This window comes from Zalophus californianus, chromosome X (assembly GCF_009762305.2).
Source record: "Zalophus californianus isolate mZalCal1 chromosome X, mZalCal1.pri.v2, whole genome shotgun sequence".
Taxonomy (NCBI): domain Eukaryota; kingdom Metazoa; phylum Chordata; class Mammalia; order Carnivora; family Otariidae; genus Zalophus; species Zalophus californianus.
In genome coordinates this window covers 30202012-30337141 of record NC_045612.1, presented here as the reverse complement: position 1 = coordinate 30337141, position 135130 = coordinate 30202012, and the positions used below count along the sequence as shown (strand labels likewise).

The 135130-nt window shown below is 44.2% G+C and overlaps 5 protein-coding genes and 1 pseudogene across 11 annotated transcripts; 3 read left to right on the top strand and 3 right to left on the bottom strand.

Moving 5' to 3' along the window:
• Positions 1-22116: 22116 nt before the first annotated feature.
• On the bottom strand, positions 22117-23315 carry RNF113A (ring finger protein 113A). The gene has a single exon (XM_027609341.2). The coding sequence runs from the start codon at positions 23199-23201 to the stop codon at positions 22167-22169; it is 1035 nt and encodes a 344-aa protein (XP_027465142.1). The 5' UTR covers positions 23202-23315; the 3' UTR covers positions 22117-22166.
• Positions 23316-23411: 96 nt separating this feature from the next.
• On the top strand, positions 23412-25141 carry NDUFA1 (NADH:ubiquinone oxidoreductase subunit A1). The gene is made up of 3 exons (XM_027609342.2): positions 23412-23618; positions 24527-24616; positions 25005-25141. The coding sequence occupies exons 1-3, from the start codon at positions 23517-23519 to the stop codon at positions 25023-25025; spliced, it is 213 nt and encodes a 70-aa protein (XP_027465143.2). The 5' UTR covers positions 23412-23516; the 3' UTR covers positions 25026-25141.
• Positions 25142-34398: 9257 nt separating this feature from the next.
• AKAP14 (A-kinase anchoring protein 14) lies at positions 34399-55859 on the top strand. 2 transcript variants are annotated; one of them, XM_027608054.2, is made up of 6 exons: positions 34399-34588; positions 38889-39052; positions 39149-39240; positions 52401-52580; positions 55038-55090; positions 55726-55859. In XM_027608054.2, exons 2-6 carry the CDS (start codon positions 38899-38901, stop codon positions 55808-55810), a joined length of 564 nt encoding a protein of 187 aa, XP_027463855.1. In that variant the 5' UTR covers positions 34399-34588; positions 38889-38898; the 3' UTR covers positions 55811-55859. The 2 variants fall into 2 exon arrangements, with proteins under 2 accessions (XP_027463855.1, XP_027463856.1); XM_027608055.2 differs by lacking the exons at positions 55038-55090; positions 55726-55859 and adding an exon at positions 54313-54423.
• LOC113930685 (NFKB activating protein) lies at positions 39972-82693 on the bottom strand. Of its 6 annotated transcripts, XR_003522586.2 has the most exons (13): positions 82187-82693; positions 79729-79809; positions 71015-71085; positions 70682-70825; positions 68386-68449; positions 66462-66571; positions 66294-66369; positions 65164-65313; positions 60902-61040; positions 54112-54254; positions 50528-50640; positions 40692-40774; positions 39972-40009 (listed from the first exon to the last, which is right to left on the bottom strand). XR_003522586.2 is itself a non-coding variant. In XM_027608050.2 (10 exons), exons 1-10 carry the CDS (start codon positions 82570-82572, stop codon positions 40709-40711), a joined length of 1287 nt encoding a protein of 428 aa, XP_027463851.1. In that variant the 5' UTR covers positions 82573-82693; the 3' UTR covers positions 40694-40708. The 6 variants fall into 6 exon arrangements, 3 of the variants coding, with proteins under 3 accessions (XP_027463851.1, XP_027463854.1, XP_027463852.1); XR_003522584.2 differs by lacking the exon at positions 39972-40009 and having other exon boundaries at positions 40074-40774; XM_027608050.2 differs by lacking the exons at positions 39972-40009; positions 50528-50640; positions 54112-54254 and having other exon boundaries at positions 40694-40774.
• LOC113930684 lies at positions 57103-59186 on the top strand (annotated as a pseudogene).
• A 13043-nt stretch (positions 82694-95736) lies between the features above and the next one.
• On the bottom strand, positions 95737-97426 carry LOC113931362 (rhox homeobox family member 1-like). Its single transcript, XM_027609248.1, has 3 exons — positions 97188-97426; positions 96678-97023; positions 95737-96061 (listed from the first exon to the last, which is right to left on the bottom strand). The coding sequence occupies exons 1-3, from the start codon at positions 97267-97269 to the stop codon at positions 95983-95985; spliced, it is 507 nt and encodes a 168-aa protein (XP_027465049.1). The 5' UTR covers positions 97270-97426; the 3' UTR covers positions 95737-95982.
• Positions 97427-135130: the final 37704 nt, after the last annotated feature.

Here is a 135130-nt window from a genome sequence, read left to right as displayed (position 1 = left end):
TACATGCCATACAATCTCATTTATATGAAATTCTAGAAAAGGCAAAGCTAGTAATAGAAGGCAGATCAATGATTGCCAGGGGACAGGGGTAGGGAGAAGGGATTGACTGCAGAGAGACTCCAGGAAACATTTTAGAATGATAAAAATGCTCTTTATCATGGTTGTGGTGGTTGCATGACAGGACACATTTGTGTAAACTTGTTGAATTGTACACTTAAAGTTGGTGACTTATTTTAAGTAAATTAAAACTTCAAGTTCACCCCTCAAGTTTAAAAAAATGCAAAATTTGAAAAGTATTTCCCTAAATGATAGAGCATTTGTATTTCATGGAGTCAAAGGTACCATTTGAATCTAAGACCACCAGGGACTCCTGGGTCACTCAGTTGGTTAAACATCTGCCTTCAGCTCAGGTCATGATCCCAGGGTCCTGGGATTGAGTCCCTCATCAGGCTCCCTGCTCAGTGGGGAGCCTGCTTCTCCCTCTGCCTGCCACTCCCCCTGCTTGTGTGTGCTCTCTCTCTCCCTCTCCCTGACAAATTAAAAAAAACCTTAAAAAAAATCTTTAAAGGGCACCTGGGTGGCTCAGTTGGTTAAGCAACTGCCTTCGGCTCAGGTCATGATCCTGGAGTCCCGGGATCGAGTCCCACATCGGGCTCCCTGCTCAGCGGGGAGTCTGCTTCTCCCTCGGACCCTCCCCCCTCTCATGCTCTCTCTCTCTCATTCTCTCTCTCAAATAAATAAAAAATCTTAAAAAAATCTTTAAAAAAAAACCACCATTATTTTACATAGCAAGAAAGAAAAAAATGCTGCCCATTGAACTATGACACACCATCAATTTTAAGATTCATCCTGATTTTGGAGGTGTTAAAATATGGGGGGGAAGGTCAGAATCAATTGAATATATTATTTCTGTATTATGTGCAATTAAGGAAAAAGGAAGAGAAATGGGAAAGAAGGGCAAATGGTAAGTTGGAAAGATACACAGACACCCACAAGGGGCAGGAATCAAGTTAAGGATGCAATAGAAGCCCAAGGCAGAAAGCTGGCTCAGAGCCAAGGTCCCATCTTTGCTGACATCTAGAATATATTACCCAGACTCTATCCTTAAATTTTTCTCAAACTCTATTGCCAGGCATATGCCTGATTCCTCTTGCCAAAACTGTTTGTATTTGAGATCTGTTACTCACTCCTGTCTCCAGTACCTGCCTGTTCTTACAAGCCTAGCTTAAGTATCTGCCTCTGCATTATTGGTGTCTGCCTCTGTTTTGGAGTGCTCGCTAGCTTTTTTTTTTTTTTTAAGATTTATTTATATATTTGAGGGGGGAGAGGGGCAGAGAGCAAGGGAGAAAGAGTCTTAAGCAGACTCTGCACTGAGCAAGGAGCCTGACGCAGGGCTCCATCTCACAACCCTGAGATCACAACCTGAGCTGAAACCAAGGGTCGGATGCTTAACTGGCTGAGCCCCCCAGGCGCCCCAGAATGCTCACTACCTTTAAGCCACCAGCTATATGTCAGCTGTCCCAGTGGGGTGTTCCAGGGCTCAGTCCTTAGACCTCTTTTCTATCTACACTCACTCCTTTGTGAATCTCATCCATTCTTTTGGCTTTTCTGTCTTCACTGACAGCTCCAAAATTTGTACCACCAGCCCATACCTCTCCCCTGAATTCCAGACTCCTATGCAGCTGCCTATTTGATAGCTCCACATAGATGTCTAACACGTTCAGATTCTCTGAACACATCCAGAAGTGAACACTTGATCTTTCTCCACACCATCTATAATAGTTTCCTGTTGCTGCTGTAATAAATTACCACAAATTTAGTGGGTTAAAATAACACACCTTTATTATCTTACAGTTGTGTAGATTAAAAGTCCAACACGGATCTCACTGGACTAAAACTGAGGTGCAGGCAGGTGCACCTGCAGACTGAGTTCCTTGCTGGAGGCTCCAGGAGAGAATGTAGTTTTTTGTCCTTTTCAGAGTTTTGAGGCTACTCATATTCCTCCACTCATGGCCCCTTCCTCCATCTTCAAAGCCAGCAACATAGCATCTCTCTCTGACCCTGCTTCATCTACCTCTTTTTCACTCTCTCTTCTACCTCCTCCTTCCACTTTTTTTAGAGAGGGAGCAGGGAAGGGCAGAGGGAGAGAGAGAATTTTAAGCAGGATCCATGCCCAGTGCAGAGTCCCAAACACAGGGCTTGATCTCACAACCCTGAGATCATGACCTGAGCAGAAACCAAGAGTCAAGAATCAGAGGCTTAATTGACGGAGCCACCCAGGTGCCTCTCCCCTTCCACTTTTAAGACCCCTATGACTATATTGTTCTGGATAATACAAAATACTCTTCCTATGTTAATGTCAGGTGATTAGCCACCTTAATTCCCTTTGCCATATAATTTATGTTAAACAACAAAATTCAGGGTGCCTGGGTGGCTCAGTTGGTTAAGCGACTGCCTTCGGCTCAGGTCATGATCCTGGAGTCCCTGGATCGAGTCCTGCATCGGGCTCCCTGCTGGGCTCGGAGTCCGCTTCTCCCTCTGACCCTCCCTCCCCTCATGTGCTTTCTCTCTCTCTCATTCTCTCTCTCTCAAATAAATAAAATCTTTAAAAAAAATAAACAACAAAAATCAGCCAAATAAATTTGAAGATCTAATTGGCTTTATTAAGGGGTTCTTGAATTGGGCAGTATCCCTTCTAGCAAATAGAGAAATGCTCAGAAGAGCTGTACAAAATGGAAGGTTTTTATAGATAGGAGGGTGGGGCAAGGAAGTTATTAGCAAAAGGAAAGAAATGATCGTTTGAGGCCAGGACATCTTTCTGAGAGGAAAAGAAAGGTAGGGTGTTTATCATGCAGATTACCTCACTAGTGCTGATCAGGAAATTTCACCTTGACTGTTAAAAGGTCACATTCCTGGGATATGTTGAAACTGGAATTAAATCTTGGTTTGCTCTTGTTGGGGGGGGGGCAAGTGACTCCATATCAGGGTTTGTTTTTTTTTTAAACACTTAACATAGTCATAGCTTCTAGGGATTAGGGTGTAGACAACTTTGGGGGGCATTATATTGTCTACCACACACTGTAAAGTTTCTTTTTTTAAAAAAAAGATTTTATTTATTTATTTGACAGAGAGCACAAGCAGGGGGAGTGGCAGGCAGAGGGAGAGGGAGATGCAGGCTTCCCACTGAGCAAGGAGCCTGGTGCAGGGTTCAATCCCAGGACCCCGGGATCATGACCTGAGCCGAAGGCAGACGCTTAACCGACTAAGCCACCCAGGCGCCCCATGTAAAGTTTCTTTTTAATTAAACTTTTAATTAAGGTATAATACATGTACAGACAAGTGCACAAATAATAAATGTACAACTTGATAAATTTTCACAGAGTGAACACACTCATGTAACTAGCACTGAGAGCAAGAAACTGTATTGCCAGCGATCTAGATGCCCCCTTTGTTTCCCTTCCAGGTCACTTCCTCTACCAAGAATACCACCCTCCTGACTTCTAACACCATTGGTTAATTTTCCCTGCTTAGAAGTTTATGTAAACTAAACTATATGGTGTGTATTCTTTATGTCTGGCTTCTTTCTCTTAACATTTATGACTAAGGGATTTGTTTATATTCTCATGTGTAGCTTTGAATTGTTCATTTTCATTGCTGTATAATATTCCATTGCATGAATCTACCACAGTGTATCCATTTCACTATTTGGGGTGCTGCTCTGAATATTCCAATATATATCATTTGGTGATCATATGTATGCATTTATATCAGATACATACCTAGCATTGGAATTGCTGGATCATAGAGTAAGCATATGTTCCATTTTAATAGAGGAAAAATTTTACTTGACCTGTTAAGATTCTAGCTGACCTAAGAATTAAATTGACATAAGACAGTAATAGGAGAAAAAAGCCAGAGTTTTTTACATGTGCACAGAGGCCTAATAATAAAATTGAGACCCAAAGAAATGACCAAGACAGACAGCTTTTTTACTTTTTTGGCAAACAAATCTGTGAGGAATTGACAGGACAGTGAAAACTTATGTTTGGGGTGCGTGGGTGGCTCAATCAGTTAAGCAGCCTTTGGCTCAGGTCATGATCCCAGGGTCCTGGGATCGAGCCCCACATCGGCTCCCTGCTCAGTGGGGAGTCTGCTTCGCCCTCTCCCTCCTCGTCCCTGCTCATTCTCTCTGTGTCTCTCTCTCTCTGTGTCTCTCTCAAATGAATAAATAAAATCTTAAAAAAAAAACTTATGTTTGGGGCGCCTGGGTGGCTCAGTCGGTTAAGCGGCTGCCTTCGGCTCAGGTCATGATTCCGGGATCCTGGGATCGAGCCCCACATCGGGCTCCCTGCTCAGCGGTGAACCTGCTTCTCCCTCTCTGCCTGCCTCTCTGCTTACTTGTGCTGTCTCTCTATCTCTCTGTCAAATAAATAAAATAAAATCTTTAAAAAAACAAACTTATGTTTGGGAGCTTCGATTAGTAAGGAATTCTAAATAGAATTTGGGTTGGGGCAGTAAACTTGTAAAAGTAACAAGACTTGTTTATACAACCTTCTTGTCTATGAAGTCTTTATTTCTGATGATAAGGATGTCTCTTTGCTTCCTGGTACAGGGAGGGTACCTTTCACATAGGAGATTTATTCCCTGCTTTCTGGAGAGAAAGGGAAGTCAGAATGTTCCTTGCACTGACTCTTTCTTAAGTAATTTTAATTCTAAATAGTCACTATGCCAAAGTGACACATCTGATGCAGCCTGCCCTTGGCTTGCACACTGCCAAAGAGTTTCCAATGTGTTTGTACCATTTTACATTCTTTTTTTCCTAAATATTTTATTTATTTATTTGACAGAGAGAGACAGCGAGAGAGGGAACACAAACAGGAGGAATGGGAGAGGGAGAAGCAGGCTTCCCGCGGAGCAGGGAGCCCGATGCGGGGCTCGATTCCAGGACCCTGGGATCAGGACCTGAGCTGAAGGCAGACGCTTAACGACTGAGCCACCCCGGCGCCCCATGTACCATTTTACATTCTTAATAGCCGTGTGTCAGTCCCAGTTGCTTCATACCCTTGCCAAAACTGGATAAGCATATAGTGGTAGCCCATTGTTGTTGTTGTTGTTGTTAAGATTTTATTTATTTATTTGCCCGAGAGAGAGCAAGTTCACAAGCAGGGGGAACAACAAGCAGAGAGAGAAGCAGAGTCCCTGCTGAACAAGGAGCCTGATGCGGGACTCAATCCCAGGACCCTGGCATCATGACTTGAGTTGAAGGCAAACGCTTAACGACTGAGCCACCCAGACGCCCCTCAGGTGCCCCTTTTGGGGACTTTGGACTCCAACATAAAAAGGAGGCTTACAAAGTATAATTATTTGAAGTACCTTACCATCAGCTAAGGATTATAACAAAAGATGTTAAGCAGCCATTCACTATGTCTGCTGATGACATAAAACAAGAGGTAGCCGGGCACCTGGGTGGCTCAGTTGGTTAAGTGACTGCCTTTGGCTCGGGTCATGATCCTGGAGTCCCTAGATCGAGTCCCGCATCGGGCTCCCTGCTCGGCGGGGAGTCTGCTTCTCCCTCTGACCCTCCCCCCCCCATGTACTTTCTCTCTCTCTCTTAAATAAAATCTTAAAAAAATAAAAAACAAGAGGTAGTAGATGATATGACATAAAGAATTCATTCACTTTCAGGGCACCTGGGTGGCTCAGTTAGTTAAGCGTCTGACTCTTGGTTTCAGCTCAGGTCATGATCTCAGGGTTGTGAGATCAACCCCTGAGTAGGGCTCTACACTGAGCATGGAGCCTGCTTGGGACACTCTCCCTCTCCCTCTGCCCCTCCCCTCCCATTTGTGCACTCCCTAAATAAATAAATAAATGATGATATTTATTGATGGAATATTACTCAGCCATAAAAGAGAATGAAATCTTGCCATTTGCAACAACATGGTTGGATCTAGAGGGTATAATGCAAAGCAAAATAAGTCAGTCAGAGGAAGACAAATACCATAAGATTTCACTCATATGTGGTATTTAAGAAACAAAACAAAGGGAAAAAGAGACAAAAAACCAGATAGACTCTTAAATATAGAGAACTGTTGGGTACCAGAGGGGAGGTGGGTGGGGGATGGGTGAAACAGGTGATGGGGATTAAGAGTACACCTACCATGATGAGCACTGAGTAATGTATATAATTGTTGACACTGTATTGTACACCTATAATACAATATAATACTATATGTTAATTATACTGAAATTAAAATATTTTTAAAATTAAAGGAAAAGATGTTTATATTAGATTACAAAAACATGAAGAGATTTCATGTCAAATATTAAACAAGTACTGTAACACATTCTATAGGTATAGAAGTAAAGGAAGACAATTAGATAAATAACAGAATGTAGAGAAATTCAGGTTGGGAGGATTTGGAGCTATAAAAAAAACCCAAAGTAAAAAGAAAAATCAAAGAATATACAAAAAAACCCCAAAAATATTAAGATCAGAAATGTTTCTCATTTATTTATGGTAAACAACTACTAAGCAGTCACAACTAAGCCTAATGGGGAAAATGGTTCAAAATTAATACTTTCCTAATTTCTAGTACGGCAGTGTCCCAAAGGGGGGGAAAAAAAGAGCTTCCAATGTTAAAAGGTCTCATAGTTCACATTTTGTCTTTTTTTTAAAGATTTATTTATTTATTTATTTATTTGAGAGACAGAGAGAGAGCATGTGCGTGAGCAGCGGGGAGGGGGGATTATAAACAGATTCCCTGCTGAACAAGGAGCTGGATGCGGGGCTCAATCTCACCACCCTGAGATCATGACCTGAGCCCCAAAATCAAGAGTCAGATTCTTAAACAACTGAGCCACCCAGGTGCCCCCACATTTTGTCTTTATGGACATTAGAGATCTTTTGCCTTTTGGTTGCTTCAAATACTTTAAACTTTGGTTGTTCAGATAATCATATGAGTATGTAATGAATAATGGTGAGTTTAAAAGTGAAATCATTTAGGGGCGCCTGGGTGGCTCAGATGGTTAAGCGTCTGCCTTCGGCTCAGGTCATGGTCCCAGGGTCCTGGGATTGAGCCCCGCATCGGGCTCCCTGCTCAGCGGGAAGCCTGCTTCTCCCTCTCCTTGTACTGCTCCCCCTGCTTGTGCTCTCTAGCTCTCTCTGTCACATAAATAAATAAAATCTTTAAAAAAAAAAAAAGTAAAATCATTTAGAGGCATCAGCAAAGAACAGAGTATTCAAAATAGAAAAGCTTTATCTTGATGATGTTAAGATGAATACTTTATTTTTTTTAGAGGAGGAGAAAGAGGAGGGTCAGAGGGAGAGAGAGAGAATCTTAAGCAGGCTCTATGCCCAGTGCAGAGCCCAACACAGGGCTTGATCTCATAACCCTGTGATTGGGACCTGAGCTGAAATCAAGATTCGGATGCTTAACTGACTGAGCCACCCAGGCGCCCCCTATATGAATACTTTAAAATTAGTTTTGGGGCGCCTGGGTGGCTCAGTCATTAAGTGTCTGCCTTCCGCTCAGGTCATGATCCCAGGGTCCTGGGATCAAGCCCCGCATCGGGCTCCCTGCTCGGCGGGAAGCCTGCTTCTCCCTCTCTCACTCACCCCTGCTTGTGTTCCCTCTCTCGCTGTGTCTCTCTCTGTCAAATAAATGAAATAAAATCTTTAAAAATAAATACATACATACATACATACATACGTACATACATACATAAAATTAGTTTTTCTGGGGTACCTGGCTAGCTCAAGAACATGTGGCTCTTGATCTTAGGATTGTGAGTTCAAGCCCCTCGTTGGGTGCAGAGATTACTTAAAAAAATTAAAAAGAGGGCGCCTGGGTGGCTCAGTTGGTTAAGCGACTGCCTTTGGCTCAGGTCATGATCCAGGAGTCCCTGGATCGAGTCCCGCATCGGGCTCCCTGCTTGGCGGAGAGTCTGCTTCTCCCTCTGACCCTCCCCCCTCTCATGTGCTCTCTCTCTCTCATTCTGTCTCAAATAAATAAATAAAAAAAAAATCTTTAAAAAAAAATTAAAAAGAAAAAATAAAGTAAGTCTTTCTGGGGCGCCTGGGTGGCTCAGTCAGTTAAGCATCTGCCTTCAGCTCAGGTCATGATCTCAGGGTCTTGGAATGGAGCCCCGCCCTCCCTGCTCAGCGGGGAGTCTGCTTCTCCCTCTCCCTCTACGTCTGTCCCCACTAGTGCTCTCTCTCGCAAATAAATAAATAAAATCTTTTATAAAAAGTTAGTCTTTCAGCTACTGTTGGAGAGGAAAATTTTTCCTCTATCCTCAAGACTCTCTAGCTGGTGTAAGAATTAAATTGCCATGAGGAAGATTAACAGGAGGAAAAAAAAACCGGATTACGTATGCACAGAGGCCCAATAATGACATTGAGACCTAAAGAAATGACCAAGGCAGGCAGTTTTTATACTTTTTAGACAACGAGATAATACATCTGTGAGGAATTGACAGGCCAAAGAAAACTTATGTTTAGGAGCTTCAATTAGTAAGGAATTCTAAACAGAATTTGGGCTGGGGTAGTATATTAGTAAAAGTATAAGGTTTGTTTATACAGCCTTCTTGGCTCCGAATTCTCTCTCTGGTGATAAGGATTTCTGTTTACCTCCTGGTACAGGGAGGGTGTACCTTTCACATGGAAGATTTATTTCCTGCTTTCTGGAGACAAAGTTGGTGGGGAGTGTCAGTATTCTTGCACTGGCTATTGCTTAAGTAACTTTTTTTTAAGATGTTATTTATTTACTTGAGAGAGCGTGTGAGAGAGCACGAGCAGGGGGAGGGACAGAGAGAGAGGGAGAAGCAGCCTGCCCCCTGGAGCAGGGAGCTGATGTGGGACTCGATCCCGGGACTCCAGGATCATGACCTGAGCTGAAGGCAGTCGCTTAACCAACTGAGCCACCCAGGCGCCCTAATTAATTTTTATTTTTAAAGTAATCTCCATGCCCAGTGTGGGGCTCTAATTCATGACCCTGAGATCAAGAGTTGCATGCTCCACCAACTGAGCCAGCCAGACACCCCATATAATTATTTATTTATTTATTTTTTAAAGATTTTATTTTTTATTATTTATTTGAGAGAGAGAGAGTGAGAGATAGAAAGCACGAGAAGGAAGAGGGTGAGAGGGAGAAGCAGACTCCCTGCTGAGCAGGGAGCCCGATGCGGGACTCGATCCCGACCGCTGAACAGGTCGGTTAAGTGTCTGCTTTCAGCTCAGGTCATGATCCTGGAGTCCTGGGACTGAGCTCCGCATCAGGCTCCCTAATCAGCAGGGTGTCGGCTTCTCCCTCTATCCCTCCCCCCTGCTCGTGATCTCTCTGTCTCTCTCTCTCACACACTCTCTTTCTCTCTCAAGTGAATAAATAAAATCTTTAAAATAAACAAATAAATAAATAAAACAGGAAAACTTTGGGGCATTTGACTGGTTCAGTTGGAGGAGTATGCGACTCTTGATTTTGGGGTCATGAGGTCAAGCCCTATGGTGGGTGTAGAGATTACTTGAATAAATTAAATAAGTAAATAAATAAATAAATAAAACAGTGAAACTTTTGATATTGGAGTTTGATGATAAGGTAGGTTATTAGATCAAAACATTTCATTTTGAGAAAACTAGTGCGCTTGCATGATTGTTAGCTACTTTATTCGCTGGCAGAAGAAATGATATGTTATCTAGCAGTTTCATTGTGTCGTTGGCACTTACATTAAAAAATTAAAATTTAAAAAATTTTATCATGGAAGGAAAGAACACTTAACATGAGCTCTGTCCTCTTAACAGATTTTTAAGTGTGTAATACAGTATTGATTTCTTTTTTTTTTAAAGACTTTATTTATTTGAGAGAGAGAGAGAACGAGAGAGAGAGAGCACATGAGAGGGAGGAGGGTCAAGGGAGAAGCAGACTCCCTGTCGAGCAGGGAGCCCGATGCGGGACTCGATCCAGGGACTCCAGGATCATGACCTGAGCTGAAGGCAGTCGCTTAACCAACTGAGCCACCCAGGCGCCCATACAGTATTGATTTCTAAGTGTAAAATACAGTATTGTTAACTATAGGCACAGTGTTGTACAGCATGTTTCTAGAACTTATTCATCTTGCTTAACTGAAACTTTATACCCACTGATTAACAACTCCCCACGTCCCCATACCATGCTATCCTCTGTGCCTATGTATTTGACCATTCTAGATACCTCATCTAAGTGTAATCATGCAATATTTGTCCTTCTGCGACTGGCTTATTTCACTTATCATAATGTCCTAAAGGTTTATCCATGTTACCACTTATTGCAGGATTTCCTTCTTTTTTTTAGGATCGAATTTATTTATTTATTTATTTATTTGAGAGCGAGAGTGAGAAAGCGCACTCAAGCAGGGAAAGGGGCCGAGGGAGAGGAAGTGAGAGAATCTCAAGCAGACACCATGCTGAGCGCAGACATGGGGCTCGATCTCACGACCCTGAGATCATGACCTGAGCCAAAATCAAGAGTCAGACACTCAACCACCTGAGCCACCCAGGTGCCCCAGATTTCCTTTTTTTTTTTTTAAGGCTGAATAATATTCTATAGTGTGTATATACATTTTCTTTATCCATTCATCTGTTGATGGACATTTAAGTGGTCTCCACATATTGGCTGTTATGAATAGTGCTGAACATAGGAGTGCTAATCTCTTTGAGATCTTGATTTTAATTTTCTTGGATAAATACCCAGAAGTGGGATTTCTGGATCATATGGCAGTTCTATTTTAATTTAGTTTTAATTTTTTTTAATTTTATTTATTTATTTGCCAGAGAGAGACAGAGTGCACAAAGCAGGGGGAGTGGGAGAGGGAGAAGCAGACTCCCCGCTGAGCAGGGGGCCCAATGTGGGACTCGATCCCAGGACCCTGGGATCATGACCTGAGTCGAAGGCAGACGCTTAACCAGCTGAGCCACTGAGGCGTCCCTTGATTTTAATTTTTTAAAGAATTTCCATACCGTTTTCCTTACCAGCTGCACAAGGGTTCCCAGTGTACAAGGGTTCCAGTTTCTCCACATCCTTGCCAACAGTTGTCTTGTTGTTGTTGTTGTTGTTAATAGCCATCCTAACAGGTTTGAGGTGATATTATGGTTTTGATTTGCATTTACCTGATGATTAGTGTTGTTGGGTATCTTTTCATATATCTGTTGCCATTTGTATATCTTTGAAAAATGTCTAATCAAGTCCTTAGCCCATTTTTTAATTGGGTTATTAATTTAGTTGGGTTTTTTTAATATTGAGTTATAGGATTCCTTTATATATTTTGGAGATTTACCTCTTATCAGATATATAGTTTGCAAATATTTTCTGCCATTCCTTAGATTGCCTTTTCACCCTCTTGAATGTTTCCTTTGCTGTACAGAAGCCTTTGAGTTTAATATAGTCCCACTTGTTTATTTTTGTTTTTGATGCCTGTGCTTTTAGTGTCCTTAACATGAAATCATTGTTAAGACTAATGTCATGATGTTATCTCCTATGTTTTCTTCTAGGAGTTTTACAGTTTCAAGTCTTATATTTAAGTCATTAATCCATTTTGAGTTCGTTTTGTGTATGGTATAAGATAAAGGTCCAATTTCAATCTTTTGCAAGTGGATGTCCAGTTTTCCCAACAACATTGGGAAGACTATCCATTCCCCATTGTGTACTTTTGGCACCCTACCTAATTCACTAAAGTTGCAGGATATAACACTGACATACAAATATTAGTTGCATTTCTTTTTTTTTTAAGATTTATTTATTTGTCAGAGAGAAGGAGAGAGAGAGAACAAGCGAGTACAAGCAGGGAGAGTGGCAGGCAGAGGGAGAAGCAGGCTCCCTGCTGAGCAGGGAGCCCGATGCGGGACTCCATCCTAGGACCCTGGGATCATGACCTAAGCTGAAGGCAGGCACTTAACCAACTGAGTCACTCAGGCATCTCAAACAGTTGCATTTCTATATACTAACAATGATGTATCTGAAAAGGAAATTAGGAAAACAATCCCATTTACAATAGCAGCAAAAAAAAATGAAACACTTAGGTATAAACTTAACTAAGGAGGTGACTTGTACACTGAAAACTACAAAATACTGATGAAAGAAATTGAAGACACAAATAATTGGAAAGACATCACATGTTCATGGATTGGAAGAATATTGTTAAAATGTCCCTATTAGGGGCGCCTGGGTGGCTCAGTCGGTTAAGCGGCTGCCTTCAGCTCAGGTCATGGTCCCAGAGTCCTGCGATTGAGCCCCACATCGGGTTCCCTGCTCAGTGGGGAGCCTGCTTCTCCCTCTCCCTCTGCCTGCCTCTCTGCCCACTTGTGCACTCTCTCTTTCTCTGTCAAATAAATAAAAAAACCTTTAAAAAATAAAATAAAATAAAATAAAATGTCCCTATTACCCAAAGCAATCTCCAGAGTCAATGCAATCCCTATCAAAATCCCAATGGGGGGCTCCTGGGTGGCTCAGTTGGTTAATCATCCAACTCTTGGTTTCAGCTCAGGTTGTGATCTTGGGGTCCTGTGACTGAGCCCCACGTCAGGCTCCGTGCTCAGGGTGGAGTCTGCTTGGGATTCTCTCTCTCTCCCCCTCTGCCCTTACTCCCCGCCCCCCGCGCCCCCCCCCCCCCGCTGTGTGTGTGAGCACTCTCTCTCCTCTCTCTCTCAAATGAATAAATAAATCTTTAAAAAAAATTCCAGCGGAATTTTTTACAGAAAAAAACAATCCTAAAATTCATGTGGAACCACATAGGATCCTGAATAGTCAAAACAGTCTTTTTTTTTTTTAAAAGATTTTATTTATTTATTTGAGAGAGAGAGAGAGAATGAGAGCCAGAAAGCACGAGAGGGAAGAGGGTCGGAGGGAGAAGCAGACCCCCCCGCTGAGCAGGGAGCCCGATGTGGGACTCGATCCCGGGACTCTAGGATCATGACCTGAGCCGAAGGCAGTCGCCCAACCAACTGAGCCACCCAGGCGCCCAACACTGGTGTGTGTTTTGCCGGAGGGGGCGGCAGGTGGTGGTGGTAGCAAGAATAGACTTAAATGAAATAATACAGCTAGTTACTACAAATAATAATAAACCTGAAAGAGGGGGTGAGGAACCTTTACCTAGAGTCAGTACATTCCCTAAAACATCCAGTTCCAACAAAAAAAAATTTGATATGCAAAGGAACAGGAAAGTATAACCCATACAGTGGGGCAGGGTTGGGGGGTATGGAAAAGGAGATAACAGACTACCAGTGAGAATAACCAGATGTCATATTTCTTTTTTTTTTTTTTAAGATTTTATTTATTTGTTTGAGAGAGAGAGAGAGAGCAAGCACAAGCTGGGGGGAAGGGCAGAGGGAGAAGCAGACTCCTTGCTGAGCACAGAGCTCAATGTAGGGCTCCATCCCAGGACTCTGAGATCATGACTTGAGCCAAAGGCAGCCGCTTAACCAGCTGAGCCACCCAGATGCCCCTACGGGATGTCATATTTATTTTATTTATTTTTTTAAAGATTTTATTTATTTATTCATGAGAGACGGAGAGAGAGAGGAAGAGAGAGAGAGAGAGAGAGAGAGAGAGAGAAGCAGAGGGAGAAGCAGGCTCCCAAGGAGCAGGGAGCCCGATGCGGGACTCGATCCCAGGACCCTGGGATCATGACCTGAGCTGAAGGCAGACGCTTAACCATCTGAGCCACCCAGGCGCCCCAGGATGTCATATTTAACAAAAACTTCAAAGTAGCCATTTTAGGGGCACCTGGCTGGCTCGGTTGAAAGAGCACGCGACTCTTGATCTCAGGGTCGTGAGTTCAAGCCCCACGTTGGATGTAGTGATTACTTAAATAAATAAAACTTAAAAACAAAGTAGCCATTTTAAATAGGTTCAGGAAAATAAAGGAAACCATGGTTAAAGAAAGGTACAATGACAATGTCATTCAAGAGAATGCAATAGATAGAAATTATACAAAAATGAGAACCAAATGGAAATTCTAGAGTTGGAAAGTACAGTAACTGAAATGAAAAATTCACTTGAGGGGCTTTTATTAGTTTGCTAGGGCTGCCATAACAAAATGCCACAGACTGGGTGGTTTGAGCAACAGATATTTATTTTCTCACAGTTCTGGAGGCTAGAAATCCAAGATCAGGGCGTCTGCAAGTTTGGTTACTTCTGAGGCCTCTCTCCTTGGCTTGCAGAGGACCGCCTTTCACTGTTCTTCACGTGGTCATTCCTCTGTGTACAGGTGCCCCTAGTGTTTCTTTCTTTTTTTTTTTTAAGATTTTATTTATTTATTTGACAGAGAGACACAGCGAGAGAGGGAACACAAGCAGGGGGAGTGGGAGAGGGAGAAGCAGACTCCCCATGGAGCAGGGACCCCGATGCAGGTCTCGATCCCAGGACCCTGGGATCATGACCTGAGCTGAAGGCAGACGCTTAACGACTGAACCACCCAGGCGCCCCCCTAGTGTTTCTTTTTGCATCCAAATTTCCTCATCTTACAAGGGCATCACTTAGATTGGATTAGGGCCTACCTTACAAGGTATAGTAAAGCTCATCAGGCTGAAATCAAGTGACCTCAGACATTAATTCAGATCCATACCAAAAACAAAGAACCCAGGGAAAGGTAATAGAGGAGGTCATTGAGAGGATGTGGCTGCCAGTTGACCTGTGAGCTAAGTGAGCTGGACCCAGGCCATTGGAGCCGCCTCAGGCCCTCCCCTGTCCTTGGAATATACATTCTGCCTACCAGTCCTACAGTAGGAGCCATTTCTTTCCCTCTTTCTTTCTTTCTTTTTCTTTCTTTCTTTCTTTCTTTCTTTCTTTCTTTCTTTCTTTCTTTCTTTCTTTCTTTCTTTCTTTCTTTCTTTCTTCTCTCTCTCTCTCTCTCTTTCTTTCTTTTTTTCTTTCTTTCTTTCTTTCTTTCTCTCTCTCTCTTTCCTTCCTTCCTTCCTTCCTTCCTTCCTTCCTTCCTTCCTTCCTTCCTTCCTTTCAAGATTTTATTTATTTATTTGACAGAGAGAGAGACAGTGAGAGAAGGAACACAAGCAGGGGGAGTGGGAGAGGGAGAAGCAGGCTTCCCGCGGAGCAGGGAGCCCGATGCGGGGCTCGATCCCAGGACCCCGGATCATGACCTGAGCAAAAGGCAGATGCTTAACGACTGAGCCACCCAGGCGCCCTCCCCCACCTTTTTAAAAAATTATTTATTTATTTATTTAATTTGTCAGAGAGAGAGGGAACACAAGCAGCGGGAGGGGCAGAGGGAGAGGGAGAAGCAGACTCCCCACTGAGCAGGGAGCCCGATGTGGGGCTCGATCCCAGGACTCTGGGATCATGACCTGAGTCGAAAGCAGATGCTTCACCGACTGAGCCACCCAGGCGTCCCAGTAGGAGCCATTTCAAGGACACAGTCTTGAGGGAGTAATGTTATTGAGACCCTCTGGACTGGATATGTGACTGATCCCTGTTAAGGCCTCTATATAAACTTTTAATATTCTGGTGGGCAGATGTAGAGATTTACTCATCTTGCGGCCACCCAAGACAAGTCTTGTAGGTAAGTTCCCTTGCTTATTAAACCCACCACCAAACAATTTGGAGTGGTCTGCCTCTTTCTTTGGTCTCTCCTTGCCCTCTGTGTATGGAGGCCAATTTCAGATTTCATCCAGGGAACTCCCGAGGTTATGAATCAACAGTAGTTATGTAATTATTAAAGACAATATAAATGCATATTTCTTCCCTTTTCTTACCTTAACTGATTTAAATAGTAACCGTATAAAATAATATGTATATAATGGATTGTTGGGCCTATAACATATAGAAATCCAATACATTTGCCAATTACAGCACAAAGGAGGTAGGTGGAGCAAAGATGTATTGGGCTAACTGACTTCGGATGATAACTCAAACATACTAGAATAAAGAGAATCAGAAATGATAAATAAGAAGGTTAATATAACAAAGTATAAATACATATATACTTTCTCTCCTTTCTTCCCTTAGCTCCTTTAGAAGTCATAAAATTATATGTAACAATGTGTCGTTAAGTTTGCAACATTTATAGATGTAATATTTTTAATAATATCACAAAAGGGGGCAAAAGAGGGGCACCTGGGTGGCTCAGTCAGTCAACCGTCTGCCTTCGGCTCAGGTCGTGATCCCAGAGTCCTGGGATCGAGCCCCACGTCAGGCTCCCTTCTCAGTGGGGAGTCTACTTCTCCCTCTGCCTCTGCTGTTCCCCCCGCTTGTACTCTCTCCAAATTATTTGAGAAAGAGCATGTGTGCAGAGTGGGGGGGAGGAGCAGAGGGAAAGGGACAAGCAGACTCAAGCTGAGTGCAGAGTCTGACGCAGGGCCCAACGTCGGGCCCAATCCCATGACCCCGAGATCATGACCTGAATTGAAATCAAGAGTCAGATGCCTAACCGACTGAGCCACCCAGGCGCCCCCTCCAATTACTTTTTCTTACCTCATGTTAGAGTTCTTTCCTTTTCCTTCAGTCTGCTCCAGGTATATTTCTTCCCCCCTGTTCCTAGGACATGTCAGGCACTTTCCTGCCTCAGGGCCTTTGTGTTCTGTCTGGAACCAGATACCCGCTTCATTTAGGTCCCTGCTCAAATGTTACTTTATCAGAAGAGGCCCTCCTTAACCATCCTATGAAAAATAGCATTCCCCCACACCACTGCACTCTTACTCCCTTACCTTGCTCTATTGTTCTTCATAGTACTTACCTCAATCTGATATTATATATATGTATGTGTAAATCTATTACTGTGTCTCATGTAAGTTCTGTGAAAGCACGGACTTGTGCACTTGTTATGGCTGTATTACCAGTGCTTAAATCAATTCCTGGCATATAGTGGGTGCTCAGAAACTATTAAATGCATGTCTACCACCTCCAATCTTAGTCCGGTCTACTATAATATCAACTGAACTAGTGCTCCAGCCTCCTAAGTGATCTCCGTGTCTCGTGTCTGATTCCTTCAATCCGATCTCCACACTGCAGAATTCTCTTTTTTAAAATTCAAATCAGGGGGCGCCTGGGTGGCTCAGTCGTTAAGTGTCTGCCTTCGACTCAGGTCATGATCCCAGGGTCCTGGGATCGAGCCCCGCATCGGGCTCCCTGCTCGGCGGGAAGCCTGCTTCTCCCTCTCCCACTCCCCCTGCTTGTGTTCCTTTCTCGCTGTGTCTCTCTCTGTCAAATAAATAAGTCTTTAAAAAAATTTAAAAAGTAATAAAAAAATAAATAAATAAAATAAAATTCAAATCGGATCATCTCACTTTCTTTCTTAAACCCCTTTGGTGGCGTCCCTTTGCCCTGCGGATAAAACCCAAAGTCCTTTTTTTTTTTTAAGATTTTATTTATTTATTTGAGAGAGAGAGAGAGAAACAGCATGAGAGGGGAAAGGGTCAGAGGGAGAAGCAGTCTCCCCGCTGAGCCGGGAGCCTGATGTGGGACTCGATCCCAGGAGTCCGGGATCATGACCTGAGCTGAAGGCAATCGCTTAACCAACTGAGCCACCCAGGCGCCCTAAAGCCCAAAGTCCTTACCATGACCTGCAAGGTGCCTGCTCTCTGTCCCCTGATTACCTGGCCGCCTTGTTTCCTGCAGCCATGCTGTGCTGCTTTGAATTCTTAGCTGAAGCCAGTCACTCACTTCAGGTCCTTAGTATGTATGTACTTATACCTCTGCCTGGGATACTTTTTGTCCTGCTCCCCTTGTAGGTCTCAGTTTGAGGGGCATTTCTAGGGGAGCCTTCACTGACCTCTCAGATGAGGTTGGCTTCTTCAGAGTCTGCTGCAATCTTATCGGCGCTGGCATGCTTGCTTTTCCCCCCACATACTTAAAAAAAAATTAAGAACAAAACTTTAGTTTCCATCTATGAAACGAAATTGCACCATTTAATTAAAAGTGAGAAAAAATTGGGCGCCTGGGTGGCTCAGTCGTTAAGCGTCTGCCTTCGGCTCAGGTCATGATCCCGGGGTCCTGGGATCGAGCCCCACATCGGGCTCCCTGCTCAGTGGGAAGCCTGCTTCTCCCTCTCCCACTCTCCCTGCTTGTGTTCCTGCTCCCGCTGTCTCTCTCTCTGTCAAATAAATAAATAAAATTTTTTTAAAAAAAGTGAGAAAAAATAGTTGACTTTGGAGTGCCTGGGTGGCTCAGTCGTTAAGCGTCTGCCTTTGGCTCAGGTCACGCTCCCAGGGTCTTGGGATCGAGTCCTGCATCAGGCTCCCTGCTCAGCGGGAAGCCTGCTTCTCCCTCTCCCTCTGCACCACCCCCTGCTTGTGCTCTCTCTCAAATAAATAAAATCTTAAAAAAAATACTTGACTTTAAAAAAATGTAATCATAAACTTGTAAATATGAAAAATATTTTGAGTACACTATCGATGTGTGTGCTTTTGTGATTATGGTCCCTTTTTTATATTTTTTAAAGATTTTATTTATTTGTCAGAGAGAGAGAGAGAGAGAGAGCATGCACAGAAGGTAGAGGGAGAAGCAGACTTCCCACTGAGCAAGGAGCCCGATATGGGACTCGATCCCAGGACCCTGGGATCATGACCTGAGTCGAAGGCAGACACTTAACTGACTGAGCCACCCAGGTGTCCCAGTCCCTTTAAAAAAAAAAAAAGATTTATTTACTTTTGGGGGGGAGAGAGAGAGTGTGGGGGGAGGGGCAGAGGGAGAGGGAGAGAGAGAATCCAAGCAGACTGTGTGCTGAGTACAGAGCCTGACACAGGGCTGGATCCCAGGACCCCGAGATCATGACCTGAGCCAAAATCAAAAGTCAGATGCCCAACTGACTGCCTTCGGCTCAGGTCATGATCCCAGAGTCCCAGAATCAAGTCCTGCATCGGGCTCCCCACTCAGCAGGGAGTCTGCTTCCCCCTCTGACCCTTCCCCCTCTCATGTGCTCTCTCTCTCAAATGAATAAATAAAATCTTAAAAAAAAAAAGAATGCTGAATGTTGTGGATCCTAAGAATAATGCTCATTTGCATATATCTTGTATACTTTATTTTTTTTAATCCTGTATACTCTTAAGATTCAGAGGCAGGTATTAAAACATGTGGAGCTGGGGCACCTGGGTGGCTTAGATGGTTAAGCATCTGCCTTCGGCTCAGGTCATGATCCCAGGGTCCTGGGATCGAGTCCCATGTCAGGCTCCCTGCTCAGCGGGGAGTCTGCTTCTCCCTCTCCCTCTGCTGCTCCCCCTGCTTGTGCTCTCTGTCAAATAAGTAAATAAAATCTTTAAAAAATTTAAAAAAACACGTGGAGTAGTAGACAAATGTCAGCTTTCTCCTATTCTTTCTCTCAGCTCTTGACAGCTAACTTCTTGATCTGTGCCTTTAATCCCATCCCTTGTCAGTTCTGGAGCTTAGTCGCCAGCAGCATTCTTTCTCTTTCATCTTTTTCTCCTGGACCCTTTCCATCAGCTTAACTTTCTGAATATAAATTCTCAGGAACAGCAAAATAATAATAATAAAAAATAAATAAATAAATAAATAAATAAATATATATATATATATATATATATATATATATATGATACTTTTGCACCTCATAGCTGTACTTCTTTCGTGACACTTTTTGGAAGACTTCCTTCCTTTGCTTCCATGGCAGTGTACGCTCCTCTTTCTCTGTCTCCACAGGGTCCTGTTCCCTGGTTGGCTGTTGCTTTGTCCCATCCCTTAAGTGCTGTTTCCCAGGTGATGCTTTCTTTAAGGCCTTTCCCAATAGGCGTCTCATGTATCCCCACGTACTTTATACATTCTCTTATAAAATGCATCACTTTGTATCAAATAAATTGACGATTCTGAATTCCTCCAAGGCTGGGATTGGGTTAACCCTGAGAGATCAACAACCCAGTGCACTTTTTCCCTTGTACTCATCACATCTGTCACCCCCCCTTTTTTTAAAGATTTATTTATTGGGGCGCCTGGGTGGCTCAGTCGTTAAGCGTCTGCTTTCGGCTCAGGTCATGATCCCAGGGTCCTGGGATCGAGCCCCGCATCCGGCTCCCTGCTCCACGGGAAGCCTGCTACTCCCTCTCCCACTCCCCCTGCTTGTGTTCCCTCTCTCACTGGGTCTCTCTCTGTCAAATAAATAAAACCTTTTTTATTTAAAGATTTTATTTATTTATTTGAGAGAGAGAGAATGAGAGACAGAGAGCACGAGAAGAAAGAGAGTCAGAGGGAGAAGCAGACTCCCCGCTGAGCAGGGAGCCCGATGTGGGACTCGATCCTGGGACTCTGGGATCATGACCTGAGCCGAAGGCAGTCACTTAACCAACTGAGCCACCCAGGCGCCCCAAATAAATAAAATCTTAAAAAAAAAAGATTTATCTATTTTAGAGGCAGGGGGAGGGGCAGAGGGAGAGAATCTCAAGCAGACTCCCCGCTGAGCATGGAGCCTGACATGGGGTTCCATCTCACGACCCTGAGATCATGACCTGAGCCAAAATCAAGAGTCCGACACTTAACCAACTGAGCCCCTCAGGCACCCCACATCTGTCACTGTTTGACGTCTAGCTCCATCAAGACAGGGGCTGGGTCTTTCTTGTTTGCTAATATCCCCTAAGCCAAGCACAGTGCCTGACACAGAGTAGGTGCTCAAATATATTTGAATGGATTAATGAGTGTGAATTAAAAAACTCTAACCCACAACTTACTACTGCATCTGTTTTCTGGGATCAGCACAAATACTAAGTAGATCAGTGAAAATTTATTCATCATTCAGTCTAACTGGCCTCTCTGCCTCTCGTCTTCCATCTTCCTGTAATCTATCCAATAGCCTGCAACCACAGTAACTTTAAAAAAAAAGGAGAGAAAGTCTGACTGTGTTCCCCTACCCATACCTCTGTTATCTCATTACCTACAGAATATAGTCAAAGCTCCTCAGCCTGGATTCAAGGCTTTGACCCCAATATCCCTTTCCAAACACCTCTGGGTTTATTTATTGTTTATTATATGCCAAGCACTGGGTTAGTCACTGAGGACTTTCCAAACTAGGAGGGAAGACAGGTACATAGATTAACATGATCAGCTCTTTTACAGTCTGTGAGAACACAGTTTCAGACAGCGGATTATAAAATGTTAGGTTTTCGTCCTCTGAACTTGGCCTACAAGTTCAGTCTAGTACTGCATTGTCCGATATAGTGGCTACCAGCCATATTTTGGGTACTCAACTGCCACATGAAGCTAGTGGCTATCATGCTGGACAGCACAGCATAAGCCATTTTTTTTTAAGATTTTATTTATTTATTTGACACAGAGAGAGACAGCGAGAGAGGGAACACAAGCAGGGGGAGTGGGAGAGGGAGAAGCAGGCTTCCCGCTGAGCAGGGAGCCCGATGCGGGGCTCGATTCCAGGACCCTGGGATCATGACCTGAGCCGAAGGCAGTCGCTTAACCAACTGAGCCACCCAGGCGCCCCAGCATAAGCCATTTCAATCATTCGTGGAAAGGGAGTTACCTTCGGTGCTTTATTATTTTTTTTAAAGATTTATTTGAGAGAGCAAGACTGAGAGAATGAGTGGGGGTTGGGGCAGAGGGAGAAGCAGACTCCCTGAGGAGCAGGGAGCCAATCGTAGGACTGGATCCCAGGACCCTGAGATCATGACCTGAGCGAAAGGCAGACGCTTAACAAAATGAGCCACCCAGGAGCCCACCTATGGTGCTTTAAAGAGAGCAAGGACCATTTCCCATCGGTGCACTCTGGTGCTAGCTACCAGCTCCCCCACCCAACTCTCCCACTCACACCCCACCTCCCAGACACACAGCTTGGCTGGGGCAGATTTTGAAGTAGTACAGGCTTCCAACAGAGCTCATGCATGGAGGTAACTTTGTATACTATTAAGTGATACAGAAACGTGATACAATAGATTCAGTTCTTGCTTTCATTACAGCTTTACTTCAAGCAAATTCTAGCTCTTTTCTCAAACTTCTCCCATCCTCGGAATTTATGCCAAAGGGTTCTGAAAAGTTATGTTACACTCAGGCAGCATATATAACAGGTAAAAATCCAGACTGTACCTACCTCGAGGCTTTGACAAGCCATCCATCCAGGACCCTATTTCACCACCCGCCTTTTCCTTTCACTTTCCCTAGAAAGGAAGGACACGACGAATTAAGATTTCCAAACAACAAAAGGATTTATTTTGAGGTGTGAGAATAATAGGAAAACTAAGTGATGGGGATTGGACCCTCATCGGGGTCTTCTGGGAAATCGGAAGCACCACCCTCTTCTGCAGCTCGATGCTTCTCCAATTTAGCAATCAATTCTTTCGCTGGATTGAAGACGCCATTGGTCTGCTGGTCACAGACATAGCAGCGAGGGGAGGTGCGGAAATGCTGTAGCGCACAGCTCTCGCAGAAATAATGCCTGCACTTGGTGACAACTGGATTCTGGAAGGTCTGGCGACAGATGAAACACTTGAATGGTATTTCCTCATCATCGCTTCCCACTTCATAGTTTTCGTCCTCATAGACACCATAGCGACCCTCATCAAGCTCACGTTCGATCTGCCACCCATGTTTGTAATCTGAACGGTCATGGAGGAACTTGCAGCTGTCTCCGAAGCCGCAAAAGCCAGTCTCCTTGTAGTCCTTACAAATGTCGGGCTGGTAATCCCAGCGCACGGTGGCACGCAGATGCTCGGGAGCTCGGATGGGGCCCTTCCTCACCATCCCGGAGGAAGCATTGCCCATAGACGTATCCTTGGGCTTCATGTATTTCTGATAATTATTGATTCCCCGATAGATCTTGTCATCTTCCTTGCCCCTCAGCTCCTCCTGGATCTTCTGGCTGCGCTCAAAGATGGCTTGTGCGTCACGCTCCTTCTCTGTGTCTAGCTCGTAGACAGCAGTCGCCCCCATATCCTCCGGTCCCACGGGTTTTGCTGAGCGGGTGGACTTGTACACCACGCCAAGACTCTCGGGCTCGTTCTCCTCCTCCTCCTCGCTGCTCAAGTCGCCGTAGGCCGCCTTCTGTTTACCACTGCCACGAGTCTTCTGTATCATCGGATTGTGGACGGCCCGCTTCTTCTCCGGGCGAACCACGGTGCTGCCTTCGTCGCTGCTGCTGTTGCTGTCTCCGGGCTCCTGGTCGCACACCCGGCGCTTTCTGCGGCCTGCCGCCCCTTTCCGCCCCCCCGGCTTTTTGAAGAGGAAGGTGCACACCTGCTCTGCCGTCTTGCCCGGAGAAAGTCGCTCTGCCATTTTGGAGTCCCGAGCCCCGGAAGGCTGCGGCGAGCTCGGCCGCGCGGGGCCTCTTCACGTCACCGCACGTCGTGCGCTCGGTCGTCAGTCGCGGCGAAAGGGGAGGCCCAAAGCGGCCAGCGGGAGCGCAAGCGTGCGAGGGTGCGAGTGCGCGCCACTCCTGAGCCCAGCCGGCCCCCGTCGCTTCGTCCCGAGGCGTGCGTGGCCCCGCCCCGCGGGCAGGCTGCCGCGGAGGCCACTGGGAAGGGGGGCCGAGGCCGGGTCACCTTTACCGGGCGGCGCAGGCAGGGGCTTGGCTCTGGCAACCGCGCTGCGATGTGGTTCGAGACCCTGCCTGGGATCGGCGTCATGGCCGTGTGCCTGGTCATCCCCGGCATAGCCACGGCGTACATCCACAGGTTCAGTAACGGGGGCAAGGTGAGGCGGCCTCTCGGGCGCGACGGCTGACCCGGCGGACGGGCGTTACAGAACGGGCGGTGGGAGGCCGCTGGGGTCCGGAGCCGCTCTCCCACCTGGGGGACACCGGGGTCGCCCCCCTCCTTTCTTCGTGTTGCCTAAAAGCAGAGGCTTGCGGAACGAAACCCCACGGAAACCACATTCTGCTCTAGCAAGAAGCAGCTAGTTGTTGGGTGAAGAGTGGGCAAGAGGGCGGAGTAGGTTCGGGGGCTGGCAAGGTAGATTAGAAGGTGGGCCCAAACTCCTGGGCGTCGCTTTAGTCTTGCCTCCACTCCCTCGGATCGCTGATCTTTTGATTGTAATTTCTCGCGTCCACATCTTGGTACCTTTTCGGTGGTTCACCTCCCTACCCTTAATTAAGTTTTTACTTTGACATTTTTTATCCCCCACTTTTTTCCCCAAGCCTTTAGGAATTTACCGCAAGATCCTGCTTTTCACATCATCAGGATTGTAATTTCCCTCTTCTCCTAGCCCTTCACGTTGTCTCTAGAGTACAGGGTATAATGTATTTGCCTTCTGGTTTTGTGATTGTTCTTCACGTGTGATCTACTGCTATTGTTTCTTCTCTCCTTCCCAAAAGGAAACAAGTAGTCCTGTCTTTAAAATAAGTGTGGGGGGGGGGGGGAGGGAAGGAGGAAAGAAAAAAACAACAACAGATGCTGGTTAAAATAGAAAGTGTAAGAACTCATGGTTACCATCTTAATTTTGAAGCTTAATGGTCCGATTTTATTTAGGATCTGGTCTTAATTTGGTTTTTGTTTCAGCGATGATTCCATTTTTCTAGAATGTCACTTACGAGTTCTGGTAGCCCTCTATTGGGTCACTCATTTTCTTAAACATTGTGCAATAATGATTTCTTTTAATTTTAGGAAAAAAGGGTTGCCTATTATCCATATCAATGGAGTTTGATGCAAAGAGATAGGCGAGTCTCTGGAGTTAATCGTTACTATGTGTCAAAGGTAAGGTGGCTCTGCTGCTAGACATCTGTCAGGGTTGAGATGGGTTCTGGTAATGTTTGGTCAGATGTCTTAACAGTGCTACTTAATTTGCATTGTCTTGTCTACTGGCAAGGTTGAGCAGATGATGCTTTGCATTTTTTAGCACTAAGGCATTTTGAAATTAAGGTGTGCAGGTTGTTTTGTAGACGTATGCTGTTGCACACTTAACAGACTGCAGTATCGTGCAAACACAACTTTTCTATGCACCGGGCAACCAAACCCATTCTGTCACCTTTTTACAATGCAGGGGTCTGGAACTTGCCCCACAGTATCTCTGAAGTACGCCTGCATTTGTACATTTGTGGCCGCAACAGAATTCTCACATTTTCCTTTTTATTCTGTTTTTCAGGGTTTGGAGAATATCGATTAAGGAAGCATTTTCCTGATTGATGAAAAATAACTCAGTCATACTCATCTACCCCTTCTAGAAGGTTATGCAGTGTATTAATGTAGTGCATAATAAAAACAACCAAAAAGTAAAATCAAGGGCTTTCTTTGCTTTTTTTTTTTAACAGTACTACACAGGGGGCGCCTGGGTGGCTCAGTTGGTTAAGTGACTGTCTTCAGCTCAGGTCATGATCCTGGGGTCCTGGGGTCAAGCCCCGCATCGGGCTCCCGGCTCAGCGGGGAGCCTGCTTCTCCCTCTGACCTTCCCCCCTCTCATGCTGTTTCTCTCTCTCTGTCTGTCTCTCAAATAAATAAATAAATAAATAAAATCTTAAAAAAAAAAAACAAAAGTACTACACAAGCTCAAGCAATCTACCCGATGTAGCTTTATCACCTTAAAAAAAAAAAACTAGGAGGCAACTGAGGCTTAAAATTATTAGATAGAATGTACAGCGAGCACCTGCCCTTGTGCCCACTGCCCAACGTGTCACACATGGTAGTTGTTACTATGGGAATAGATAGGAATATATTAAAAAAGACATCATTCCAGGGCGCCTGGGTGGCTCAGTCGGTGAAGTGTCTGCCTCCAGCTCAGGTCATGATCCCGGGGTCCTGGGATCGAGCCCCACAGGGGAGTGTGCCTCTCCCTCTGCTTGTGCACTCTCTCTCACTCTCAAATAAAATCTTAAAAAAAAAAGACATCATTCCTTTAGAGATTACTAGGAGAATACAGAAAAAGTAGTACCCCCCCCCAGTTCCTTTTCTGGGTGATAAATGTTGTGTTAAATTCCAGGTAGAGGGGCGCCTGGGTGGCTTGGTGAAGCGTCTGCCTTCGGCTCAGGTCATGATCTCAGGGTCCTGGGTTCGAGTCCCATATCGGGTGCCCTGCTCAGCGGGGAGCCTGCTTCTCCCTCTCCCTCTGCTGTTCCCCCTGCTTGTGCTCTCAATCTCTGACAAATAAATAATAAAAATAATTTTTAAAAAATTCCAGGTAGAATGCTTTTATTTTTTTAAGTTTTTATTCCTTTTAGTAATCCCTACACCCAGTGTGGGGCTCAAACCCACGGCCCTGAGATCAAGAGTCGCATGCTCTTCCGACTGAGCCAGCCAGGCGCCCCCAGGTGAAATGCTTTTATGCACCTTCAACTTGCATGCGCTCTGCATCTAACACCTAGGATGCACTGAAGTGTTGATTTTTCTTTTCGTGGAGAGCAGGGCCAGCCATCATTATTTTACTCAAGTGAGTTTACTGACTACTTGAAATAGAGTTGTGTGTTCACCCCTAAAGGTAACCCAACAGTACAAAGATCTGAAAAGGTGTGACTCCTCGGAGCGCCTGAGTGGCTCAGTCATTAAGTGTCTGCCTTCGGCTCAGGTTGTGATCCCAGGGTCCTGGGATCGAGCCCCACATCGGGCTCCCTACTCAGTGGGGAGTCTGCTTCTCTCTCTCCCACTCCCCCTGCTTGTGTTCCCTCTCTCGCTGTGTCTCTCTCTGTCAAATAAATAAATCCATCTTTATTTTTTTAAAGATGTATTTTTTTGAGAAAGCGAGAATGAGAGAGAGCACATGAGGGGGGGAGGGTCAGAGGGAGAAGCAGACTCCCCACTGAGCAGTGAGCCCGATGCAGGACTCGATCCCGGGACTCCAGGATCATGACCTGAGCCGAAGGCAGTCGCTTAACCAACTGAGCCACCCAGGCGCCCAATAAATAAATCTTTAAAAAAAAAAAAAAGGGTGTGACTCCTCGAAATATGGTAATCCCCTGTGTGTGTAGACCAGTCCCCCAGGTGACCACAGGCCCTCCAGGTGAGAAAACTTGTTTTTCATCTCCCGTCTTTGACCCTTTTAACATTTGATGTACTGGTGTCCTTAAGTCACCCGTGCTGGGTGCTTTCCACTGAACTCAGGCCGCAGGGCAGGGCCTACGAGAGGAGGGACGCGGCAGTCACACGTGGAGCATTACCCTCTGTCATGCCATCCTGTGATGACACTGTTGAAGGAGAGCCATGGTCATGACAAACTTCACACAACTCTGGTCTGCACTTAGCTGTGCACAGGCCTCACTTGGCTGACGGTTACGAGAACTAGCTTGGGGAAGGGAGAGGGCAGGTGGTATAGATAGGGCTGTGGACAACTGATCTACTAAGTCTGTGGAGTTTTAGGTCTGTCACCTGTCTACTGTGCCTCTAGGCAGGGGTCATCCACTAAGCATATCTCCTTAGATGGATTCAGGCCTGTCTAGTGAGGGGCCACAACATGACAGGTAGCAATCAGTTGTCAGGCTCAGCATTGGGGTCCGAACCCTTCACCTCCCTTTTCTGTGGCACCTGCTATGAAATTTAGCCTCCTTATTATACTCCGCTGCCAGCGAGTGAACCAGATGAAAACACCAGCTAGAAGATTATAGTGGTGGTTTGTAGCCTGCATTTCTCTGGAATTTTTGCAAGTGCAATCAGCCCAGAAGCGTTTTCTTACAGCAGCTCTGACAGAGGTGGTCTGGCCACGGACCCCCCTCCCACCCACCCCTGATCCATAGGTCGCTTGCTCTCTCCTTTTTTTTTTTTTTTTTAAGATTTTATTTATTTGAGAGAGAGAGAGATCACAAGCAGGGGGGAGAGGCAGAGGGAGGAGCAGACTCCCTGCTGAGCAGGGAGCCCGACGTGGGACTCGATCCTGGGACTCCAGGACCATGACCTGAGCCGAAGGCAGTCGCTTAACCAACTGAGCCACCCAGGCGCCCTACCCTCAATTGCTCTTAAGATTGAAATGATGTGGGGTGCCTGGGAGGCCCAGTCGGCTGAGCCTCCCAACTCTTGATTGCGGCTCAGGTCCTGATCTCAGGGACTTGGGAACAAGCCCCGCATCGGGCTCTGCACTCAGTGGGGAGTCTGCTGGGGATTCTCTCTCCTCTCACTGTCCCCCCCCCCAATAAATATATCTTTGGGGAAAAAAGATTGAAGTGATGCTTGGGAAACAATGCCATTCACTTGGTTTTATTCACTACCTTTAATTTTTTATTTTTTTAAGATTTTATTTATTTATTTATTTTTAAAGATTTTATTTATTTATTTGACAGAGAGAGAGAGAGCAAGAGCAGGAACACAAGCAGGGGGAGTGGGAGAGGGAGAAGCAGGCTTCCCGCCGAGCAGGGAGCCCGATGTGGGGCTCGATCCCAGGACCCTGGGATCATGACCTGAGCCAAAGGCAGACGCTTAACGACTGAGCCACCCAGGCGCCCTAGATTTTATTTATTTATTTAACAGAGAGACACAGCGAGAGAGGGAACACAAGCAGGGGGAGCGGGAGAGGGAGAAGCAGGCTTCCGCGGAGCAGGGAGCCCGAGGTGGGATTACCTTTAATTTTTTAAATACTGTGTTCACATAGCTCAAACATCTAACAATATAAGGTATTGAGTGAAAAGACTTGCTCTAATCCCCTGCCCAGCACCTCCCCATTGTCACACCACCCGAAGGGGCTCTTTGTGTGTGTGTATAAACACATACACATGTTCTGTCTTCCCTAAAGGTAACATACGATACAGTTTATGTCAGTTGTTTGCAAGAATGGTTCTTGTTTGGAATGACATCTACCAGGCTGCTGTAGTTATTTCTAGGGTCCAGTGAAATAGTCAATAGGAAAAGACTTTGAAAAAGGTTGGGGGGGGGGCGCCTGGGTGGCTCAGTCGGTTAAGCGTCCGCCTTCAGCTCAGCTCATGATCCCGGGGACCTGAGGCCGGCTTCTCCTCCCTCTCCCGCTGCTTGTGTGCTCTCTCTCTCTCTCAAATAAACAAACAAATAAATAAATCTAAAAAAAAAAAAAAAAAGCTACACGCCAGGCACTGTGCCTCAGATTTGAGTAAGACCCAGCCTCGCCCTTCTGGAGCTCACAGTAGGGGTGAAACAGTTAACGACGGGTTGGGGTGAGGAGTGCTAGGAACCGAAGTTTGCGGAAGGTGCGGGAGCAGGAGGGCGGGGCTCGACTGGGCCTTCAGTCCGGGCGGAGCCGGGGAGCGGAGGGCGTGGAGCGGGAAGGGAAAAGGCTTCGGGTAAGCTTCCAGGTGATGCCCACACCAAGCCGAGTCTCGAAGGTTGGGTAGGATTTGGGAGCTCAACCCCCGAGGCGAGGACCCCGCACGCAGAGAAAACGGCCCGGCTGGGGCCACAGCCTAGCATGGCTGTGCAGGAGAGCCCTACGAGCAGGGGTGCAGAACTAGAGCAAAGGGGGAGGCGGGAAGGAGGGGGACAGAGTGACTGGAGAGGCCGGCGGGGCCCAGAACCTGAAGGGCCTGGTCCATCTTCGTCGGGGCGCTGGACTCCCTCCTGGGGCCGCTGCGAGCCTCCGCAGGGCAGGAAGCGGGAGTGCGATGGTGACAGGCATACCCCAGCCCGGCGGCTCGGCGGAGGACCGACCCAGGCGGTGTCTCCCAGCCAGGGCGACGCTCGCAAAGTTTAGCCGGTTTTCATGCGGTGCTACTGCCACCTAGTGGGTAGAGGCCCGCAATGCTTCTCAACGTCCTCTGATGCCCAGGATGGCCCGACCGAGGACCGTTTGTTTTGGGAAGAGCTGATGTGTGATGCGGAGACTGGAGAGTGCCGGCAGGACCAGCGCCTCGGGCGGCCCCGCCACCTGTCGGCTGTGTGACCTTAGGCAAGTCACTGCACTGCTCTGAGCCTCAGGTCTCCCGTCTCTCCAGTGAGGCTAGTGTGTGCCCTGCACGCGGCCCTGGGTAGCGGAGGAAGTCATGTCCGTGAGTCGGTTTGTAACTACAGCCCTGTGCATGTGGAAGGGATCGTTGCTGGCACCGTAAGCACCCCCTGAATATCCGTCCAGTCCGCTCCTCTGTCCCCAAAGGGCACTTGCCCAAGTGTGATGTCGGGGGACCGTCAGGCCCAGCGCCTGACCGAGTGCAGGGGCCCGGGGTTCCCTCTTAGAATGAATGGTCACAACGGCGGTATTCCCAGAGCACCGCCATCCAAGACAACAGAAAATACGAAGCTCAGTGGTGGCTCTGAAGGCATTTTCTGAGAGCAGAGAGCAGAATCCGGCTTAATGCCACTGTGAGAGCCCAGGGCCGCCTTGCCCCGCCCGGCAGCTTCAACTTGCTCCCCTCTACGGCAAGGTGAGAAGTGGACGGCACTGAAGCCCGCCGTCCTCAACAGGAAGCTTCTGGATGAGGGCAGGGGTGCGGGCTGAGAGCTGGGCATCACTTGCTTTTCTTTTTTTAAGATTTTTTATTTATTTGACAGAGAGAGAGAGAGAGAGCACAAGCAGGGGGAGCAGGAGAGGGAGAAGCGGACCCCCCATGGAGCAAGGAGCCCGATGCAGGACTCGATCCCAGGACCCTGGGATCATGACCTGAGTGAAGGCAGACGCTTCACCGACTCAGCCACCCAGGCGCCCCTTCCTTTGCTTTCGAGACAAAGCTGAAACACGCCCTACAGCACACTGGGCCGGGGTTCACAATGTTCTTACAACCTTTACATTTTGGTGCATTGTCGCTAAAAGACAGGACAAGGAGATTCCTGTAAAGAATAAATCCGATGCTATGTTTGCGTGTACTCTTTCACTGTTAAGGGTTTCCCCGGCGGATTTGTGCGCCCTCTGTCTCTGATGCAGTAATATGCATCGCCACCCCCGAAGGCTCTTTTGCAATGAAGAGCCAAATCACTGCTTGTGGGATTCCCACAAATCTTGACTCAGGATTAGCGACCTAATTGTTCTTTTCAGGGCATCACGTGAGAAAATGGCCTAGCAGCTCTGTGTAAGCCCAAAGAACTGTTGCTTTATTTAGTTGGAACACATTTTTTTATTTTTTTAAAAAGATTTTATTTATTTATTTGAGAGAGAGAGAATGAGAGAGAGCACAAGAGGGGAGAGGGTCAGAGGGAGAAGCAGACTCCCTGCTGAGCAGGGAGCCCGATGTGGGACTCGATCGCGGGACTCCAGGATCATGACCTGAGCCCAAGGCAGTTGCTTAACCAACTGAGCCAGCCAGTCGCCCGGAACACATTTTTTTAAAAGACTTTATTATTTATCTGTCAGAGAGAGAGAGAGAGAGAGCACAAGCAGGGGGAGCAGCAGGCAGAGGGAAAGGGAGAAGCAGGCTCCCCGCTGAGCAAGGATCCTCATGCAGGACTCGATCCCAGGACCCCAGGATCATGACCTGAGCCAAAGGCAGACGCTTCACCGACTGAGCCACCCAGGCGCCCCAGTGGAAGATATTTTGTGTCCTCTGTTGTCTTGTTTCTTGGCAGATGTTCCTCAGTTCCAGAAACCGCGAAAAAAACCAATTATTACCTGTGGGCCAGACAGTGGTCAGGTAATAAAGTTTACAAACAAATATGCAATTTCCATGAAGACCCCAAAGAATTGTAATTCCAAAGACAAGAGAAAAAGGGGAAGACAGTGGAAACACTGAGCATTATGGCCCCAAGAAAACAAAAACACTTTGCCGTGTATTTTAGAGTTTCTTTGGTACACCTCGCCCAGCCCCCTGCCTGTGAGCCACCTACACGTGGCTGGGGAATGTCTGTTTCATGCCACAGAGATTTTTCCTTCTGGGCCTAATACCCCTGGTTTCTGGAGACCAGAAAACAGGGCGGCCCCCAGAAGCCCCCTCTCCTCTCTTACCTGTAAGAGCCCCGACTTGGGGGTGGGGTGGCTCAGGTCTCCGCGAGCAACCCTGGAGTTTGCGTCCGGGGCCTGGAAACCCTGGAGTTTGCATCCGGGGCCTGGAAGAGCGGCGAACCGTGCTTATGACTGGGGTCGAGAATCAGGGCCGCCCCGGCAGAAGTGCGGCTACCCGGGAGCAGCCCTGCCACAGTGCTTTGGTTCCGAGCGAGGCACTGTTCGACGAGGCACTCGCCCTGTGCCAGACCTGGGGGCTCAGGGACAGCTGGAATGTTCTGAGAGGTCTTCGGGACAGCACGACTCTCGGGGGCCCGCCCACCTGGGGTGGACCAGCATAGTACTCCGGGTCCCTGGCCTTTAGTGCTGGAGGATGGGCCTCAGCCTGGGCAAGGCCCCGGGCTCCCACCTCCTCGTGCCCCTTCCTGGGACAGTCTGGCGGCCTCGTAGACCTGGAGCGCGGTCCTACAGCCCTCCTTGCTTAGATCCTGCCCAAACCCAACATGCCTTGCTAGTTCCCTTTCCAGGTGGGCATGCCGTAGCTTGCCAACTAGACTCAGTGCCGGCCGTGGCCAGGGCTCCGTGGCCGAGTGCTGAGCGCCTTGCCAGGCGCAGGTAGGGAGGAGGGCAGGGTAAGAAGGGAAAGCAGGTGGGCAAGGGGCGCAGGAGGGGGCAGAGACTGGGAGGCAGTGAAAATGACTGTCCCGCCCGCCCTGCCCGTCGGTCTCCGTGGAAGTGGACGCAAAGCACGTTTCGGGCCGGCCAGCCTGCCGGCGGGGAAGACCCCTCGGCATGGTCTGGAAGGGCCCGGGGCCTGCTGTGGCGGCACATCTTTGCGCCCGGGCTCCCCGTGCTCTCAGGTGAACAGAGGCGCATCACTTGACCACAGGCCGGTGTCCGAGCCGGGACCGAGGGCCCGGGCGGGGGGCTCCGAGGAGGCCGGACGCCCTGTGTGAGGAGAGGCTTATGGTGGTGGGGGAGGGGCAGCAAGGTGGGGACTTGAGCTTGGAGCTCCCTGGCCTGTTGCATCTACTTCTTCCTGGGGAACGAGGGGCTGGGCTGGGCTCCTCCTCCACCCTCCCACCTGCGCCTCTCTTCTCCCCTCCGCCCCCGGGCAGCCCTCACCTGCTGCGGGGAGAGCAAAAGCATCCGAGTAGGGCGCAGTTTGGAAGAACTCGTCCTCAGCACTGCCTGTGTTCAAAGAGCGTTCAATCGGGAGAGCCCAGGGCCAGAATCTGTCGCTTGGAGAAGAGGCTTGGCTGGGGGCTTGGGGGCTGGCGGGTAGGGAGTGGGAGGAGGGTCACGTTCTGGCCGCGGAGTTTAAGCTCCTGATTCAAAGAGGCGCCTTCTCGCCTGGCTTCCCCCATGAACGCATCTGGCCTACAAAGAGTTTCTTGTCACTTGCCTGCATGTCTTTCTCCTCTGGGCCATTAAGAATCCCAGTGCTCGCCCGTGAAACCCTTCGTCTGGGGTCAGAGGCTGAGCTCCTGTAAGCCACACTACTCCCGTCCAGCCCCAGGCCCCACGTCACCGCGCCAGCAGGCTAGGTGTGCGGCCGTGGGTGGCGCCGTCCCGGCAGCGAACTCAGCATTTCGTCCTGGATAAGGAGGACACTTGGCAAATCACTTTCCTTTCTTCGCTGGGATCGGGACTGATCGTCGTAGGATGAGAAGCCAAGCACTTTGTACACAAAGCATAGTGGTCAAAAGCAGGGGTTGTGAGATGGAGGGATTTCACAGATTAATCAAATTAATAAAATAAAACTGGGTCTTAACACAGGGCCAACAACTTTTTTTAAATATTTTATTTATTTATTTGACAGATAAAGAGAAAGAGAGCACAAGCAGGGGGAGCTGCAGAGGGAGAGGGAGAGCAGGGAGCCTGACCACGACGCAGAGCTCGATCTCAGGGCTGCAGACGCTTAACCGACTGAGCCACCCAGGCGCCCCAGGGCCCATAACTTTTGATTTCACCATTTAGAAGAATACTTTATAGTACTACTACTAATAATAATACTACTGGAAAAATGATCTGACCACTGTAAAGACAGCTTATTGTGCACCAGGCACTGTTCTCAGTCTTTACACGAATCGTCTGATCCGATCCTCCTACGAACCCCTATTCCACAGGCACTGTGATCCCCATTTTGTAGACAAGGAAACCAAGAAATGTGAAGTACACTGTTCCTGGGTCTAGGCTGATAACCATTACGTTGGAAGCTCATCCTTGATTCACAAAAGACATCTCTGAAAACAGTCAAGCACACAAGGGAGGTCCGAACCTCAGAACATGGGCCTAGAGAAGTAAGTTCCATCAGTGAGGCCAGTGGCCCTGGGTTTAACACCCTCGGTGCCTCAGTGGGTTCCCCTGTACCGCAAGTACTGCCGGCCTCCAGGCTGCTGGGAGGAGGGGACCTCACACACACAGCCCTGCAAACGGCGGGCTGGAGCTCACACACACAGCCCTGCACACGGCGGGCTGCTGGGAGGAGGGGGGCTCACACACACACAGCCCTGCACACGGCGGGCTGCTGGGAGGAGGGGACCTCACACACACACAGCCCTGCACATGGTGGCCAGCACAGAGAAGGGATTTTTGTGGCCTGCCGGCCGGGAGGCCTGCCATGCATGCTCCTCCTGGCACAGCCCTGCGGCGCCCTCCGCTCCACCACCACCCCCCACCCCCCACCCCCGCTGGGAAAAAGCCACCAACACCACAGGGTGGAGGTCACATTGTTGCTGGGACTGACAGAAGCTGGCGGACACTCAGGGCTTTGCTTCCCATTGGTGGGAATGGGTGTTGCCCTGGAAGCACGTGTAAACATTCTGTCTGGCGGGCGTGGGGCGGAGCGGCCCGGAGTCTGAGGCCTCCCTGGTTCCCTGGCCCGTACTGTTCCAAACAAGGATCCGCTCACTCAGGTGCCGGGGGTGGGGGGTGGGGGAGTGTTTGTGAAGGGTTGGGGGGCGCCGCAAAGAGGCCTCGCGCAGTCGTCACCCCCCGCCCCCGCTTGACCACACCCCCGGCCCTTCCCACCAGCGCCGGGCATCTGGCCTCCCTCTTAGGAAGGAAGCGGAGCGAAAGCACTAGGACGCTTACGAAGGATTTGTGCCCGTGGGCGAGCGAGGGCGCAATCGGAGCTGCTTGCCGAGCCCCGCTCCCCTTTCCCTTTCCTGCCGGAATACAGGGCTCCCCAGGGAAGGTCTTAAGGAGGTCCTTCCACGGATGAGACCCCTGCCTCTTCTGCCTGGTTTTGTTTTGTTTTGTTTTTTTAAAGATTGTATTTATTTATTTGACAGAGAGAGACACAGCGAGAGAGGGAACACGAGCAGGGGGAGTGGCAGAGGGAGAAGCAGGCTTCCCGCGGAGCAGGGAGCCCGATGCGGGGCTCGATCCCAGGACCCTGGGATCATGACCTGAGCCGAAGGCAGACTCTTAACGACTGAGCCACCCAGGCGCCCCTTGACATTTTTTTTTTTTTAAAGATTTTATTTATTTATTTGAGAGAGAGAGAGAATGAGAGACAGCATGAGGGGGAGGAGAGTCAGAGGGAGAAGCAGACTCCCCGCTGAGCAGGGAGCCTATGCGGGGCTCGATCCCAGGACGCTGGGATCAGGACCCGAGCCGAAGGCAGTCGCTTAACCGACTGAGCCACCCAGGCGCCCTTCTACCTGGTTTTGGAGGTCACAGATTTGGCTTCTATTCAATTCATCAAGAGGTAATTTGCTGAGGGGCACCTGGGTGGCTCAGTCGTTAAGCGTCTGCCTTCGGCTCAGGTTATGATCCCGGGATCCTGGGATCGAGTCCCGCATCGGGCTCGCGGCTCCGCGGGAAGCCTGCTTCTCCCTCTCCCGCTCCCCCTGCTTGTGTTCCCTCTCTCGCTGTGTCTCTCTCTGTCAAATAAATAAATAAAATCTTAAAAAAAAAAAAGAGGTAATTTGCTGAAACCCAAGTCACTGAGTGACCAAGTCGCCACATGGGCCATTCTTTAAAGAATCAAGTTGCGGTATGGTTAACTCACCAAAGCCTACTGAATTTACCAATTTCCCAAAAAACTCCGTTGTTGTCCTTAACTACAGAGTTGATAGCAAATCGTTGTGGCCAAATTGGCCTGACTCTTAGGCTGGGGACAGCCAGTTCTCTAGGGTTAAGGGCCTTCGGATTCCCTCATGGGCCACCCTTCAGGTTCTCCTCACTCTCTGGGATGGGCAGCCTGGGAGGATTCTGTCCTTCCCCCGGGGAGATGCCCTCGCCCACCCCTGGGAAGCAGCAACAGGCAACTGAAACAGATGCAAACCGAGCCTAAAATGCTAATATGAAGACCCAAATGAACATGAGTCAGCATTACCGAATGCTTAAAAGGCTTTTCAGTCCATCCCTGGACTGACGGCCACAGGAACTGGGCTGCCTTGGGCAGCCCCCAGCACACCCTGGAACCAACAATGAGAAAGGGAACCAAAGGGTGACTCTTCTTGAAGGAGGCCCACAGAAAGTGAGTGAGCACATTCTGGACTTCAGATGGGAATTTGAGAACAGCGCCCCACAACCCTTTGTGAGTCCTGGAGAGAGAAGAGCGGGGTAGTTGAGTGCACCCGCTGCGGAGCCGGTCTGGCCGTGAACTTGGCTTCCTCCTTTCACATGGTAACAAGAGTCTCTCTGAGGGGCGCCTGGGTGGCTCAGTCATTGAGTGTCTGCCTTCGGCTCAGGTCATGGTCCCAGGGTCCTGGGATCGAGCCCCGCATCGGGCTGCCTGCTCCGCGGGAAGCCTGCTTCTCCCTCTCCCACTCCCCCTGCTTGTGTTCCCTCTCTTGCTGTGTCTCTCTCTATCAAATAAATAAATAAAATCTTTAAAAAAAACAAGAGTCTCTCTGTGACCCAGGGTCTCAGCAGGAAACCTGGCATACTTAAGAGCAGGGTACGTAGAGAAGGGTTAAGCAAAGGGAGTGTTTATGGAGGTGTGGGCAGACAGGAGGGCAACAAGGGCAAGTGCGGCTCCCCCAGGGCTAGAACAGTAGGGCCACAGGGCTAAGGGGCGAGCATAACTGCCTTTACGGGGCTGAGAAGTGAGACCCTTGCCCTGGGACAAGCGGGCCTGCTCCAGCCATAGGGGACCCTGCAGGGGGACCGCTCCCCAGGGAACATATCACTTGCCCTCATTCTCCTCCCTCAGCCTTGTCTCCGCATTGTGTGGGACCTCCTGGAAGCCAGAGGGCATGGGAGAGCCCACTGATGCAGTCCAGTCAGGTCAGCCTTCCAGGGCAGAGAGCAGGGGAGACGGGGAGGAGTAGATCTGAAAGGGCAAACGGAAGGTGTCTGGTCCACGATCTCATGGGGCAGGGGTGAGTTAAAGGAAACAAGGCACATTAAACACCCCAAAATTGGGAGTTGCTATTTATAGACGAATAACGAGCTCCCTTTGGAGAGAGATACCCACTTTTATACAGCACCCCCCATGTAAGGATTGCCTGCAGGGATGCATAACTGCTAGAAGTAAGTGATTTCTCATAAGTGAAGAGACTTAAGTAGTAGCCAGGAAAGACAGAGACTCCAAGACTCAAGAGGAAAAGATGGAAAATGCGCAGAGTCTTAATGCTGTGATGAATCCTGTTCACAGCCTGAATAACTATTAAGTTTCACAATCTCAATAGATGTTAAAATCATTTGGAAAATTTCGGCGATTGTTTATGATAAACCTCTTACTAAAACAGGAGCAAACAGTTTCCTGATGTGATAAATCTCTCACCATAAACCAGCATCATACTTTATGATGGAACAGCAGAAAGCACACCCACTGAGGTCAGACACAAAAGGATGCACATTATCTTCACTTTCACTGAACATTTCTCCAAAAGTGTTAACCAAAGCGAATACTATGGAACTATATATTTTAGGGAAAAAGATGGTAAAAAATGATAGTTTCTGGCAGATGATATAATTTGTACACCTGGAGAATCCAAGAGAAAAACTGAAAATCCACCCCCTTCTATGCTGTATCACCTCTAATGATTTTTAATTCACTTTATCTTTTTTTTTAAAGATTTTATTTATTTATTTGACAGAGAGACACAGCGAGAGCAGGAACACAAGCAGGTGGAATGGGAGAGGGAGAAGCAGGCTTCCCCGCTGAGCAGGGAGCCCGATGTGGGACTCAATCCCAGGACCCTGGGATCATGACCTGAGCCGAAGGCAGACGCTTGACTGAGCCACCCGGGCGCCTTTCACTTTATCTTTTTTAAAGATTTATTTATTTATTTGAGAGAGAGCATGAGCAGGGGGAGGGACAGAGAAAGGAGAGAATCTCAAACAGTCTCCCCACTGAGCACAGAGCTCAACACAGGGCTCAATCCCACAACCCTGAGATCACGACCTGAGCCAAAATCAAGAGTCGGATGTTTAACTGACTGAGCTACAGGCGCCCCAGGGCACATAGCTCTTTAAAGTGAATTAAAATTGGGGTGCCTGGGTGGCTCAGTCAGTTAAGCATCTGACTCTTGCTTTTGGCTTAGATTGTGATCTCAGGGCCGGGCTCCATGGCCAGAGGGAAGTCTGCTCTTTCTCTCTTCCTCTGCCACTCCCCCTGCTCGTGCGTGCGTTCTCTCTTTGTCTCTCAAATAAAATAAATAAAATCTTAAAAAAAAAAAAGAGAGAGCCATGTGCCTTCAGTTGCCTAAGCAGGGACTGAGGTTCTTTTTTTTTCTTTTTAAGATTTTATTCATTTATTTGACAGAGAGACACAGTGAGAGAGGGAACACAAGCAAGGGGAGTGGGAAAGGGAGAAGCAGACTCCCCGCTAAGCAGGGAGCCCGATGCGGGGCTCGACCCCAGGAGCCTGGGATCATGACCTGAGCCAAAGGCAGATGCTTAACAACTGAGCCACCCAGGTGCCCCAGGGACTGAGGTTCTATTCAAGACTCAACTAGAAATCAATATTGTTAGAACTCCAAAGAAGTTAGGACTCATTCTCCTACATCTTGATTAAACTGTTCATGGTTATAGGAATCTGAAAATCCTTGGTTTTCAGGAAAAATAGATCTCTGAAGCTAGGCACAATGGATAAACCGTAAAGGCCTCACTCCTATCCCCACCCTTAAGGCCCTGTTGCCCCCTAGAGGCAACAACCATTTCCTGTGTCTTGTTATCCTTCAAGTGGTGGTCTGAACTTAGATATCTGAGTGTGTAGGCACATGCGCAAGAGATAACTTCTTGAGTTTCTTTTTCCAGGCAAAAGAAAATGGATGGGACTGAAGATTTCAAAATCCAGAAGATGGATGTGGATCAAAGTCCTACAAGCCAGGAGACAGACACAGAAGACACCGGCAATCTGAATGAACTAGCATTAGCGTTAGTGAAGAGTGCCGTCAATGCCGCTGTTAAGACTGTGGCAGGTAGTAACCCTACTTGGAGGTGTGAAGGACTAGCCCATTAAACAATGCCACACTACCAGGCAACTAACAAATTCTCACCTTTTTTTTTTTTTGCAGAAGAAGAAAAGCCCATCAAAAATATCAAATGGATCACACACGGTGAATTCACAGCAGAAAGGGGCCATAAGCAAATTGAGGAGTTCATTCTGGTAAGTTAGTTGACCATTCCAGATTGGTGTACAAGGGCGAGGAACAATGAAAAGTTTAAAACCTGGAAACCCTAGATGATTTCAAAGGTGACTAAGTAAACATTGTCCCCATCTGGGTTCCAAATTCACCATGGTATGGTTCGACGGTGAACGGCACAATCGTATTTCCCGGTTTGTATCATCCTAACCTTACATCTCCCTTAGAAAATCTGATACTCCCTCCCAGTTAAGCCATTTTCCCATGCTGGTGCTCTAAGTGGGGGCCTAGTGGCCAAAGGCCAAAGGCCAAAGGCAGCTTCTGTTCCAAAACAGGAATTCTCCATCACCAACTTTAGAAATCTCATATGAACAGAGGGGATGCCGATGGATCTTTCTGATTTGGTTTTGGAACATAATGTCCACACATTATGATGTGCATGCCTGTGAATTCCTCTCCTTTTTCCGCCAGTGCCTGGCTCTGACTTATTTGTGTGGCTTATCCTGGCAGCTTTGGAGAGAAGGCCCTGGGTTGCTTTGCATAACTGGCGAGGTGGATTAAGAAATGGCCTGAAATCCCCACTCACTGTATTTCCTCAGAAGAGAGATGAGTTGAAAAAAAAGGGGGGGGGGGCGGCTCAGTCGGTTGAGCTCGGCCTTCGGCTCAGGTCATGATCCTGGAGTCCTGGGATAGAGCCCCGCATCGGGCTCCCTGCTCAGCGAGGAGCCTGCTTCTCCCTCTTCCTCTGCTGCTCCCCCTGCTTGTACTCTCTCTTTCTCAAATAAAGAAAATCTTAAAAAAAAAAAAAGAAGAAGAAGAAGAAGAGAAATGAGTTGAAATAGGTGGAGGCAAACTTCCCACCCCTCGGAGAAGCTTCCTGCTGTCTCTGTTTCTCTGGCCAGCCCATCACAGCCTACAGCCCCAAGGGCAGTTTCCTAGGCCCTAGGAAGGCCCAGTCAGGTGGCAGTGAGGTGGTTCCACACCCTCTCATACTCCAGCAGGCACATTTCAATTACAAGGGGTCTCTAGAGCACAATGATGATGAATGGTGCAAAGTACTACTTACTCTTGGACCTTCTTGCTCTGGAGAACGTCTCCCTTTGGAGTTGGGCAAAAGCCCCTGCCTACTGCACCCAGGGTCTGTGAATCAGACTGGAATGGGACACAGAACAAGCAGAAAAATTTCCCCCAACAATGCCACCAGTTATTCTGAATAAAAGGCAAACGTCAGTCCTGACAAGGGGCTACAGAGCTTGAAGTGATCTGAGTCCCCTCCTCCCTCCCAACTTATCGCTCAGGGTCATCACCTTCTACCTTCTCCCCTTTCACCGTTCTTGCCACAGCCACAGCTGTCTCCTTCCTGTTCAACTGCCAGGCACGCTCCCGCCTCAAGGCCTTGGCACATGCAGGGCTGCCCGCCTGGAACCCTCTCCCCTGCGATCTGTTTGATCTGTTCTCATGGGTCGGGCCTTACCTCTCTTGAGATCTTTGTTAACATGCCGCCTGTTCACTCACTCTGACAATGACCTGAAGACTAGTAGAAGAGCTCTTCCACAGCTGAAGATATAAAAAAAAAAAAGCCATATTAAGAAGGGGAGCAAGGACCGAGACAAAGTCAGGAACTAAACCCCTGCACGGCGACCCACACATGGGAGCGCTATCACAGGCGTGCAGGTACTCCCTGAGGAGTGGGAGGTTCAAGCCCCACCTCTGAGCACCACCCACCCTGGAGACTGCGCCAAGAAGATGACACCCACCCCCCCAACATGTGGCCTTGAAAATCAGCAGTGTTTCATCCCAGGAGCTTGGAAAATCAAGGGAGGGCCAGAGTGTTACAGGAAACCAAGACTCTGCTCTTAAAGGGCCCACACACTATCACACTCTCTTGGAGACCAAGCCCAGAGGTAGTGGTTTGAAAGGTGCCTGGACTATATGTGACAGGGATTGATCAGCTACTTTTAGGGTTATGTGCCAAAGGGGCAGGGATCTGTAGGAACTTTCTCTGGGAACAAAGGTCCTGGTGGGTACCAGTTCTGACATTCTCCATCCACCTCGCTAGCAGTACTGTCCCTGCCCTGGCAGGTAACCCTCTAAAGCAGCTCCTGGCCCCCAGGCAGCCTCATTTGGGATCTGCATCTCCCCAAAACAATTACCACCCTGCCACAGCTGGTCCCTCCAAAGCAACTCATGCCCCAGGGGTGGGGGAGCCCAGTCCCACCTACCAGCACTCTCACAATAGTCACTACGAGGCACTGCAGCTGGGGGAGAGGGGGCAAGGGCCAGCCCCACTCACCAGCACCCCCCGCAGCAGTCACAGCTGAGCCACAACAGGTCAGTGCACACAGCCCACACGTGGGACACCCCTGGAGTGCCTGGTTCTGGTGATGAGGGCTGATTATACCACTGGGCCCCCTGAACACCTTGTACATAAGGCCACTACTTTCATGACCAGGAGACGGAGCTGATGTACCTAATACATAGAAACAACACATAGAGTCAGACCAGATGAGGAGATGGAGGAGAAAGAACAAGACAAAACCACAAGAAAAAGAACTAAAAACGTGGATAAGCAATTTATCTGATAAAGAGTTCAAAGTAATGGTCATAAAGGTGCTCACAAGAGGACAAGAGTTGGGAGAAGAATGGATGAACCCAGTGAGAACTTCAACAAAGAGACAGAAAATATTTTTACTTTTATTTTTTGAGAGAGAGCTCAAGTGGGGGTGGGGCAGAGGGAGAGGGAAAGAGAATCCCAAGCAGGCTCCCTGCCTAGTGCAGAGCCCCATGCGCGACTCAATCTCATGACCCTGAGATCATGACCTGAGCCGAAATCAAGAGTCGGACGCTTAACCGACTGAGCCACCCAGGCGCCCAAGAAAAAGGAATTCTTAAGAAATGAGAGTAGGATAAGGTACCACTGGAACAACATCAAGCATACCAACATTTGCATTATAGGGCTCCCAGAAAGAAAAGAGAGAGAAAGGGGCAGAAAATCTATCTGAAGACATAATAGCTAAAAACTTCCCTAACCTGGGGAAAGAAACAGACACCTGGGTCCAGGGAGTACAGAGAGCCCCAAATAAGAGGAACCCAAGGAGGTCCATGCCAAGACACATAATAATGAAAATGCCAAAAATTAAAGATAAAGAGAGAATCTTTTTTTTTTTTTAAAGATTTTATTTATTTGAGAGAGAGAGAGAGCACATGAGAGGGGAGGGTCAGAGGGAGAAGCAGACTCCCCGCTGAGCAGGGAGCCCGATGTGGGGCTCGATCCCGGGACTCCAGGATCATAACCTGAGACGAAGGCAGTCGCCCAACCAACTGAGCCACCCAGGTGCCCTAAAGAGAGAATCTTAAAAGCAGCAAGAGAATACAAATAGTTACGTATAGGAGAACCCCCATAAGGTGATCAGCTGATTTTTCAGCAGAGTTTGCAGGCCAAAAGGAAGTAGCACAACACATTCAAAGTACTGAAAAGAAAAACCTACAACCAAGAATACTCTGTCCAGCAAGGTTGTCAATCAGAACTGAAGGAGAGAGAGAGTTCTCAAACAAAAGTTAAAGGAGTTCATCACCACTAAACCAGCATTACAAAAAATGTTAAAGGGACTTGTTTAAGTAGAAAAGGCCATAATTAGAAGAAAATTAAGAAAGAAAAAATTTCACTGGTAAAAGCAAACATATAGTAAAGGTAGTAGATCAATCACTTATAAAGCTAGTATGAAGGTTAAAAGGCAAAAGTAGTAAAATCAATTATAGCTATGACAATTACTTACGAGATACACAAAATAAAAAGATGTAAAATATGATGTCAACTACATAAAATGGGAGGAAATAAAAATGCAGCACTTTTACAATGTGTTCCAAATTAAGTGACCATCAACTTAAAATACACTGCTATATATACATAGTGCATTATAGATGAACCTCCTGGTAACCACAATCCCAAAACCTATAACGGACACATAAAAGACACAGGAATCCAAACATAACATTAAAGAAAGTCATCAAATCACAAGGGAAGAAAGGAACAGAGAAGAACTACAAAAACAACCAGAAAACAATTAACAAACTAATCCTAAGTACATGCCTAGCAGTAATTACTTTAAATGTAAATAGACTACATGCTCCAATCATAAGACACAGGGGGACTGAAGGGATAAAAAACCAAACCCATCTATATGCTGTCTACAAGAGACTCACGTCAGACCTCGAGACACACACAGACTGAAAGTGAAGGGATGGGAAAAGATATTCCAAGCAAATGAGAGAAAAAAAAGGAAAACCTGGGTAGCAATACTCATACCAGACAAAATAGACTTAAAAAAAAAAAAAACAAACACCTGTAACCAGAGACAAAGGGCATTATATAATGATAAAGGAGTCAAACCAACAAGAAGATATAAGACTTGTATATTTACATCTATGCACCCAATACAGGAGCACCTAAATATATAAAGAGAATATTGACAAATATAAAGGAAGAAATTGACAGTAGTATAGTAATAGTAGGGAACTTTAACATCCCACTTACTGTCAATAGATCATCCAGACAGAAAACCAATAAGGAAAGTGACTTTGAATGACACATCAGACCAGATGGACTTAACATATATCCAGAACATTCCATCCCAAAACAGCAGAATACACATTCTTTTCAAGTACACATGGAACATTCTCCAGGACAGATCACATGTTAGGCTAGAAAACAAGTCTCAATAAACTTAAGAAGACTGAAATCGTATCAAGCGTCTTTTCTTAGCACAATGGTATGAAAATAGAAACCAATTAGAAGACGAAAACTGAAGGGACGCCTGGGTGGCTCAGTCGTTAAGCGTCTGCCTTCGGCTCAGGTCATGATCCCAGGGTCCTGGGAGTCCCACATCGGGCTCCTTGCTCAGTGAGGAGCCTGCTTCTCCTTTTCCCTCTACTGCTCCCCCTGCTTGTGCTCTCTCTCTCTGACAAATAAATAAATAAAAATCTTAAAAAAAAAAAAGAAAACTGGAAAAAAACTATAAACACCTGGAGGCTAAACATGATACTAAGCAATCAATGGCTGAACAAAGAAGTCAAAAAGGAAATAAAAAAATACCTTGAGACAAATGAAAATGGAAACACAGTACAAAATCTATGCGATGCTGCAAAAGAAGTTTTAGAGGAAAGTTTTTTTTTTTTTAAAGATTTATTTATTTAGGAGTGCCTGGGTGGCTCAGTCAATTAAGCGTCTGCCTTTGGCTCAGGTCATGATCCCAGAGTCCCAGGATGGAGCCCTACATCGGGCTCCCTGCTCAGCTGGGAGTCGGCTTCCCCTCTCCCTCTGTCCCTCCCCGCCACTCATGTGCTCTCTCTCTCTCTCCCTCAAATAAATAAATAAAATCTTAAAAAAAGAGATTTATTTATTTATTTGAGGGGGGAGGGGCAGAGGGCGGAGAAAAAAACTTAAGCTGACTCCACGCTAAGGGAAGTTTATAGCACTAGAGACCCAACTCAAGAAATCTGAAAATCTCAAATAAACAATTTAATCTTATACCTAAAGGAAGTAGAAAAAGAACAAAGCCCAAAATTAGTAGAAAGAAGGAAATAATAAGTATCAGGAGAAGATAAACGAAACAGAAACTTAAAACATTAGAAAAGATCAATGAAGCTAAGAGCCGGTTCCTTGAAAAGATAAAATTGAAAAACCTTTAGCAAGACTCATGAAGAAAAAGAGAGGACTCAAATGAAGAAAATCAGGAATGAAAGAAGTTATAACTGACACCACAGAAATACAAATGATTATAAGAGACTAGACTAGTCTGGAAAATTATTTGTTGCAAACAAATTAAACAACCTAGAAGAAATAGATAAATTCCTAGAAACAATCTTCCAAGACTAGAATCAAGAAGGAATGGAAAATCTGAACAGACAAAATGCTAATAATGAAATTGAATCAGTACTCAAAAAAACTCCCAACAAAAGAAGTCCGGGACCAGATGGCTTCACAAGTGAATTTCACTAAACATTTTTTTTAAAGATTTTATTTATTTATTTGAGAGAGAGAGAGAGCATAAGAGAGAGAGAGCATGAGGGTGGAGGCAGAGGGAGAGGGAGAAGCAGACTCCCCGCGGAGCAGGGAGCCCGATGCAGGGCTCAATCCCAGAACCCTGGGACCATGACCTGAGCTAAACTAAAGGCAGATACTTAACTGACTGAGCCACCCAGTGCCCATCACCAAACATTTAAAAAGGAGTTGATACTTATCCTTCTCCAACTATTGCAAAAAATTAAAGAGGAAAGGATGCTTTCCAGTCACTCAATGAGACCAACATTACCCTGATACCAAAACCAGACAGACACTACACAAAAAGAAAATTCCAGGTCAATATCCCTGAGCAACATAGATGCAAACATCTTCAATGATATATTAACACACCAAATTCAACAATACATTAAAAGTATCATATATCATGATCAAGTGGGATTTATTCCAGGGATGCAAGGATGATTTAATATACACAAATTAATCAATGTGATACACCCTGTTAACAAAATAAAGGATAAAAATAATATGATCATCTCAATAAATGCAGAAAAAGCATCTGACACAACTCAACATTCAAATATGATAAAAACTCTCAACAAAGTGGGCATAGAGGAAACATACCTCAACATAAAAGAGGCCAGATATGACAAACCCAGAGCTAACATCATGCTCAAGAGTGAAAGGCTAAAAGCTTTCTCTCTAAGATCAGGAACAAGACTAGAATGCTCACTCTTGTGACTTTTATTCAACATACAGTACAAGGCCTAGCTGTAGCAATGAAACAAGAAAAAGAAATAAAAGGCATCCAAATTGGTAAAGAAGAAGTAAAACTGTCACTATTTGCAAATGTCATGATATTATATATAGAAAACCCTAAAGACTCCACCAAAAAACTATTAGAACTAATAAATGAACTCAATGAAGTTGCAGGATAAAAAATTAACACACGGAAATCTGTTGTTGCGTTTCTATACACTAATAACTATCAGAAAGAGAAACTGAAAAAACAATCCCATATACAATTGCATCAAAAAGAATAAAATACCTAGCAATAAATTTAACCAAGAAGTTGAAAGACATGTATTCTGAAAACTATAAGACAGTGATGAAAGAAACTGAAGATGACAAATAAATGGAAAGATTTATCATGCTCATGGAATGGAAGAATTAATATTGTTGAAATGCCCATACTACCCAAAGCAATCTATAGAATTCAATACAATCCCAATAAAAATACCAATGGCAATTTTACATTTTAGAACAAATAATCCTAAAATTTATATGGAATGACATAAGACCTCAATTAATCAATGCAATCTTAAGAAAGAAGAGCAAAGCAGGAAGTATCATGCTCCCAGATTTCAAACTATACTACAAAGCTACAGTAATCAAAAAACAGTATGGTACTGGGCACAAACACATATACATCAAAGGAACAGAACAGAGTCCAGAAATAAACCCACAATAAACCCACACTTATATGGTCAATTAATCTATGCCAAAGGAGGCAAGAGTATACAGTGGGGAAAAGACAGTCTCTTCAATAAAAGGTGTTAAGGAAACTGGACAGCTACATGCAAAATAATGAAATTGGAGGAGTGCCTGTGCAGCTCAGCTGGTTGAATGTCCGACTCTTGGTTTCAGCTCAGGTCATGATCTCATCAGGGTAGTGAGATCGAGCCCTACATTAGGCTCTGCGCTTGGAGTGCAGTTTGCTTGAGATTCTCTTCCTCTGCCCCTCCCCCCGCTCGCACGCTCTCTCTCTCTCAAATAAACACTTAAAAAAAATGAAAACAGACCACTTTCTAACCACAAACACAAACATAAACTCAAAATGGATTAAAGACCTAAATGTAAGACCTGAAACCATAAAACTCCTAAAAGAAAGCAGAGGAAGTAACACCTGGAAATCAGTCTTAGCAATATTTTTCTCAGGCAAGGAAGACAAAAACAAAAATAAACAATTACAACTACATCAAACTAAAAAACCTTTGCACAGCAAAGGAAACCATCAATAAAATGAAAAAGTGGGCGCCTGGGTGGCTCAGTTGGTTAAGCGACTGCCTTCGGCTCAGGTCATGATCCTGGAGTCCCGGGATTGAGTCCCACATCGGGCTCCCTGCTCAGCAGGGAGTCTGCTTCTCCCTCTGACCCTCTTCCCTCTCGTGCTCTCTATCTCTCATTCTCTCTCTCTCAAATAAATAAATAAAATCTTTAAAATAAATAAAATAAATAAAATGAAAAAGTAACCTACTAAATGTGAGAAGATATTTTGCAAATGATATGTCTGATAAAGGGTTAATATCCAAAATATATAAAGAACTCATACAACTCAACACCCCCCCCAAAAATTCATTTAAAAAATGGGCAGATGGCCTAAATAGAAACTTTTTCCAAAGAGGAGATACAGATGGACAAGAAACACAGGAAAAGATGCTCAACATCATTAATCATCAGGGAAATGCAAATCACAACCACAATGAGATATCACCTCACACCAGTCAGAATGGCTAATATCAAAAAGACAAGAAATAACAATTGTTGGTGAAGATGTGAAGAAAAGGGAAGCCTCATGCACTGTTGGTGGAAGTGTAAATCCGTGCAGCCATTATGGAAAAGAGTATGGAGGTTCCTCAAAAAATTTTAAATAGAAATACTATATGATCCAGCAATTCCACTTCTGCATATTTTTCCGAAAACAAAAACACTAACTTGAAAAGATATATGCACCCCATGTTCACTGCAGCATTATTTGCTATAAGCCAAGATGTGGAAGCAACTTAAGCATCCATCGATAGATGAATGGATAACAAAGATGTGATATATAAAAAATAGAATATTATGCAGCCATAAAAAAGAATGAAATCTTGCCATTTGTGACAACATGGATGGACCCAGAGGGTATTATGCTAAGAAGTAAGTTAAAGAAAGACAAATAACATACAATTTCACTTACACGTGGAATCTAAAAAACCAAACAAATGAACTAACAAATCAAAACAGAAACAGACTCAAATACAGACAACAAACGTGTTACCAGAGGGGAGAGGGGTATGATTTGGGTGGAACAAGTGAAGGGGATTAAGAGGTATGAGCTTCCAGTTATAAAATGAACTAGTCACAGGGCGCTCAGCCGGCTCAGTTGGTGGAGCGTGTGACTCTTGATCTCGGGGTTGTGAGTTTGAGCCCCACGTTGGGCAAGAGATTACTCAAAATAAAATCTTTAAAAATAAATGAAATAAAATAAAATAGTCACACGGATGAAAAGCACAGCAGAGAAAATAGTATTACCATTTTAATAATTTTGTATGGTGACGGACCTATTGTGCTCATTTCATGATGTGCATAAATATTGAATCACTATGTTGTATACCTGAAACTAATATACTACTGTATGTCAACTACAGCTCAATTAAAAAAAAATTCTACCTGCTCACTGAGGCCTTTCCTCGTCACCTCATCTAAAATTGCAACCCGTTCTCCTCCTCTGATTTACTTTTTCCCTTAGCATTCAGCTCTACCTAAGATATTAGATTTTACTTACTTACCCTTTGCCTTTCTTCCACTTACAGATCAAATAGTCAATGAGGGCAGAGGCTTTTATTCAATTCTCTGTCCCCAGCCCCTAGAAAGCTCAGGTACACAGAGATGCTCTAAAACATGTGTTGAACACGTGAACAGATTTATTCTCTCCATACCATTATTTGTTCACAGATGAAGAGCTTACCTACTGTGTAGGACTGTTATGAGGATGAGATGATTAGAAAGTGGAAAGTAACTGAAACGTTAAAAGCTCTATAAAGCTGCTGACATAAAATCATCTTGTTCCCAGCCCTGCTAATGCAGTGAGCCCTAGAAGTAAAGTCTGCCATCTAAGTGTCGGACATTTCTGATGGAGAGCTTTCTCAAGCTTATTGCAGATTTCCCAGAGTCCACCGTACCCCAGGGGATGGCAAATCAGTAGTTACCACTTACTGAGCATTACTATGTGTCAAGTACTGCTGAGCACTTCACATGCATGATCTCACCTAACCCCCACAATGAACCTGCATGTAGGTACATCAGGGTACCCATTTTACAGATGAGAAACCCTGAGGTTCAGAGAGGTTGGACTATTTGTCCAGTCTTTTTTTTTTTAAAGACTGTATTTATTTATTTATTTTAGGAAGAGAAAGTGTGCATGAGTGGGGGGAGGGGCAAAAGGAGAGGGAGAGGCAGAGAATCTCAAGCAGACTCTGCCCTGAGTGTGGAGCCCATCGTGGGGCTCTATCCCATGACCCTGAGATCATGACCTGAGCTGAAACTGAGGCAGACACTTAACTGACTGAGCCACCTAGGCACCCCTGTCCTAAGTCTTTCTGATTAATCAGCAAAATAAAGTTTTGATCACAGGTCTGATATACTTTGGCCACCACAGTAGGAAAAGTTCTTTTTTTTCCTTTAAAGATTTTATTTATTTATTTGGGAGAGAGAGAGAGCGAACATGAGTGGGGAGGAGGGGCAGAGGGAGAAGCAGACTCCTCACTGAGCAGGGAGCCCGATGCAGGGCTCAGGGCTCGATCCCAGAACTCTGGGATCACGACCGGAGCTGAAGGCAGACGCTTAACCAACTGAGCCACCCAGGTGCCCCTGAAAAGTTATTTTGATGACAAAAATAATGCAGAGTTTTACTATCAGTGAAAAATGCAAATTCAAAAGATTTTAAGGTATTACAATGTGAATAAGAATGATTAAACCTGATGTCCAGAGGCTCATGTGTTTTGGAGAGGGAATAGGTACACTTACACACGGCCAATGGGCATAATTTGTTTATTCTCTTAAGGAACACAACCTGGCAACATGAATATACAAATAAGTTCTTTCTAAGAGGAAAGTTGGAAAATCTCCAATGCCTAACACCCAGTTAAATTTATTTATTTATTTATTTATTTGACAGAGAGAGACACAGCGAGAGAGGGAGTGGGAGAGGGAGAAGCAGGGGGAGTGGGAGGGGGAGAAGGGGGAGTGGGAGAGGGAGCAGGGGGAGTGGGAGAGGGAGAAGCAGACTCCCCGCTGAGCAGGGAGCCCGATGCGGGACTCGATCCCAGGACCCTGGGACCATGACCTAAGCCAAAGGCAGATGCTTAACGACTGAGCCACCTAGGCACCCCTAAAATTATTTTTATTCTAAAACAAGACATTATTAAAAAACGGAAAATCCCCAATGAGCAAAAGGACACAAAGTAGAAAAGGAAAACTCTCCTTCCACCCCCACAATACCCGGTTCTTCTCCCTCAAGGGTCACTTACCATTGCTAACAGTTTTGTGCATATACTTCCAGGTGCCTGTTGATTTTGAGTGTCCAATAATATGTAATTGGCTAAGCCATCCATGGTGGAGTAGCACAATGAGATACTGTTTCCTGGAAGCGAGTATATGAAGCAATGTTACGTAAAAATTACAAAATACAAGGATAACACATACTCACTGGAGCTACGTAAAGAGCTGCCTGAACAGTGATAAAAATGGGGAAACCGGCTTGATGGAGATGGCTGAATTTAATGTGTCTAAGGCTGCCTTAGTTCACAAAAGAAAGAAAAAAAAACTCTAGGACACCAAATTGAGAGGAAGAGAATCTTAGAACAGAGACATCTGGTGGGGTAGAGAGAGCACTGAGCGGGCTGCTTGGGAGCCCTGGGTCCCAGTCCCCGCTTTTATGTTGGACTGTCCCTTCCCATTGCTAGGCCCCAATATTCTCATCTGCAAAGGGAGGGACTTCCCTAAATGATCTCTAGGGCCCCTTCCGATGGTACAAAGTCTTTGATTGTCTGACGGATTCAACATCAGGGCTGAAGAAATATATTCATATAGAAAAGTTGGAAAGAAAGTCATGCTCCAATGGGCCGCAAAGGGTTAAGTAGCAGGCTCCTTCATAAAAGGAATGATAATCTGTGTAAAATACAGTTCTGATCCCAGGGAATCTAGAGTCTGGTGCTCCTGTCTGGCTGACTGAAACAATCAATTGGGTATAAGTTTGAAATAAAGTAAGCTGGGGCTCCTGGGTGGCTCAGATGTTTAGGCGTCTGCCTTCAGCTTGGGTCGTGATCCCAGGGTCCTGGGATTGAGCCCCGCATCGGGCTCCCAGCTCGGCAGGGAGTCTGTTTCGCCCTCTGCCTCTCTCCTCTGCTCGTGCTCTCTCTTTCTCTCTCTCTCTGTCTGTCTCTCTCAAATGAATAAATAAAATCTTAAAAAAAAAAAAGGAAAGAAATAAAGTAAGCTGAGGCAGAAGGCCAACCTACTTTTTAAAATTTTTTAGAGGGCCTGAAATCTTTTAGCCATCTCCCTCCAACTGTTCCTCCTCATATCACTGAAACTCTTAGACTGTCCCACTTCCTTCCTTCTGTGGACCTTCAACTTAATTCAGGACTTTTTTTTGATGTGGAAGCTTCCTGTGCACCAATAGCCAACCCAAGGGGGTTCAGTTGAATTGAACTTGTTGAATACCTATAGCATTCAAGGCACTGGACTGAGAATCGGGGCTGCACTGTGACTTCTGTGGGCCCTAGGCACTAGTAAAATTCATGCTTTGGAGAGAAAAATTTCTCCAAGGGGGTAAAATAGGGATCTGAGGATCTGGATGATCCCAGTGCCTGACTCATTCCTTTTCTAAACTTAGTTTATATACCACTGATGGCTGCATTGAACTGAGTCTGATTTTCAAAAACAGCTTGTGAAATCAGCCTCATTACTTTCCAGTGGCATCTACAGGCCTCCCAAGAGGAGTGAGCAGAACACATGCTCCAATCACTTTCTAATTACTCTCCAACTAACCAAACTTGCCTCCCAAGTAAGGGTCTGGCGGGAGGTCAGTGTGTATACGTGCGTGTGGTGTATTTGTGCACCTCTGGGTGCACATCTGATTGCGCACCTCTGGGTTCCAAAGCCCGATCTCCAGGGAGGTTGCATTATTCACTCATTTCATGTCGGCTCTACCTTTTCTCTCCTCCACTTGTGGAGATAGATCGGGAGTTGACTCTAGTTTGAATCCCAGTCAAAAATGTTAGAAATGGATGCCCGAAGCTGGGCTGTAACCCCTACTGCTGTGTTGTTGCCTTTACCTAGAGGACTTGAAAGAACGTTTGCTTTTCTTTCTGTGTGTTCTTTCTCTTTTATATGAAACAGACTTGGGAGTATCAAAACTGCTGGGTGCACTACACAGAGTTTATACAGAGGGAAGACTTGGTTCACAGCTACCACTATATCTACTGTGTGCGCTGGAGCATCCCAACTGCTAAGAGACCCATGCCACAAGTCACTGCCTCTGTCTACTTCACCATCAAGATCACCAAAAACAAACCTCCAGTAAGCTCTTCCTTTTCTGCCCCGTTCGCTTAGATGAGACTTCAGTGAAAATGGAGACTTCTCCTGTCAGGGTCATTGATGACCCCTTCTTTGTAAAACTTAAGTCCTATTTCTGTCCTCATCTTGCTTGGCCAATCTACAGCACTTGCCAGAGCTGCTCACTCCCCGCTTCATGAAATGTTCCATTTGGCTGCTAGAACCACACACTATCTGGGTTTTCCTTCCTGCCTCACCGACCATTCCTTCTCAGTCTCTACTGGCCTCGAGCCTGTCCTCCATACTCCTCTCCTTGGTGATCTTGTCGTCTCCTGACTTTAAACGCCACCTCTAGCTTATGCTTCCCAAATCTGCATCTCCAGCCCAGATCTCTGCCACTTGGATGTTCAATAAACATCTCACTTCTGGTATCCAAAACTGAACTTCCAATTTTCCCTTCCCAACCTGACCTGCCCGCAGACCTCTCATCTCCATTCATGGCCCAAATCCTTGGCATCATCCTCGACTCACATCCCTCATCCAACACATTAGCAATCCTATTGGCCCTATCTTCAAAAAGAGGTCCTGAATCCAACAATTTCTTACCACTCCACTTCTACCACCTTGGTACAAGACACCATCATCTCTTACCAAGATTCTTTCAATAGCCTCCTAACTGGCCTCTCTGCTTCCACCCTTGCCCTCATTGTGTATCTTTTCGAAATAGCAGCCGCCAGCCAGAGTGAGCCTGATAAAATGAACCTATGCCACTCCTCTGTTTAAAATGTTCCAACGTGTTTCTCTAACTTCAAAGTGCATGCACATTAATTGCAGATCTTGTTGAAAGGAAGATTTTGATTCAGCAGGTCTGGGGTGGGGCCTGAGATTCTGCATTGCTAAGAAGCTCCCAGGTGGTAGGGGCGCCTGGGTGGCTCAGTTGGTTAAGCGACTGCCTTCGGCTCAGGTCATGATCCTGGAGTCCCGGGATCGAGTCCCGCATCGGGCTCCCTGTTCAGCGGGGAGTCTGCTTCTCCCTCTGCCCCTCCCCCCTCTCATGTGCTCTCTCTCAAATAAATAAAATCTTCAAAAAAAAAAAAAAAGCAGCTCCCAGGTGGTGCTCCCAGGTGTGTGCCGGCCCACAGCGTACACTTTTGAGTAGTGAGGGCCTGGGAGGCCCTTGTGTGACCTGGTCTCTTGTTATCTCTGCTTTCCTCCTCCTCCTCCTCCCTCCCTCCCTCCCCTCCAGCTGTGATCTTGTGACTTTAATAATCCAGGTAGAGTCCCACCTCAGGGCCTCTGCATCTGCTGTTCCCTGACTGGAACACTCTCACCTAGGTATGTGCACACCCTGCTCTCACCTCCTACGTCACACTTTTATCCCTTCCTCCATGCTTTTGCTTTTTCTCCCTAACACTTTCTTACCTTCTGATAGTCTATGTAATTTATTATCTTGTTATTGTCTGTTCCCCCTACCAGAATATAAGCTCCACAAAGGCAGGAATTTTTGTTTTGCTGTAAAATGAGGCCTGGCAAGTAATAGGCACTCAATAAATACTTGAAGGAATGACTGCAGGTAGCCAACCAGGTAGACCAGGAATATGAAGTATGTTGATAGCTGGTGTGAAAGGAATCCAAATAACATCCACAAATCCGGGGTTTGGGTCATCAGAGGAGCAGGTCTGGTCCCAAGCACAGTGCCTGGAATACAGCAGACATACACACGTTATTCTCCCCCTTGCTGCCCATTCTGTCACAGAAGTTATCTGAGGCTTCGTCTGCCTCCAGAGCTTCACAGAGGACTACACGGTGGGCCAACTCTGTCTTATGTTTGTCCTATCCTACTACGAACTTACGTATTTGAACCTGGAGTCATGTAAAAAGGTAAAGTACGTGGAGCTCTCACTCCTCCTGGTCATCTATCCTGCCATCAGCTGTCTTGCTAACTGGCAAGGTTGGAGATTGGAAAGTAAGGCTGCTGGAGGTAAGCAAGACCATGACCAGAGACTATACATTGAGGGCTTAGGAGAAGGGCTCTTGTTCTCAATTCCACACATAATTTTGGAAGGGAGCATGGGTAGAGACCCCTGAGACAATATTACAACCTCCACTTTTATGCTGCTTTAAAAATGTTTTCAAACCGTGTTTATCTATATTATTTCATTCTTATCCTACTCCTAAGAGGTAAATACTGTCCATTGAGTAGAGTGGAACATAAAAAGAAAGTAAATGACTATTCATGAGGAGCACAAGCCTTTCCTGACTTGTTTCCAATTTTGCAGAGATTCTTCAGGTATTTGTTGCCAAAAAGATCTTTTGGGGAACAGAGATTTCAAGCGACAAAGAACTACCACTTACAGACATCCCAATAAGGAGGATGAATTCTAGAAACTTAAGAGTATACATATGGACAAGTGTAGGGATGGAAGGAATTACAAGTTGGTATGATTGGTATAAGCTAACAGTTATCCTTTTCTCTCTTAGGATATGCCCATTGAGGTCTTTTATATCTTTGAGGGCCTTTCGTTTGTTCACAGGTAATTAACACTTGGAGACTTTGTGTGTGTGTGTGTGTGTGTGATCTCTACGCCCAACATGGGGCTAGAACTCATGGCCCTGAGATCAAGAGTCACATGCTCTACTGACCCAGCCAGCGAGATGCCACTGGAGACTTATTTTTAAAAGGGTGGTGGGCAAAGGTCATCACACCCCAGGAACCTAGCAGGCCCACGGCCACAGATAACTCATGTAATGGTCACTTTTCTTCTTTGGCCCACCCACCCCATTAGGATGGGCTGAAAGGATTCTGCCATTGTTCTAGAAAAAAATTTTTACTGTCTCATTTTTCAGTAATTAAAAACTTGAGGATTAACTGCTAAAGGATGGTGGGGGCAAAGTGGGTCATGTCTGTGTTTCTATGGGAAACTTCATAGTCAATGGAATTAAGTTCTATATAATAATCTTTTATTTGTACAGCAGCTTTTTTAGAGAATCTTTACATATAAACTCATTAATCCTTTTACTGATTGGGCCGATGGAATAGAGACAACCTTTGCTCCCCACCCTCAAAGGACTTCTTACTCACTAGGAATGTAACAGAATAAACAGGAAATCCCTGGCTCAGTGTTTTATGTTAAAAAGTTTTGGTATGTTTGTTTTTCTTCCTCTGCAGACCAGGAATGACTCGCTTTCAAGAAAAATGGCTGAGGGATATTATTGAGGCCAAAAGTATTTTAATGGAGTCAATTCCCTTCTAATTCTTACAGAATGTTTTAGGATTGGATTTCTAATCAGAATGTGTTAAAGATACGATACTGCACATCAAACCACAGAAAATTTATTGAATAAACTTGTGGCAAACAATCCAGCTGTATTTTTTTTTTTTTTGCATTCATTCATTTTCCATTTGGCAATTTCCATCACATTAGCACAGTAACCAGTAAGTTGTTTTCCATTTCTAAGTCGTTTTTCCCATCACTGTCTACATCACTTGAGTCTTACAGGTACAGAAGCCAAGTTTAGAGATTTCCTAAAATTCACCTGTCAGACTGAGAATGCTACTTGGCTGCTTGTTCCCCCATCTGAGCCTAATTCTCTAGTAGACACACCTCTTTAATGGGCATAACTGAGGAAAAGAAAAATGGCAACAGTTCTACAGCTCATAATATAACCAGTCTAAAGATTTCCCTACTCACAGGCCCCTTCACTTACTGTGAGTTAAGCCTCAATGTTAACTAATACTACACTCCGATACTCTGAAACTGGGCACGCTGCATACCACACGGCATCACAACCGTGATGGCAGCAGGGTGGCTTCAAAACAGGAGGCAATTGCCACCCTTACTTATTTCTGGTCTTTCCATCCTCACACCAGATCATCACTTGTTCCCACCATCCCTGTGAGGCTGTCTTGTCTGACTGCAAAGGTTTAAACCACCAAAGACAAGATTACATTATGGGTGATTACGTACAGGTACATCAGAATACATATTTATGCAGACAAGCACTGGAAGGGAACACACAATACTAAAGACAAATGATGTGCTAAGACTGTGGTTAATTTTTCTTTCTTCTTTTTTTAACTGTTACATTTGTGTAACAAACATAAAAGAAGGGAAAATCTTATCAGAACAACTGGCAAGGAAGTGGAAAACTAGGTAAGTCTTCCTGAAGAACAAAACATGAATTTCAAATACAACAGCCCTCCTATCGGACTTATGGCTCAGATGACTCAACACAGTTTGAAGCAGTAACTCTCATGAGCTCAAAATACTTTTAGCCCTTTTATTCTACCCTCCTCTTTCCCAAAAAACATGCTACTGAAGCTGTTCTTTGGCAGATCTTTCCTGAACAAACCCTGATGAAAGAAATGACAAAGTTCTGAAATACATTAATATGTTTTCTTTCATTTACTGACTATCTACTCTGTGGAGGACACAGGAGAATCCAATAAAAACCCACAATAATCCTCTATCACAGAGTTGTTGCATTAAAACTGATCTGCCTGAGCACACGGACTCTGAGATCGAAGACCTCGGTTGAACTGAATCTCTTGTTAAGCTGAAAAGGCCAAAACTCTCCAGATGTCTTCCAATAATGATCAAGTTTTTATCCCAATGTCACGAAGAAACACCAGTGACCTCTCCAGGATGACCTCCAACAACCCGAAGACATTTACTGAAGTAGCCGTGTTAAGTTTTCATAACATTTGCTATCGAGTAAAAGTGAAGAGTGGCTTTCTTCTTGGTTGAAAAACAGTTGAGAAAGAAATCCTGACAAATGTCAATGGCATCATGAGACCTGACCTCAATGCCATTCTGGGACCCACAGGTGGCGGCAAATCTTCGTTGTTAGATATCTTAGCTGCAAGGAAAGATCCGAATGGATTATCTGGAGATGTTTTGATAAATGGAGCACCTCGACCTGCCAATTTCAAATGTAATTCAGGTTATGTGGTACAAGATGATGTCGTGATGGGAACTCTGACAGTGAGAGAAAATTTACAGTTCTCAGCAGCTCTCCAGCTTCCGACAACTATGACAAGGCATGAAAAAAATGAGCAAATTAACAAGGTCATTCAGCAGTTAGGTCTGGATAAAGTGGCAGATTCCAAGGTTGGAACTCAATTTATACGTGGTGGGTCTGGAGGAGAAAGAAAAAGGACTAGTATTGGAATGGAGCTTATTACCGATCCAGCCATCTTGTTCCTGGATGAGCCCACAACTGGCTTAGACTCAAGCACGGCAAATGCTGTTCTTTTGCTCCTGAAGAGGATGTCTGAACAGGGACGAACAATCATCTTCTCCATTCATCAGCCTCGTTATTCTATCTTCAAGTTGTTTGATAGCCTCACCTTGTTGGCCTCGGGAAGACTAATGTTCCATGGGCCTGCCCAGGAGGCCTTGGGGTACTTTGCATCAGTGGGTTACCATTGTGAGCCTTATAATAACCCCGCAAACTTCTTCCTGGATGTCATTAATGGAGACTCCTCTGCTATGATATTAAACAGAGAGGACCAAGACGGTGAAGTCAAGGAGACTGAAGAGCCTTCCAAGAGAAGATCTCCACTCATAGAAAAAATAGCTGAGTTTTATGGCAACTCTGACTTTTGCAGAAAAACGAAAGATGAGTTAGATCGACTCGTAAAGGGTCATAAGAGGAAGAGCTCAACCTTTAAGGAGATCACCTATGCCACCTCCTTCTGTCATCAACTCAGATGCTATGCCACCTCCTTCTGTCATCAACTCAGATGGATTTCCAAGCGTTCATTCAAAAACTTACTGGGCAATCCCCAGGCCTCTATAGCTCAGATAATTGTAACAGTCATCCTGGGATTGGTTATTGGTGCTATTTTCTATGATCTAAAAATGATCTTACAGGAATCCAGAATAGATCAGGAGTGCTCTTCTTCCTGATGACCAACCAGTGTTTCAGCAGTGTGTCAGCTGTGGAGCTCTTTGTGGTTGAAAAGAAGCTCTTTATACATGAATATATCAGTGGATACTACAGAGTGTCATCTTATTTCTTTGGAAAACTGTTATCTGATTTATTACCCACGAGGATGTTACCAAGTATTATATTTACTTGTATAATATACTTCTTGTTAGGCTTGAAACCAGTTGTGGAGGCCTTCTTCATCATGATGTTTACCCTTATGATGGTGGCTTATTCGGCCAGTTCTATGGCACTGGCCATAGCAGCAGGCCAGAGTGTGGTATCCATAGCAACACTTCTCATGACCATCTCCTTTGTGTTTATGATGATATTTTCAGGGCTGTTGGTAAATCTCAGAACTGTTGGGCCTTGGCTCTCCTGGCTTCAGTACCTCAGCATTCCTCGATATGGCTATGTGGCTTTGCAGCATAATGAATTTTTGGGACAAAACTTCTGCCCAGGAGTCAATGTAACAGCGAATAATACCTGTAGCTATGCGATATGTACTGGCGAAGAATTTTTGCTAAACCAGGGCATCGATCTCTCCCCTTGGGGCCTGTGGAAGAATCACGCAGCCTTGGCATGTATGATTGTTATCTTCCTTATAATTGCCTACCTAAAATTGTTATTTCTTAAAAAATATTCTTAAATTCCTCTTTAATTTACATGATTGATCCACACATTAAAAAGGGAGAATCTTGATTTTTTTTAAATATAAAAAAAAAAACTGATCTGCCTACTGAAAATAAGAGTGCAAACTCATTCAGTCTCTAGGAATCAATAACAAAAAATAATGTTCTTAGAGAAGAGAATTCTTAAATAGGGACTATAAATTTAGGTTTTATTACACAGGGAAGTAGATGGATTACAACTCATAAATTTGGAACCTAGCTTCCTTTTACCTTTAGGAAACAAGATATTGATCAGGTTAGGCAGCAATGATGATAAACAGAAATCACTTCATCTTCAGGAGTCATAAATGTTGCTACACGCCAAATGGTTTAGTTCCTTTAGTTGTGGGTTAAAGGTAGACACTTTCCTAGAACATATGTTAAATAGTAAAACTTTTTATCTATACTTTGAAATATGACTGCCTTATTTTAAAACTTTGGAAAAAAACACTTTAAACTATTATAAGAGAGAGCATTATATGACCACAGAGTTAGAACTTCCCCATCCCCCAGGTAATTTAGATTTATTCTAGACACATAATAACACAGCTCAAAACAACCTTAACAAAAACAGCCAAAACTTCTACTGTCCCCTTTCTCTTCACTCTTGTGACCTAACAACTCAAACTGAACAAAATAATGGGAAGAAAAAAGATCATGAACTGCTAGTCCCAGAATCTTCCATTTCTCTCAAACTTAAAAGTCAACAGTAGCCATAAAAAGGTGATAAAGTGAGGGGTTCTATACAAAGTTAAACTGAATGACAGATATAAAAAATAAACTGAAACGTTTAACAATGTTTAAAATGAAATATGCTTACTACATAAAGGACAGACTTAAAATACGTTTAATATCATTTTAACTTCATCCTTATAAAACTAAATTAAAACCAACACTTCAATATATTTTTCCCTATTAAACTCCTAACCATAGTTGACGCCCATTCATTTCCAGTATTCAAATAACGATCTAAGCATAGCTTAGATGGAAATAATCTACTTACATTGGCACAACAGTACACTTCCCAGTATTTTATATTTGAAGAACCATTTTTAAGGAACCTTTTAAGAACTTAAAACACTAGCGTTCACATTTTCAACTCATTAAGTCTGTGGGTTAGTTTGGTTTTTGGCTTGTTTGTTGGATTTGGGGTAGAGGTAGGGACTAAAACCAAAATACATGATTTCCAAGGCAGACTATATATTATACAAGTCGATTTTCAAATTCCAGATTTGTTTTCAGCAATGCCTTCACCCTGTTAACAAAAGTGGCCTCCTGTATGTTTCTATCAAGTCCATTTATAACACGTTCAACATAGAGGAATGATGATTTCCCACAAGTTCAGTTGGGGTGGGAGTGGGGGACGGGCATCATGTAGAGCTAATAGTAGCACTGTCCCATGGTGTGAGAGTTAAGTTTCTCATCTTACTGACACTTTCTCTCAATGCCACCTCCCCAAGTACAGTATGATTTCATTCGTAATTTGGATTTTTAAACCAGAGAGTTATTATGGTCAATCCAAAAATAACCCAAAGAACTTGCTAAAATTATATCAATAAGCAGCTTTCTATTGAAGGACTGAAAGAATTAAATAGAAGGCACAGTAGCACTGTAAAGCTTTTTCAGATCATGGTAATCTTTTTGTATGTATATGTGGAACCCAGACTTTCTTTTTTTTGTTAAAAATGCTGAACAATCAGAAAATCCTTATTTGTCATCTTTCCCTTTAGTTTTTCTGTATACCATCTCTCGAAAACTGGCCAGAATCTTGTTTTCTCTCTTTCGCCTCTCTTCTTGGTTAAAGGACGCCAGGGCTCTCTTCTCATCAGCACTATAGATCTGGTTCTCTTTCCGCAGTCGCACGGCCTCCATTCGGCGATGCCTGGAGATAATTTTATTTTTTGCTTAATTTCTCAGTAATTATTCTCATAGTACTTCCTCACTAATCCTTCTTAATACAGACTGTTCTATTTAAAAAACTGACAAATAGAAATTGTTTTGGTAATGGGTTGGATTTTCAAAAGATCATTTATCTGCTAATGTATCCTTTGATTCATTTTCAGCATTCAAATAATGATCTGATGTTCTGTCAACATCATGAATGTTATTAATTTCAATTACTAAGGGCCTAAGTCTAGTTCTGTTGTTTCTACTAAAACAACCAGAAACTAGCAAATTATTAATCTTCCTATGTGATATGTGGAATTAGCCTTTGGGGAATTGACAGTAGGACAGAAGAAAGGCTTAATGTCATCAGTCAGGCAGAACTTCCTCATGGTTCTAACTTATCATACAACCAAAAGGACCAGGTCTAATACTATAATAGAATTTGATGAGTTTTGTGAGTGGATTTAACTTCCTTAGAAACCAGTAGCAGCTCAAAGAAGAGATTTATCACAAGGGCTAATTCAGGAAAGTACAGGGGGCAGAGAGAAACTATTACATTATCTTCAAAAGGTCTGCTAACTTAGAGGGAAAACTCCATGAAACTCTTTTACGTTTATGTAACCCAATCCTACAAAGTCAGTTCGATATAAGGCTTGACCTATGCCTAGAAAAATAGAGAAAACTGAGTAAGGAAAAGAGGGAGAATCATTTAAGATTAGTGTGAAAGTGGGGAAGCAGCCGGATGGAAAGACAAGGAGATGACAATGTATTTAAGGTTGCTCAAGGCACAGTGAATAGAGTTTATTTGGAACACAAAGTGCTATGTGAACAATGTAAAACATCTATGTACATGTCTCCTAGTACATGGGAAAGATTCTCTCTTGGGTATCTAGGAATGGAGCTGCTGGGACATAAGGCTTACGAATGCTCAACTTGCCAAGATGATGTCAGACTGTTTTCCAAAGACACTGTACCAATTTATATCACCACTAGCAGTATTTAAGTGATCCTGTAGATCTACATCTTCTCCAATGCTTGGTACTGTTAGAACTCTGAACTTTTGTCTATCAAATAGATGTAAAATGGTATTTCAGCATGTTCTTGATTTCCATTTCCAATGATAATGAACATCTTTTTATGTATGGGTAGGCCATATATTTTTCTTCTAACAAATGCTTGTGTCATTTTCCCATTTTTTGTTCGGATTGTATGTATTCCTTAAATATTCTCAATACTATCAGTTGTAAGATCTTATCCCAGCTTAAAATTTGTCGTTTTACTTATTTTAAGATGTCTTTTGATGAATAAAACTTAGGCAAATTATCACTATTTTATGATTAATACATTTTTGGAGTCTTCCTTAAGAAACAGTTTACTACCCTAAGATCTGTTAGATATCTACTTATATTTTACACTAAGAGTGTTGAAAGTTGTTTTTGAGGACGCCTGGGTGGCTCGGTCGTTAAACGTCTGCCTTCAGCTCAGGTCATGATCCTAGGGTCCTGGGATTGAGCCCCACATCGGGCTCCCTGCTCGGCAGGAAGCCTGCTTCTCTCTCTCCCACTCCCCCTACTTGTGTTCCTGCTCTCGCTATCTCTGTCAAATAAAAAAATAAAATCTTTTTTAAAAAAAGTTGTTTTTGACATTTAAGTCCTTATTCTTGCTGCACTGATCTTTTTCTTAATTAAAAAAAATTTTTTTTAAGTAGGCTCCACACTCAGCGTGGGGCTTGAACTCACAACCCTGAGATCTAGAGTTACATGCTCTAGTGAGACAGCCAGGCACCCCTAGTTGCACTGATTTTTAAATATGGTGATGCAGGGTTCTACTTTCATCTTTTTCCAAATGGATAACCATTTTTCTCCTGCTCCATTCACTGAATAGGTCCTTCTTTCCCCAATGATCTGACATGCAATCTCTTTCATCTAACTAAGTTTACGCATGTATGGCTCTGCCGGGCTTCATATTTTATCCCACTGAACAATTCATTTATGCTCCTGTACTTTCTAAAGTTTTTTCTTTTTAAAGATTTTATTTATTTATTTGAGACAGAGAGAATGAGAGAGAGAGAGCACATGAGAGGGGGGGAGGGTCAGAGGGAGAAGCAGACTCCCCGCCGAGCAGGGAGCCCGATGTGGGACTCGATCCAGGGACTCCAGGATCATGACCTGAGCCGAAGGCAGTTGCATAACCAACTGAGCCACCCAGGCACCCTGTACTTTCTAAAGTTCTATAAGCTTCATAATAAGCCCTCATATTTGGTAGGGCAAATCTCATCTTCCTATTCTTCTTCAAAGGTGACTGGGCTATTCTTGGCCCTCTAGTCTAACATAAATTTTAGAACCATCTTATTGGGGCGCCTGGGTGGCTCATTCGGTTAAGCATCTGCCTTCGGCTCAGGTCATGCTCCTAGGGTCCTGGGATCAGGCCCTGTGCAGGCTCCCTGCTCAACGGAGAGCCTGCTTCTCTTACTCCCTTTGCTGCTCCCGCTGCTTGTGCTGTCTCTGTCTCTGTCAAATAAATAAAATCTTAAAAAAAGAGAACAATCTTACTAAGTTTCACATAAACCTCTGCTATGAGTTTGACTAGAACTACACTGAATATACAGATCAATTTGGGGAGAACTGACAAGTTTACATATTGCCTGCCTATGTGAACATGGTATCTCTCCATTTAAGCCTTCTTTAATGTCTTTTTTAAAAGATTTACTTATTTATTTGAGAGAGAGACAGAGAGAGGGTGAGTGGGGGAGGGGCAGAGGGAGAGGGAAAGAATCTCAGGCAGACGTCCCATTGAGTGTGGAGCCCAACGCGGGGCTCAATCTCACAACCCTGAGATCATGACCTGACCTGAAACCAAGAGTCAGACCCTTAACTGACTGAACCACCCAGGCACCCCTTTAATGTCTCTTAATGTTTTCTAGTTTTCCCTGTAGAGGTCTTGGACATTTTTTGTTAAGATTTATTCCTAAATCCTTTATATTCTCTGATACTACTATGAATGTTGTTTTCTTTTTATTTAATTACATTCCTGTTTCCTGATATATAGAAATGCAATTTTCATGTATTAACCTTATACCCAACCATTTATTAAGCCCTATTATTCAGAATCATCTGAAGATTCCTTAGAATTTTCTATGTAAAAAAAAAAAAATCACATCATTCACAAAAAATGAGTTATATCTTCCTTTCCAATGTTTATGACTCTCATTTCTTTTTGTATTATTGTGCTGGTCCTCTGAATTCTAAGATTCTGGAGGTGATTCAGGGGTTTTGCAAATATCTGCCTCCAACTTTATTTTAAAATATGTACCTACTTTAAAATTTGTAAAGTTTTAAAAAATCCAAAATTCAGTTTGATCTTGGTACTGATGCCCTATTAGTTCACTCTCCTCATTCTTCCTGGTTCTTTGCTTTTTCTTCCACTATTTTAAGATTTTATTTTTATTTATTTGACAGAGAGAGACACAGCGAGACAGGGAACACAAGCAGGGGGAGTGGGAGAGGGAGAAGCAGGCTTCCCGCAGAGCGAGGAGCCTGATGCGGGGCTCGATCCCAGGACCCTGGGATCATGACCTGAGCCGAAGGCAGACGCTTAACGACTGAGCCACCCAGGCGCCCCATCTTCCACAATTTTATATTCATTTCCCCCTGCTATCATAATCCTTTTCTGCTCTTAATTCTTAGAGTCCACAGAGAATTAGAGTCCCCATTCTCTGACTCTATAGTTGAAGCAAACTCAGAAAACAGGAAACACTGTCTCATGAAAATGATTTCCTACTACTAGAATGCCACATTCCTCATGGGGCAGTGATAAATAACTGAATTAACTATATCCTCCAGAAGACAAACTATTGGTACCAAAATACAAACTAGGAAAGGACACTGGAAAGACTGATTCTTTCAAGTTGTAGAGATAGCTGATTTTGAGGCTGAGTTGCACATATACTTGGAATTTTAGACAACCATGTTTATCCCAATAAAAGCAATATTAAACCAAAATTTATACTCTACTTTTCATTAGGTATGATCACTTCATGAAAATCAATTACCAAAATATAATGTTGGTATTGAGAAAAGATCTACTCATGGAAACTGACCTCGATGCCAATAACTTACCTGCTACCACTCATTACATAACCCGAGCATTCAAATGATGCGATTTCTTCACTTGTCAAGCCAATTTCACCTCTTCTTGGGATACGTTTCCCTGCTTTTACATATTCAGCCATAGCTGCACCCTCACCAGGTAACAGCGCATGGCCATAGCTACAAAGTAATTCAGAATTCAAAAAGGTTCATTATAAAAAGCTCATCATTATAAAAAGCTCATCATTTAAAGAGAGCACAAAAAAATTTTCTCTCAGAAAACAGCACAAATAACAGTTGCTGAGCGGCAGCATGCTGGGAAGCCCAATGTGAATGACTTTAATTAGTGAACATTGCACTCTGACCTAAATAACTAACCCAGGAATACAGAGATGCTTTGGAAGAACAAAAGAATTGATGTTAGTAAGTCTAGATTCATGGTTTACAATTATGGATCATTTATCCCTACAGGCAGCGCCTTTATGGCTTCTGCCTCCAGTGAATTCCTTTTCCCCTTTTCCCTTTCAAGGAAAAAAAAAAGAAATAATATATCTCAAATTAACATAATTTTTAGACTTATAACCGGTAATGCTATACAGTAACAATTACGTATTAACTTTCATTTGAGAGGACTTTAAAAACTATCATCCCTTCATTCAACTCACTGACTGTCTTGAAATCCTATTAAACTCAAAGCTTATAATACAAAAATAATCTCTGTTCTTATGGAATTTATATACTGATGGGGACATAACTGCAATACAATGCAGAACATATAAAACATTGTACAAAAGAAACCGAAAGTACTGTGAGGACTAGAGGATTAAAGAGGGGTAGGAATCCCATCTCTCGTGGAGGGAAGGTCCTGGGAATCAGCACATGACCCCTCCTTTTGAAAAGAGCTTTGAAAGATAGTAAGGATTTTAACAGGAAGAAATTGGGAGTAATGAAGAAACAAGGGTAGGGAAAAGAAGTGAAGGCATGTTGGGGGAAAACATAAGGTGAACAAGGCATGATGTAGGAAAGTGCACAGTAAATACAGGGAAGTTTTAGTTCGGCTCACTTGGAACCTGGCATGTAAATAAGGACATAGAGGGAGATATAGTTGGAAAGGCAAGTTAGGGCTGTACCTCAGATATTTAAAATATACTGTTACTTACTTCAAAGGTTTATCATCCTGAGAGGCAAGTGTTTTTGGAGCCTCTGGGCCAATTAAATCTGAGGGTTCTTCAGGCTCTGCAGGAAAGATGTTCAGAAACAGATTCACATTTTGACTAATCATTTAATGTTTTATCTGTTCTGAGTCAAAGTCTACCAGAAGAACCTACTTGACCGATCCTTCCAGGGATTCTCCAGAAACTCTTCCTGGGAATCTTTAGAGCTTGAATCACTGGAATCTTTTCTACTCTTCTTAGACTTCTTTTTCTTGTATTTCTTCCTGTAATTATAATTTGATACAAATACACTTAATAGTCCCACATTAAAGGGAATCTCACTTTTTAAGGCAATGAAAGACTGATGAAAATGATTTAAGTTCTAAGCTGATTAAAATTTTTAGAGCAGAATTTTAATTAAAAGATCTTTTAACTTATTTAACCAAATCATGTTTCACTATAAAAAAGATCCCTCAAGGGGACAACGAAATACAGTTCTCATGTTGCAAAAAGATAATAAAGCAGTTTAAAAAACAGCTCTTGGGGCGCCTGGGTGGCTCAGTTGGTTAAGTGTCTGCCTTCGGCTCAGGTCATGATCCTAGGGTCCTGGGATCGTGCCCCATGTTGGGCTCCCTGCTCAGCAGAGAGCCTGCTTCTCCCTCTCCCTCTGCCTGCCTCTCTGCCTACTTGTGCTCTATCTCTCTGTCAAATAAATAAAATCTTTAAAAAAAATAAAAATAAAAAACAGCTCTTACCAATTTGAGCATCAATAATTTGAACCGTAATGGATTAAAATACATCAAATATGTTTGAATCCTGGGGTTCATAATGATACTAAAAAAAGTCCAACTCATTATTTTGAAAACTCATAAAACAAAAAAAGTAAAAAAAAAATAACCTGCCTTTCCTATACAAACTGTACTTCAGAGTAAACAAACAGTTGATGAGGGTAGGTTTCTCTTATAGAATTATCCTACCTAATAAATGAAGAAAGCAAGCCAGAGGAAAAAAAAAAAAGAAAGCCAGAATGAGACTATCACCACTTTGCAATCCTTAATGAAACAAGGGATCTAGGGAATGACCATCCATGGCTATTAATATGACAAAAGGAGACAACCAGACATTATCTGCCTCCTGACGAAGTACACAGCACCACCTATGAAGTATGTGTGCCAAAGACTCAAATCTGTACCTCACCAAGTCTCTGGACCTTACTATCAATATGTAAGAAATAGAGAAAGACAAAGAACATGTTAAAAGCACACCATAAAAATACAGTCAGCGGCGTCTGGCTGGCTCAAACAGTGCAGCACGTGACTCTTGATCTTGGGGTCCTGAGTTCAACCCCCACATTAGGTGTAGAGATTACTTAAAAATAAAATCTTTAAAAATAAAGAAATTAAGGGTGCCTGGGTGGCTCAGTTGTTAGGTGTCTGCCTTCGGCTTGGGTCATGATCCCAGAGTCCTGGGATCGAGCCCCGCATCGGGCTCCCCGCTCCGCGGAAAGCCTGCTTCTCCCTCTCCCACTCCCCCTGCTTGTGTTCCCTCTCTCACTGTGTCTCTCTCTGTCAAATAGATAAAATCTTTAAAAAAATAAAAAATAAATTAAAAAATTAAATATAATTAGAAAAATCTATACTGCAGGAAACTCTACAGGTAAATGATTTGGTTTCTTTAACAAAAATATCGCAAGAACAAAAAGGGAAGGGGAACCAACTAATTTAAAGAGATACAAGGGACATATCAACCAATCACAATTTATGGGCATTATTTGGATCCAAATTTAAATAAACTACATAAAAACCTGCTGAGAATTGAGGAATTACTATTAAATATATTAGGCATGATAACACTACTGTGGTTATGATTTTTATAAAGGAATGCCTATCTTTTAGAGAAACATGCTGGTTTATGGACAAAATGATATCTGGGATTGGTTTTGAAATAATGGGGGGGGGGCAGTAAAGATTGTCCAAGAGTTGAAATTATTAAGCTGGGTGATGGTTACATGGGGGATCATTACACTATTTTATTTATCATTATTTCTTAATTACTTTATTTTATGTAATTTAAGGTAAAAATTGGAAAGAAAACTGACGATCTATGTTTCTTCTTCTTTTCCTTTTTCTTGGCTTTCTTTGCTCTTCTTTTTGTATCCTCATCTGCAAATTAAAGCACATTTTAATTAAAAACAAAAATTAAACTCTAAAAGCGCAGTAACTGAGTAAATATCCTATTGCCCTATTTGTTGTTACAGAGAAATTAATTAACTCAAACATTTATTGCTCCTCATCAGGATATGTGCTAGGCTCCAGGGACACAGAAATTAAAGTTATACTAAGTCTTCAGTGAAGCAGAGTATTATTATTAATTTTATTGGGTGAAATCATAGGAGTAAGTAGGAAAATGTCCTTGTTTTTTAGAGATGTATACAGAAATCTTTAGGGTAGCAGTATGATATTTCTAATTTACTTTGAATATCTCAGCAAAAAAAAATGATATTTAAAGCAACTGTCAAGGGACGCCTGGGTGGCTCAGTCGGTTAAGCATCTGCCTTCGGCTTGGGTCATGATCTCAGGGTCCTGGGATCCAGTCCCACATGGGGCTCCCTGCTCGGCGGGGAGTCTGCTCCTCCCTCTGCCTGCTGCTCCCCCTGCTTGTGTGTGCTCTCTCTCTCGCCCTTGCTCTCTTTCTAGCAAATAAAATCTTTAAAGCAACTGTCAAAATACTAAAAATTGTTAAAACCTAAATGATATATAGTATACTATTCTCCTTACTTTCTAATGTTTGAGCATTTTCACGAAGAAAAAAGAAAAAACCGCTATGTGTTTGGGGCCAGGGACATGCTTTCTAGGAGCTCAGTCTAATGGAGGAGACAGAGGTAAAGAGATAAACAGAATTTGGAGTGATACAGGGAAGCATGGGGTGCTTTGGGCATACAGAGAAGTCTCATTATCAGGATGGTTTGGGGAGGGTGGTTAAGGAATGGTGACTCTTAAGCTAGTTCTTTTTTAAGATTTATTTATTTATTTGAGGGAGAGAGAACAAGCAAGCATGAGCGGTGGGGGGGAAGGGCAGAGGGAGAGGGAGAATCAGACTCCCGGCTGAGCAGGGAGCCCAACTGGGGCTTGATCACAGGACCCTGGGATCATAACCTGAGCCAAAGGCAGACGCTTAACTGACTGAGCCACCCAGGTGCCCCAAGCTAGTTCTTTTTAAAAATCAGTTTTATTACAAAAGTACTGCATGCCCATTGTTGAAGTGAGTAAGCCAAGCCGCATGCAGGGAGAGACTGGCATTGTAGGCAGATGGACTCTCTGTATCAAGTAACAGAAGCGAGAGAAAGAACATGGAATACTGAGGAGACAGACAGTAGTTCTTTGGTTACAGAGGATGCTGCAAGAGTGACAGGGCATGTGTGATTAGAGAGGGATCAATCAGGGTCCAAACTTTACCCTGAAGGCTACAGAGAGCTTCTGAAGGATTTTTAAGTAGGGGACAGATGTGCTCACGTTTGTGCTCTAAGAAAGTTCACTCAGGGGCACCTGGGTGTCTCAGTCGGTTAAGCGTCTGACTCTTCATTTCAACTCAGGTCATGATCTCATGGGTTGTGGGATCAGCCCTGTTTCAGGCTCCATGCTCAGTGGGGAGTCAACTTGAGATTCTCTCCGTCTGTCCCTCCCCCCACTTGCACACCTGCACACTATCTCTCTGAAATAAAATAAAAAAAAAAAACAGTAGTTCACTCTTCCACAGTGAGGAAGAAAAGTGACAACAGGAGCCAGGAAACCCAGGTGACATCAGAGGAAAAGACACCTTTATGTAATGTGTCCCCAGAAGTGGCACCCTCTGTCAACCATCAGCCAGGAGAAGGCACAAAATGGTAGCTTTCTGTGAGGCACCACCCCACGGGGGGTGTCTTCCCTAATCAGATGCCAGCCTCAAGGGGGTCCGTTGTGGCGTTCCTTTTTGAAAGTGGCACAGAGGTGCCCACTGAGTGTGGGAATGACACAAGAGACCTGCCCCCCGGGGCTGCTGCAGCCCTGTACGGCTCGACCCCACCTCGGTTCGCTGCCACGTGCCTCGTACAGCTAGATACCGCCCACCTGGGGTCACGCCACTCGGGTCTGAATCTCAGCTGTGTGAGCCTGAGTGCGGTATCGCAACCTGCTCTGCGCCCCAATCCCCCAGCGCTAACATGTGGTCTGGAGTCACGTGTGGATTAAACAGCACTGATGAACACCGAGCACTTAGCGCAGTGCCCGGCACAAAGTCAGCGAGTGCTCAATGACTCTTGGTTACCGTGCTTGTGGTTTAACCTTCCTCTGAAATCAGTTTTACGAAGTAAAATGAGTTCTGAAGCCAGGCTTGCAGAGTGATGCTGGCCTTCTTACCGCTGGAGTCTGAGTCACAGTCAGAGTCACTGTCGCTGTCATCAGAATACTTCTTGTGTTTTCTTTTAGAGGATTTTTTCTTTCTCTTTTTCTTGGACCTTTCTTTCGAACGACTAGACTTCCTCTTCTTCTTCTTCTTCTCTTCTACGTAAAGTACAAATATAAAATTAACTTCTAACAAGTATTACGATCATCAGTTTTATTGTATTTGAAATACTGAAAAAGAACAGATGACGGGCAACTTGAGTACAAGTGAAGTCTATTGTTCGACTATTTAGAAACATTTTTTTTCAACTTCTCAATACAGCAGCTCTGTAGTATTTAAAAAAATACCTTCTGAAGTAGAAGCTGAAGTGGTGCTTTTCTTTGGCTCATCATCCTCTACTGGTGTGTGTTCGTCAGAGCTGAATTTAAAGAAGATGGTTGTAAGAATCAGAAAAGTGATAAAATGTGAATCATGGAGTATAAAAATATAGAATCAAAAAATTTCAGTAATGACACCAATTGTCCAACAACAATTAAGAGCAAACACTGGAATAACTTTGTAAGGGTATAGTTCGAGGGTCTACCACCTTCAAAATAATATAATAATCATTTACATTTGCATAATGCTTTAGAGTTTACAAAACACTATTCAAACTAAAAGCAATGGGTAAATTTTCAGAAGAAGCCACAGGGTAAATGTACGGAACCATAAGGAAAGATGGAAAAAACAAGAGGGACGCCTTGGTGGCTCAGATGGTTGAGCGTCTGCCTTAGGCTTGGGTCATGGTCCTGGGGCGCTAGGATCGAGCCCCGCATCAGGCTCCTGGCTCAGCAGGGAGTCTGCTGCTCCTTCTCCCTCTGCCTCTCCCCCTGCTCATGCTCTCTCTCTCTCTGATCTCTGTCTCAAATGAATAAAAAATCTTAAAAAAAAAAAAAGAAAAAACAAGAGATAAGAAGACCAAAGAAAGACTTCACTTTATTCTATGTGTATAAAGGACATATGGTGGAGCAGCAACTGTTCTGTCCCCAGAGCAAGAAGAACCTAACACACTACTACATAAAGAGATTTCTTTCTATTATAGATAATTCTGAAAATGAGTACTATTAAAATTCTATAATAGTTTAGAAGAGGATGGGGTGGCTGAGTGGCTCAGTCAGTTGAACGGCTGACTCTTGGTTTTGGCTCAGGTCATGATCTCAGAGTCCTGGGATCGAGCCCTACATCCAGCTCCATGCTCAGCAGTGAGTCTGCTCCCTCTCCCTCTGCCCCTCCCACTTGCTCTCTCTCTTAAAATAAATAAATCTTTGGGGCGCCTGGGTGGCTCAGTCGGTTGGGTGCCTGCCTTTGGCTCAGGTCATGATCCTGGGGTCCTGGGATCGAGCCCCGCACTGGGCTCTCGCTCTGCGGGGACCCTGCTTCTCTCTCTCTCTCCCATGGATAAATAAATAAAATCTTTAAAGAATATATTAAAAAATAAATAAATCTTTAAAAAATAGTTTAGAAGAGGAATTTTCATATCATATAATCTTTTAATCTGAAGACAACATCTGGAGTAATTTAGGTATTGCCTAGAAAATTATTTGTAGTGTTCCTTCCAGCTCATTCTTTCAGTTCAGATTCTTTGATCATTTTCAAAGATATCTATAAGAACAAGTTTCAGATAATAATTCTATCACCCTGTCACAAAACACAAGTATATCTGTCAAGCACATTGTTTCAACTCAAAGCAGACTTAGAAAAGAGGGAAGAAGAACCTTATGCACAGTACCAAATGAAAAAAAATAAGAAAAAAAATAATTAGGCCTTCAGATACTATTTAATACAAGAAAACTAACTAGGAGCACCTGGCTGCCTCAGTTGGTAGAGCGTGAGACTCCTGCTCTTGGGGTTGTAAGTCTGAGCCCCATGTTGGGTGTAAAGATTACTTAAAATAAAATATAAAAAGAAAATAAACAAAACTGTATTGGTATATTCATTTTTTAAAAAAATCCCTTTGGGAACAGAATAAAGAGCCCCAAATAAACCTATGTATATACAGGAAATTGAGCTATGACAAAGGAGTAAAGAAAAAAAGAGGAGTAAAGAATATACCCAGGCGCCCCCTGTTACCTTTGTTTTTAATGGGAAATCTAAAAACCAGGGCACCTGGGGGGCTCAGTTAGTTAAGCATCTGCCTTCAGCTCAGGTCGTGATCCCGGGGTCCTGGGATCGAGCCCCACACTGGACTCCTTGCTTGGCAGGGAGCTGCTTCTCCCTCTCCCTCTGCCTGCAGCTCCCCCTCCTTGTGCTCTCTTTCTCATTATCTCTAACTCTCTGTCAAATAAATAAAGTCTTTAAAAAAAAACAACAACAAAGGTAACAGGGGCACACGGATGCCTCAGTCAGTTAAGCATCCGACTCTTGATTTTGGCTCAGGTCATGATCTCAGAGTTGTGAGACGGGGTCTGCTTTGAGCTCTGCGCTGAATGTGAAGCCTACTTAAGATTCTCTCTCCTCCTCTGCAGCCCCCAACCTCCCCCTCACGCACCATGCTCTCTGTCTCTCGCTAAAAAAAAAAAAAAGGCAAAGGATCTGAATAGACATTTTCCAAAGACATATAAATGGGTAACCACTATATGAAAAACATGTTCAGTATCACTAATCATCAGGGAAATGTAAATCAAAATCAAAAAGAGATAATAACTCACCTGTTAGAATGGCCATTCTCGAAAAGACAAGAAATAACAAGTGTTGGTGAAGATGCGGAGGAAAGGGAACCTGTGCACACTGTAGGTGGGAATGTAAATTGGTATAGCCACTATGGAAAACTGTATGGAGGTTCCTTAAAAATTAAAAATGTAACTACCGGGGCAACTGGGTGGCTCAGTCGGTTGAGTGGCTGCCTTCAGCTCAGGTCATGATCCCAGAGTCCTAGGATCGAGCCCCACATCGGGCTCCCTGCTCAGCAGGGAGTCGGCTTCTCCCTCTCCCTCTGCCTCTCTGCCTGCTTGTACTCTCTCTCTCTCTCTGTCAAATAAATAAAATCTTTAAAAATATATATAACTACCATATGATCCAGCAATTCCACCTCTGGGTATTTACCCAAAGAAAACAAAAACACTAACTTGAAGATATATGCACTCCCATGTTCACTGCAACATTATTTACAATAGCCAAGATATGGAAACAACCCAAGTGTCTATGGAGGGATGAAGAGATGAAGAAAATGTAGTATAGGAGAGGGTATCAACATGGTGGAGTAGGAAAATCCTGAGCTCACCTCCTTCCATAGACATACCAAAATCTACAACTACATATAGAACAACTATCTCTGAGAATGAACTGAAGAGTAGCAGAACCAGATCATATGTAACTAAGGATATAAAGAAAAAGCCACAATGAGAAGGGTAGGAGGGGCAGAGACACAGTCTAGTCAGGACCCACACCCTTGGCATGGTGACCAACAGCAGAAGGGATATCATAACTGTAGAGTCCCTCACTGAGAAATAAGAGATCTGCGTTCCACATCAGCCTCCATAGCCTGAGGGACCTGTACCAAAAAGACAAGCACCCATAATGCCTGGCATTGAAAACAAGTGGGGCCTATGTCCGGGAGAGCCAGAGGGCAGTGGGAAATTGAGACTTCCCTCTTAAAGGGCACACCAGTGCAGAGGCATTAGTTTGAAAAGTACCTAGGTTAGAGGTGAAGAAGATCCAAGGAGACTAAGTTTAGGGTGTGTTGGAGGGGCAGGGATCTGTCTGAACATTCTCCAGGGAAAGAAGCACTGGCAGGCCCCATTTTCTTTTTACTTCCTTTACATCTAGCTGGTCCGGTGCTGGCAGGTGCCATTTCTGACACTCTCCATCTACTGTGCTAGCACTACTTGCACAGACTCACCCCACCCAACCTGTCCACCCTGGCCTGGCACTCCTCTCTAGCAGCTCCCTACCCACCATACCTAGCAGGCATCCTTGGCCAGGACCAGCACACCTTCCACCCAAGGGCTCCTGCCCTGGAGGCCCAGTCCTATACACTAGAGTGTCTGCATCAGTGGCAGCTGGACTTTGCAGCCAGCTGCACCAAAAGCCTGCCCTACTCAACAGTGCTCACGCAGCTCACAACCAGGCCTTATAGCCAGCTGTGCCAAGGGCCAACCCCACACACCAGCATGCCCACACCAGCTGCAACCAGGCCTGTCAGGCAGAGGGAGAAGCAGTCTCCCTGCTGAGATATGTGATCAAGACACATTATAATCAGAGTGTCAAGAGTTAGAGATAAACAATCTTAAAAGCAGCAAAAGGAAAACAACTAGTTACATACCAAGGGACCCTAAGTCTATAAGCTAGTTTTTCAGCAGAAACTTTATAGGTCAGAAGAGAACAGCATGATATATGCGAAGTGCTAAAAGGAAAAAAACTCACAACCAAGATCACTCTACCCAGCAAGGTTATCACTCAGAAGTGAAGGAGAAACAAGGAGTTTCTCAGACAAGCATAAGCTAAAGGAGGTCATCAATACCAAACCAGCCTTACAAGAAATGTTTAGGGGACTTAATTTTAAGTAGAAAAGAAAAATCGTAACTACAAGTAAGAAAATTATGAAAGGAGGGGTGCTTGGCTGGCTCAGTCAGTGGAGCATACGACTCTTGCTCTTGGGGTTGTGAGTTGGAGCTCCATGTTGGGTGTAGAGATTACTTATAATAAAATCGTTAAAAAAAAAAAAAGGAAAATTATGAAAGGAAAAATCTCATTGGTAAATGTAAACATACAGTAAAGGTAGTGGATCAACCACCTACATAGCTAGTATGAAGGTTAAAAGACAAAAGCAATAAAATCAGTTAGACCCACAATAATTAGTCAATGGAAACATAAAATAATTGAATGTAAAATATGTTAAAAACATCATGGGGGATGATGTAGTGCTTTTGGAATGCATCTGAACTTAAGTGGGCATTAACTTAAAATGGATTGCTATATACATAAGATGTTATATTATGAACCTCATGGTAACCACTGACCAAATACCTATAATAGAAAAACAAAAAATAAAAGAAAACAAACATAACACTAAGGAAAGTCACCAAATTTCAAGGTAAGAGAGCAAGAGAAGAACTACAAAAACAATCAGAAAGAGATGCCTGGGTGGCTCAGTTGGTTAAGTGTCTGCCTCAGGCTCAGGTCATGATTCCAGCCTGGGATCAAGTCCCACATCTGGCTCCTTGCTCAGCAGGGAGACTGCTTCTCCCTCTGCCTACCACTCCCCCTGCTTGTGCACTCTCTCTCTCTGACAAATAAATAAAATCTTTAAAAAAAGAAATCCACAAAATGGCAACAAGTCCATACTTATCAATACTTTTTTTAATCAATAATTACTTCAGGGGCACCTGGGTGGCTCAGTCGTTAAGCATCTGCCTTCGGCTCAGGTCATGATCCCAGGGTCCTGGGATCAAGTCCCGCATCGGGCTCCCTGCTTGGCAGAAAGCCTGCTTCTCCCTCTCCCACTCCCCCTGCTTGTGTTCCCTCTCCCTCTCTGTGTCTCTTTCTGTCAAATAAATAAATAAATCTTTAAAAAAAATTACTTTAAATGTAAACTTACTAAGTGCTCCAATCAAAACACACACAGTAGCTGAATAGATTTAAAAAAACAATACCCATCTATATGCTGCCTACAACAGACTCACTTCAGATCTAAAGACACAGAGACTGAAACTGAAGGGATGGAAAAAGATATTCCATGCAAATGAAAACAAACAAAAAGCTGGGGTAGCAATACTTATATCATACAAAACAGACTAGAAAACAAAGCCTGTAACAAGACACAAAGGACATTACGTATGATAAAGGGATCAATCCAACAAGTGGATATAACATTTGTAAATACCTATGCACCCAATACAGGAGCACCTTAATACATAAACCAAGTATTAACAGACATAAAGGGAGAAATTGACAGTAATACAATAATAGTAAGAGACCTAATACCCCACTTACATGAATGGATCGATCATTCAGACAGAAAATCAATAAGGAAACAGTGGCCTTGACCAACAGACTAGACCAGATGGACTTAACAGATATATACAGAACATTCTATCCAAAAACAGAATACACACTCTTTTCAAGTGCACATGGAATATTCTCCAGGACTGATCCCATGTTAGGTCACAAGACAAGTTTTGATAAATTTAAGACTGAAATCGTATCAAGCATCTTTTCAGACCACAACAGTATGAAACTAGAAATCAATTACAAGAAAACTGGAAAAACACAAACACATAAAGGCAAAACAACATGGAATTAAACAACCAATGGGTCGGGGTGCCTGCGTGGCACAGTCGGTTAAGTGTCTGACTCTTGGTTTCAACTCAGGTTGTGATCTCAGGGTCGTGAGATCGAGCCCCATGTCAGGCTCTGTGCTCAGTGTGGAGTCTGCTTGAGATTCTCTCTCCCTCTCCCTCTGACCCTCCCATTTGTGCATGCGTGCTCTCTCTCTCTCTCAAATAAATAAATCTTTAAAAATCAATAAATAAAGGGGCGCCTGGGTGGCTCAGTCGTTAAGCGTCTGCCTTCGGCTCGGCTCATGATCTCGGGGTCCTGGGATCGAGCCCTGCATTGGGATCCCTGCTTGGTGGGAAGCCTGGTTCTCCCTCTCCCACTCCCCCTGCTTGTGTTCCCTCTCTCGCTGTGTCTCTGTCAAATAAATAAATAAAATCTTTAAAATAAATAAATAAATAACCAACCAACCAACCAACGGGTCAATGAAGAAATCAAAGAGGAAGTCAAAAATTACCCTGAGACAAATGAAAATGGAAACACAACAGTACAAAATCCATGAAATGCAGCAAAAGAAGTTCTACGAGGGAAGTTTTATACAGGCCCAACTCAAGAACCAAGAAAAATCTCAAATAAACAATCTAATCTTACACCTAAAGGAACTAGAAAAAGAACAAAGCCCAAAGTTAACAGGAGGAAGAAAATAATAAAGATCAGAGTGAAAAATAAATGAAAAAGAGACTAAAAAGACAACAGAAAAGATCAATGAAACGAAGAGTTGGTTCTTTGACAAGATAAAATTGATAACCTTTAGCCAGATTCATCAAGAAAAAAAGAGAGAGTGCCCATATAAATAAAATCAGAAATGAAAGTGGGTAAGTTACACCCAATACTACAGAAATAGAAAAAAATCATGAGACTATTAAGAACAATTATGTGCCAACAAACAACTGAGAATAAATAAATCGTCTAAATCAGGAAGATTACAATACAGACTGATTACTACTAATGAAATTGACTCAGTAATCAAAAAACTCCCAACAAAAGAAACTCCAGGACCAGATGGTTTCACAGGTAAATTCTACCAAATATTTAATGAATTAAGACCTATACTTCTTAAACAATTCCAAAAAACTGAAGAAAGAACAGACTCACTCTATGAGGCCAGCATTGTCCTGATACCAAAACCAAAGACACCACAAATAAAAAAGTTACAAGCCAATATCCCTGATGTATGGAGATGCAAAAATCTGCAACAAAATATTAGCAAACCAAATTTTATACTACATTAAAAAGATCATACACCATTCTAAAGTCAAAATTACTCCAGAAATGCAAGGATAATTCAATATCCACAAATCAATCAATGTGGTTATACCACATTAACAAAATAAAGGATAAAAATCCTATGATCATCTCAATAGATGCAGAAACAGCATCTGACAAAAACTCAACATCCAAATAAGATACAAACTCTCAACAAAGTGAATATAGAGAAAACATACCTCAACTTAAAAAAGGCCAGATATGACGAACCCACAGCTAACATCACACTCAACAGTAAAAAGCTTTCAGCTTTTTCAGCTTTTTCAGATCAGGAACAAGACAAGGATGCCCATTCTCACCACTTTTATTCAACATAATACTGAAGTCCTAGCCAAAGACAAGAAAAATAAAAGGCATCCAAATTGGTAAAGAAGAAGTAAAAGTGGGGCACCTGGGTGGCTCAGTTGGTTAAGCGACTGCCTTCAGCTCAGGTCATGATCCTGGAGTCCCAGGATGAAGTCCCGGGATAGAGTCCCGCATCAGGCTCCCTGCTCAGCAGGGAGTCTCCTTCTCCCTCTGACCCTCCCCCCTCTCATGTGCTCTCTCTCTCTCTCTCTCTCTCATTCTCTCTCTCTCAAATAAATAAAATCTTTAAAAAATGTAAGAAGTAAAACTGTCACTATTTGCCAATATATATAAGAAAACCCTACTCTACCATCCATGTTGTTTGTCAATTGTACCTCAAAAAAAAAAATCCCTTTATAAGGCTAACACCTGACACTCAATCTGCTATTAGGCTGAGAAAAAAATAATTCAAAATAATATCAATATATTTGTCTTAATACTGAACCCTTCTATGAATAGGAAATTAGCACTCCCATGAATTACAATTTAAGAACAATTAACGGGCGCCTGGGTGGCTCAGTCGGTTAAGTGGCTGCCTTCAGGTCAGGTCATGATCCCAGGGTCCTGGGATCGAGCCCTGAGTCGGGCTCCCTGCTCAGCGGGGAGCCTGCTTCTCCCTCTCCCTGCCGCTCTGCCTACTTGTGCTCTCCACCTCTCTGTCAAATAAATAAAATCTTTAAAAATAAATTTAAAAAAGAACACTTAATATGTTAAAATCCACTAGCAACATGTTTTAATTGTTATGTATGTTCAATGTTTTTAAATTCTAAGGGGTACGGGGCGCCTGGGTGGCTCAGTTGGTTAAGCGACTGCCTTCAGCTCAGGTCATGATCTCAGGGTCCTGGGATCGAGCCCCGCATCGGGCTCCCTGCTCTGCAGGAAGCCTGCCTCTCCCTCTGACCCTCCCCCTGCTTGTGTTCCCTCTCTCGCTGTCTCTCTCTGTCAATTAAATAAATAAAATCTTTAAAATAAATAAATAAATAAATAAATAAATTCTAAGGGGTAGAATAGCATAAATCACAAAAAAGAGAAAAAACATGAGCTGTACTTAAAAGTTCTTCATTTAACAAAAATTCTGACAAGTCTCTGGATTTAAACAAATGTTACATTTTTTTAAAAGTATTTTTTAATCACTTACTCTGGTTCTGGATTCTTTGGAGAAAGTCCCCATACTTCAGGAGCTCCCAATTCTCCAATCCTCTCTCTCTCACTTAATCTCCTAGAAGATATAGGCATATAAATTATAACTCCATGGCTAAATTGTCTCCTAAATACATAATCAATTCAAAGGAGGCCAGTTAAGTCCTATTTTCCTATTTTAAAAGTTAAATTAATAAATTAAGTATACTCATTATAATTTGATGTTCTTGATAGTACTATCAAATGGTACAGCCTACAGACAGCCTGAGGCCAGGCCAGAAATACAGCCTCAAAGGCTATCAAGTACATCTATTCTGCCTCTTGCATGACATAGCTCCTAATTGCTCATTTCGTCTTCTGCAATATGTGACACAAATAGTTTTATATTTGGAAATAACTTGTTTATACACGTTTATGAGAGTAAAGAGCAGTCTCTACTTTTGATTTAGTCAAACTCGTTTTCAGAAACTTAGGAATTAATGAAGAAAATTAAAATGAAGCATTAGAAATAGAAAATAGCTCTGAAAATGAAAGAAAAGTTTTATTTGACAAAAACTGTCCTCAATGAGATACAGGGTTTGTTTTCTCCCTTTTCCCTTTAGTTCCTTTTTGGAAAAGGACTATATTCCCTATCTACTCTTGCAGGACACGAAAAATTTATGTTTGTGATTTTTTTCTTTCAATTTTGCTCACAAACAAAATACAAAAAAACGAAGACTCAATTCCTCAAAGTTTAGCTGCTTGTGATTCCATTTGTTAAAAACACACACACACCCCAAACCCTTACAAAATAAGCTGGTTTGATTGCTTGAATATACTGTTTTTTACTTCTTTATTCAGGAGAAAAGGTATTATAATCATGCAGAATTAGACTCAGGTTTCCCACTTGAAGAAAGTGCCTAAAAGGGTTATACTTATAACCCAACTTCTAATATATATGCAGGGGGAAGTATGACAGGCTGTAAGAACAGTCAAGTTCTCATCCCTGCTGCCCCCAGCTTCATCTGTACTCTTAAGATAAACTATTCATCTTCTAAATGTACAAATGCAAATTCCATCCAAGAAGTTCTGACATCTTTTGATGAGGATTGTCCAGTAGGAAGTTGGCTGCTTTTTGACTAACACAGCCAGGAGGTAACTCTGAAAAATTTAATTTGGAGAGGTAGGTCTCCAACCTAACTCCGTACTGTTTTTATTGTTTCTGCTTCCATGCAGGAAAATCCTAGTAGCTAACACTCATTTATTATGTTCCAGGAACTAAAATCATCACAACTCTAAAAGCCTTGGCGCCAATTTTATCCCTCTTTAAATGGTTAGAAATAAAGCTCAGAGAAGTTCAGAAACTTGCTCAAGGTCACACAACTATTACACTGCAAAGCATGGCTTCAAATTCAGGCATTCGGATTCTGGAGCCTTTCCTCTTCATTGCTATCCTTTATTACTTCCCATTCTTGGAAGAAGAAGATTTATGGAGACATCTCCCAGCTTTGGAATCTTAACCTGCCCCTCAATGCCTGTGATACTCTTAAATTTCTTTTTTAACACAGCGCACATGTAGGGGCGCCTGGGTGGCTCAGTTGGTTAAGCGTCTGCCTTGGGCTGGGGTCTTGATCCCAGGGGTTATGATCCCACATCAGGTTCCCTGCTCAACGGGAAGCCTGCTTCTCCCTCTCCCTCTGCCTGCCGCTCCCCCTGCTTGCGCTGTCAAATAAATAAATAAAAAAAAAAAACACAGAGGACATGTAAAGCACCTGGTACAGTGCCTGACAGAATTTAACACTCAATAAGCATTAGATTTTAAAACTTACAGGACAATAATTATAACCCTTTTCCTTTCTCCTTCTTCAGCTATCCACTTTCCCACTCCAACACTCACTCATGAGAGGGCACCTGATCTCACCCTTGACCTCGTTTTTCACGGTCAAATTGAGACCATTTAACAAGACCTTTTTCAACGTAGCTTAATCACCAGTTTAGCAGGTCACTTATCCCACATTCAATCATCTGGGCTCAGAGGGTTTTTTCCCCTCGGATTTAAACTCTTCCTCTCGACATTTCCACCGTACACATCCTGTCACCTCAAACCTGACTGATCATTCAGCAAGCAGTGCTGGTACGCCTACCAAGTGCTAGGCACTGCTAATCTTGTGATCAATAAAACAGGTCTCTTCTTTGCCACGAGCTCAATCGAGTGCGAAATGAAAGCACGCTTCCAAATGATAAAGACACGACCAAGCGAATACTGTAATTCGGGTAGGTCTGAGGCTCCCGACAGAACCGCTCCAAGCCAGGAGGCAGAAGTAGCGGAGACACCAGAGCGCGGTACGAAGGGGCCCGAGGATGAGTGAAAACCCAAGGGAAGAGAGGGGCGGAAAAAGGCAGAGAGCGAAAAGCGCAAAGTCAGACTCCAAAGTCGGGTGGGCTCCCGCAAGAGAAGGTGTGCCCGTCTCACTCACTTCTGCCGCAGGCTCTCCTCCCTCTCCTTGTCCAGAAGGCTAGGCCACGGCTTGTCGCTCCCGTAGGGGCGCGAGTAGCCGCCATAATAGGCGGTCGAGGAGGCTGAAGCGAAGGGGTTGCCCCGCGGCGCAGAAGGCCGCTCCCGGGAGCATGACCGCGAACGGGATCGGTAGGACTGGTTTCGGGACCCCTGACTGAAGCCGCCCGGCTGATGGCTGACACCATTCCGAGAGCAAGAGTGCGAACGAGAGCTCGAGCGCGAGCGACGGCCCCGCGGGGAGCGGGCGGATCTGCTGGGCTTAGGGCTTCTCGACGAACTGCGACGCTTCCCCCCGGAGCCCGAGGCCTCCCCCTCAGGGCTGCGCGAACCCGACACCGGAGCCATCGCGGCCGCTGGGTCCCCCAAGTAGCTAGAGAAGGGGGCGCTCTCGCGAGCCTCGGAAGATCTCGGTTGGTTCGGGTCCCAAACCCGCCGTCGCGCCACCGCCGGAACCTGAGGAAACCTTGGAAACAGTTCCGGGTACGTCGGCAAATCCTTTCCCCCGACTTAGGTGGTCCTGCCCACGGGACGGGGATGTGTGTATCGGTATAAAGAAGTCCGTGGGGCAACCGGGTCCACTCATCCTTCCGGTCCCGAGTGAGGCTCCTCAAATCTAAACTGGACCAGAGAGCGTGTCCTTTCTTTAGCATCGAGTTGAAATAACTCAGGGGAAGGGCGATAGGCCCCAGAGACATTTCACTGAGCGGCCGTGTGAATAACAAAGCCAATGTAACTTTACATATATACATGTTTGTGTGTATGTGGCTGCGTGTAGGAGTACACCCACACCCCCCCCCCAATTTTTTTCTTTTTTCTTTTTTAAGATTTTTATTTATTTGAGAGAGCGCGCGCGAGCACGAGCGGGGGGTGGGGGCAGAGGAGGAGGGAGAAGCAGGCTCCCCGCTGAGTAAGGAGCCCGAGGCGGGGCTCGAACCCAGGACTCTGGGATCATGCCCTGAGCCGGAGGCAGACGCTTAACAGAGCCAGCCAAGCGCCCCCACAGTTTTTTCTTTCTAATCCCAAACAAAATAAGGAGGGTTTTTCGAAATTGGTGGTGAGCTATGATGTCTAAGCCCCATTTTGCCCAGTTAGCTTAGAGGGCACAAATTCTTTGTTAATAATTTGAGCCTGATACACTACAGTTAAGTTCGCAGCCCAGAGAAAACTGCTTGTTTATTCTCCAGAAATTCATCTCCACTAAAATGCAGCAGCAAAAGGAATTTGTAACCCCCTTCTTGTCCAGCCCTTTAAACTAGTCCCCTCATATGCTAACTCAACAATACATGGTTAATGGTTATCTATTCTATTCATTTTATACCGTTGTTAAATGAAAGAACGTTCAAACACTAATTCTACTGACTTTAATTTTTGAAGGTACGGTGAGTTTGCTATGGAAATTCAGAATCCAGTCTACTAGTAGCTAGATGGCTTTTTGAGCCTTTCCTCCTAAGAAGTAACTTATCAGATCATGAAAACTCATGCCATCGATTATTGGAAACCTCCCTTTTTAGAATTTAAGGGAAAGATGCTAATGTAATATAAATGGGAAAAGTGGACCGCACTATTGGGTATCTTCTATGTAAAAACATTTGATCATGGGATGAGGGCCAAGGACTGAATTGAGTAGGAGAAATTATATGATTTGGGATGCAGATTTGGAGAAATTTCTAATAAAGTTCTGGATGGGGGTACCTGGGTGGCTGAATCAGTTAAGCCTCTGCCTTCGGCTCAGGTCATGATCCCAGGAACCTGCTTCTCCCTCTTCATTTGCCACTATCTCCACTTGTGCTCTCTCTCTCTGTCAAATAAATAAAATCTTTAAAAAAAAAAAAGGAAGTTTTGGATGGAAAACCTACACCTAACTTTTGCGACACCAGGCTGTACACTTTCACATCTACTGCCTATAAAAGCCAACTTTGCAACAGCACTTGGTCTACCTGCCCAATGTCTGGTAGGCATGCACTTTAGTTCCAAGGATAAAACCCATACCCCAGCACCTCTGGTTGGCATGATACTAAAAAATAATTTTAAAAAGTTAAAAAAACGTTAGTATAAAGTGTGAAGCCCTCTGGTCCTGGGCTTTTGCTCATTGGGAGTTTTTTGACTACAGATTCAATTTCATTATTAGTAATCGGCCTGTTCAGATTTTCTATTTATTCTTGATTCAGTCTTGGAAGATTGTATGTTTCTAGGAATTTATCCATTTCTTCCAGATTGTGCAATTTGTTGGCATATAATTTTTTGTAGTACTCTTACAATCCTTTGTGTTCCTGTGGTGTCACTGGTAACTTCGTTTTCATTTCTGATTTGATTCACCTGAGTCCCCTCTCTTTTTTTCTTGATGAGTCTGGCTAAAGGTTTATCAATTTTATCTTTTCAAAGAACCAGCTCTTAATTTCACTACCTTTCTTATTGCTTTTTTAGTCTCTATTTCCTTTATTTCTGCTCTGATCTTTATTATTTCCTTCCTTCTACTCACCTCGGGCTTTGTTCTTCTAGTCCCTTTAGGTATAAGGTTAGGTTGTTTATTTGAGGTTTTTCTTGTTTCTTGAGGTAGGCTTGCATTACTATAAACTTCCCTCTTAGAACTGCTTTTGCTGTGTTCCAAAGATATTTATTTATTTGTTTGTTTGTTTGTTTATTTTGACAGAGAGTGCAAACAGGGGGAGTGGCAGGCAGAGGCAAGGGGAGAAGCAGACTCCCCACTGAGCAGGGAGCCCAATGTGGGGTTCAATCCAAGACCCTGGGACCACGACTGGAGCCAAAGGCAGACACTTAACCGACTGAGCCACCCTGGTGCCCCTTTATTTATTTATTTTTAAAGATTTTATTTATTTATTTGAGAGAGAGAATGAAATAGAGAGAGAGAGAGCATGAGGGGGGGAGGTTCCGAGGGAGAAACAGACTCACTGCTGAGCAGGGAGCCCGATGCGGGACTCGATCCCGGGACTCCAGGATCATGACCTGAGCCGAAGGCAGTCGCTTAACCAACTGAGCCACCCAGGCGCCCCTTCCCAAAGATTTTTAATGTTATATTTTCATTTTAATTTGTTTCAAAGTATTTTTTATTTCCTTTAACAATGCTTTTGTCCTAAAGAAAGTTCCTACAGATTCCTGCCCCTTTAGCACATACCCTAAAATTAGTCAATAAATCTTCATGTAAGGCCCAGGTGCTTTTCAAACTATTGCTTCTGTGCTGGGTCTGAGTTTACGCACAAGCCCTTTAATAGTGGAGCCTCAGTTTTCTATAGTCCTCTGACTCCCCTAGAGTTATGCCCCTCTGATTTTTAAAGCCAGGCATTACATGGGATCATCTTCCTGGTGTAGGTCTCCAGGGCAGGAGGTGCCTGATGTATGTATTTCATACATAACAAATGTTATGATGAACTGAGAATGAACACACAACTTATGTTTATTTCTTTCCATCTTTTCTATTGAAATGTGGAAAACATGCACTAGTACATTTTCTCTCAAATTCAAAGAATTTCTTGATGTGAATTGAATATTTAATTCACTGAATTTCATTACAGCCACTTGTCATTTGTGTGATCTTGGGCATGTTATTTAACTTCTGTCTGTGCTAGTTTCCCCATCTGCAGAAAAGGTTCAGGGTAATTGGTGCATGTTGCTTAGCTCGGTACTGCTTCACAGTAAGCCATCAAAATTGTGGCTCTTATTACTGCCTATTCATGTTACATGTGAACCACCACCTAGCTGTGTTGGGGGAAACAAAAAATGTAGAAGACACAATCTTGTGCAAAGGACCCTGAAATGCCAAAGGAGTATTAAAAGTTATTCAAAATATCATTTGTCGGGGTGCCTGGGTGGCTCAGTCGGTTGAGCTGAGCAACCAAGTCTTGGTTTCAGCTCAGGTGACGTTCTCAGGGTCTTGGGATCAAGCTCCACATCAGGCTCTGCACTCAGTGGGGAGTCCGCTTGGAATTCTCTCTCGCTCTCCCTCCGTCTCTCCCCCCTGCTTGCACACTCTCTTTCTCTCTCTCTCTCTCTAAAATAAATAAATGAATCGTAATATATATATGTAATTTGTCTGTTGCCCAGGGGTTAAGGTCTTCTCCTAGTTCTCAGGGGAAGGAATGTGAGAAGGAGCAGGGTGAGGCTAATGGACCTTGATCTCTGGCCTTGAATTTGGTTGCTATTCTTGGACAGCTACCTCATGACTATGAGCTCTCTTTCCTCATCTTTTCACACCCCCATCTCAACCAGGATGGTGGTCAGCTTTCTTGTTTCTTGCTTGGAATGAATGGACTGAACTCTTTTTTCAGCTAAAGGTTATGTGGAGTTTTGAAACTATAGTGTGCATTCATCTAACAGGACATCAGGTTTGGTTGTGGAGACCCCTGAAATCTAAGTCTCTATGTTAAATAGACAGCAGAAGAGCCAGTTTAGCACCTTGACATTTTTTTATTTTTTATTTTTTAATTTATTTTAGAGAGAGAGTGTGCCTGTGAGCCAGCACGAGCCGGGGGAGGGGCAGATGGAGAGGGAGAGGCAGAGAATCTCAAGCAGACTCCACACCAAGTGCGGAGCCCAGTGCCGGGCTGGATCTCACCACCCTGAGATCATGACCTGAGCTGAAACCAAGAGTCGGATGCTTACGGACACTTAACTAACTGAGCCACCCAGGCTCCCTGCCTTGAAATATTTTTGTCGGACTTCCTGTTTGAAGTTTTGATGTGGTGGGTGGGCCTACAGAATTCACTGGATATTCTTGGAAATTTTTTCTGCTTAAAATGAAGAAATAGGACCCTTTTGGATGTTTCTTGGGGTGTTGGGGTTAGGTACCTTGGCCAGGGTCATGTGGGACCCCCTCCTCCCTGTTTGACTTTCCCTCCTTCTTTATGACTATGTCAATCCTCATGAAATTCCTTAAGGTGACCATTTGAGTTAAAAGGGGGGTAGGCAAGTGAGAAAAAAAAAAGACAGCTCTGTTGCTTGACCTTGTGGTGGGGGCTATGGAAGGAGATGTAAGGAACTCGTTTGCATATGAATTCTGAGTTCTGTTTTTCCTTCTTCTTATATGCCCAGCTGGTCAGAGTCATCTCCTTGTGCCCCACCAGCTACCTCCCAGAGGAAATGCCGAGCTGCCAGGCGCCCTCACTCCCCAACTCCCTAATCCTGACCCATAGCTCTGGGCCCAGCTGTTGACATGGATTTCTTCCTCCCCTAGGTGTCCACAGTCTCCTTTTCCACTTCCTATTTAAAAACATCCTTTGTTTCCTCCTTTGTCTCCCTTGTTAAAGGGAGAAGTGGACAGAGACTTTTCCTTTCCTCTATCTTTTTTCCCCTAAACCAAGTTTCTTGGTCCTGGAATAAGAGAGTGTTGTGCTCCAAATCTGCAATTCACATATCACCTCTAATTTTGTCTGGGTACTGTGCTGAGGATGGGTCTAGGCATCTTGATCTCAAGGTCATGAGTTCAAGCCCCACATTGGGCATAGAGCCTATAAAAAAAAAAAGGATGGGTTTAGGCATATCAATTATGTACCCATGGCTGAATGCTGTCACTTCAATCTCTTGTGTCCATTGATATTAAAAGCAAGAGTGTGTGTAGGAGGCCCTTTTTGTATTTCTAGAGTCTAAAATATTGGTATGCAAATGTTGGGAATTCAAATCTTCACCTTAAGACCTATGCTTTGTGCGTGTGTGGCAGGGACGGAGATGGAACACAGCTCATTGCATTTGAAAATCATATTCACACCACTGCACCCAGGGTCCTTTTCCCATAGCTCCATGATGATATCTGAGAAGGAGGGAGTGTGACATTGATCAAAATAAACCATAAATGATCCATTTCAAAGTGAAAATCAATTGCTTCATGACAGTTTTCAAGATATCAGCTTACTTTCCTAAAAAAGTTAATTCAACGCACAGGCAGAGCTAGCTTTTGCTCACAGGTTGTGCCACGGGTTGGCAAACTCAGCTTTTTTTTTTTTTTTGAAGATTTTATTTATTTATTTGAGAGAGAGAGAGAGCACAAGCAGGGGGAGTGGCAGGCAGAGGGAGAGGGAGAAGCAGGCTCTCCACTGAGCAGGGAGCCCGATGCGGGGCTCGATTCCAGGACCCTGAGATCATGACCTGAGCAGAAGGCAGAGGCTTAACCAACTGAGCCACCCAGGCGCCCCCAAACTCAGCTTTGAAAGGAGATTGGGAGAAATGAGGGTGGCTGTAAGGGAAGCACACTTGGCCTTTTGTGAAAAGGGTACAAACGGCATCACTCTCACCAGGCCTGAAATTGTAAACACCAGGAGACTGAATGCCTGCAAGGGAGGTTGCTTACTTTTCCTAGAGGTAAAATGACTCAGTGATGGGGCTTTGGGGGGAGCTTTGAGTCTTCAGCCCTTTGAAGAACAGAGTTCTAAGCAGGATGGAGGTGGTAAGCGCTGAGGCAGTGGACCTGAGCTGGTGTGTGCTGTGCATAGCTGGATGATCCAGGTCTCAGGGGAGGGCATGGCCACGAAGAAGCTGATCTTCTCCCGAATAAACTCTTCAGAATTTCTTGGGCTGACAACTCCAGTCCTCTGGGCCTATGTCCCAAATCTGTGAAATGAAGGGAGTGCACTGGATGACCCTGAAAGCCCCTTGCGATGCAGACACTACTGAGGTTTCTTCCTTTAAAGTGGATCCAAAAGAGGGGCACCTAGGTGGCTCAGTCGGTTAAGTGTCTGCCTTCCGCTCAGGTCATGATCCCAGGGTCCTGGGATCAAGCCCTGTATCGGGCTCCCTGCTCAGTGGGGAGCCTGCTTCTCCCTCTCCCTCTGCCTCTCCCCCTGCTTGAGCTCTCTCTCTCTCTCTCTCTCTCAAATAAATAAAGAAAATCTTAAAAAAAATAAAGTGGGTACAGAAGAGAAAGGTACTTGGCTTGGAAGAACCACGTGACACAATGGGACCGGTTCTCTGTGGATGGCAGCCTTTTACTGCAGGACCAATGAACATTTGTCTCACTTGCCAAATTAAGAAATCTCGTGTGAAAGTTCCACAAAGGAAAATGAGAATATGCTTGCTAAGAAAGATGATCTGGGTGAGGCAAGGATTAGCTCTCACTGGAACATGTTACTGCTTTGGCTCAATGGGAGGAGGGAGTGTAAGGAAAGTCTCAAATGAATCTCCAAGTAAAAGTAATGGCACGCAGCATTCCTAGGATCAGGGGTCTGTTACCATAGCAACTGACTCCCGAGGTATCCACTCAAGGTTTTGAGAACCCCAGGCCCCAACTTGGGCTACAGCAAGTCATATAAGACCAAGTTCGCCTTACCTACCAGAAAAGGCAGTGAAGGACTCTATTTTCGCTCCATTTTTCCACATCCAGGATTCCAACCTTCCCTAGAGATGTCACATCGGCACCAAATGACTGCATGTTAGGTGAGTCCATGCCTACGGGTGCGCAGAGTGAGCCCAGTGATAAGCACAGCACCCCACGGTCAGAACTCTGGCAAAGGCACTCTCTGTCCCCCTAAAAAATAAATAAAATAAAATCTTAAAAAAAAAAAGAACTCTGGCAAATGGGGGCACCTGGGTGGCTCAGTCGGTTAAGCAACTGACTCTTGATTTCGGCTCAGGTCATGATCTCAGGGTCGTGGGATTGAGCCCCAGTCAGGCTCCACACTCAGCAGAGAGTCTGCTGGAGATGCTCTCTCTCCCTCTCCCTCTGCCCCTCCTCCCACTCTCTCTCTCAAATAAATAAATCTTAAAAAACAAAAACCTCTGGCCAATGTATTTCTGTTCTTTTGAAGACAACTCAGAACAAACTCCATTTCCCTACTTTGTGTACAATTGTAGTAACTCTTCTCTTTATTGAAAAACTTACTTTTCACATTTATCTCAAGGGAGACTTTGTTTGATGCAAAACAACTTTAGAAAGCAAGATCCAGAACTTTTAGACTACTGTAAAATGCTGAAGTGACTGCACTCCTCCTGAGATCATGTTTACAACTTTTCAGCCAAAACTAACATCACAGAGGACGGGAAAGGTACTGGTTACTCTTCTAGGCAGTCCGAGCATGAAGCAAGAAATGTTAGCGTGTCAGACTAGGTCCGAGTGTGAAGTGCAGGATTTGAGCTGAGGACCGTTGGGCCTTCGGTCTCAGCATGGCAAGGCCACATGTTTGACTAAAATTGTTGTTTTCAGAATCATCTGATGAGGATGGCAGTGGGCGTGCACAGGTGCTTTCCTGAAAGTTCCTCTCCCTCTGGGGCCTCGGGGTAGCATTAACCTCCTCTGTGCAGAAGGCCCACATGACAAGCACCTGCTTTTCTGACGTTTGACACCCACACGTGTGAAGGGAAGAGCGAAAGGAGTGGACAACACAGCACAAAGCACACGCTTTCCCCAAAAGAACCAGAGCCTCTCTCCACGGGGAGCATATGCGCTCCGTGAAACTGGTCTTTCATTAACCCCTGTGCCAGGAAATCCTGAGGTAGCGACAGGCCCCATCAGCTGGCAGCCACTTCATAGCAGGACTTTGGTGTTCACGATTAGCCATTTTTTAAAAGATTTTATTTATTAATTTGACACAGAGAGAGAGGTAGTGAGAGAGCACAAGCTGCCACTTTTAACTGAAAACTCCCTCAAACAAGCCTTGCCTTGCTCAAGACTGCTCAAGGCGAAGTTTGTAATGAGAAGAACGCTTTTTAAAAAGTGGGCCTGGGGGCACTTGGGTGGCTCAGCCAGCAGAGCGTCCTGCTCTCGGTTTCAGCTCAGGTCATCATCTCAGGGTCCTGGGATCGAGCCCCACGTTGGGCTCCACGCTCAGCTCGGAGTCTGCTTGTCCCTCTCCCTCTGCTCCTCCCTCCATGTGCATGTGCGCCCGCTAGAATAAATAAATGAAATCTTTAAATTAAGAAAAAAGTGGGCCTGGCCTCCTTCACTGCCACTGGCAGTTTCACATGAAGAAGACTGCATGAGCTAGGACTCATCCTGCCCCATCCTGTATAGGTGTGTGGTCCCAAAGGGTGAGGGTGAGGATGGAGTGACAGAAGACAGAAGAGAAAAAGTATGGGTCAGTATGCACATACCTTGGGTGCTTGGAAAACTTCTGTGATGTGCACTAGCCTACTGATGGGGACACAGGGATGTCACCTCATGAAAGGAGGCCTCTTTGCCATTCTGTTTGAATGGTATGCACCTAGAAATTCCCATCCAGTGGTGCCTGGGTGGCTCAGTCGGCTAAGCATCTGCCTTTGGCTCAGGTCACAATCTTGGGGTCCTGGGATCGCGGCCTGCATCGGGCTCCCTCTCCCTCTGCCCCTCCCTCCCCCAACTCATGCTCTCATTCTCTCTCTCTCAAATAAATAAATAAAATAAAATAAAATAAAAGAAATTCCCATCCAGGGGCACCTGGGTGGCTCAGTCATTAAGTGTCTGCCTTCGGCTCAGGTCATGATCCCAGGGTCCTGGAATCGAGTCCCGCATCGGGCTCCCTGCTCAGCGGGAAGCCTGCTTCTCCCTCTCCCACTCCTCGTGCTTGTGTTCCCTCTCTTGCTGTGTCTCTCTCTGTCAAATAAATAAATAAAATCTTAAAAAAAAAAAAGAAATTCCCATCCAGGGGTGCCTAGGTGGTTCAGTGGGTTAAGCATCTGACTTCAACTCAGGTCATGATCCCAGGGTCCTGGGATCGAGCCCCGCATGGGGCTCCCCGATCAGTGGGGAGCCTGTTTCTCCCTCTCTCTCGGCTCCTCCGCACCTCATGCTCTCTTTCTCTGTCTCTCTCTCAAATAAATAAATAAAATCTTAAAAAAAGAAATTCCTATGCATACACTATTAAACCCATTTGATGCACAGAGACAAACATGCTGAGAATCTACCTCTTTACTGAAAAATACAAAAATGTGCCCTACTCAAAAACGGGGGCACCTGGGTGGCTCAGTTGGTTAAGCATCTGACTCTTGGTTTTGGCTCAGGTCATGATCTCAAGATCAGGAGATGGACCCCCCCATCAGGCTCCACACCCAGTAGGGAGCCTGCCTGGGATTCTCTCTCTCCCTCTCCCAATGCCCCTCCAGCTTGTGTGTGCTCTCTCTCTCTCTCTCTCTCAAATAAATAAATAAATCTTTAAGACAACAACAAAGGGGACTGACTTTGTTCATGTGTTCACTCTTTTTTAAAAGATTTTATTTATTTATTTGACAGAGAGCACGAGTAGGCAGAGCAGGCAGGCAGAGGGAGAGAGAAAAACAGACTTCCCACGGAGCAGGGAGCCCAATGCAGGGGCTCGATCCCAGGACCCTGGGACCATGACCTGAGCTGAAGGCAGACACTTAACCGACTGAACCACCCAGGCATCCCTTTCTGTTTGCTCATTTAACAGGCATCTGAAGTGCTCTTGATGCTGTGCTATGCACAATTAGAATCTGGCAGAAAAATACATTGGAAAAACTGTCATGGAGACCATACCTTAATAAAGAGGGACTACAAAATGCCTGCGGCTACTGGGGGCCCATTCCATGCCAAATGAGGCCAGGCCAAAGGGAGGCATGGGCAGAGGAGGAACAGACAGTATAGGCTGCCCAGGCAACGGTGGCTCCAGAAAAACCCATTTCCAACTGGGCTCCAGAGCAAGGTTGGCATTATAGAGTCCATCCAAGATTATGCTCACAAGGTGGCCCAAGGTGATGGGGGCCATATTTCCATATATTAATGCCCTCTGACATCTCCTCCACTTGACCCTCCTATCCTTAAACCAAACCTTCAATCAGAGGGGAAAAAAGAGACTGGTTTAGTATATCGAGCAATTAATTTCATTATAAAAAACAAACAAACCCTGGGGTGCCTGGCTGGCTCAGTCAGAGAAGCATGTGACTCTCAGGGTCAGGGATCATGAGTTTGAGCCCCATGTTGGGTGTAGAGATTACTAAAAAAAAAATAAATAATAAACTTTAAAAAAAAAACCCATGGGGCACCTGGGTGGCTCAGTCGGTTAAGCGTCTGCCTTCAGCTCAGGTCATGATCCCGGGGTCCTTGGATCGAGTCCCGCATCAGACTCTCTGCTCAGTGGGGAGCGTGCGTCTCACTCTCCCTCTGCCTCTCCCCCTGCTTGTGCTCTCTCTCTCTCTCAAATAAATAAAATCTTTAAAAAAACAACAACAAAAAACAGGGGCGCCTGGGTGGCTCAAGTTAAGCGTCTGCCTTTGGCTCAGATCATGATCCTAAGGTCCTGGGATCTAGTCCCACATCGGGCTCTCTGCTCAGCGAGGAACCTGCTTTTCCCTCTCCTTCTGCCTGCCGCCCGCCCCCCCTTGTGCTCTCTCTCTCTCCCCCTCTGTCAAATACATGAATGAAATCTTTAAAAAACAAAAAAAGAAAACCCTACAACATACAACTCGTTATGCCATTGAGATATTAAACTCCAGTGGGAGAAGCTATTTTTTTAATAGTAAAATATTTTAGGAAAGTTACCACCACAGCCCCTGCCCTTCGGTTTACCCTTAGTGAGCATCTACTGTGTGCTAAGCTTTGGACTAGACTTCCTGCTTTGTCTCTCTCCTCCCACCTTTAATATTCTTTAATGGTTTTTCCAGCTCTTGGATGTGGGTCTAGCTGATGAACTGCACCCACTACCTATTGCTGCTGCTAAGCCTGGTAACAAGATGAAGAAATGTCGGTATCTTGACTGCAGATCATCAGTGTCCAGCTGCCTCTGTCCCCGACTCTCTAGGGATAGTGTTGCCCCGGTTGTGGGGGAAATTGAACATGGTAAAACTCCTGGAGTCTAAAGTAAATATTCAATAGGAGCAGGTTGGATTTTTAAACGGGTTTCCCTCAAAGATGTTTAAGGGGTTATTCATCCTCTGAAACCTCTTGAGAGTTAAAAAAGATGATCTGACAAGGAAAGCCTGGGCATTGTGGCTTTTAACTAGAACATAAGAGTTGCTGGTGCCCTGAACACTGCCTTGGTATTTTAGCCTGTAGAGTCAAGGAAAATTTAGACAAACTGGGTCTAAAGTCACCAAAACTCAATACTACTAGATCTGCATCCCATTTCCATGACTGCACTCACAATACATACCATGGAACAAAGCTAACTAACTCATCCTGGATTTTGGTTTTCACCAATACTCTCTTAATATAACATGATTTTCTCTGGTCTCAAATGGTAATATTTTGACCTACAGATTAGACATCACTGCCTGAACAAATGAAAAAAGTATTTCAAATTAACACAGGTAAGAATCTGGCTTAAATTGAAAGCCTCTCCATCAACACCAAATTCCATAAAACCCATCTCTTCAAAATAGTACCATCAAAAAAATGTATCCTTAGAGGCTAGAAATTCCTTGAGAATATTCACTCATAAATTTCAATTTGTGCCATATCTGCAAGGTATATGTTCGCATGCAGTTCTTCTCTAACCTTTTCACCCTTCTTAGCTCAGTGAAACTTTTTTCAAAATTGTTCTTATTTCTCAGGTTTTAGCACCAAAACTGTCCTTGTTTGCTTCAATTTTTAGACAAATGTCCGATTTCCTCCAGCCCTCCACTATAATGTGAGTATTCTAAGCAATGCTTTCAGGCTGACACATGAAACTATTTCCGAAAATTAAAAGGTAGGGTCTACAGTGTCTACAGTGCTTTACCCAGGCTAAAACAACAGGAGAACCAGGCACTTGGACTTTAAAACTATCTCCCTGTGGGGCACCTGGGTGGCTCATTCAGTTAGAGTCTTGACTATTGGTTGAATCTTGGTTTCCGCTCAGGTCATGATCTCAGGGTTGTGAGATGGAGCCCCACATTGGGCTCCAAACTCAGCAGGGAGTCTGTTTGAGATTCTCTCTCACTCTCCCTGTTCACGTGTTCTCTCAAATAAAGTCTTTATGGGGCGCCTGGGTGGCTTGGTCAGTTGGGCATCTGCCTTCAGCTCAGGTCATGATCCTGGAGTTCCAGGATCCCTGGATCAAGCCCCTTGTGGGCTCTCTGCTCAGCGGGGAGTCTGCTTCTCCCTCTGACCTTCCCCCATCTCGGGCTCTTTCTCAAATGAGTAAATAAAATCTTTTAAAATATAGGAAATAAAAGCTATCTCCCTGCATCAGTCTTGGTGGGAATGAACAGACATTACTCATATAGTGTGTTCTCTAAGGGGTAATTCCCTTACCCCAAGGTCTGAATATTTATAAATCCACTTTTTTTTGTGGATTTAGCTAAGAACTTATGCCTGGTTTTAAATATTTAAAATAACAATAGAGGGGCACCTGGGTGGCTCAGTCCATGGGGACTTAAGCTCTGGACTTGATCTCAGCATCCTGAGATCAAGGCCTCCCCCCAATCAGGCTCTGGCACTCAGTGGGAAGTCTGCTTCTCCCTTTCCCTCTGCTCCCCCCCCCTCAAATGAATAAAATCTTTTAAAAAATTAAAAATTAAAAATAAGAATATAGTCTAATACTCTCCTAACCTAGATCTTCCATGTGTTAATGTGCATACTTCCCAGATTTGACCCAGCCCCAACATGACTCCACCCAGAAATGCTCCCTAACTAAATGACACAGGTTAGGAGTTGAACTTTATTTATATTTAATTTTGTACAGGAAACAGGACATGCAGTTTGATTCACTTTTATTATTTTTCTTTAAGAAAGCAAAATCCTTCTGGTAATGGGCAATTTCCATAAAGTGGGGTTTACTTGTCCCATTTTCCACTCACGAAAGCCCTAAAATTCAAAACTTATTTCCCAAACATGGAAAAGGCAACCAAAACAACAACTTAAGAATGTCTAGAACAAAAGTGTGTTAACTCCTGAAGCAGGTTTTAGAATGGCTCCTCAGCCAAATTGCTTTTTTCAGGTTTACTGACTTCCATCACATCCATGGGTATGGAAAGCTCCTTTCTGAGGGAAGAAAATTGCAAATATTTAGTATCTGGAGTTGTAGATGAAATGAAATATACAATGTACATTTCATGTTTGTTTTTAAATTTATATTTTCCCCCAATTCCCCAGGACACATTTCTTTAATATCCAAGTCCAGGCTTGCTTTAGGGACAATCTTCCTTTGTGTACAAAACTTAAGGGTACCTTGAAAAACTCATAATTCAAGATTAACAATTTTAACGGAGTATTTAAAAGTCAAGACTAATGCACAAAAAATTCCGGGACGACCAAATTATCAAAACGTTAAATAAAGGCAAGATCCACCCCGGACTCTCCATCCTGATATCACTCCTAATGCTGATCGCAATCCTGATCCAATAGAACGTTATTTACAAAAACAGGGGCCCGGTCCGAGTTTCCTGACGATTCGTTTATGTACTGCATGAAAATATTTACCTTGATGCCCATCAGGCATCGCCCCCACCTTGGACGGAGCTCGAGCCCCCCTAGGCAGCTTTGGCTCTGGAGGGGAGGGAGAGAGACCTGGGAGAGAGCCCAAGGCGTCCCGGCCGGCTGGCAGCGCCCAAGCTCGAGTGTCCTAGAGATCGCGGCGCCCCCAGAGCAAGCCACTCACCGCGCGAACACGTCGGGGTATTGAGAGCGTTGGAAGATGCTCTCCAGCTCCTTCAGTTGCAACGGGATGAACGTGCTGCGGAGGAGGCGTTGCTGCCTGTCCTGGGGCTGCTGCCCCTCGGCGGCCGCCTGGGCCTCGTCCTGCTGCTGCTGCAGGGGCTCCTCCCCCCCGCCGCCGCCCACGCCGCCGCCGCCGCCGCCCTTCTGGTTCTCGTCGTCCACAGGGTCGCCAGCTCCCGCGCCACCGTGGCTTTCTTCTCCTCCTGCCGCTGCTCCCTGCTCAGGCTCGGCCCAGAGCTCCTTCTCGACGTCTCCTCCCGTTTCGGAGACCACGGCAGGCTTCGTATCTGGAAAAGAAGAGAGCAGGGCGTTGGAGCCCAGGGTGCGTGCGACGGCGACCTGAGAGCAGTGACGTCGGCTGCGCCGCTGCGGCGTCCCGTCCACTCGCCTCCCCCGGGGAAAGGCCGTTTCCTAGACTTCGCCAAACCCGCGTCCTGGTTCGGACACTCACCCGACGGTTCTCCTCGAAGCTCATCGACTCCCAGGCTGGGGTAAGTGGGGCCTTCTTGGCTGCTCTCGGGCGGAGGCTCCATGTCCAGAGCGCCTCCACAGACTCTGCGCTGCGGCTCGCGGCGACTCCCTGGTCCGGTCCTGTTTCTGTGCAGGGCCTGGGTTACGGCGCGTCTACCCTCCGCTTCAACGTCTGCATGTTCCGACTTGGACGCCGTCGACCCTCATTACTTCAGCAGCCGGGGTGTGGTGGGCGGGACTTGCCGGGGCGAGCACGCGGCCGGGGCGTGGCCACGAAGTAGGCGGAGCGTTTGCCGGAAGGGTGCTGTCGGTAGGGGGCGCGCGCGCGCCGGGGGGTGTGTGTGTTTCTAACTCGCCGCTTAGCACCGCTTTGGGGAAGGGGCTTTGGTGGGTGGTGGCAGCCCGCCGGGAGCGGGGAAGGGGTGGGGAGTGAAACTTCCCACCACTCCCCGGAGCCCTGGGAGACGTGTTGGGAGAACGCCTCACCGCTTGCCCTCGCTGCTCGCGGGCCGGTGCAGGGCTGTCGCCCTAAGCCTCTCCAGGGCGAGAGCCGCATAGGGCTGGAGAAGGCGCGGGGACCCTGGCAGCCCCGGCACCGGAGCGACGGTATCCCCCTCGCCGTGTGGGCTCTGAGCACGACTCTCCCCTCCGGCAAGTCGGTAACTAATGGTTGTGACTCTGGTTGGGTTCCGTTCGCACCCAGAGTCCACGAGCCGGGCTAGTGATCCTGACGAAACGATTAGCTTGGGGGCTGCTTGCTCTGGGTTTTTGCCAGAACGCGCTGAAAGCGGAGCCCATCAAGCTCCCCAGGGCGCTCGGGAGCGGGAGCTTGAGGCTGGGTTTGCAGAGCACTGTAGGTGCTCGGATGCACGCTCTAAGAAACCCAAACCCCTCTCTTGCGAAAGGAACAAATACTCCAGATTTGTAATAAGGAACTCACATCAAGAGTACAAGTGTAGAACCCTGCTCACTGTTTTGTGCATCCAAGAATGCTTACGTTGCACGTGCTGGACGCGACTGTGGGGCTTACAACCTCTGCATGCTGAGCTCGGCTACCGCGCCTCCCGCTGCAGGTCCTCGGCAAAAGCGCACGTGTTTCTGTGCTGGGCGGGTGCCGGGGACTTGGGTTAGTTCCCACTTTTTTATTCTCCTCCCCCTCCTCTTCTTCGTCTTCCTCCATCTCCCTTTGTCTAGAACTATCTTCCAGAGCTCTTGCTCTCCACTGATAAATATCAAATAAAAAAGAGCCAGGGCATATTGAGGGTTCTGTTTCTCCCTTAAAGAGATGTTTTGCTTAGTGTTGAAAACCAATAAATGACAGCCCGGGCGCGCCCTGCTACTTCCTTCTGGCTATAGTTAGAAAAAAACATATATGTGTATACCCAGTGCCCAATAACTTGCTGAACCTCGTGCGAAGGAAAGCTAACTTACACCCTGGTGAAAGATCAGCAGTCACGTAATGATCCATATCAGAAAGACGGCAGCATCCTAGTCCCTCAAGGAACATATTAACTATTCAGTGCTGTCCTTTTGGATGAGAAGATCCAGAGTCATCGACTTCTCATAAATACCTTCCACTCATACAATCCAATTTTTAAGAAGTGCAATTATTTTGATGGTTTTTAATTTTACCCATTTCTCAAGGATGGGTAAAGAATTCATAGAATTTCGAGGATGATAAAAGTCATGTTTTTAATTGTGTTCCTATGATTTTTCTTTACTTTTCATCAAGCCCCAGCAATCAGAGCTCTGGTCTCTGGAATTAAACACCGTCAAGCTCTCCTATTAATACATTTAATTTAGATTCCTCCCCGCAAAGAAACATTTTGCAGGTGGGAACATGTTAATATCCTGAGTATTGAGAATAGCTTCTAATAATGGGCCCCATGTTTGACAATGCACATGATTTATCCTACTTTTACCTTCACAAGCACCATTGTCATCAGACCCATTTAATAAAATAAACCATTTTCATAGGCCCCTAGAAGTGGGGGGAGCTTATTCACCTCACCTTATTATTATAATTAATAATAATTATCACCTACTGTGCATGACAAATAAGGATACATTCTCAGTGCCTTTTGCTCCCCGAGGGTGAGTAGAAAACCAGTTACTTGGTAATAGCAAGTGGTTGAATTCACTTTGAAAAATCTGTCAAGGGATTTCATTCCCACAGCCTCTCCCTAACTAATCCAGCCTCCTCAGGCCAGCTCTTGCTAGATTCTGCAGGCCTCCCCCTCTCCTGGCTAGATAGCCTGTGATCAGTTTTGGCTTGGGATCAATTGTAACATGAGAGAGCTACGGTGGTTAGGATCGTGGTGTGTTAGCCTGGCCAGAACATCCATTACAACTTGGGTGATGTGGTCTCTCACATTTGCGATTTCCACGATTTATTCCAGTGCTTTCTAAACTTGAGTCATTTATGTGCCCCTTTGGTGAGCGTTGCCTATCTAGGCATCGGGCAAGGTAGTATTTACTTAAAACTTTCAGTTAAGTTGATCGACTTCCTGGTAACCTTACATACCTAATTGAGCCTCATCTAAGTAAAAATAGGCAAGAATTTTGGGTTGGCTGTACCAAATTTATGAGGGCAGAGACCCTTGGATTCAGAATGTTGGCATCTGTATACCAGCTTTACTTTGCTTTTGCTAGCTAGCTAAGTGGTGAGTTGCTTTTTCTTTCTATGCCTCAGTTTCCTCATCTGTAAAATTGAGTAATAATAGTACCTACCTCAAAGAGTTGTTGTGAGGATTAATTGAGTTAAAAGCAATAGCTCACACTTAGCTGGTTCTGACTGTGTTCCAGGTAATGGTCTAAGTGATTTATTTGTATTAACACATTTAATTCTCTTAACAACCCTATGGACTTAGAGCTGCTATTATCTTCACTTTACAGGGGATGTTATTGGGTCACAGAGACATTAAATAACCCGCTTAAAGTCACTCACTCAGGAAATGTCCCAGCTGGGATTGGAACGTATCTCTGAATACCGTCCCTCACACAAGGGACGTGCTGCATAACATTTGCTATTATGCTATATCCTATTATTGTACTTTTGTAGTTAATGAGAGATAATCAGAGATGTTAATGAGAGAGAATCAGAGATAGGATCATCTTTCAACTCAAAATTCTCTTTCCTTGTTTAACTAATGAATTAGTACCTTCCTGAATTAAACCACTTTTCTTTAGCATCCTGGTTTCAACTCAACCCTGGTTTCTTTTTTTTTTTTAAGATTTTATTTATTTATTTGACAGAGAGAGACACAGCGAGAGAGGGAACACAAGCAGGGGGAGTAGGAGAGGGAGAAGCAGGCCTCCCGCTGAGCAGGGAGCCTGAAGTGGGGCTCGATCCCAGGAGCCTGAAGTGGGGCTCGATCCCAGGACCCTGGGATCATCACCTGAGCCAAAGGCAGACACTTAACGACTGAGCCACCCAGGCGCCCCATCCCTGGTTTCATTTTTAAGATTTTATTTATTGGGTGCCTGGATGGTTCAGTCGGTTAAGAGTCTGCCTTCGGCTCAGGTCATGATCCTAGGGTGCTAGGATGGAGGCCTGCATCGGGCTCCCTGCTCAGCAGGGAGTCTGCTTCTACCCTTTCCCCCTGTTCATGCACTCTGTCTCTCTCTCTGTCTCTCTCTGTCTCACAAATAAATAAAAAACTTTTTCATTTATTTGTGAGAGAGAGAGTACGAGCAGGGGGAGGGGCGGAGGGAGAGAAAGAGGGACAAGCAGACTCCCCACTGAGTGGGGAGACCGACACAGGGCTCCATCCCAGGACCCCGAGATCATGACCTGAGCCAAAGTCAGATGCTTAACCAACTGAGACACCCATGAGCCCCAAGCATGCAACTCCTGATCTCAGGGTCGTGAGTTCAAGCCCCATGTTGGACGTAGAGCTTAATTTAAAAAAAAAAAAATCATTCTTCACCACTCCAACTTCTTATCTCTTCTAAAAAAATGAGTTAGTAGCATATATCTCCAGTGATACCTGTTTCATTAGTTGACTAGAATAAACATGAGGTAATTAGAACAAGTATTTGAAACATGCAAGCTAAAACCAGTCTTATAATACTGGGTTTTTATTCCTTGTTGGAATTTTGCCTTAAAACTCTAGATAAGTGCTGATACTTAAAAAAAAACTAGATATCTAGAGAAAACTTAGTATATTGATGAGCGTAAGCCAGGAAGCCAAAACTCATTCTTCTGAACTCTGAAATCATATTTCTTGATGGCATAATGAGTTAATATCATAGATAATTCAGGATTCCTAAGGAATGAGTGAAAAATGACTGTACTAAGTAGAATAATTAGTTGAATCCAGGAAGCTGAAAACCATATTCTTCTCACCTCTACCTTCTTATTTCTCGTTGAAACAAACAGGTTAATACTACAGTTAACTAAGTGTCCCTAGGGCACTAGATACCTAGAAATAAGCAGAGATAAGGAAGAAAAACTTGTAGACATCCAGAACCTAGAAAACATTTTTTTTTTCAAATCTAAATTCAAATTACTGGGGTGCCTGGCTGCCTCAGTTGGAGGAATAAGCGACTCTTGATCTCGGGGTTATGAGTTCAAGCCCCATGTTGGGTATAGAGATTAAAGAAACAAACTTAAAATTTTAGGGGTGCCTGGGTGGCTCAGTCATTAAGATATGGAATAAATCGTGGAAATCTCAAATGTGAGAGACCACATCACCCAAGTTGTAATGGATGTTCTGGCCAGGCTAACGCACACCACGATCCTAACCACTGTAGCTCTCTCATGTTATAATTGATCCCAAGCCAAAACTGATCACAGGCTATCTAGCCAGGAGAGGGGGAGGCCTGCAGAATCTAGCAAGAGCTGGCCTGAGGAGGCTGGATTAGTTAGGGAGAGGCTGTGGGAATGAAATCGCTTGATACCATTTCACACCTAGCAAGATGGCTATTATCAACAAAACAGAAAACAAGAAGTGTTGGTAAGGATGTGGAGAAATTGGAACCCTGTGCGTTACTGGTAGGGATATAAATGGTGTAGTCACTGTAGAAAATGGTATGGCAGTTCCTCAAAAACTTAGTCAGAATAACCGTATGATCCAGCAATTCCACTTCTGGGTATACAGCCCAAAAAACTGAGAGCAGGGACTTAAACAGATATTTGTACACCCATGTTCAGAGCAGCATTATTCACAATAGCCAAAAGATGGAAACAACCCAAATGTCCACTGATGGAGGAATGGGTAAATAAAATGTGGTACATACATACAATAAAATATTATTCAGCCTTAAAAAGGAATGAAATTCTGACACATGCTACAACATGAATGAACCTTGAAGGCATCAAGCTAAGTGAAATAAGCCAGACACAAAAAGACAAATATTGTATGATTCCATTTATCTGTGATACCTGGAGTAGTTCAATTTATAGAAACAGAAAGTAGGGGCACTTGGGTGGCTCAGTCAGTTGGGCATCTGCCTTTGGCTCAGGTCATGACCCCGGAGTCCCGGGATTGAGCCCCACATCAGGCTCCCCACTCAGTGGAGAGTCTGCTTCTCCCTCTGCCCCCCTTGCTTGTGCTCACTCTCTCTCTCTCAAATAAATAAAATCTTTAAAAAGAAAGAAACAAAGTAGAATGGTAAGGGCACCTGGCTGGCTCAGTCAGTGGGGTATGGAACTCTTGATTTTGGGGTTGTGAGTTTGAGCTCCGTGTTAGATGTAGAGATTACTTAAAAATAAAATCTTCAAAAAACAACAACAAAAAAAAAAAAAGAAAAGAAAGAAAGAAAGAAAATAGAATGGTAGTTCCTAGGGGCTGGAGAAGTGGTCCCGGGGAGCTATTGTTTAATGGGTATGGAGTTTCAGTTTGAGAAGATGAAAAAGTTCTGGAGATGGATGGAGGTGATGGTTGGACAACAATGTGAATGCACTTAATGTCACAAAACTGTACCCATAAAAATGGTTAAGATGGAAATTTGCTTTATCTGTATTTTATAACAATAAAATAATATTAGTATTAATTCTTTTTTTAAATATTTTATTTATTTGAGAGAGAGAGAGAGCATGCACAAGCAAGGGGAGCAGCAGAGGGAGAGGGAGAAGCAGACTCCCTGCTGAGCAGGGAGCCCGATGTGGGGCTAAATCACAGGACCCTGGGATCATGACCTGAACCAAAGGCAGACGCTTAACTGACTGAGCCACCCAGGCACCCCTTTTAGTCTTAATTCTTGTTGGAATAATGATTCTGTACTATGGATATTGGCACTAGCTGTCTAGTTACTTAGAGATAGGAAGAGATATCTAGAATAAGTAGTTGAAGTTAGGAGCTTAAATGTAGGTTCTCTGGACTTTATTATTTTTATTTTTTATAAGATTTTATTTATTTGACACACACACACACACACAGAGCGCACACGAGCAGGGGGTGGGGGGCAGAGGGAGAATCAGGCTCCCACCAAGGAGGGAGCCAGATGCGGGGCTTGATCCCAGGACCCAGGGATCATGACCCAAACCAAAGGCAGACACTCAACCAGCTGAGCCACCCAGGCGTCCCTCTTCTGAACTTTAAATTCCTTTTTTTTTCTCGTGATGGATTAATGAGTTAATAATGCAGATGCATAATGGTACTTAGGTAATTAATTACCTGAAGAATATTAGTATAAGGAGTTGAAGCCTTGAATTGGAAAATATTTCCTTCTTACTCTAACTTCATATTTCTTGTTTTTCTAACTTTATATTTCATGTTGAAAGAACTCATAAATCTGAGATGAATAGTGGTTCATAGGTAACTAGTTTACAGGAGATATCTAGAAATAGCTAGTATGTCAGGAAGCTAAAAAAGACATTCTTCTTGAATCTAAACTCTTATTTTCTTTTGGAATAATGAGTTAGTACCACAGATACCTAGGGGGACCTAGGTGATTAGTTAACAATAGATAACTAGTGGTAACTAAAATAACCGGTCCAAACCACAATCATTTCATTTCTAAAAACCACAATGGGGCACCTGGGTGGCTCAGTCAGTTACCTTCGGCTGGGGTCATGATGCCAGGGTCCTGGGATCGAGTCCCACATCAGGCTCCCTGCCCTGCGGGGAGCCTGCTTCTCCCTCTCCCACTCCCCCTGCTTGTGTGCTCTGTCAAATAAATAAATAAAATCTTAAAGAAAAATAAAAACCACAATCATTTCATGTCTAAATTCTTTTTTTTTTTTAAAGCAGTTTCCACACCCAACATGGGGCTTGAACTCACGACCCCGGGATCAAGAGTCAGCTAGATGTTCCACCGACTGAGCTAGCCAGGAGCCCCGCATGTCTAAATTCTTATTCCTCGTTCTAAAAATGAATTAATTGGGGGCACCTGGCTGGCTCAGTCAGAAGAGCATGGAACTCTTGATCTCAGGGTCGTGAGTTAGAGCCCCACGTTGGGTGTAGAGATTACTAAAAAAAAATAAATAAACTTAAAAAAAATGAGCTAATTGTGTAGCATCCAGTGTGATCTAGGTAAATCAGAAAAAATGAGTTATAAATGTTCAAGAGATTTCTGGGCTGACGAAAGAAAACTATATGACCACAAGATGGCAGTAGGATACACAAGATTTACGTGGGTGAGTTTAGGTGATGTTATTTAGCAGCACACTGGAGAGTGTCCGGGTCAAAAAGCACCAAAGGGCAGCAGTTGTTGTGGTCTTTATGGCCCAGAGCTTATTTTATCTATAAGTTGGGCCCATTTTCATGGAGTATGTAAAGCAGCCAGGTTATAAATAGCTAAAAATGTGGTTATGGGGGTGCCTGGCTGGCTCAGTGAGTAGAGTGAGCGACTCTTGTTATCAGGGTAATGAGTTTGAGCCCCATGTTGGGGGTAGAGCTTATTTAAAAATATATATATGGTCATGGTTATTTCAGATAGGTTTAAAGCAATTGGGTGTGTAAAAATTTGAGTTTGGCTCCAGTAGGCTTTTGAGGTAATGACTCTCAGCCTGCAGTAAAGAAATAACACAACCTAGGGGTCAATAGACGGAGGCTATTTTTGGCTCATTTGTATGATATAAATTGAAGTCACCAAGCCAGAAAAACATCATCTTCTGAACGGAAATTCGTATTTCCTGTTGGAATAAAATATTAGTACTGGAAATAACTAGTAATGCTTAAGCAACTACTTTACCAGAGTTAACTAGAGGTGACTAAGGAACTTGGCAAATCCAGGAAATTGTAAAATCACTCTTCTCAACACTGAATCCAGGAAATTGTAAAATCACTCTTCTCATCACTAGCTTCTTATCTCGTTTGAATAATGAGTTAATACAAGAGACAGTTAATGGTATCTAGGTAACAAGTTAAGCAGAGATAATAAGGTGATTGTGACATGAGACCAGGAAATGGAAAACAAATTATCCTCACATCTGAATTCTTCTATGTTGTTGAATCAGTGCATTAGTCCAAGAGGAAATTAATCATACCTAGGTATCTATTTTATCAGAGATATCTAGATATAACAAGATGCACTGGTATATTGTGATATTGAAAGAAAACATTCTTCTTACATCTAAATTTTCATATCTTTTTAGAATGTGGAAGTAGTACTATAATTAGCTAGATTTATCGCGTTTGGTTTATATAGAGAATATATACTATCTGAATGATGAGGTGAAGGCAGGGAGCTGAAAAACAGATATTTCTCAATTTCTCTTTTCTCACTGAAATGCAATAGTAATATAATTAGTGGTAATTGGATAATTGTTTATCTAAAGACAACTGGAAAAAACTAGAAAAGTAATTGAAATCAGGATGCTGAAAAGCAGATTCTTCTGAAGTGCAACTTATTTCTTCTCGAAATAAGATATTGGAAAGTTAGGTAAACAGTAAATAAGTGAGTAAGGCGTGGAATGGTAGATAAAATTTAACTAGAGATAACTAGATATAACTGGAAAACTTCTTGAAACCCAAATGCTGAAAAACACACACATCTCATCTCTAAAATCTTTTTTTAAAGGAAGAATGAGTTATTGCTAGTAATAATTAGCGGTATATAACTATATAGTGTAAACTATGGCTATCTAGAGATAAGAATAACTACTGAAGGGATGCCTGGGTGGTTCAGTCGGTTAAGCGGCCGACTCTTGATTTTGGCTCAGGTCATGATCTCGGGGTCCTGGGATTGAGCCCTGCATCGGGCTCCCTGATCAGCAGGGAGTCTGCTTGAGGATTCTCTCTCTCTCCCTCTCTCTCTCTGCCCCTCCCCCTGCTCTTGCTCTCTCTCTCAATAAATAAATAAATAAACCTTTTTAAAAAAGAATAACTAGTTAAATCTGTGGATGTGAAAAACACAACCTTATCACCTACAAATTCTCTTCCTGGAAAAATGAGTTACTTCTACAGATTTCCATTGTACTCTTGTAAATACTTAATTAGAGACAACCAGAGATAATAAGAATAACTAGTTGAAGGCAGGCAGCTAAAAATCAAGTTCTTTGCAATTCTAAATTCTCTTTACATGTTAGTGCCCTATATTCTAGTGGTAGCTTAATCTTTTGTAACCTAGGGATAAATGATGATATTCAGAATAATGAGTCAAAACCAGGATACTGAAGAAAAGTGGCTGAATCCAAGAATTTGATTATAATTCCTCTCAAAACTACATTCTTATCTAGAGTGTGAATAATGAGTTAGTACTTGTACCCAGGAAACTAGTTAACTGGAGATAACTAGAGAGAGATATGTAGATGAACCCAATGAGTGAAAACACATTCTTTTTTTTTTAAGATTTTATTTATTTATTCATAAGGGACAGAGAGAGAGAGAGGCAGAGGGAGAAGCAGGCTCCCCGCTGAGTAGGGAGCCCCATGTGAGGCTTGATCCCAGGACCCTGGGATCATGACCTGAGCCAAAGGCAGATGCTTAACCATCTGAGCCACCCAGGCGCCCGTGAAAACACATTCTTGTTATAACTAACTTCTTTCTTCTTAGCTTAATCAGTTAGTTCTATATAACTAGTTGTACCTAGGTAACTACCAAACTGGGGACAACTAAAGATAACTAGAAAAACTGAGAGAAGCCCAGAAGCTAGAAAACACATCCTTCACAACAATTCTAAATCCATACTTAACGAAAAAATGAATGTGTACTCTAGATCAAATATCTATAGTGGTACCTAGGTGGGTGATAAAGTTAATGGGAAATTACCAGAGGGAATATTTAAAACCAAAAAATTGGGGGCACCTGGCTGGCTCAGTTGGTAGAGCATGTGATTCTTGATCTCAGGGTCATGAGTTTGAGCCCCATGTTGAGGGTAGAGTGTACTTTAAAAAAATTATATTAAATTATGGGGCACCTGGGTGGCTCAGTCATTAAACGTCTGCCTTCGGCTCAGGTCATGATCCCAGAGTCCTGGGATCGAGCCCCGCATCGGGCTCCCTGCTCCTCGGGGAGCCTGCTTCTCCCTCTCCCTCTCCCCCTGCTTGTGTTCCCTCTCTCGCTGTGTCTCTGTCAAATAAATAAATAAAATATTTTTTAAAAATTATATTAAATTAAAATAAATAAATAAAATGAGAAATTGAAAATTCATGACTCACCACTCTAAGTTCTTATCCTTTGGTATAATAATGAGATAGTACTATAGATAGCTGGTGTACTTATTTCATCAGTTAACTAGAGGTAGCTGGATATAATTAGAACAAGTACTTGAAGCCTGAAAGCTGAAAAACACAGCCTTATAATACTTTGTTCTAATTCCTTGCTGTAACACTGCCTTAGAACTATAGAGCCTAGAACTGAGACTATAGAACTAGCACCTAAAAAACTAGATATCTAGGGAGAACTGGAGATAACTAGAATGACTAGAGTAAGCCAAGAAGTAAAAAAAAAGCATTCTCGGGGAGCCTGGGTGGCTCAGTCATTAAGCATCTGCCTTTGGCTCAGGTCATGATCAAGGGGTCCTGGGATCGGGCCCTGCATGGGGCTCCCTGCTCCGCGGGAGGCCTGCTTCTCCCTCTGCCACTCGCCCTGCTTGTGTTCTCTCTCTCTCTCTGTGTCTCCCTCTGTCAAATAAATAAATAAAATCTTTAAAAAAAAGCATTCTCAACTCTATAATCATATTTCTTGTTGGCATAATGCATTAGTACTTTGATAACTCATGACACCTGGGGAATGAGTAAACTACAGTTTGTGATGATTAAAATAATTATTTGAATCCAGCAAGTTGAAAACATTCTACTCAACTCTTTCTTCTTGTTTCTCTTTGGGATAATGAGTTACTACTACAGATAACCAGGTTATCAAGGGAACTAGTTATGTATAGAAATAAGTGGAGAGAAGTAGAAAAATTGGTAGAAGCCAATAACCTAAAAAACATTTTCTTCAAATTTAAATTCTCATTACCAGTGGAATAATGAGTGAGTAGTATGGTTATCTAGTGGTACCTAGGTAATTAGTTAAATAGAGCTAAGTAAAAATAACCAGAATAAATATTTGAGACCAGGAAGTTAATCAAGGCATTATTCTCAAATCCAACTTTTATTTCTTTTGATGATATTGAGTTAGTATTATTGATAATAGTAGAAACTATTTACTAAGAGGTAGCTAGATATATACTGAGGAGAATAATTGAAGCAGGAAGTTGAAAAAACATTCTTATCACTAGTATATATTAATTCTTACTATTTTATTTATTTATTTTTAAAGATTTTATTCATTTATTTAACAGAGACACACAGCGAGAGAGGGAACACAAGCAGGGGGAGTGGGAGAGGGAGAAGCAGGCTTCCCGCCGAGCAGGGAGCCCGATGCGGGGCTCGGTCCCACTGGGATCCTGACCTGAGCTGAAGGCAGATGCTTAACGACTGAGCCACTCAGGTGCCCCACTATTTTATTTTTTTAAAGATTTATTTATTTATTTATTTATTTATTTATTTGAGAGAGAGAGAGAGGGAACACAAGCAGGGGGAGGAGCAGAGGGAGAAACAGGCTTCCCGCCGAGCAGGGAGCCCGATGTGGCCTCAATCCTAGGACTCCAGGATCATGACCTGAGCTGAAGGCAGATGCTCAACAACTGAGCCACCCAGGCGCCCCTAATTCTTACTATTTTTTTAAAGATTTATTTATTTATTTATTTTAATTGCCTTTTGAATTTTTCATTTATTCATTTGAGGGGCACCTGGGTGGCTCAGTTGGTTGGGTGGCGGACTCTTGATTTCAGCACAGGTCATGATCTTGGGGTCCCGGGATGGAGCCTGGCGTCGGGCTCTGCGCTCAGAGGGGAGTCTGCTTGAGGATTCTCTCTCCCCCTCCCGCTGCCCCTCCTGGTGCTTACACACACTCTTTCTCTTAGATCACCGGTTCCTTATAAAAGGATGTAACTGAGGAACAACCAGATGGAGGAGCTTCATAGGATGAGGTCCTGGGGTGCAGAGCTTCCGTGCCCTCTCCAGTGCCACTCTCCCAGCACTTCCACGGGTGCTCACCGACCTGGAAACTCTCTGACCCCGCCATTTTGGTTTTTATGGAGGCTACATTGCACAGGCATAACAGATTAAAATGATTTATTTATTTTAGAGAGAGAGAGCAGGAGCGGGAGGGGCAGAGGGAGAGAGAATCTCAAGCGGACTCCATAACAAGCACAGAGCCCAATGTGGGGCTCGATCTCACCACCCTGAAGTCATGACCTGAGCAGAAACCAAGAGTCAGTCACTCAACTGTGCCACCCAAGCACCCCAATTCTTACTATTTTATTTATATTTATTTATCTATCCATCCAGTCATTCTTGCTGTTATTTGTTTATTCTTGCCATTATTTTTTTAGCTTTTAGAAATGCATCTTTAATGCAGAATAAATACATTTTAATATGTAACTTCAATGAATCACATTTTATATATCATAAAATTCACCCATTGCAAGTATAGAATTCAATGATTTTTTAAAGTAAATTTACAAGTTGTATAACCATCACAGTAAATCAGTTTCATAACATCTCCATCACCCCAGTAAATTCCCTTGTATCCACTAACTATAAAACTCTGTACCCCACACCCCCTACCCCTGCCACCTCAGGCTACCATTAATCTTTTATTTATCTCTGTAGGTTTATCTTTTGTGGAAATTTCCCATAAAAACAATAATGTAATATATGTTCTCTTGTGTCTGGCTTCTTTCACTCAGCACAAGGTTTTTTTTTTTTTAAGAACTTTTTTTTTTAAAGATTTTATTTATTTATTTGATAGAGAGAGCGAGAGAGCACAAGCAGGGGGAACAGTAGAGGGAGAGGGAGAAGCAGGCTCCCTGCTCGATACGGGGCTCGATCCCAGGACCCTGGGATCATGACCTGAGCCGAAGGCAAGATGCTTAACCATCTGAGCCACCCAGGCGCCCCTCAGCACAAGGTTTTTTGTTGTTGTTGCTTTTTGTTTTTACTTTTGTTATTAATTTTAATACATTTGTTAATGTAAAATATATAAATGTTCAATTAAAGGTATGTTCCTGAGCAGTTGCTATTGAGCACTATCATCTGTATCTGTAGGTGGGTAACAGATTCGGAGGATTTAACAATTGAACTAGTAGAACCCTGGGTTCAAACTGGATCTTTTTTTTTTTTTTGCCTCAGATTTTTTTTTGCCATTATTTATTTATTTAACACAATAAATAACTGTTGTACCTAGGCAACTAGTTTACTAGGGTTAGCTAAAGATACCAGGAAATTTGTTTGAAAAACCATTTCTCGGGCGCCTGGGTGGCTCAGTCGTTAAGCGTCTGCCTTCGGCTCAGGTCATGATCCCAGGGTCCTGGGATCGAGTCCCGCATCAGGCTCTCTGCTCGGCAGGAAGCCTGCTTCTCCCTCTCCCACTCCCCCTGCTTGTGTTCCTGCTCTCGCTATCTCTCTCTGTCAAATAAATAAATAAAATCTTTAAAAAAAAAAGAAAAACCATCTCTCATAATCCTGATTCTTTTCTCTTATGGTCATGATTTAGTACTATAGATTACTTAGCACTGGGCAACTAGTTAAACTATAATAACTATAGATAAATAGTTGAAGCTAGTGTGTAGAAACCATAGTATACTCAGCCAAAAATTCTCATTTACCATTGAAATAATACATTAGTTCTTCAATTTCCCAAGACCGGTTAGGGAAAAAGTCATCAGGTAGCTGATGCAGGGCTCGATCCCAGGACCCGGGAATCATGACCTGAGTGGAAAGCAGACGCTTAACTGACTGAGCCACCCAGGTGACCCAAAGGGCAGTTTATTAAAAAATTCTGGTTCAAGGCTGACTGGATGGCTCAGTCGGTTAAGCATCTGACTCTTTAATTTGGCTCAGGTCCTGATCTCATGGATCGAGAGATGGAGCCCACATCTGGCTCTAAGCTCAGTGGGGAGTCGGCTTGAGATTCTCTCTCTCCCTCTCCTTCTGCCCCTCCCCCGAGCACACGAGTTCCCCCCTTCTCTCTCAAATAATAAATGAATCTTTAAAAAAAAACATTAAAAAATTCTGGTTCAGCATGGGAGGTGTTAAGTGTTCTTTCATTTCAGCACACTTCCTCCATCAACCTAGGTTGCTGGAGTTTACATTAAAATTGTCCTTACTCAATGAAAGTAGAACCAGATAAAGGACTAGCTGGGTGATAGGGCAGTAGCAAATGGAAGTCACCTTGAAGGGGCGCCTGGGTGGCTCAGTTGTTAAGCCTCTGCCTTTGGCTCAGGTCATGATCCTGGAGTCCTGGGATCGAGTCTGGCATCAGGCTCCCTGCTCGTCTGCTTCTCCCTCTCCCACTCCCCCTGCTTGTGTTCCCTCTCTCGCTGTGTCTCTCTCTCTGTCAAATAAATAAATAAATAAAATCTTTAAAAAAAGTCACCTTGAAATCTAAACTAGATCACTCAGGAAAGGGACAGGGCTTCTGTGACATTCTCCTGAGCCTATACATCCATCTAGATGCTATATTTGGCTCAAAATCAATGGACTCCATTATTGATACATATCAGGTGACCCACAAATCATTCTTGGTATTAAAATTATCAATATAAGTGAACCTGAGAAAACAAAGTACATGCAAAGCAGAAGCTCAAAATGTCCTGGTCCTTCTAACCGGCCAGAGTAAACCCATGTCTCCAGGAGAATTAGGCAGAAATTAAAAATGGAAGGAATGTGATTAATATGGAGGCAATGGAATCTGATCTTCAGAGAAAATAATAAAACAATTCCTAGCACAATTTTAATAAGGCTTCCACCTTTCCATTCCAGTTGTAAAGAGTACTCCCAGAGGATTCTAACACAGATAGTTTTTTTTTAAAGATTTTATTTATTTATTTGAGAGAGAGAGCATGTGCGTGTGTATGCACGAGTGGGGTTGGGGGAGCATATAGAGAAGGGCAAGCCAACTCTGAGCTAAGCAGGGAGCCCGACGTGGGGCTGGATCCCAGGACCTGGAGATCATGATCTGAGCCCAAGTCATACACTTCACCAACTGAGCCACCCAGGCACCCCCCAACAGAGATAGTTTTGATTTGATATCTTGAAATGTGGTGTTGCTTGAAGATAGAAGGGACTTCAAGTTTAACCCTAGACCCCCTAGCTTAAGTAAGACTTGGAGGGAAGAAATAAATATTGACCATTTGACTTTTAGAGTCTGGAATATGTTACAATAATTAATATTTTCTTGTATTCAGTTTCTAAATCTTATAATTTGTTCAATTTATGTTATATCAGAATATGTACAAAAATGTCTTAAGTAGTAGGACTGAGAGCCACATTCTTATACCTTCTTTATGGAAAGAGTGAGAAAATAGAGCTTTTAACTTGCCAAAAGTACTCCTTAAAAGATGAGGGAAAACCATTTTATTTCCATATCTTGAGCAGCCAGGAGGGTTAACTCCATTTTAATATAATCTTCCCAGATGCTGTCAAGAACATAGGTACCTGAGAACAACCATGAAGATCATACAACGTGGTGCATTTTTTTACACCTGGACAAAAGAGAGCATTTTCACTTCTTTTTCTAAAGTCCTACCATCTCTCCTTTCCTGATGACTCCTCTGCATAGCTTTGTTTCTTCTCCACTCCACTAAAATGATGTGAATCCAGCTTTGCTGTGAGTAAGCTGGCCTGAAAGTTATTCAGAACAGCCCTTCTCAGATCCAGGCAACTCCTCTGGCTCGAGGAGGAAAGATTACATGGGGGCAACGTCACACAAATGATACCTGGTGTACCCAGTGGGTGCAGTGACAGGTCGGGGATATTAGTCAATTTAAGAGAGGATAAACTCTCTCAAACCACCATAACCTGGGGCGCCTGGGTGGCTCAGTCAGTGAAGCATCTGTCTTCGGCTCAGGTCATGATCCCAGAGTCCTTGGATCAAATCCCCCTGCTTGTGCTCTCTCTCTGACAAATAAATAAATAAAATCTTTTTAAAGATATTTATTTATTTGTCAGAGAGAGAATGAGAGAGAGAGAGCACGAGAGGGAAGAGGGTCAGAGGGAGAAGCAGACTCACTGCTGAGCAGGGAGCCCGATGCGGGACTCGATCCGGGGACTCCAGGATCATGACCTGAGCCAAAGGCAGTTGCTTAACCAACTGAGCCACCCAGGCGCCCTAAATAAATAAAATCTTAAAAAAAAAAAACCCACCATAACCCTATTAAGTGTCCATTTCTCTTCCTATTCTTTGTATTGTCTCAGTCTGTTCCTTTTTTTTAAGGTTTTATTTATCTATTTGACAGAGAGAGAGAGAAAACAAGGAGGAGCAGTGGCAGAGGGAGAGGGAGAAGCAGGCTCCCCGCTGAGCAAGGCTTCCCCAAGTGGAACTCGATCCCAGGACCCTGGAATCAGGACTTGCACCAAAGGCAGATGCTTAACCAAATAAGCTACCCAGGCACCACTGTCTCAGTCGGTTCTGGAACTCTCCTTTTGTAGAATATTACTTTGAAGTTGCCAAAACACCAGCTTCCTATTATACTACCTAAAATGTATGCTATCCCCCACACGACTTCCAGTACTTCATGGCAGGGCTTGTTGGCTCAAACTCTCTTATATTGCCCCCGTCCTCCGAGAGATAATATTGCAGAGGCTCTATACACACCTGTTAATTTATCCAGTGTCACCCACAGCATGGCAGTTCAGAGCAGGAACTTGATGTCAGGCAGACATGAGGTGAAGATTCAGCTCTGTCACTTGCAGGCACAGGGACCTTGGGCAAGTCACTTACCCTCTCTAACGCTCAGTTTTGTCATCTGTAGGCTGGGAATAATTACAGTAGATAAGATGTTTAAAGAACAAGAGATGTTGTCCTATCCTCACTTCTCTGTCCCAGGAATGAGATGTAACATGGGCCAGATCATAATTCCTACCAAAATAAGCTACATACAGAAAGCTTATAAAATTATCTTAAGCTATTTTCTCCAGGTATCAGCCTTAAAATGGGAGCGGACTATAATTTAAAAAACAGGATTAATGATATCTAGTACCTTCAAGATCGGCCACATGCCACATAGATTAGGTATTTTATTTATTTCAACTACTCTAAATCATAGATTTAGAACACATGACCAAGGAAACGAAAAGCTTGAGTAAATGAAGAATAATGCTGTTACAACTGCAGTGCTGTAGGGGTCACTGTGTGATTTGGTTTCACAATACATACCTTTAAAATAAGAATACTGGGGCTCCTGGCTGCCTGAGTTGAAAGAGCATGCAACTCTTGATCTCCAGGTTGTGAGTTTGAGCCCACGTTGGGTACAGAAATTTAAAAAAGAACTTTAAAAAATAAATATGAGTACTGACATGTTCTAAAATAATTTCTGCCAAGATCTTGGTTTCAAGATACTATTTCTTGTTAAGGAATCAGAGTTCCGGGACACCTGGGTGGCTCAGTCGGTTAAGCGTCTGCCTTAGGTCAGACGCTGCTCAGGTCATATCTGAGGCATGTCATGAAATGATTAAATATAATGAGAATTTCCTCAGTTAGGTAATTATCACTAGGTTCAGTTTAGTCACAAACACAAAGGACAATAAAATCTAAAGCAAACATCATTATATGTCTATTGTAAATGTTAAGATTCTTCTTTTATGCAGCAAAAGATTTACCTACTCAGGTTAGTAGAAAAATGTCTACATTTCCAAAGCCCTACATCAGGGGTGCTGTATCCCAGGATAAGCAGGTCTGAGAACAAAATCAGAAGTGTGTGTGTGTGTGTGTGTGTGTGTGTGTGTGTTTGCACATACGCGTGCAGTTTGGTCTTATAAGCCATTTGACTTTGAATGGGTGTGATGTTCAGAACAATCAATGTGAAATTAACAGTTTTGAAAGCACTTTGAAAAGTGAAGCCCTCACACACTTTGGGTACAAAAATTTTATTTAGGGGCACCTGGGTGGCTCAGTTGGTTGGGCGTCTGCTGTTGGCTCAGGTTATGATCCCAGGGTCCTGGGATTGAGCCCCACATCGGGCTCCCTGCTCAGCGGGGAGCCGTTTCTCCCTTTCCTCCCTGCTTGTGCTCCCTTTCTCTCTGTCAAATAAATAAATAAAATAATAAAATAATTTATTTAGTGGCAATTTTCATTTTCCAAGTAAGAAGTCTTTGACAGAGAGAGAGAGCGAGCACACAGCAGGGGGAGCGGCAGGCAGAGGGAGAGGGAGAAGTAGGCTCCCTGCTGAGCAGGGAGCCCGATGTGGGGCTCGATCTCAGGACCCTGGGATCATAACCTGAGCTGAAGGCAGATGCTTAACCGACTGAGCCCCCAAGTGCCCCCCAGGGAAGAAGTCTTTGCAAAAACCCAGAGTTTTCTAAAGAATTCATCAAACTGACTGTTATGGATAGACCCTATGGTGGCCCCTCTGTTCATACACTGTAACATCCCCACCTTGAGGGTGAGTGGGACCTGTGATTTGCTTCTCACTGACAGAATAGGGCAAGGGTGATGGGATGTCACTGCCATGATTATGTTACCTTATATAAGACTATGTGTTAGCAGACTGGAGAGAGAGACTCCCCTAGCCGGCTCTGAGAAAATAAGCTACAGTCATGTGAGATTGCCTATGGTCAGGGCCCCACGGCAAGGAATTTCAGGCAGCTTCCAGAAGCTGAGAGTGGCCTTTGGCAGATAGGCAGCTAGCAAATAGGGACCTCAGTCCTAAAACCACAAGGAAATGAATTCTGCCAACAACCCAAATGAGATTGGGAGTGGATGCTTCCCAGGTCAAGGCTCCAGATAAAAACATGGCCTGACTGACACCTTGATGACAGGCTGTGAGACCCTGAATAGGGGACCTAGTGAAGCTATGCCCAGACTCCTGACACAAACTATGATATAATAACTTTCTGTTGGTTTAAGCCACTAAGTTTCTGATAATTTGTTAACATGGCAATAGAAAACTAACACAGGTTGTAATGGGCTGAGCCAAAGTCTAGATGTGTGGATATGAAAGGCTTGAATTTCCCTGTCATTATCTGGATCAGGGATGGCAAACAAGTTTCATCCCCTCTTCCTGTGTTTGCTAATGATAGCTCTCGGGATTGTCATGGGGTAGATGGAATAGTTCACCAGAGGTGTCCATGCCCAAATCCCTACATCCTGTGAATATGTTACATTATATACTAAAAAAGGACTTGGCAGGGGCACCTGGGTGGCTCAGTTGTTTAAGCGTCTGACTTCAGCTCAGGTTGTGATCTTGGGGTCCTGGGATGTAGCCCTGCATCGGGCTCCATGCTCAGTGGGGAGTCTGCTCGAGATTCTCTCTCCCTCTCCCTCTGCCCCTACCCCCCCCACTCGTGCTCTCTCGCAAATAAATAAATAAAATCTTTAAAAAAAAAAGAGGACTTGGGTGCCTGGGTGGCCCAGTCGGTTGGGCATCTGCCTTCAGCTCAGGTCATGATCCTGGGGTCCCGGGATTAAGTTCCTCGTTGGGCTCCCTGTGCAACAGGGAGTCTGCTTCTCCCTCTTCCTCTGCTGCGTTCTCTGTCAAATAAATAAATAAATAAATAAAAGGACTTGGACTTGGCAGATATAATTAAGGTTATGGACCTTAACATAGGGAGATTATCCTGGGTTAGGTGGGTGGGACAAATCTAATCACACAAGCATCTTAAAAGCAGAGAACTTCACCTGGCTAGAGGCAACAGACTTTAGGCAAAAGGAAGAGTTGGAGAGATTCAGATTGTGAGAGGGACTCCATCAGCTGTTGCGGAAGGAAGGCCACACAGAAAGCATGAGAAGGAGGTTTCTAGAAGCAAAAACTGCCTCCCAGCTGACAGACAACAAGGAAATGAGGTCCTCGGTCCCCAAACTACAAGGAACCGAATTTACCTAAAAACCTTGAATGTGCTTGGTAGTGAATTCATCCCCAAAGCCTCCAGAAAGAAATACAGCCCTGCTCACACCTTGATTTCAGTCCTGTCACATTGTAAACAGGATCCAGCAAAGCTACATATTACCTAGACTGCTGATCTACAGAACCAGGAGATGAGAAATTTGTGTTAAGTAACGAAGTTTGTGGTCATTGTTATTGCAGCAATGGCAAATTCATACATGCTGTGTTGGGGAGGATTCTGAGCCTAGATCTGGGGACTGTGGGAAAGCACTCATTGACTGATCAAAGATATGTGCCATGGAACCAACATAGAGGTGGCTTATAGGGTTCTTCATTTGTCACTCATGATCTACATGTGCTCAGGGGTGGAAATTACCTAGCTCTTCCTTCTGTCTGGAAAGCCCTGTGGCTGCCCTCCCACCCCCCCCCCCCCCGCCCAGATATCTGTAAAGGCTTGTTCTCTTTCTTCTGGCCTACACTCAAAACCAATTCACCGGGGGGGGGGGGGGGGGGGGGGCTTTACTGCCCACCCTCACTAAAATTTCATCTCTTGCCCTTCTGGAAACATTTTACGCCATGTCCCTGCTCCATTTTTTCCCTTTAGCTCTTGTCACCTTATTGTACCCTTATTTACTTGGCTTACCGCCTTTGTCCCTACCAGGAGAAGCAAGCTCCATGCAGTTGGAGTTTTTTGTGTCTTTTGTTTGACAATTTATTCCCAGAACCTAGAACAGTGCCTAGAGCCTAAATACCTTTTGAAATTAGCATTAAAATGAAGAGACATTTTTTTCTGGTTTGTCAAGTTCACACATCCCGGCATACTACGGTCATCTTATATGGAGGGACTGGAAGGGAGGTCGGTCGGCACAGAGTACAGAAGGCATAACCGTGGCGAACACACTTCCCAGGGTGGAGCTTGGCTCTTCCATCACAGCTGCCTGCCTGGATGGGAGCAAGTCACCACACCCCCATCGGGTCCAAGGAGGACTGGAGGAGAATGTGGTCATAATATGCAAATGATTCCCCTTGCACTAATTCTTTCACCTGGAAGGAAGCAGAACACACACGACCAAGTTGGATGTTTTCCCATCCAGTTGTACCCCTGATGCTATAACACAAGGAAATCCTTCAGATTCTGGGCCAATTTAGGTGTTTCAATATGTAAAACCTTCTCACTTCAAGAGCCAACCACGTGTGGCTCTCCTTTGCTTACATGCTATAAATAACCAAATTAACCCATCTAGAGGATGTGGGGCCGCAGACACCAAGCTCGCAGAAAGAAAGGCTAGAACATTCCCAAGGATGATGGGATTTTAGCAGGTTTACAAGGTAAATGGCCAGCATTCCAAAATAGCACTTGCCCTGCCGAGGACTACGGATTTCAGGGTCAGCAGAGGTGGGTTTCGATCTGCTTAACCCTAAAGTGAGACACAAGCAGCATTCTTGTTGGATAGAGAACATGTGCATTCTTTGTATAGATTTTCTAAGTGCTTGCAGAGAGCAATTAGCTGTGGGAAATAAGGACACTGGGAAGTTTGGGGGGGGGAAGAATATGTTCCTTTCAATGCCTTAGAACTTTAAAAACATTATTAGTTATTCCTGAAACTCTTCTAAAATGGACTTTGTCACTTCTGTGACATACTGTGCTGCAGAAGGAACTAATCATCTTATACCTCTGCTTAGAAATGTCTGCCTCAATAGCACATAAAGTCAAATGATACAAGAAAGAAACACCATAAAAACAAGACAGGGTTGAAAGACTCTACAAGTGCAGATTTAGGACAATTTAGATAAGAACTAGAGCAATGAGGCATTTTTCTTTATTTCTTTGCTTTATTTTAAAATGCCTCTTAGGGGGCAACTGGGTGGTTTAGTTGGTTAAGCATCTGACTCTTGATCTCAGGGTCGTGAGTTCAAGCCCTGCCTTGGGCTCTATGCTAGGCACGGAGCCTACTTAAAAAAAATAAATTAAAGGGCACCTGGGTGGCTCGGTTGGTTGAGCATCTTCCTTTGGCTCGGGTCATGATCTCGGGGTCCTGGGATGGAGCCCTGCATCATCGGGCTCTCTGCTCAGTGGGGAATCTACTTCTCCCTCTCACTCTTCCTCTGTGCTCTCTCTCAAATAAATAAATAAAACCTTTAAAAATAATTAATTAATTTTAAAAATAATAAAATGCATCTTAGGGAGGAAAAAGAACAGTGTTGCTGATTCTCTGCAAGCCTGTCCATCTAGATAGTCTGCAATAATTATTAGAAATAGAAAGGTAAAAAATACTGCTATAGTGCTTGCACCCATTACAAGCCCCCAAAAGAGTTTGACTATCGGAGGGAAAGCTCACATTCCTCAAGTTTAAGCAATCAAAGTATAAAGCATTTGATCGTTGGGGTGCCTGGGTGGCTCAGTCAGTTAAGCATCTGCCTTCCACTCAGGTCATGATCCCAGGGTTCTGGGATCGAGCCTCACGTGGGGCTCCCTGATCAGGGGGGAGCCTGCTTCTCCCTCTCTCTCTGCAGCTTCCCCTGCTTGTGCTCTCTCACTCTCCCTGTCAAATAAATAAATAAAATCTTTTTAAAAAAATAAAGCATTTGATCCTTTCTTCCTTCTAAGCAGTCTGATCAATTTAATTTGGAAAGGAAATGAGGATTTTCCACTGGAGATTTATTTTTTAAGTTTTTTTTTATTCATTTATTTGACAGAGAGAGACAGGGAGAGATAGAACACAAGCAGGGGGAGTGGGAGAGGGAGAAGCAGGCTTCCCGCCGAGCAGGGAGCCCAACACAGGGCTCATTCCAGGACCCCGGGATCACAACCCAAGCCGAAGGCAGACGCTTAACGACAGAGCCACCCAGGCGCCCCTCCACTGGAGATTTAAAATATTTCTCAACAAAACAACTGTGATTAGAAAATTTTTTTTTTTAAAGATTTTATTTATTTATTTGAGAGAGAGAGAATGAGAGACAGAGCACGAGAGGGAAGAGGGTCAGAGGGAGAAGCAGACTCCCCGCTGAGCAGGGAGCCCGATGTGGGACTCGATCCTGGGACTCCAGGATCATGACCTGAGCCGAAGGCAGTCGCTTAACCAACTGAGCCACCCAGGCGCCCTAGAAAATGTTTTTTTAAGCTAAATGTATAAAAACATACCTCCCACAGGACAACTTCTTTAAAAATCTGATGATTTAAGATTAAGAAGGAATAAAAAAGAACAAAGGGGATAATCGTGGACTAGGTTATATCCAACTAACCTGTTTGCCAAAAACAATGATAAATTCTGGCAAAAATGAAAAACTGCGGGCATTGGAGAGTGACCTACAGGAGGAAGAAATTGAAGGGGATCAGGCCATTGGAAGAAGGGAAACATTATAGGTCACATCCACATTTAGCAGGTTTGTTGCCCTGAACTAACCCCCAGGCTGTACGGCATGTGGCCACAGAAAGTGAGCAGAAGCTGCGGTCTCTATGGCCTTTGCAGGCAGAGGACAGCATTCAGGGTAAGATTGGCTGTAAACGTAGAGAAAAAAATAGGAAAGGGAGGTTCCATGGGGAGTTCTCAAATCTGCATATAAACTTTTCTCAAATTCTTGAAAGACTCTAAAATTGTACATGTGTGGGGTTAAAATCCAAAGAGCACAGGGGCAAAGCAACAACTGGAAGGTTAAAAGATAGGAGCCAAGAGTCCAACAGTGCCCACCGCCATGGAGACAGACACAGGAGTTTATTCAACCCAAGTTAGGGGCTCCAGACAAGACATCAGGATTCCCAGGGAAACCACAGAAAGGCCGCATTTTAGGATAAAAGAGCACATACGACGACCGAGAGATTCTCCCTAGAAAGAAAGGGAAAACTGAAACAGACATGTGCTAAAAAAATGATAAAATCTGTCAGTAATATAACTACTTGCTAGAACAACCCATAACATGGTTTAGGGGAAAATAATAGAAAATCCAGACTATCGAACAATAGTTTCCACAATGGTCAGGGAATGAATGAATGAATGACTAATGAAAGTAAAACAATAACCCCCAAATTCCCCTAAATTGATCTGTATATTAAATGCAAGTCCTATAAAAAAATCCCAGCAATGTTTGTTGCAGACGGAGGCTACCACATTCTAAAATTTATATGGAAGGGATGCCTGCGTGGCTCAGTCGGTTAAGCGTCTCTTTTCAGCTCAGGTCATGATCCCAGGGTCCTGGGATCGAGTCCTACGTCGGGCTCCCTGCTCATCGGGAAGCCTGCTTCTCCCTCTTCCTCTGCTTGTGTGCTCTTGCTCTCTCCCTCTCTTTCTCTCTCTGACAAATAAATATATAAAATCTTTAAAATAAATAAATAAAATTTATATGGAAAAGCAATTGACCTAGAAAAGCTAAAATAACTTTTTTTCTTAAGTAGCCTCCATGCCCAACGTGGGCTTGGACTCATGATCCTGAGATCAAGAGTTGTGCGTTCTGCCAACTAACCCAGCCAGGCACCGCAGAGCTAAAAGAATTTTGGAAAAGAAAATGAAAAGGGGTGGAATTATTCTACCAGATGTTAAGTTTCATTATATACTGAATGAAATTTAGAAAGTATGGTATTGGCAGAAGGAAAGAAACATAGATCAATAGAACAGAATTGAGAGCCCAAACACAGACCCACACAAATATGCTCAAATGATTTTTGTCAAAGCTGCAAAAGCAATTAGAGGAAAGACAGACTTTTTTTTTTAAAGATTTTATTTATTTACTTCACAGAGAGAGATCGCAAGTAGGCAGAGTGGTAGGCAGAGGGAGAGGGAGAAGCAGACTCCCCGCTGAGCAGGGAGGCCAACATGGGGCTCGATCCCAGAACCCTGGGATCATGACCTGAGTCGAAGGCAGACACTTAACTGACTGAGCCACCCAGGCACCCCCAAGATAGACTTTTTTAAAAAAAGATTTTATCCATTTATTTGTCAGAGAGGGAGGGAGAGAGAGAGAGCGCAAGCACAAGCAGGGGGAGAAGCAGGCTCCCTGCTGAGCAAGGAGCTCAATGGGGGACTTGATTCCAGGACCCCAAGCCAAAGGCAAACACTTAACTGACTGAGACACCCAGGTATCCCAGAAAGATAGACTTTTAAACAAATGATGCTGGAACAATTGGACACCCATAGACAAAAAACTGACCTTGAACTAGACCTCATATCTTATGCAACAATCAACTCAAAATGCATCATGGACTTAAATGTAAAATTTAAACACTTTAGGAACAAAACCATAGAATAGAATATTTAGAATTTAGGGCTGGGGAAAAAAGACCTTCCCACTGTCTAAAAGAATTTAGATAGAGGACCAGATCCAGGAAGGGCACGTCACCATAGACAACTACATTATAACATGAACTACGGGCCTGCGATAGGGAGGAAGTTAGCAAAGTCCGTTACAATTCTTCTCTTTGTCCCATTGTTTCTCTAGGACCCATAAAGACTTATTTACCAAACATTTACTCTTTCTATTCTTCCTGTGAATTGTCTTCCTTCCCTTTGAGGCCCCAGACTCCTAACTCCTCCTCCTTAGTCCAGAAAGACATTAATACCTCATTTTGCCTGACTTTGGAATCTCTCACACTTATGTGGGTTCTCCCTATATATGTAATTTTGATTCTCCTGTTAATCTGTCTCATGTCAATTTAATTCTTAAGATAGCGAAAAGTACCTTGAAGATTAGAGGAAACAGACTACAAAAACAATTTCAAAGTTCCACACACCTCACAAAGGTGGAAATGTTAGGTGATAATTAATTTTGCCTCAGGGATATCACACACATTCAAAATTCTTTAACTACCAAATGCCTTAGTCAATGTTCTATTGAGACATTTCTAACACCTCAGATTTTTATCTTCCTTTTTGTGGTCCTATTATGAAGACGTTGTATGGAATTTGTCACTAGTGGGGAGATGACTTTAACCTCAGGCTGGATTCTTTCATGTGGTAATTCGAAAGACTTTTTCACTGGCGCAGTCAGTGATGGCTAATTTGTGGGTCAATAAGATCAAGGGGTGATTGTTTGAGATCATAGAAAAGCCTAAATTGTACCAAAGGATAATTTAAAAATAACAAAACAAAAAAAGAATAAGAAAAAGGGCACCTGGGTGGCTCAGTCAGTTAAGCGACCAACTCTTGATTTTGGCTCAGGTCATGATCTCAGGGTCCTGGGATAGAGCCCCACATGGGGCTCCTCATTCAGTGGGGAGCCTGTTCCAGATTTTCTCTCTTTCCCTCTGCTCACCGCCCCCCATGCAAATGTGCATGCTCTCTCTCCTTGTCTCTCAATAAATAAATAAATCTTTTTTAAAAAGAATGAGAAAAGAAAAAAAGAGAAAAAGAAAACTCAGGGTGGGATTATTAGCTTCGCTGCACACATGGAAGGTAATTTGTGATGGAAAGGGGGTGCAGAAGAGAGGTGGGGAGGCCAGAGAGGCAGCGCCTACAAAGCAGGCCCCCGAGACCAGGGGCTGGGCTTGCAGCCAGGGGTGCCCAGACCTGGGGAGGCCCAGGCCTCTCTGCCTTGTGGAGCAGGCCAGGCAAGCTCAGAGGAACAGATACCCTGAAGTTTGGGTGAGTTGATGTTACCCTCCTTGGGCTTGCATTGTGCTCTCTCAGTCGGGCTCTGAAGGGAAAAGGAGCCACAAGACACAAATGCGGGAAAACACATCATGTTCTCACCCATTTACAAACTCTAAGCATGAATTTTGGAAGAAAAATTTCCCCATTTTTATTAAGATATAAGTGATACGCGGCCCTGTATAAGTTTAATGAGTACAGCATGATCATCTGACTTACATCTATTGTGAAATGTTTACCACGGTCAGTTCAGTTACGTTCATCATGTCCTAGAGAGACAGACAAAAACAGAAAAAGGAAAAATGTTCTTTTCTTTGTGACGCCAAGTCTTAGGATTGACCCTTTTACCCGCTTCCGTATACACCCTACAGCAGTGGGGCCTATAGGCATGTTGTGTATTATATCCTCAGTACTTACTTTTTCTTTTTCTTTTTTTTAAGATTTTATTTATTTATCTGAGAGAGAGAATGAGAGAGAGAGCACATGAGAGGAGGGAGGGTCAGAGGGAGAAGCAGACTCCCTGCTGAGCAGGGAGCCCGATGCGGGACTCGATCCTGGAACTCCAGGATCATGACCTGAGCAGAAAGCAGTCGCTTAACCAACTGAGCCACCCAGGCGCCCTAGTACTTATTTTTTCTTAAGTGCAAATTTGTACCTTTTGACCACCTTCATCCACTTCCCCCTCCCCACGCCCTCTGGTAAGCATAAATTTCATCACTTTTTCTATGAGTCTGATTTTTTTTTTTTAAGATTCCACCTAGAACTGAGACCTTAGCGTGTTTGTCTGAAGAAAATATTAATGGCGCCCTCTCTCTACTTTGCAACTACGGTTAAGAGTTGTTTTATGAAACCAGTACTGGAAATAGGGAACTGGCATCAGCCTGTACCTCAGTTGGCCCGCTTTGTGCTTTGGCTTATGTTGATGCAGATTTGACCTCCGGTAAACCTGGGTCCCCCCAGAATGAGCTCCGAGACACTGGCTTTTACAGCCGACATGCTCATGAAGCGAAGATGGGAGAGGGGAAATGAGGCGACAGACAGGGAGAGGCCTCCGCGAACGAACGCTCTCCTTTGAGTCGGCCTGGGTCAGCATGAGGCCTGCCTTCGGTTGGGCTGCCCTCCGCACCCAAACATCCCCGTCACCAAAGTCCGTGGGAACCAGGGGAAAGCCTGCTCTGGGGAGAATTCCTTCCTCGCACACCGCTTGTGAGGGGTCCTGTTTGCTTCCTGTACTATGGCAGCAGGTTGTTTCAGTTCAGCCCCCAGTAAGTGGAGCTAACTCCCCAGCACATGCACCTCACGGAGCCAGGCAGCCCCCTTTCCACCTGGCTCCTGGATCAGGTCCTCAAGGAGAGCCTGGGCGTGTGTGTGTGTGTGTGTGTGTGTGTGTGTTGGGGGGATGGCCGGGCCCTCCTCCGCACCTTGTGTGTGTGTTTTGGGGGCTCGCCAGGCCCTCCTCGGCACTGTGTGTGTTGGGGGGAATGGTCGGGCCCTCCTCCCCACCTTGTGTGTACGCATGTGTGTGCGCGCGTGTGTTGGGGGGTGACCGGGCCCTCCTCGGCACTGTGCGTGTGTGTGTGTGTGTGTGTGTGTGTGTGTGCGCGCGTGCGCACGCGTGCGTGTTGGGGGGCTGGCCGGGCCCTCCCGGCACCGTGTGTGTGCGCGTGCGTGTTGGGGGGGCTGGCGGGGCCCTCTCAGCCTTGTGTGTGTGCGCGTGCGTGTTGGGGGGGCTGGCGGGGCCCTCTCGGCATCGTGTGTGTGCGCGTGCGTGTTGGGGGGCTGGCCGGGCCCTCCCGGCACCGTGTGTGTGCGCGTGCGTGTTGGGGGGCTGGCCGGGCCCTCCCGGCACCGTGTGTGTGCGCGTGCGTGTTGGGGGGGGCTGGCCGGGCCCTCTGGCACCGTATGTGTGCGCGTGCGTGTTGGGGGGCTGGCCGGGCCCTCCCGGCACCGTGTGTGTGCGCGTGCGTGTTGGGGGGGCTGGCCGGGCCCTCTGGCACCGTGTGTGTGCGCGTGCGTGTTGGGGGGCTGGCCGGGCCCTCTGGCACCGTATGTGTGCGCGTGCGTGTTGGGGGGCTGGCCGGGCCCTCCCGGCACCGTGTGTGTGCGCGTGCGTGTTGGGGGGCTGGCCGGGCCCTCCCGGCACCGTGTGTGTGAGCGTGCGTGTTGGGAGGGCTGGCCGGGCCCTCCCGGCACCGTGGTGTGCACGTGCGTGTTGGGGGGGGCTGGCCGGGCCCTCCCGGCACCGTGTGTGTGCGCGTGCGTGTTGGGGGGGCTGGCCGGGCCCTCCCGGCACCGTGTGTGTGCGCGTGCGTGTTGGGGGGCTGGCCGGGCCCTCCCGGCACCGTGTGTGTGCGCGTGCGTGTTGGGGGGCCTGGCCGGGCCCTCCTGACACTGCCAGTTTAGCTTCTCTGTTTTTAGTGCCGCTGGTTAGCAGCGAAGCGGAGGGCCCGTTTTCCTCCTCGCGGTCACCCAGGGTGACGGTGCTGCCTTCCCCCGGGGCGCACCAGTCCTCCAGCTCCGCGGATCCTCTCTGATTTGTCTCCCGCAGGCGCCGAAGCTTCTACCTTCTTTCCAGGCAGTGTCCTTACCGGGAGGGAAGCAGCCGGGTGGGGGCCGAGCCCAGCGCGTGTGGTGGTTTGAAGCCCCTGCTCGGGAGGATGGCCGCCGCCTTCCTGGGAGGGACAAGAATGTCAGCTTCCCTGACTTTAGTCACTTCAAGGGACACCAGCCAGCTCAGCCCAAGGGTTGGGGGTCTCCGTACCCCTCTGGGCCGAGGCTCGAGCGATGTCTTCAGTAGGATTGTCTTAGGTAGTTACTTTTAAGAAACAGAAGACTTATTTTTGCCTCCCTGCTAACTGCCTAAAAGAATTTCGATAGAGGACCTGTTCCAGGAAGGGAGCTATTACCATACATAAATATACTATTATATGAACTAGATATCATAGACAAGGGAGAAATCTTGCAAGGTATGTTTCATTGTTTCTGGATAGCTCAGCAAACATTTTGTTTACCAAACATTTACTCTTTCCATTCTTTCTGTGATTCACCTTCCTTCCCTTGAAAACCCCAGACCCCTACCCCCGTTCTATTTAGTTTCCCATGACTTATATACCTCATTTTGCCGTTCTTTGGAATCACTCGTTTTTATGTGGCTTCCCTGTATGTACATAATTAAATTTCATTTTCTTGTTAATCTATCTGATGTCAATTTCATTCTTAGACCATCCAGAAGGATCTTCCAGGATAGAGAAAAAAACCTTCCTTCCTAACACAGTGTATAATATAAATGCAGTGTGTTATAGATTGCTACATTTTTTTAAAAATTAGGGACACCTGGGTGGCTCAGTCAGTTAAACATCTGCCTTTGGCTCGGGTCATGATCCCAGGGTCCTGGGATCAAGCCCCACATCGGGCTCCCTGCTCAGCGGGGAGCCTGCTTCTCCCTCTGCCGTCTGCCCGCAGCTCCCCCTGCTTGTGTGCTCTCTCTGACAAATAAATAAATAAAACATAATAAAATAAAAAATTAAATAAAAATTAAAATGAGGGGTACCTGGCTGGCTCAGTTGGTAGAGCATGGACTCCTGATCTCAGAGTTGTGAGTTCAAGCCCCACACTGGGCGCAGAGACTACTCAAAAAAATTAAGATGAAGGGGCGCCTGGGTGGCTCAGTCCCTTAAGCGTCCGACTCTTGGTGTCAGCTGAGGTCCCAGGGTCGTGAGTTTGGACCCAGTGTTGGGCTCCACACTGGGCATGGAGAATACTTAAAAAAAAATTAATGGGGCACCTGGGTGGCTCAGTCGTTAAGCGTCTGCCTTTGGCTCGGGTCATGATCCTGGGGTCCTGGGATCAAGCCCCGCATCGGGCTCCCTGGTTGGCGGGAAGCCTGCTTCTCCCTCTCCCACCCCTGCTGCTTGTGTTCCTTCTCTTGCTGCGTCTCTCTCTGTCAAATAAATAAATAAAATCTTTAAAAAAAATTAAGATGAAAAAGAAAAATCAAAGTTTACTTATTTTAATAGTATTACACAAGATAAAAAAATACAACCAATGCACCTTTATCACTTAAAAAAAACTAGAACACAACTGAAGCTTATTATAGACATAATGTATTTCAAGCACATATCACTGTGCTCAATGCTTAATATTTCATAAAAGGTAGATCACTGAGGGATACAGGAAAAGCTAAAGGATTGTTTCTAGTCCCTTTTCTGTGTGCAACCCATAATGTTTGTTTTCAGTTAGGATTCCTTTAAAACTGAGTTTGAACCTTCAGCTTTGAGGCATTCTGTATGATATATAACACGTAATACAAGCTTAAACATTGATGTTTATAGAACAGGAACAACCACAACCATAAAACAACCACAGGCACAACCAAAAACCATTTTCAAATGTTTATTAAAAGTAGATTGTAGTGGACAATTCAAATAAAGTGTTTCATGTCCAGCCCTAAATGGAACCATATAACATCTGTAAAAGCATAACTCCTCCATCTGTATACATCAACATCACAGGTGACATCCGTATCTGTAAGTGAAAAACAAAATAGTGTATCATGATCTTTTATGCAATCTAACTTTTGATCTGATAATGACCTTAAAAACATCTGCACTGTGTGATCTGCACTAACCTCATTATATAGGGCAGAGTTTATGGAAGGAAGCAGGTGGTATTCCTGCTTAGAGTAATAATTTATACTGTGCCATCCTGACGGTAAGGTAATGATGTTTTACTGTTAAGGGAAAGGTGTACAAGCTTCATGTACTACAGTCTCTAGTGTTTATTAAGTGTTTCACAGACATGATTTAGTTGACTGTTAAGGTAACTGGCTCTGTAAAGGGAGAAAGAAGACAGGTGTTGCCATGGAGATGATATTACTAAGTCTAATTCTGAATCTACTGATGCTGAAGTCTATTTCTCTCTTTTTTTTTAAAGATTTTATTTATTCACTTTTTTGAGAGAGAGAGACAGAGAGAGCATGAGTGGAGAGAGGGGCAGAGGGAGAAGGAGAATCAGGCTCCCCGCTGAGCAGGGAGCCCGATGCAGGGCTCGATCCCAGGACCCTGAGATCATGACCTGAGCCAAAGGCGGACGCTTAACCGACTGAGTCACCCAGACACCCCATCTCTCTACTTTTCTTATAGCAGCTCTGACTGATGTGGTCCAGTGAATATGTCATCTGCTCTTTTTTTTTAAATGATTTTTCTGAGGTTCACATCCACATTGTAGCATATTTTTATTTATTATTTATTTATTTATTTATTTATTTATTTATTATAAGTTCTACAACCAATGTGGGGCTTGAACTCATGACTGCGAGATCAAGACTTGCATGCGGGGGCACCTGGTTGGCTCAGTTGTTAAGCGTCGGCCTTCGGCTCAGGTCATGATCCCAGGGTCCTGGGATCGAGCCCCACATTGGGCTCCCTGCTCAGCGGGAAGCCTGCTTCTCCCTCTCCCACTCCCCCTGCTTGTGTTCCCTCTCTCACTGTGTCTCTCTCTGTCAAATAAATAAAATCTTAAAAAAAAAAAAAAAAGACTTGCATGCGCTACAGACTGAGCAAGCCAGGTGCCTCAATATGTCATCTTCTCTTAAGGCCTGAAGGCCTGTTGAAATGCTACTTGGACCATACCATTCATTTGGCTTCATTTACTATCTTTAATTCTTTGAAATGATATCATAATGATATAGCTCAAAAATCCCAAAATATAACACGTTCAGTGAAAGGAATCGCTTAACTCCCCTGTCCCACACATGCCCACTTATCACCCAGTGTATTATTTATGCAAATATAAATACAAAAACATGTTCTTGTGTCTCCCCTTTGTTATACAAAGGTAGAAGTGTACACATGCTCTTCACCTTTATGTCACTTGTTTAGAAAAATGGTTTGCATAACAACAAGGAGTCTCTTTGTACGGATAGAAGAGTTCTGTATCCTAATTGAGGTGATGGTTCTGTGCATTTACACATGTGATAAAATTTCATAGAGCTATAGAGCACAAACAAAAACAAGAACCAACCAAACAAAACCCCCCAAACAATTAAAAACTACATGTGAAAACAGGTTAAATCTAAATATGTTCAGAATTTGAGTTAATACAGCGGATCTCAATCTGGAATGAGTTTTCACCTGGGTGACATTAGTGAATGTTTGTGGAGACATTTTTGCTTCTCATCACTGAGGGAGGGTATTAGAAACTACTCCTTGAAGAAAATTTTTCTGAGAAGTAAAGGAGAGATGTTGGGGAGTGCAAAGTCAAGAAGAATTTTGTTTAGTATTAAAGAAATTTAGGGCGCCTGGGTGGCTCAGTTGGTTAAGCGACTGCCTTCGGCTCAGGTCATGATCCTGGAGTCCCGCGATCGAGTCCCACATCGGGCTCCCTGCTCAGCGGGGAGTCTGCTTCTCCCTCTGACCCTCTTCCCTCTCGTGCTCTCTATCTCTCATTCTCTCTCTCTCAAATAAATAAATAAAATCTTTAAAAAAAAGAAATTTAAATATATTCATATACAGAGGGAAAAGAGACCATGAAGGAGAGGTTGAAGTTATAATCGAATGGAAAGCAGTGGAGTGGGGAACTCCAGGGCTCCATCTCTCCTGAAGCAACTGAGCAGGCAAAAGCTGTCAGAATCAATTTTTTGGTGGATTCCAGCTAAGAACTCACAACAGCCAGATAAGGCTTGATGTAAAAAGAATCTGCTGCTTTGTGGTATTGGGGCTCAAGGTGGGCCGCCCCAAGCTAAGCCACAGTGCCATACCGATTATTTTGAATTCAAGTTAATAAAGAAACAGCCAGTGCAGGAACAACACTCTGATCCACCTCTGTCTCCAGAAAGTAGGGAATACATCTTCCATGTGAAAGGCACCCCCCCTGCACCAGGAGGCAGACAAACATCTTGGACACCAAAGACAGGGAATTCAGGGCCCAAGAAGCCTATGTAAACAAACCTTTTAACTTTTACTAACTTACTACCCCAGCCCAAATTTTATTTAGAATTCCTTACTAATTGAAGTTCCCAAACATAAGTTTTCTTTGTCCTGTCAATTTCTCCAAGATTTATTGTTTCTTTGTGTAAAAAGTATAAATACTGCCTGCCTCGATCATTTCTTAGGTCCTGTATCTTTGAGGCCTCCATACATATGAATTAAATTTGATTTTCTCCTGTTAATCTGTCTCCTGTCATTTTAACTCTTAGACTACCCAGAAGACTTTGGAAGTCTAGAGGCAAATTTCTCCTCCCCAACAGTGCTAAGAGAACACTTCGGTGTTTCGAACTGTCTGCCTACCATACCTCACACCCCAGGCCTGTAGTGGCCTTGAGGAAGGGAAGCCTGCACTCCTGGTACTAGAAGGAGCAATATGGACCTTATTCTCAAAGAACTGTGGTTCTTTTTTTTTTTAAGATTTTATTTATTTATTTCAGACAGAGAGAGCACGAGCTGGGCAGGGGAGGGGCAGAGAGAGAAGCAGGCTCCTGGCTGAGCAGGGAACCCAATGTGGGGCTTGATCCCAGGACCCCGGGATTACGACCTGAGCCGAAGGCAGACGCTTAACCAACCGGAGCACTCAGGCGCCCCAAGGATTGTGGCTCTGGGTCTTTTCCGCTCTGCCAGCTCCCTCAAGGACTGGCACAACGGTTTGCCTTTGTTTTGTCTGGCAAGGAGTGAACCCTGGGCTGAGGCCACTTCCTGGGTACCTTTGGCCAAAGCATTTAAAGGCGCACATACTGGCCACAGCATCCTGGGGCAAGAGACAACAGTCCGGACAAGCAATAGACAAGTGAGAAGGGTGGGAAACACACGACTGAGAAGAGAGATATGTGGAAGAATAAAGGCTTTTTAAAAGGTCTTATGTATACAGAGGAATCAAGAAGGCCATGTGCGGGCGCCTGGGTGGCTCGGTTAAGCGACTGCCTTCGGCTCAGGTCATGATCCTGGAGTCCCGGGATCGAGTCCCGCATCGGGCTCCCTGCTCAGCAGGGAGTCTGCTTCTCCCTCTGACTCTCTTTCTTCTCGTGCTCTCTGTCTCTCATTCTCTCTCTCTCAAATAAACAAATAAAATCTTAAAAAAAAAAAGAAGTCCATGTGCTAGACGCATGCTCAGAAACAGCTGAGAATACCACAAGCTTTCATGTCTGGATGGCTCTCAGGCTCTGTGTAAGCAGGAAAAAGATAAGGCAGAGCTATCAAAAGTCTGGCTAAGCATTAAAGGAGTGCGTAATACAGAGACAATCTCCCAGCACTGGGACAGTATTATGTCTTCTTCTTTTTCTTTTTCAATCTTACCTTTTGAGGTATAGTTGACATAAAATATGGTATTAGTTTCAGGTATACAACACAGTGATTCAACATTATATATATATTATGAAATGCTTACCACGATAAGTGTAGTTACCATCTGTCACCATACAATGTTAGTATAATATCATTGCCTGTATCCCCCGTGCTGTACTTTTCATCACCCTGAATTACTTGTTTTGTAACTGGAAGTTTGTACGTTTTAATCCCCTTCGCCTATTCTGTCCATCCCATCTCATCTTCCTCCCTTCCTTCCTTCTGGCAACCACCAGTCTGCTCTGTTTCTACTTTTGTGTGTGTGTTGTTTGTTTTGTTTTTTTTAAGATTCCACATATAAGTGAAATCAGACAGTATTTGTCTTTCTATGTCTGACTTATTTAATTTAGCATAATATTCTCTAGGTCCATCCACGTTATTGCAAATGGCAAGATTTCATTCTTTTTATGGCTGGGTCATATTCCAGTGTGTGTGTGTGTGTGTGTGTGTGACATCTTCTTTATCCATTTATCTATTGACGGGCACTTGGGTAACTTCCTTATCTTAGCTATTATAAATAATGCTACAATAAACATGGGAGTGCAGGTATCATATATCTTACAATAAATATAGGGGTGGGGTGTCTGGGTGGCTCAGTCAGTTAAGCATCTGCCTTCAGCTCAGGTCATGATCCCAGGGTTGTGGGATGGAGCCCTACGTCGGGCTCCCTGCTTAGCGGGGAGTCTACTTCTCCCTCTCCCTCTGCTTGTGTGCTCCTGCGTGCTCTCTCTCTCTCTCTCTCAAATAAGTAACATATAAAATCTTTCAAAAATAAAATACAAAACACAAAAACATAGGGATGCATACATCTTTCGAATTAGTGTTTTTGTTTTCTTCAGCTAAATATCCAGTAGTGGAATTACTGGATTGTACGGCAGTTCTATTTTTAATTTTTAGAGGAACCTCCACACCGTTTCCCACAGTGGCTGCATCAGTTTACACTCCCACCAACATGTTCAAGGATTCCCTTTTCTCCACATCTTATTTCTTATCTTTTTGATACTAGCCATTCCGACTGATGTGAGGTGATATTGTGGTTTTGATTTGCATTTCCCTGATGATTACTAATGTTTCATGTGTCTATTGGCCATCCATATGTCTTCTTTGGAAATGTGTCTAATTAGGGCCTCTGCTCATTTATTAATTTGGTTTTTTTAGTGTTGAATTATATGAGTTATTTTTATATTTTGGATATTAGCCCATTATCAAATATATCATTTGCAAGTATCTTTCTCCCATTCAGTAAGTTGCTTTTTTATTTTGTTGATCTTTATTTGTTTTCGAATCCAGGAATTGATGGTAAGTATTTCAAAACACTAGCTGACCACTAAGCTGATGGAACATAGACTTCAGTGGCTATACATGACAAAGAGTGCAGATGTTATGGAAACCAGTATGGAGGTTCCTCAAAGAATTAAAAATAGAAATACCATACAACCAGTAATTCCACTACTGGGTATCTACCCAATGAAAATGAAACACTAGGGGCGCCTGGGTGGCTCAGTCTTTAAGCGTCTGCCTTCAGCTCAGGTCATGATCCCAGGGTCCTGGGATTGAGCCCCGCATCGGGTTCCCTGCTCCACGGGAAGCCTGCTTCTCCCTCTCCCACTCCCCCTGCTTGTGTTCCCTCTCTCGCTGTGTCTCTCTCTGTCAGATAAATAAATAAAATCTTTAAAAAAAAGAAAATGAAACACTAATTTGCAAAGATATATATATTCCTGTTTACTGCAGCATTATTTATAATATCCAAGATATAGAAGTAATTTCAGTGTCCATCGATAGCTAAATGGGTAAGGAAGATGTGGTATACACATACACACACACAGGAATATTACTAAACCATAAAAAAAGAATGAAATCTTTCCATTTGCAACAACATGGATGGACCTAGAGGGTATTACGTTAAGTGAAATACATCAGACAAAGACAAATGCCATGTGGTTTTACTTATATGTGGAATCAAAAAAACAAAGCAAACAAACCAGAAACAGACTCATAAATACAGAGAACAAATTGTTGGTGACCAGAGGGGAGAGGGGTTGGGGGCATGGGCAAAACAGATGAATGGGGATTAAGAGCTACAAATTTCCAGTTATAAAATAAATGAGTCAGGGCACTTGGCTGGCTCAGTTGGTAGAGCATATGACTCTTGAACTCAAGGTCATGGGTTCAAGCCCTACACTGGGGATCGAGTTTACTTAAAAATAAATAAATAAAATGAAATGAGTCATGGAGATGAAAAGTACAGCATAGGGTATATAGTCAATCATATTGTAGTAACTTTGTGTGGTAAACAGGTGATAATTACACTTATTGTGGTGAGCATTTCATAATGTATGTAATTGTCAAATCACTATGTTGTATGCCTGAAACTCATAACATATCCTATGTCAACTATGCTGAAAATTTATTCTTTTATTTTATTTTTATTTATTTTTCATCTTTTTATACTGAAGTTTTAAAAAAATGAATGCAGATATTACAAAAATAGCTTAGAAAGTCACTTAATAGGCAAACCTGGATTATATGGTATTTCTATTCTGTTCAACCAAACAGGAACAACAAGCCTCGGAGAGGGGAGAAAATGTGATTTCCAAAGTTGTCCCATTCTAATATTCAGAATGTCTGGTTTTCAACAAAAAAATACAAGGAAAAAGAATTCTAAAAATCATATGGAATTATAAGGGAATCTAGCCAAAACAATCTTTATTTTTTATTTTTTTAAAGATTTTATTTATTATTTATTTGAC

Bases quoted from the DNA above. Each gene is read 5' to 3' on its own strand.
- RNF113A (XM_027609341.2), bottom strand. From the start codon at position 23,201: ATGGCAGAGCGACTTTCTCCGGGCAAGACGGCAGAGCAGGTGTGCACC.
- LOC113930685 (XM_027608050.2), bottom strand. From the start codon at position 82,572: ATGGCTCCGGTGTCGGGTTCGCGCAGCCCTGAGGGGGAGGCCTCGGGC. The intron at 71,086-79,728 runs GTAAGTGATTAA...CTTTAAATTCAG, and splicing joins CCAAAGAATCCAGAACCAGA to CTCTGACGAACACACACCAG. The intron at 66,572-68,385 runs GTCAGTTTTCTT...TTATAATTACAG, and splicing joins AAGAAGAAGAAACATAGATC to GAAGAAATACAAGAAAAAGA.
- AKAP14 (XM_027608054.2), top strand. From the start codon at position 38,899: ATGGATGGGACTGAAGATTTCAAAATCCAGAAGATGGATGTGGATCAA. The intron at 39,053-39,148 runs GTAGTAACCCTA...TTTTTTTTGCAG, and splicing joins CGCTGTTAAGACTGTGGCAG to AAGAAGAAAAGCCCATCAAA. The intron at 55,091-55,725 runs GTAATTAACACT...CTTCCTCTGCAG, and splicing joins GGCCTTTCGTTTGTTCACAG to ACCAGGAATGACTCGCTTTC.
- LOC113931362 (XM_027609248.1), bottom strand. From the start codon at position 97,269: ATGGAGCCTCCGCCCGAGAGCAGCCAAGAAGGCCCCACTTACCCCAGC. The intron at 97,024-97,187 runs GTGAGTGTCCGA...CTTCTTTTCCAG, and splicing joins GCTTCGAGGAGAACCGTCGG to ATACGAAGCCTGCCGTGGTC. The intron at 96,062-96,677 runs GTGAGTGGCTTG...TTCTTCCCTCAG, and splicing joins TACCCCGACGTGTTCGCGCG to AAAGGAGCTTTCCATACCCA.
- NDUFA1 (XM_027609342.2), top strand. From the start codon at position 23,517: ATGTGGTTCGAGACCCTGCCTGGGATCGGCGTCATGGCCGTGTGCCTG. The intron at 23,619-24,526 runs GTGAGGCGGCCT...TTTTAATTTTAG, and splicing joins GGTTCAGTAACGGGGGCAAG to GAAAAAAGGGTTGCCTATTA. The intron at 24,617-25,004 runs GTAAGGTGGCTC...TCTGTTTTTCAG, and splicing joins ATCGTTACTATGTGTCAAAG to GGTTTGGAGAATATCGATTA.